This window comes from Tamandua tetradactyla, chromosome 15 (genome assembly GCF_023851605.1).
Source record: "Tamandua tetradactyla isolate mTamTet1 chromosome 15, mTamTet1.pri, whole genome shotgun sequence".
Classification (NCBI taxonomy): Eukaryota; Metazoa; Chordata; class Mammalia; order Pilosa; family Myrmecophagidae; genus Tamandua; species Tamandua tetradactyla.
Window position 1 is genome coordinate 35437215 of NC_135341.1, and position 140521 is coordinate 35577735.

General features: G+C 50.4%; 4 protein-coding genes, 1 long non-coding RNA gene and 2 pseudogenes across 18 annotated transcripts; 5 read left to right on the forward strand and 2 right to left on the reverse strand.

Annotated features, from left to right (window-relative positions):
• The first annotated feature begins 12213 nt into the window (after positions 1 to 12213).
• LOC143656779 (receptor-type tyrosine-protein phosphatase alpha pseudogene) lies at positions 12214 to 12985 on the forward strand (annotated as a pseudogene).
• LOC143656780 (receptor-type tyrosine-protein phosphatase alpha pseudogene) lies at positions 12953 to 14348 on the forward strand (annotated as a pseudogene).
• Positions 14349 to 16401: 2053 nt separating this feature from the next.
• LOC143657138 (uncharacterized) lies at positions 16402 to 21138 on the forward strand. 2 transcript variants are annotated; one of them, XR_013162756.1, is made up of 4 exons: positions 16402 to 16498; positions 17391 to 17486; positions 19526 to 19696; positions 20905 to 21138. It is a non-coding gene; the product is annotated as an uncharacterized LOC143657138 (long non-coding RNA). The 2 variants fall into 2 exon arrangements; XR_013162755.1 differs by having other exon boundaries at positions 16409 to 16764.
• MAPKAPK3 (MAPK activated protein kinase 3) lies at positions 18208 to 46306 on the reverse strand. 3 transcript variants are annotated; one of them, XR_013162754.1, is made up of 12 exons: positions 46215 to 46306; positions 45684 to 45960; positions 26827 to 26966; positions 25515 to 25579; positions 24967 to 25046; positions 23057 to 23180; positions 21822 to 21897; positions 21398 to 21522; positions 20388 to 20473; positions 20016 to 20096; positions 19431 to 19662; positions 18208 to 18490 (listed from the first exon to the last, which is right to left on the reverse strand). XR_013162754.1 is itself a non-coding variant. In XM_077129181.1 (12 exons), exons 2-12 carry the CDS (start codon positions 45906 to 45908, stop codon positions 18467 to 18469), a joined length of 1137 nt encoding a protein of 378 aa, XP_076985296.1. In that variant the 5' UTR covers positions 45909 to 45960; positions 46215 to 46306; the 3' UTR covers positions 18208 to 18466. The 3 variants fall into 3 exon arrangements, 2 of the variants coding, with proteins under 2 accessions (XP_076985296.1, XP_076985295.1); XM_077129181.1 differs by having other exon boundaries at positions 19552 to 19662; XM_077129180.1 differs by having other exon boundaries at positions 18208 to 19662.
• A 5229-nt stretch (positions 46307 to 51535) lies between these two features.
• CISH (cytokine inducible SH2 containing protein) lies at positions 51536 to 56782 on the forward strand. Its single transcript, XM_077129191.1, has 3 exons — positions 51536 to 51664; positions 54714 to 54937; positions 55211 to 56782. The coding sequence occupies exons 1-3, from the start codon at positions 51645 to 51647 to the stop codon at positions 55741 to 55743; spliced, it is 777 nt and encodes a 258-aa protein (XP_076985306.1). The 5' UTR covers positions 51536 to 51644; the 3' UTR covers positions 55744 to 56782.
• HEMK1 (HemK methyltransferase 1, mitochondrial release factors N(5)-glutamine) lies at positions 56271 to 107377 on the reverse strand. Of its 11 annotated transcripts, XR_013162757.1 has the most exons (14): positions 107268 to 107368; positions 106388 to 106471; positions 105830 to 106229; positions 105398 to 105489; positions 105000 to 105093; positions 100820 to 100954; positions 100419 to 100483; positions 100091 to 100140; positions 99036 to 99144; positions 98098 to 98193; positions 97817 to 97930; positions 97518 to 97626; positions 62303 to 62433; positions 56621 to 56708 (listed from the first exon to the last, which is right to left on the reverse strand). XR_013162757.1 is itself a non-coding variant. In XM_077129183.1 (12 exons), exons 3-12 carry the CDS (start codon positions 106055 to 106057, stop codon positions 56642 to 56644), a joined length of 1050 nt encoding a protein of 349 aa, XP_076985298.1. In that variant the 5' UTR covers positions 106058 to 106229; positions 106388 to 106487; positions 107268 to 107377; the 3' UTR covers positions 56271 to 56641. The 11 variants fall into 11 exon arrangements, 9 of the variants coding, with proteins under 9 accessions (XP_076985298.1, XP_076985302.1, XP_076985297.1 ...); XR_013162758.1 differs by lacking the exons at positions 56621 to 56708; positions 62303 to 62433 and adding an exon at positions 86187 to 86395; XM_077129183.1 differs by lacking the exons at positions 62303 to 62433; positions 97518 to 97626 and having other exon boundaries at positions 56271 to 56708; positions 106388 to 106487; positions 107268 to 107377.
• Positions 107378 to 109763: 2386 nt separating this feature from the next.
• Positions 109764 to 119450, forward strand: C15H3orf18 (chromosome 15 C3orf18 homolog). Its single transcript, XM_077129192.1, has 5 exons — positions 109764 to 110002; positions 111471 to 111848; positions 114613 to 114638; positions 115274 to 115421; positions 116596 to 119450. Exons 2-5 carry the CDS (start codon positions 111615 to 111617, stop codon positions 116674 to 116676), a joined length of 489 nt encoding a protein of 162 aa, XP_076985307.1. The 5' UTR covers positions 109764 to 110002; positions 111471 to 111614; the 3' UTR covers positions 116677 to 119450.
• Positions 119451 to 140521: the final 21071 nt, after the last annotated feature.

The following is a 140521-nucleotide window of genomic DNA, read 5'->3' on the forward strand; positions in this document are numbered from 1 at the left end:
CAAAATTCCAGATAGGACATGGAATATGTTACAACTACTCAAGGATATTTATAAAGAAATAAAGGATATCAGGAAGACACTAGAAAAGCATAAAGAAGAATTTGGAGGCTAAATAGAAAAATAGCAGCTCTCACAGAAATGAAAGATACAGTAGACCAAGTTAAAAAATATACTGGAGACACACGACAGCAGATTCAAAGAAGCAAAAGGAAAAATAAGTGAGCTAGAAGATAGAACAATAGAACTAGAACACACAAAAGAATAAATAGTAAGAAAGAGCTTTCTCCGCCGGCCCGCCGCGCGGCGCCCACGCCCCGCAGCAGCCGACCCACCCGCCCTCCTTCTCCCCCCTCCTCCCCCTCCTGCTCCGGCCGCTCTCCAACCACCACGGTGCCCTCTTCCCCCGCCTTCACCGGCTCCTCCACCACCAGCCTCTACAGCCTTGCCGCCCTCACCTTTCCTCCTCCAGAACAGCTACTGGGGGAGTGGAGATAATACAGAGCAGCTCCCGGAGCCACGAGGGAGAGCAAAGGGACGGCGTACCCCATCCTGGAACGGCTGACTATCTGGGAGAACCAGCTCCGGTGAGATCACCAAGGGGCACGGGCTTTCCTGGGTGGGACGGCAAGCGACTGGAGTCCCTCCCTTCCACCTTCCCAGGCCAGCTGGTAGAATTGGACAGGCGGTCCCCTTAGGCCGCGGTGGCTGGTGCCCCCACCACACGAGGCCCCCCGGAACAACTGAGATAGTTGGGTCGGAAACCCCCAGACTGCGGAGAACAGTGACCGGGGGATCCCTTCCAAACACGTGACTCCCCCGTCGGCTGGGAATAGTGCACTCTCCTGGGCTGCGACAGCTGGCGCCCTCCCGCCACGCTTGGTGCCCCGGGCCGACTAGCTAATTCGGCCGGATGCTCTCCCATGCTGCGGCGGCCGGCGACCCTCCCCGCATTCGGAACCCCAGGCCGGCTGGCATTCTTCCAAGACGCTTTGGCTGCCGAACCTCCCCTACGGTGAGAATTTTCCAGAGTTAAACGACCCACAGCAACTTTCACTGGTGGAACCCGTAGACAAACGTGTGCCACGAGCACCACCTACTGGGCAGGATAAGAAAGACAGAACCCAGAGATTGCACAGAAAAATCTTTCAACCTGTGGGATCGAACACCCAGGGAAATCTGACTAAATGTCCAGACGCCAGCAGAAGATAACGGATCACGCTCAGAAAATTGAACATATGGCCCAGTCAAACGAAGAAACCAATAGTTCAAATGAGATACAGGAGCTGAAACAACTAATGCTGAATATACGAACAGAAATGGAAAACCTCTTCAAAAACGAAATCGATAAATTGAGGGAGGACATGAAGAAGACATGGGCTGAACATAAAGAAGAAATAGAAAAACTGAAAAAACAAATCACAGAACTTATGGAAGTGAAAGATAAAGTAGAAAAGATGGAAAAAACAATGGATACCTACAACGACAGATTTAAAGAAACAGAAGATAGAATTAGTGATTTGGAGGATGAAACATCTGAATTCCAAAAAGAAACAGAAACTATCCAGAAAAGAATGGAAAAATTTGAACAAGGTATCAGGGAACTCAAGGACAATGTGAACCGTACAAATATACGTGTAGTGGGTATCCCAGAAGGAGAAGAGAAGGGAAAAGGAGGAGAAAAACTAATGGAAGAAATTATCTCTGAAAATTTTCCAACTCTTATGAAAGACCTAAAATTACAGATCCAAGAAGTGCAGCACACCCCAAAGAGATTAGACACAAATAGGCGTTCCCCAAGACACTTACTAGTTAGAATGTCAGAGATCAAAGAGAAAGAGAGGATCTTGAAAGCAGTGAGAGAAAAACAATCCGTCACATACAAGGGAAACCCAATAAGACTATGTGTAGATTTCTCAGCAGAAACCATGGAAGCTAGAAGACAGTGGGATGATATATTTAAGTTACTAAAAGAGAAAAACTGCCAGCCAAGACTCCTATATCCAGCAAAATTGTCCTTCAAAAATGAGGGAGAAATTAAAACATTCTCAGACAAAAAGTCACTAAGAGAATTTGTGGCCAAGAGACCAGCTCTGCAAGAAATACTAAAGGAAGCACTAGAGTCAGAACCGAAAAGACAGAAGAGAGAGACATGGAGAAAAGTGTAGAAAGAAGGAAAGTCAGATATGATATATATAATACAAAAGGCAAAATGGTAGAGGAAAATATTATTCAAACAGTAATAACTCTAAATGTCAATGGACTGAATTCCCCAATTAAAAGACATAGACTGGCAGAATGGATTAAAAAACAGGATCCTTCTATATGCTGTCTACAGGAAACACATCTTAGACCCAAAGATAAACATAGGTTGAAAGTGAAAGGTTGGGAAAAGATATTTCATGCAAATAACAACCAGAAAAGAGCAGGAGTGGCTATACTAATATCCAACAAGTTAGACTTCAAATGTAAAACAGTTAAAAGAGACAAAGAAGGACACTATATACTATTAAAAGGAACAATTAAGCAAGAAGACATAACAATCATAAATATTTACGCACCGAACCAGAATGCCCCAAAATACGTGAGGAATACACTGCAAACACTGAAAAGGGAAATAGACACATATACCATAATAGTTGGAGACTTCAATTCACCACTCTCATCAATGGACAGAACATCTACACAGAGGATCAATAAAGAAATAGAGAACCTGAATATTACTATAAATGAGCTTGACTTAACAGACATTTATAGGACATTACATCCCACAACAGCAGGATACACCTTTTTTTCAAGTGCTCATGGATCATTCTCAAAGATAGACCATATGCTGGGTCACAAAGCAAGTCTTAACAAATTTAAAAATATTGAAATCATACACAACACTTTCTCGGATCATAAAGGAATGAAGTTGGAAATCAATAATAGGCGGAGTGCCAGAAAATTCATAAATACATGGAGGCTCAACAACACACTCTTAAACAACAAGTGGGTCAAAGAAGAAATTGCAAGAGAAATTAGTAAATACCTAGAGGCAAATGAAAATGAAGACACAACTTATCAAAACTTATGGGACGCAGCAAAGGCAGTGCTAAGAGGGAAATTTATTGCCCTAAATGCCTTTATCAGAAAAGAAGAAAAGGCAAAAATGCAGGAATTAACTGTCCACTTGGAAGAACTGGAGAAAGAACAGCAAACTAATCCCAAAGCAAGCAAAAGGAAAGAAATAACAAAGATTAGAGCAGAAATAAATGAAATTGAAAACATGAAAACAATAGAGAAAATCAATAAGACCAGAAGTTGGTTCTATGAGAAAATCAACAAGATTGATGGGCCCTTAGCAAGATTGACAAAAAGAAGAAGAGAGAGGATGCAAATAAATAAGATTAGAAATGAAAGAGGAGACATAACTACTGACCTCACAGAAATAAAGGAGGTAATAACAGGATACTATGAACAACTTTATGCTAATAAATACAACAATTTAGAAGAAATGGACAGGTTCCTGGAAAGACATGAACAACCAACTTTGACTCAAGAAGAAATAGACGACCTCAACAAACCAATCACAAGTAAAGAGATTGAATTAGTTATTCAAAAGCTCCCTAAAAAGAAAAGTCCAGGACCAGACAGCTTCACATGTGAATTCTATCAAACATTCCAGAAAGAATTAGTACCTACTCTCCTCAAACTGTTCAACATAATCGAAGTGGAGGGAAAACTACCTAATTCATTCTATGAAGCCAACATCACCCTCATACCAAAACCAGGCAAAGATAATACAAAAAAAGAAAACTACAGACCAATCTCTCTAATGAATACAGATGCGAAAAATTCTAGCAAATCGTATCCAACAACACATTAAAAGAATTATACATCATGACCAAGTAGGATTCATCCCAGGTATGCAAGGATGGTTCAACATAAGAAAATCAATTAATGTAATACACCATATCAACAAATCAAAGCAGAAAAATCACATGATCATCTCAATTGATGCAGAGAAGGCATTTGACAAGATTCAACATCCTTTCCTGCTGAAAACACTTCAAAAGATAGGAATACAAGGGAACTTCCTTAAAATGATAGAGGGAATATATGAAAAACCCACAGCTAATATCATCCTCAATGGGGAAAAATTGAAAACTTTCCCCCTAAGATCAAGAACAAGACAAGGAAGTCCACTATCACCACTATTATTCAACATTGTGTTGGAAGTTCTAGCCAGAGCAATTAGGCAAGAAAAAGAAATACAAGGCATCAAAATTGGAAAGGAAGAAGTAAAACTATCACTGTTTGCAGACGATATGATACTATATGTAGAAAACCCAGAAAAATCCACAACAAAATTACTAGAGCTAATAAATGAGTACAGCAAAGTAGCAGGTTACAAGATCAACATTCAAAAATCTGTAGCTTTTCTATACACTAGTAATGAACAAGCTGAGGCGGAAATCAAGAAACGAATCCCATTTACAATCGCAACTAAAAGAATAAAATACCTAGGAATAAATTTAACCAAAGAGACAAAAAACCTATATAAAGAAAACTACAAAAAACTGTTAAAAGAAATCACAGAAGACCTAAATAGATGGAAGGGCATACCGTGTTCATGGATTGGAAGACTAAATATAGTGAAGATGTCAATCCTACCTAAATTGATTTACAGATTCAATGCAATACCAATCAAAATCCCAACAACTTATTTTTCAGAAATAGAAAAACCAATAAGCAAATTTATCTGGAAGGGCAGGGTGCCCCGAATTGCTAAAAACATCTTGAGGAAAAAAAACGAAGCTGGAGGTCTCGCGCTGCCTGACTTTAAGGCATATTATGAAGCCACAGTGGTCAAAACAGCATGGTATTGGCATAAAGATAGATATATCGACCAATGGAATCGAATAGAGTGCTCAGATATAGACCCTCTCATCTATGGACATTTGATCTTTGATAAGGCAGTCAAGCCAACTCACCTGGGACAGAACAGTCTCTTCAATAAATGGTGCCTAGAGAACTGGATATCCATATGCAAAAGAATGAAAGAAGACCCATCTCTCACACCCTATACAAAAGTTAACTCAAAATGGATCAAAGATCTAAACATTAGGTCTAAGACCATAAAACAGTTAGAGGAAAATGTTGGGAGATATCTTATGGATCTTACAACTGGAGGCGGTTTTATGGACCTTAAACCTAAAGCAAGAACACTGAAGAAGGAAATAAATAAATGAGAGCTCCTCAAAATTAAACACTTTTGTGCATCAAAGAACTTCATCAAGAAAGTAGAAAGACAGCCTACACAATGGGAGATAATATTTGGAAATGACATATCAGATAAAGGTCTAGTATCCAGAATTTATAAAGAGATTGTTCAACTCAACAACAAAAAGACAGCCAACCCAATTACAAAATGGGAAAAAGACTTGAACAGACACCTCTCAGAAGAGGAAATACGGATGGCCAAGAGGCACATGAAGAGATGCTCAATGTCCCTGGCCATTAGAGAAATGCAAATCAAAACCACAATGAGATATCATCTCACACCCACCAGAATGGCCATTATCAACAAAACAGAAAATGACAAGTGCTGGAGAGGATGCGGAGAAAGAGGCACACTTATCCACTGTTGGTGGGAATGTCAAAGGGTGCAACCACTGTGGAAGGCAGTTTGGCGGTTCCTCAAAAAGCTGAATATAGAATTGCCATACAACCCAGCAATACCATTGCTAGGTATCTACTCAAAGGACTTAAGGGCAAAGACACAAACGGACATTTGCACACCAATGTTTATAGCAGCGTTATTTACAATTGCAAAGAGATGGAAACAGCCAAAATCTCCATCAACAGAAGAGTGGCTACACAAACTGTGGTATATACATACGATGGAATATTATGCAGCTTTAAGACAAGATAAACTTATGAACCATGTAATAACATGGATGGACCTAGAGAATATTATGCTGAGTGAATCCAGCCAAAAACTAAAGGACAAATACTGTATGGTCCCAATGATGTGAACGGACATTCGAGAATAAACTTGAAATATGTCATTGGTAACAGAGTTCAGCAGGAGTTAGAAACAGGGTAAGACAATGGGTAAATGAAGCTGAAGGGATACAGACTGTGCAACAGGACTAGATACAAAAACTCAAAAATGGACAGCACAATAATACCTAATTGTAAAGTAATCATGTTAAAATACTGAATGAAGCTGCATCTGAGCTATAAGGTTTTTTTTGTTTTTGTTTGCTTGTTGGTTTGTTTGTTGTTGTTGTTTTTTACTATTATTACTACTTTTATTTCTTTTATTTATATTAACATTTTATATCTTTTTCTGTTGTGTTGCTAGTTCCTCTAAACCGATGCAAATGTACTAAGAAACAATGATCATGCATCTATGTGATGATGTTAAGAATTACTGAGTGCATATGTAGAATGGTATGATTTCTAAATGTTGTGTTAATTTCTTTTTTTTTTCTTTCCGTTAATAAAAAAATAAAAAATAAATAGTAAGAAAGATGGAAAAAATGCCACTGTATCTTAGGGAAATGATGGATAACAAGAAGTGCACAAATATAAGAATCAGTGGTGTCCCAGAAGGAGAAGAGAAGAGCAAAGGGTTGGGAAAGTTAGTTGAAGATATAATTGGAGAAAACTTCCCAACCCTTATAAAAGATATGAATATGCAAATCAAAGAGGCCCAGCAAACTCTGAATAGAATCAGTATGAACAAGTCTACTCCAAGACACATACTAATCAGACTGTCAGATGTTGAAGAGAAATAGATAACCCTCAAAGCAGCACAAGAAAGCAATCTACTACATAAAAGGGAAAACACTTAAGACTGACTTCAGACTACTCAACAGGCACTGTGGAAGCAAGAAGGCAGTGGTATGATATTTTTAAGATCCTGAATGAGAAAGGTTTTTAACCAAGAATTCTTTATCCAATCAACTTATCTTTCAAAATTGAGGGAGAGATTAAAATCTTCAAAGATAAAGATTGAGAGAGCTAGTCAACAAGAGACCAGCCTTACAAGAAATGCTAAAGGGAGACCTGTCAGCTGATATAAAAAAGACAAGAGTGGGAGGTCTGGAGGAGGGCACAGAATTGAAGAATATGAACAAAGGTAATTTAAAGGAAAATAGTATATAGATCTAACAAATTAAAACTAAAGGACAAGACGGTAAATTCAAGAACCACTTTAACAGTAATTACTTTGAATGTGAATGGACTAAAATCACCAATTAAAACATACAGACTGATAGAATGGATCAAAAAACATAATCCATCTATGCTGTTTACAAGAGATGCATCTTAGACTCAAGGACCCAGTTAGAAAAAGATCTTCTAGCAAGCTGTAACCAAAAGAAAGCAGAAGCAGCTATACTAATATCAGACGAAATAGACTTTAAATGTAAAGACATCATAAGAGACAAAAAAGGACACTACATATTAATAAAAGGGACAATTCGCCAGGAAGAAATAACAATCAACAATATCTATGCTCTCAATCAAGGAGCTCCAAAGTATATGAAGCACATATTGGAAAAACTGAAGGGAACTATAGACATATCAACAGTAGTAGTGGGAGACTTCAATATACCACTCTCTGATATAGATAGAACAACAACCAGAAGATCAATAAGGAAATAGAGAACCTAAACAACAGAATAAATGAATTAGATCTAATAGACATATATAAATCACTACATCCCCAAACACTGGGATATACATTCTTCTCTAGCACACATGGAACATTCTCCAGGATAGATCATATACTGGGATGCAAACTGACTCTCTATAAATTTAATAAGATTGAAATTATTCAAAGTACTTTCTCAGATCATAACAGAATAAAGTTGGAAATTAATAATCACCAAAGAATCAGAGCTTTCACAAATATATAGAGGTTAAACAACACACTCTTTTTTTTCTTTTCTTTCTTTCTTTTTAAGTTTTTATTAATAAAACCAATCAACATACAATATGAACATTCTTTTTATCACATAGTTGTATATTAATCATCATGATCATATCTTAGAACATTTGCATCAATTCAGAAAAAGAAATAAAAAGAAAACAGAAAAAAATTCATACATACCATACCTCTTACCCCTCCCTTTCATTGATCATTAGCATTTCAATTTACTAAATTTATTTTAACATTTGTTCCCCCTATTATTTATTTCTTTTTAATCATATTAAACAACACACTCTTAAATAATCAATAGGTCAAAGAAGAAATTGCTAGAGAAGTGGGTAAATATCTGGAGATGAATGATAATGAGAATACAACATATCAAAACTTATGGGGGCAGGCCATGGTGGCTCAGCAGGCAAGAATGCTTGCCTGCCATGCTAGAGGACCCCAGTTCGATTCCCAGTGCCTGCCCATGTATTAAAAAAAAAAAAAAATTTATAGGAGCAGTGCAATGGTGGCTCAGTGGCAAGAATTCTCACCTACCGAGCAGGAGACCCGTGTTCAATTCCCGGAGTCTGCCCATACCAAAAAAAAAGAAAGAAAGAAAAAAGTGAAAACCACTTATGGCATGCGGCAAAGGCAGAGCTGAGAGGGAAATTTATTGCCCTAAATGCCTATATTAAGAAACAAAAAAGAGGAAAACTTGAGGATTTAACTGCTCACCTGGAGAAGTTAGAGAAAGAACAGCAAACTAACTCCAAAGCAAATAAAGAAGAGAAATAATAAAGATGAAAGCAGAAATAAACAAACTGGAGAAAATAAACAATAGAAAGAATCAACAAAACTGTTCTTTGAGACAATCTATAAAATAGATGGCCCCCTAGCTAGACTAACAAAGATAAAAAGAGAGGACACAAATAAACAAAATCAGAAATGAGAGGGGGTATTGTTACCACAGATCATGAAGAAATTTTAAAAATCATAAGCAAATATTATGAACAACTATATGCCAACAAACTACACAACTTAGATGAAATTGACAAATTTCTAGAAATGCATGAATTACCAGTACAGACTCAAAAAATATATAGAAGATTTCAGCAAACCAATTATACGTAAAGAGATCCAATCAGTCATCAAAAATCTTCCCCCCACCAAAAAAATCTCAGGACCAGATGGCTTCACAGGAGAATTTTATCAAACATTTCAAAAAGAACTAACGCCAATCCTGCTCAAACTCTTCAAAAAATTGAAGAAAAAGGAATACTACCTACCTCATTTTATGAAGCTAACATCACTCTAATACCAAAATCAGATAAAGACGATACAAGAAAAGAAAACTACAGACCAATCTCCCTAATGAACATAGATGTGAAAATTCTTAACAAAATACTAGCAAATCATTATCCAACACCACATTAAAAGAATTGTACATCATGATCAAGTGGGATTCATACCAGGAATGCAAGGGCGGTTTAACATAAGAAAATCAATCAACGTAATACAGCACATTAACAAATCAAAAGAGAAAAATCACATGATCATATCAATTGATGCTGATAAAAGCTTGACAAAATCCAGCATCTTTTCCTGATAAAAACACTTCAAAAGTTAGGAATCAAAGGAAACGGTCTCAATATCATAAAGGGTATATGAAAAGCCCATAACCAGCATCATACTTAGTGGTGAGAAACTGTAAGCATTCCCCTTGAGATAAGGGACAAGACAAGGATACCCATTGTTACCACTATTATTCAACATTATATTAGAAGTCCTAGCTGGAATGATTAGAGAGGAGAAAGAAATAAAAGCCATCCAAATAGAAAAGGAAGAAGTAAAACTTTCACTATTTGCAGATGACATGATCCTATACTTAGAAACTTCTGAGAATACTACAGCAAAACTGCTTGAACTAATAAATAAATTCAGCAAAATGGCAGGATACAAGATTAATGTACAAAAATCAGTAATGTTTTGATACACAAGCAATGAGTTATCTCAGGTGACAAGTAAGGAAAAAAAATCCATTCAGAATAGCAACCAGAAGAATTAGGTATCTAGGAATAAGTCTTACCAGGGATGCCAAGGGCTTATACACAGAAAATTACAAAAAGTTGCTAAAAGAAATAAAAAATGGCCTAAATAGATGGAAAGTATTCCATGCTCATGGATAGGAAGGTTAAATATCATCAAGATGTTAATTCTACCCAAACTGATCTAAAGATTCAATGCAACACCAATAAAAAATACCAACAACCTTCTTTGTAGACTTGGAAAAACTGGTTATCAAATTTATAGGGAAGAGAAGGAGACCCCAAATAGCTAAAGACATCCTAAAAAAGAAGACAAACTGGAAGTCTATCACTTCCTCACTTTAAAGATTCTATAAAGCCTTAGTGGTCAAATAGCATGGTACTGGCACAAAGACAGGACTGGCCAGTGGAACAGAATCAAGAGTGCAGAGATTAACCACCAAATTTATCGGCATTTGATCTTCGATAAGGCCCTCAAATCCACTTAACTGGGACTAGAATAGTCTTTTCAATAAATATGCATGGGAGAACTGGATTTCAATAGTCAAAAGAATGAATGAGAACCGCTACCTTACACCCTATACAAAAATTAATTCAAAATGGATCAAAGACCTAAATGTAAGAGCCAGTACCATAAAACTTCTAGAAAAAAATGTAGAGAAACATCTTCAAGATCTCATAATAGGGGGTAGCTTCTTAAACTTTACACCTAAAGTACAAGCTGCAAAAGAAAAAATGGACAAATGGGAACTCCTTAAGATCAAGAGCTTTTGTGCCTCAAAGGACTTTGTTTAAAAGGTGAAGGGGCAGCCAACTCAATGGGAGAAAATATTTGGAAACCACATATCAGATAAAGGCTTGATATCCTGTGTACATAAAGAAATTATACAGCTTGGCAACAAAAGAATAAACAACCCAATTATAAAATGGGCTGAGGAAATGAAAAGCCACTTTTCTGAAGAGCAAATACTGATGGCTAACAAGCACATGAAGAGATGGTCATCTTCATTGGCTATAAGGGAAACGCAAATTAAGATGACAATGAGATACCACCTCACACCTGTAAGAATGACTGCTATTAAACAATCAGGAAACTATAAATGTTGGAAAGCATGCAGAGAAATTGGAACACATATTCACTGTTGGTGGGAATGTAAAATGGTTCAGCCTTTGTAGAAGTCAGTTTGGCGATTCCTTGAGAAAACTAAATACTGAGTTGCCCTATGATCTAGCAATACCCATACTCGGTATATACCCAGAAGAGTTGAAGGTAGTGACATGAGCAGACATTTGCACACCAACGTTCTTAGTGGCACTATTCACAATTGCAAGTGATGGAAACAATCCAGGTGTCCATCTACAGATGAGTGGATAAACAAAATGTGGTATATACATATGATGGAATATTATGCAGCATTTAGACAAAACGATGTCCCGAAACATATGACAATGTGGATGAGCCTTGAGGACATAATGCTGAGTGAAATAAGTCAGACACAAAAGGACAGATACTGTATGATTCTGTTATTAAGACTGATAAAGCCACCAGTGTTTTGGAGCAGCTAGAAGGAAAAATCTGAGATTGAGGGCATGGTAGCCCATGACAAACTCTGGGAACTGTTCTGTAGCTGCTTGTTGAGGTGTGCTTTGAAAATTATTGCTTTTTTCTTTGTATATATATGCTATATTTTACAACAAAAAATGTTAAAAAAAAAAAAAAACCTATAGGCAGCTATAGTAACATTAGATAAAATAAATTCCTGAAATAAAAAATTTGAAAATATTTAGTAACATAGCTCACTACTATAGCAAAGTTTGATATTTGTAATAACTTTTTATTTGATATTTTGAGAAGGCACACAGTTTCAATAGTTAATCAAACAGTATTTAAGATAGTGTTAAATATTTAGAATTTGAGAAACTCTGATACCTCTATCTATAGATTTTTTCCTTCCTTGCTCTAATTTTAAATTGGTTTATGAAACTTACTGTACAAAAAAGTGGTGGACATGGGGATCTGGATGGGTGTTATGTTCCTTTATAGGTTTTTATTAGTTTTGAAACTGTCCTGTAATTTTGAAATTATTTCAAAATAAAAAGTAAAAAAATGTTCTGAGCTTTAAAAGCAAAAAAAAAAAAAGAGAAGAGGTGAACAGATTGAGATGAAATAGCATCAAATCTGGGTGAGCAGCCATCACCACTGCTTACCCACTGCCTCTCCACTGCCTCCCCTCATCCTGGAGCTCAGCTGCTGTGATGGGGCCCTGGGAGTATGTGGCATATGGCAGAACCAAGACAGAGCAATGGTCCTCATCTCCTGCAGTCTGGTCCAATGCCAGACTCAGTGGCACAACTAGAAAAAATTCATGGGACTCCAATGAGTGGAGGTGGGTGATCCAAATAACAAAGGTCAGCAAGGATTTCCAGTTCCTTCTGGTTCTGCTTGGCAGTGATATGATAAACTTGTCAGGGTCAGCAATACTACCATAATTTCACCTTCAGTAGAAGTTACGAGATTAATTAAAGCATCCCAGTCTTCAGTAACTTCTGCTTCCACGGCACCATGTTCAGCCCACATCTAATTCTGAGACCCATCTATGTAACCATTGTCACTTCTTCAGACTCAGACAATGGGACCACAAGAACAGCAGGCACTGATTATGGAGTCACTGCAATTGCACCAAATGGAGCAAGGCGTCCAGATAACTAGTATACAGATGCCAGAATAGAGCCCTGGGAGGGAAATTCCAGCACTGCAGCAACCAATCCAGAAACCTTCCCTCCTTCAGATGAGATGCTAATTACCGCAGCGGTGGTGACGCTGTCCTCTCTGCTAGTGATCGTGTGTATTATCATCTTGTCTTATGTCCACCCTAGTGTCACCTGACACCAGTTGAAATAACAGATTCTGATTACATTAATGCTTCATTCATCAATGGCTACCAAGAACAAAAATAAATTCATTGCTGCACAAAGATCAAAAGAAGAAATGGTAAATGATTTCTGGAGGATGATGTGGGAAAAAAATGCAGCCATCATTGTCAAAGTGACCAACTTGAGGGAGAGGAAAAAACCGTAAGTGCACCCAGTACTGGCCAGACCGAGACTGCTGGCCCATGGGAATATCTGCGTGTTAGTAGAGAATGAGTCTGTCCTGGTGAACTACCCAATTTGAAAGCTCTACTTGCAGCAGATGGGCCATGGGACCATCAGAAAGCCACAGTGCTTTCAATTTACCAGTGGGCCAGACTTTAAGATGTGGGCGCCATCATGATCCACTGCAGTGCGAGTGTAGGGCATAGGGGTACCTTCGTCTTCACTGATGCCAGGCCAGACCTGATGCAAACAGAATGGAAGTTGTGTGGATGGCTTTGTGAGCTGGATCCGGGCGCAGCACTGCCAAGATGGTATAGACACGCATATAGAATATCTTCATATACCAAGCCCTTCTGGAACGTTATCTCTATGAGGATACAGAGCTGGAAGTGAACTCTCTAGACACCTACTTGCAGAAAAATTACAACACAACCCCAGGGACCAACAACAATGGATTAGGACTTTAAGGAGTTAACATCAATTGAAATTTAGAACGACAAAAGGCAGACCAGAAATCTTTCAGCCACCACAAAGAAGAAACAGGTTTTACATATCATTCCATATGAACTCAACAAAGTGATCATTCCAGTGAAGAAGGTGGAGAGAACTCAAAGGACGTGACCACACCTTTCATTGAGGACTACCAGCAAAATGACTCTTACATTGGTAGCTAGGACCCTCTTCTCCACCCAATTGAGGACTTCTGGTGAACGATCTGGGAGTGGAAATCCAGTTCCATCATGACGCTAACAGAACTGTAGGAGAGGCCAGGAGAAATGTGCCCACTACAGCCATTTGAGGGACTGGTGTCCGATGGAGCCATTAGAATGAAGCTGAAAAAGGAGGAGTGTGAAAACTTCACTGTCAGAGACCTCCTGGTTACCAATGCTAGAGAGAACAGGAGCCAGTAGATCCAGCACTCCACTTCCAGGCAGGCCTGAAGTGGGCATCTCCAGCCGTGAGAAAGGTGTGGGCAGCAACATTGCAGCCGTGCAGCAGCAGTCAGGGAACCATACCATCACCAGGCACTGCAGCACCAGGACAGGAAGGAAGGGGACTTCTGTGCCCTGTGCACAGTCTTGGAGCAGATGAAAGCAGAGGGGGATGCTGGACATCTCCAGACCATCAAGAGCCTGAGGCTGCAGAGGTCACACATGGTCTAGACGCTGGACCAGTATGACTTCTGCTACAAGATGGTGCAGGAATATGTTAACACACTCTCAGATAATACCAACCTCAAGTACACGATGATGAGGTCAATGGACAGGAGAATTGGCTTCTTTGATATTTCGTAATAATCTGATTTGTTAATATATCCATAATTGTGCATATATTGTATAACTGTTTTAGAAATTGGTACACAGGCGTCTATTACCCGTGAGGGGGGAATTTTTATTTATAAATATTTATTATTTTATTTATTTTCCAATGTTTTATTGGGGAATTAAATAGTGTGATGTTGGGTTGGAAAAAAAAAAGCTAGGTGAACTTCTAGAGGAGGCAGATGTTGGGGCGGGGGGCACATACACCATGGATGAGGTGTGGTGTCCTGAGGGGCACTAAGAGGGAGAAGCTGCCAGGAGGAACCCACTCTGTTGCCCCTTACCCTGCAGGAGTCAGGGTAAGGAAATGAGAGATCCCCTTGCCCATGGCCATCTCTTACCCATTAATCAAACTTGTTCTCCATTCCTCACACAGGTACATCCCATTATTGCCTCCACACCTTGCCTGACCCTGTATTTGCCAGCTGAAATGCCCTTTCCCCAAGTCTATCCAAATCAGCTTTCCCTTTGAGCTTACATGTCACCACCTCCATAAAGCCTTCCACGATTGCCCCATGCAAAAGTAACGTTTCCTTCCTCAGACATCTTCTAGAACAGAAGGCAGTGGCCAAAAGCTTGAGCTCAGTTTATCTATCTGTACATGAGATGATCTATGCAAAGCCCCATACAGTCTGTGCTGATTTGAAAGGATGTATGTACCCTAGACAAGCCATGTTTTAATCCAACCCCATTTTGTAAAGGCAGCTGTTTCTTCTAATCCCTATTCAGTACTGCATGTTTGAGACTATAATTAGATCATCTCCCTGGAGATGTGACTCAATCAAGAGTGGTTGTTAAGCTGGATTTGGTGGAGACATGTCTCCACCCATTTGGGTGGGTCTTGATGAGTTTATGGAATCTTTTAAAAGAGGAAATGTTTTGGAGAATGAAGGAGATTCGGAGAGAGCAGAGAATGCTGCAGCACCACAAAGCAGAGAGTTCACCAGCCAGCGACCTTTGGAGATGAAGAAGGAAAATGCCTCCCATGGAGCTTCATGAAACAGGAAGCCAGGAGAGAAAGCTAGCAGATGACGCCGTGTTCGCCATGTGCCCTTCCAGATGAGAGAGGAACCCTGACCATGTTCACTATGTGCTTTCTCACTTGAGAAACCCTGAACTTCATCGGCCTTCTTGAACCAAGGTATCTTTCTCTGGATGTCTTTGATTGGACATTTCTTTAGATTCGCTTTAATTGGGACATTTTCTTGGCCTTAGAACTGTAAACTAGAAACGTATTAAATTCCCCTTTTAAAAAACCATTCTGTTTCTGGTATATCGCATTCTGGCAGCTAGCAAACTAGAACACAGTCCTAGCGCACAGTAGGCACTCAGTAAACGGCAGCTGCTCGTCATGATGTTGTGGTCCTACCACTTCCACCCCCACCAAGGTAGGACACCTCAGCTCCTTCAGGCTCTGGCATACAGTAGGCACCCATTGAATGCTCACCCGTGTGACCAGCAGGTGGCCCCACACTTCAATTAACCCACTGTCCACCACCTCACAGCGTCTCTGAGACCCAGGGAACCAGTTCCCTTGTCACTGGACACCTTCTCCAGGTCAGGAGAAAAGAGAGAGCAGAACAGGCATATCCTGGGCAGCTTGGCTTATCACCTAGGAAACACTTGGACTACATTAGTGACAAAGCCTTTGGGCTCAGCCTCTCTTCTCCCTTTCCCCTGTTCCAAAACTCTACCCCTGTGAGAGTTACTCCTTAACAGGTAAGAAAACTGAGGCCCAGAGACATGTGCAATCTGTCCAACCACAGAACACTTCACGCAACCCATCAACTTGTAGTGACACATCTGCCATGGGTGCTGGCAAGGACCTGGCCCTGGTGAACCCATGCCTCATTTGACTGATGGGGAACCCTAGAAAGGGAAACAGTCTTGCCCAAGGCCTCACATGGACTGAAGCTCAGGTCTCCTGGCTCTAAACTCAGCAGTTTACATGGGGTGGAAGGTGGGCTTCCCCGACCCCTCCATGCCTTTAAGTAGTTCCTTCTCACATGATGTCAGAGTCGATCTGTGTGACCAACAGAATGTGGCTATAACTATGGTTCTCAGGGTTGGGGATGCAGTTTTCCAGTTGATTGGGTTTTAGCCTGTTGGTCTCCTGATCAACTGTGAGAATCCATTAGGAATACAAAGCCTCACCCCAAGGCAGCCAGGTTCAGAGACAGCTTTCAGGACCCAGTTCCCCACCCCATACCTGCCAGGGAGAGAGTTTCAAGTGGGCCTGGAAGCACTGAGACCCCTGCAGAGGTTGCAGCAGGCCACAACTCTGAAAGACAACTCAGCTCCGATGCTGTGATAGAGGGGCTGAATGGAGGGCAGAGGGGCTGGCATGGAACAGCGATGAGCTGGGCAGCTGGAAGCCAGTCAGCACCAGGTTCAGAGAACAGGGAAACTCTGCTCTCAGGGAAAACACAGGGAAGAAATGCAGCCCCCCAAAACACACATGCACTTGCACATGCATAAATGTGCATACATCTATCATGGAATTCTTTACTGAAAGCTTCTAGGGAAACCACCATGGAGCCTGCAGAAATGCACATATTTCTGTACAGGCTGATGTGGCCACTTTGCTTAGCTCACCTGATTCCAGGTGATTGTCAGGTTTGCTCCTTTTTCACAAACAGCTGCCTTGAGGCTCAAAGAAGAGTGACTTTGGCCAGGTGACCAGCCTCCCAGCCCAGCTTGAGAGCTGCACCTGATGCAGGAGAGCAGGGTCCACGCCTGGGCTGGGCTTGTTCCTGGCCAGGCTTCTCATAGGCCTTAACACAGAAGCCTCTTAGAAGAAGCCAAGCTGATATGGAAGATAAGGGGGGTGGGATTGGGGGTGGCAATCTTTCCATCATCGCCCCTGCTAACCTCCTCGGAATTCAAATGCCTGAGCAGACACCTATGGGTGGAGAAGTGGTGATTTCCTGGGTGGAAAGTCCCAGAGGTAGATTTGGGGCTAGGCTGCTTTTCCCTCAGGCAACTCTAGGTATTTCTTTCTCTCCATCCAAATAGTAAAGGATGCTGGGTCGGCTAATGGGTCCTGGGCCTACACCTCACTTCGTACTTCATACTCATCATCTGCCCAGATTCCCCAGATGACTCCACAAGGTAAGCACTGTTATCACCCCACTACACAACTGGGGAAACAGGCACGGGAGAGTGGGGCTTGTCCAAGGTCCCCAGGCTAGGAAGCTTAGAACATCTCAGGAGTACTTACTTGTCGCCTGCCTTCTAGCATCTCCACACCCTCCCCCATGCCCTGAAGGGGAGGGGGAGGGAGCTCCTCCGGTGCCAGAGGAGCTCTTGGAAGACTTAGAAGGTTTCAAGAGAAGAGCTGGGGAGAAATGCTACAGTCAGGATCCCCTCAAGGCTGCCCGCAAGGGCTCCTGAGGGCTGAGGGTGCTCTATTGCTAGAATAGTCAAAAGACAGTTCTCCAGCGTCCCGCCCCCTCCTCTCCCTGACATTCGCTCTGCCAAATGAAATCTGGCAGCTTCTGAAAATAGCTCAGCACTGCAGCAGGCGCTCTGCCCGCCCTTCAGCAGGCTGGCCCGCAGCTGGGGGTGGCCGCTGTGAGCAGGCGCTGGTGCATGCTGGGCCGGGGGTGGGTGTCACACATACAGTGCATGGGGGTGACGCAGAGCTGGGGACATGTGGCAGCTGCCATGCCTCAGCTCCTCTGACCTTTCCATGCCTGGCAAGGCTACAATGACCCTGGAGTTAGCCTGGCACCCTCTCCAGTGGTGGTAAAATCTCAAGTGGGTGTGAGCAGCTGCCATTGGGCCAGTTTTGTCCAACCATGTAGACAAAGAGATATCGAGGAACCAAGGAAAAATTCCAAAATGATGTTTATTAATACCTGGATGTAACACTCAGCAGTGTTGTCCTATCTGATGTGGTCTGGGGTTTTTCAGCCAGTGAGAGAGGCCAGAAATCAGGCTAGATGTCAGGCACTTTTCAGGCCTGTATCAGGCACTTAGCACCCTGAGGCTTCCCTGGGCAGGGTGGGGTTTGGTAAGCCTGGACCCAGCAAGGAAAGTGCATCTGCCTGACTCAGGCCGAAGCCAGGACCAGATCTACTGGGTATCACTCAGCTCCACTGCTTGGATCTGACCTAGAATATAGAAAGAAATCCCTGACTAAAGGGGAGCCTCTTGAGCCTGCCCCTAGACACCCACAGTCACCAGCAAGCTCACTAAAGTGCACCAAGGGGCAGCCCCCACCATCTCCCAGGACAGGATGAGGGATGAGCCCACACAGGGAGGTACTGAGAGGGGCCTGTCTGCCTGGAATTCAATGGGCTGGTGGGGGCAGGGAGACTATACAGCTTCTGTCACAGTGATATTTTCCCAAGTGGAAAATGGTTAAAAGCAGCTGCTGCCCCACTGTCTTAGCTGAGATGAGAGACCATCCTTTGAGTAGGTGATAGGGACAGGATGGCTGAGCCCAGGGACTCCATGGGGGGAGAGCTCCAAGGGCCATCAGGGCTGGGGGTGCAGCAAGGCAGGGCTGGACCACCCAGGAAGGCAGGCAGACTCTACTCTGTAGCCTAACGGAGATAAAGAAGAGTGAATCTGAGAGAGGCAGTTGGTAAAAGGGACACTGGCCACCTCAAGAAGGCAGGGGTAGACCCTTGATTTTCCCTTCTCTCTCCCTTGCTTGCTCACTCAGCATTCACAGACAACACTATCCCTGATCACCATGGCAACGAGTAGCTGGATGTCTTTTCCAAGGCCAGGCCCACCTGCCCACTCCACAGGGGAGGGTCTCCATGGAAGAAGGGGGGCCCAGAAGGCTGAGGCCATGCCCCAGGCAGAACAAAGCTGAGGCATCACTCAGGCCACCCTGGTGAAAAGGCACTGCAGTTACAGCAGTCAGCTCTCCCCCAGGAACCTTCAGGCCCATCCTCCCCAGCCCTTAGGCTCTGGCCTCTCCCAAGGGCCTGAGCCTGGGCTGGGGCTCTGAAGGATGTTTTTAAGTCAGGGCTGTCCATCCTGAAGTTCCAAGAGACAAATTAAAACACACAAAAATAATTCTTCTGTTAAAAAAATCACCATGGGTCCTCCTGTCCCAGCCTCCACATGCTCCAGTCTGTCCTCCCAGCTGCCAGAGGCTCCTCCACAGGCCCCTGAGCTACTGGTTGTTGCAGCCCTGCGAAGCCGAAGAGCCGCCTGCCTGCTTTTTCCTCCGCTTGTTGAGAAGACGGTTGTTCGAGGTCTTCAGGTCCTTGATCTTCACCTGGTCATAGTCCACCCGCATCGTGGCCAAGGCACTGGTCATTTCCTCCTGGGGACAGACAGCGGCGCTCAGGAGTCAGGAGGTATTAAGCTCAAGGGCTGTCACCCTCCTTCCGGGGCCCTTAATAAGGTCAGTGATCGCAATGGAAGCAACTGCCTGCAGGGCCTGAGCACCCGCCACGCACCAGGCCCGAAGCCCCGCCTCACTGAGGAAGTGAGCCAGGAGTATCACCCTGCATGTGGCCCAACGTCCTGAGCTCTGTGGTTGGGCCATGGGGGCAGTCACTACCCCTGTGCGCCAGGCAGGAGGGAGGGGCCCAAGGCCCTGACATAGGGCAGCCACTGCCATTCAGTCCCTCTTCCCAAACCCTGGAGCCTGCAGGGAGACTGAGGCAGTCCTACCTTGACTTCATCCCAGTGGTCTCTGTCTTCCTGCAGCACACGGGCTGTGTGGAGTGGGGTCTGTGGCACCACCATCGATTGCTGGAAGGAGCCCCAAGCCCTTGGGTTAGAACTTGGAGGCACCTGGGACAGCACTGGCTCCTCCTACTCCCCCACTTCCTTACCCTTTTCCCAGTCTCAGTTGGGGAAACTGAGGCTCAGAGAAGTGAAGGAGACTGACTGGGCCAATAGTAGAGCCAGGCTGTAGGTGGCTACTGCACATCTGTGTTCAGAGGCCCATTCCAGCCCTGTGCCAGGGGGCCTGGGTATCAACGCCCTGGCACCCTGCTCCAGCTCACCACCGTGCCCACCATGAGATGAGAAGGCACTCACGTTGATCCAGGGATGGTTCATGAACTGTGTGATGGTCAGCCTCTCTGTGGGGTCTGTCTTCAGCAGGAGGCGGATCAGTTGCTTGGCTAGGGAGTCCAGGGAGAAGAGAGGAGAGGTGAGGTTGCAGGGTTCCTCAGAGCCAGTACCCCCACTCCTCCCCACGCTCTGTAGGGACAAGGGCTACGTGTGTTTTATTTCACTGCTGCATCCCCTATGCACAGTGCATAGCTGAATAACTGTGAGTGAATGGAGGGCTGTTTGGGCAGAGATCAGAGAAGAACCCTAGGGGAGCGATGTGATATCCGACTATTATGGGAAAGGGAGGCTGTGGCAGTCAGCTTCTAAGATGGTCCCCTCTGATCCCTACCTCCTGTACTCATGCCTTTGAGTAGTCACCTCCCACAAGATGTCAGGATTGGACCGTGACCCCTAGAATGTGGAGAAGTGATGGAACATGTCTGTTGAGGTTGCGTCATAAAAGGCTTCCTCCTTGTTTTCCTGTGATTGCTTGCCCTAGGGAAAGCCAACTTCCATGTCATGAAGGCAATCAAGCAGCCTCTGTCAAACCTAAATGTTGCACCATCCGACACTGCACAGCAATCTTATAAGAGACCCTGAGCCGGAACCATCCAACTCATGCACTCCCAAATACCTGACCCATAGAAACAATGAGCTCAAAAAATGTTCATTCTTTTAAAGCCATTATGTATGTGAGATAATTTGTGAAGAAGCAATAAATAATACAGGCAGACTTATTTGTGGTATCCAGAGGGAAAATATGAGTGAGAGATAGGAGGTAGAGGGAGATCTGAAGAGACAAGTTTTGAACCAATTTGGCAGATAGAGACACTGAGGCTCAAAAAGATTAGGTGACTTGCCTGGAGTCACACAGCTGGAAAGTGGGGGAGCTTGGATCTGAATACAGGTTAGTTTGACTCCAAAGTGGTATCTCCTAGAATGAAGGCTGAGGGGGCAAGGTGGGGCAGGCTGGGACAGAGTGGCTTACTCACCATCCTCAGAGACGTCTGACCACTCCGGGTTGGGGAAGCCGTACTGGCCCAGGCGGATCCTCCTCTTCATCCCTGGGGAGATGGCTTGGCCCGTGTTGGAGTAGAAGGGTGGGAAGCCACACAGGCTGAGACAGGGCAGAAGTCATTCAGCACAGGGTGGGGGACAGTGCCAGGGCTGACCCATCCTGCTCCCCACCCCCCCGATAGGGGAGACAGGCAGACAGACACCCCGGCAGTAGTACCATCCCTGGGGAACCCAGGCGCATCTCAAGAATGTCCTCTGCCTTTTGCAGGAGGGTGAGGAGGGGACTTCAGGCCACCCGAAGGAGGAGTGTCCCATGACCAGGAGGGAAGGTGGGATGGTACAGAGTTTGAGGAGTGTGGGCCGGGTCAGGGAGGAAGGCGGGGGGTGGACGGCACTCACAGGATGTACATGATGACGCCCAGGGACCACATGTCACACGACTTGTCATACTTCTCTGGACCCAGGACCTCAGGGGCTGCCAGGGTGGAGGGCACAGGAAGGCTCTCAGCCCACAGGGTCTTGGAGCCCAGGCAGGAGCCTGAGGCCTGGGCAAGGTGGAAAGCAGGTGCCCGGGTTGGGGGTGGGGCAAAGCAGACTGGCGTCTGGCACCTTCTGGGAAGGCAGCATGTGTGGATTCGGGAGAGGAAAAACAGCTCCCCCAAAAATAAACCTGCTACCAGGCTGAACTATACGGAGCGACAACCATCTAGTTCCTTTGAGCCCTGAGCTCTCCTGTCAGTCTTGATTGGGGTGAGGAGCAGAAGAGAGAAGGCCGGTCCAGGACACGGTGGGGTCCTTCCATAGGTGAGAGGACCTCAGCCTTTCAGTGGCCTTGCCCAGGCCTCTCTGTGTGCTCTGAGTTTCACTGTCACCTTGGCTGCCAAAACACAGGGACTTGGTCTTCCCATCTGTGCTATGAGCCACGTAGGTCAGAAGATTTCAAAGTTAAGATATTGCAAAATATACCCTGACAAGCAGGGTGCCACCTCAGTTGTCTCCAGAGGCTTCCCACTGCTTCAGCAGCCCTCAGGAAAGGCGTCTCCTGAGGAAGAGCCCCCTATAATCGAGTCATTGCCCCCTGCCTCGCAGGTAAGGGGCACTTTCAGGCAGGGAGTTTTCCAGATCTGGAGGCCGCCCACTCGCAGGAGAGCAGGGAGCTTTTCCAGGAAGCACGTGTGCACATCCCCAGACCCCACCCGTGCTCTAGCCTAAGGGGCCCTCTCCCACAGGGCTGATGGTTGGTGTCCTGTGACCCTCTAATGTAAGGGAAAGGCCTGCCCACTTTCTGAATATGAATCCCAGGAAGACAGAAACTGGAGAAAAACAACCACGGTTGGGCTCCATCCTGAGCTGATGGCAGCCTTTTATCACATATATATTTAGAGCTGCTGTGATGTCATTCTGCTCACAGGCCACAGCCAGAATTTTCCTGGATCTATTTTCAAAAGCAGAAGCTGAAGTTTGGGAGAATATTTTTACAGCCTCCAGCCCCCCACATCAACCGCCTCCATGCAGACAGAATTCTCCCTCTCCCTCCTTACTGGGTTTTAACCCTTTAGCTTCTGCACTCCACCCACTGTCCCATACCATAGCGGTGTATGGGGGTGGGTACAAACCATGTCCCAAGGACTCACCCACATAATAGGGAGTGTAGCAGGGGGTCTGCAGGGCATTCTGGGTGGTCTCCTTGGCAAAACCAAAATCAGTGAGCTTGAGCACTGCGTCTTTATCTTTGGATGTGTACAGCAGGTTTTCAGGCTGGTTCCGGAAGAGAAAACGGTGATTTAGAGTCAGGTACGGGATGGGGGAAGAGCCCAAAGCTGATTCTCAGCTGGAATCCTCACCCCAGGAAGGAGCCAGGTCCATCTCATAAAATGACCTGGGCCTTGGCTGCCAACAGTGTGGGCCAAATATAGATAAGACCAAGCCAACTGGGAGGTCACGCCCCCATTAAGAGAGGGGAAAGCAAGGCAGGTGTTCAAGCAAGGCCGGGAATAACCACATGCCACAGAGAGCCCAGAGTCCGGAACTTCAGATCCTGTGTTCATGGTGCTGCCCTCAAATGCCACACGAGGATGCTGGAGGAAGGCAGACTGATCAGGAGCCGGTGCCACCAAGCACATGCCCAGAACCCAGCTGAGAATGAAGCCCAAAGAGCCAGCAGGACAGCCCAACGCAAGGTTGCTCAGGGGAGAAGGCCCCCTCTGCTCAGGCCCTAGGAACCGCACAGGCAGTTCTTCCTGGGCGCAGAGCACAGAAGGGGTTAGGGGATGAGAGCAGTGCACAGAGGAGGCAGCCCTAAAGATGCCTTTCTGTCAATGTGGAGGACCTAAGTCCACAGAGAGGAGCAGAAGGACCCCCCAAGCAGAGCTGGCGTGGAAGAATGGGGTATTGGAAGAAGGTCTGGTTTGGAGCAAGTGGGAGCAATTTCTCAGGTTCTGTTTAAGATGATCCAACTTAAAATTGGAAGAAAATCAGGGAAGGAGGTTTAGTCTATATGAGGGACTCTCCTCTGCAGAATGTTTTCTCCTCTCAGGAAAAAAAAGAAGCCACGGTTAAGGTAAAGCAAGGGTTTAGAAGGCAAGTGCATCATGGCTTCATGTGTATCTGGAATCAAAGACTCACTGTATGGGTTGATAGGACTTGGCCAGATGAAGGGCCTCCTGCAGAAGCTTCCTGGAGAAGCTCTCTTCTGCCCAGTTAGGAGGAAGAAGCTAAGACGGGTGATGCTCTGGACCCAGGCACCAGGGCCCAGGAGGAGCAGATGCTGCCCCAATGGCTCGTGTGTGTGCACATGCATGCACGGGGGGCTCTTCAGTTCGTACTTCATCCATCTCATCCTGATGGTTCTAAATACACTGAGCCCTCCCAGGGTAGGAAACTTGGGGAGCTATGCCGTCAGATACTCCTTAAGCCCAGCCACTGGAAGGACAAGCAGGGGCAGCAACCGGGACTTCCTCTGTTCTTTCCTTCAGAACCAAGAAAGTGGCTTCTTTCTCTTAAAATGCTGGTATTAGAGGGCCTCATCTAGCAAAACCATGGCCATTACTTCACAGAAGCCCCCACAAGCATCAGGCAGCTCTGAGGCCAGACACATTCCGTAATGTGTCCTTACTGAATGAATGAACAAATGAACTGTGAATCCCAGTGCAGCAATTTATTAGCTACATAGCTTGAGCAAGTCATTTAGCTTCTCTCTGAGCCTCAGTTTGCTCAGTTTGAAATAGTTGTTGGTACTTATGGGTTTGGATGAAAATTTCAGGAGATGCATCTCAGGGCCTACTGACTTGACGTGGGTCCTCAGTTATTCTTATTGCTGTCAGGATTACACAGTATTTGAAGGAAACAAGGAGACTCATCCGGCAACAGCAGGATGAGTATGTTTGAACCATAGGAGAAGAGGCTGAGAAGAGCAGTCAGGGCCCTGGGGCACAGGCCTTAAATGCTGACCACAGAACTTGGCTTCCAGCGGGAACCATCATGGGTGGTGGAGTAGGGCAGTGTCTCCTTCCTTGTTCCCCCAACCTAGGTTCCAGAGGCTCACCTTGACATCTCGGTGGGCAATGTTCTGGCTGTGCAGGAACTGGATGGCAGTGCCAATATCCCTCATGATCTCTGCAGCCTCTGCGGACAGTTAGGGGTGGAGGGCAGTGATTCCAGTCAAAGGTCAGGTGGCCTGGGAACCCCACGCTCCTGCTATCCCCCCTGGGCACATCCCACCTGGGGGACCAGCATAAGATGGTGACAGCACCCCTGCCATCCAGGATCCCCCACCCAGGAGCCCCACCCCAGTCACTCCAGTTTTCTCCAGGGATATTTCCAACCTACCCAGAACTCCTTCTTTAGGCCTGGCCTACATCTCCCTAGTTCAACGGTCAGCACCAAAAGGTTTTGAGGCCTCTACCCCAAAGCCACAGGGAATCCATCTCTGCCCAGATGTCACAGACTCAAAGAACCCTTAGGGATCAGATACTCTGTCCCACCCTCTCTTGTTCATATGGGGAGACTGTCCTAGCTTTCCCAGCATTACACAGCAACTCTGGTTCATCCCCCATCCTGAATTCCCCCACTAGCCCACCTCCATGCACATACCTCTCTCAGTGAAAGCTTGGTCACCGCGCTCCTGAATCCTGCTGAATAACTCGCCACCTTCCATGCTGCAAGAGAAGGTAATAATAAGTGCGTGGGCATGTGGGGGATACCAAGCATCCCCCTGCCTTTGCCCCAAATCACAGGCCCAGGCCTCAGGCCCTGAAGCTCCTCCCCTGGAGAACAGCCACCGCAGCCTCCCCAGGCCTTGCAGGCTGTCTTGCGGTGGGTCATCAGCTTAGGCAGGTTGAACAGAATAATAAAATTCTTAGAATACAGGGAGGGTAGGGTGGCAGGCTCAGATACCCCTCATACCCAGGAGCACTTGTATTCTTATTGATGCTGATGTTGCCTGGCTATGAGGTCTTGATTAGCCCCATCTCTGCCTGGATCTCAGTTTCCCCAAATATGGACTGATGTCAATTATTATCATGATGACTCTTCCTGGGGTGCCTACTGTGGGCTATGCCCTGGGCTCAGCACTTCATGTGCACCGCCAAGCAACCCTGGGCTTGTCTCCTCACCTCTCTGCACCTCGGCTTCCTCTTCTATAAAACAGAGACAAAGCACCAACCTCACAGGATTGTGAAGACTGAATAAGCAATGCACTGATAGCACTTAGAATGGAGCCAAGCATAGGATGAATGCTGCATTAAGATCTTCCTCCACAGTTTATATGCCAGTTAGAGAGAGTCAAAGAGGTTAGCAGTTGCCCAAGGTCACACGGCTATTGTGGCAGAGCCCGGATCTAAACCCCAAATCTAATCTGTGGGGATGGTGAGAGGGGGTTGGTGCCTGACAGGCAGACAGGGAGGGGCTGGGGGCTCAGATATGGAACCCAGAGGAAGGCTGGGACTGAGCCGCCGTGCTAGTGAGAGAAGCCCAGGGTGGAGGAGGCCACTGGCTCCTGGCTCCAGGATCCAATATGCCACATGTAGGGTGGGGCCACAGGAGGGCAGACACAGGTGGGAATGAAGAAAAGGAAGGGCCTGTGTGTGCCCAGCTCTTCCCAAGTCTCCCTGCCCACCACCTTCAAGGCTTGGTGGTACTTCCTGACTTCTCCAACTGCTCCTCCCTCCCACTCAGACAGGCCCTCTTAGAGGCTCCTGTAGTTTCTTTCCCACCTTTGAGAGCCTGTCCTCTAGGTCAGCCACACAGCCCCACAGCAAGGCCTGCCACCGACCCCTCCACCACCCCTGAGAGACTGAGGTGGCATCCAAACCTGCTATCTGAGGAATGGAGAAGGCCTTACAAGGATGGTCTGGAGCCTAGGGGCCCCAAGGCAGGGGAAAGGAGGTAGGGCAGACTGGCATACCATTCCATCACTATGAGAAGACAACGCTTGCCGTGATGCATGTTCTCATACACGTCCAGGATGCGAACGATGTGAGGGCCACCTGAGGCCTGCCAGTGGTGGTCCACCTCCTGCCGGGCCTTGGGGCTGTCGTATAGAAGCTGTGGGCGATTGGACACAGAAAGCGTCAGGCCCTAGCCAACCTCTGCGACAGCCACTTAGATAGGGCCACTGCCCTCCCTCTGCAGACGAGGAGGTGGAAGCTCTGAAAGGTAGAGGATCTGCCCAAAGTCACACAACTTACAGAATGAGGATTCAAATCCAGGTTTTCCTGACACACAGTCCAACAAGCCTTGGGAACTGAGCAGCTTGACCAGTAGCATGGAGAAGCCCTGCTGATAGCCTGGGGGGAGATGAGGCCAGAGAAGTCCCTGCCTCCCTTCTCAGGAGCAGCAAGTAAGGGAGAAGTGAGGAGGTCTTGGGGTCAAATCTCACATTGGCTATGGGGCCATGGCCACATCTCCTAAGTCTGCTTCCTCAATATCAACAACAGGGATGACACGTTTGTGACCAAGATGGGAATTGTGCACGTAAAGGGCACCGGATGGCACCTCCCACAGAGTAGGCCCTCAGCACCTCTTACATGATTGTTCTCCAGCGCTTTTATGTGAAACAGAGTAGAGGGCACCAGGGAAAGGCTGGGGCTGGGGGGAAGGGTGCAATGACAAGGCAATCTGCCCTACAGAGGCGTCAGCATGACCAGGAGAGCACCGGAGAGTCAGAGAAGGCTTCTTGTAAGAGGGTCCTGCCGGGCCTCATGCCCCTGGGCCTGCAGTCTAGCCCTCCCCAGCCCGCAGTGCTGAGGAACCCAGCCCAGAGCAGACAGGTGTGTCCCTGGAGTACTGAAGGTAACCAGGACTTCAAATTCTCCAGGAGCAGGCACAGGAATGGAGCTGTCCCTGCTGAGAAAAGAGCTTCTAAAATGAGTTGCTGGGTCATGACTGCTTGTGAGGCCCAGTTACTCACTGGCTTCTAAGGCAACTGCCCAAGCTCCTTGGAAGCCATTATGCAGGACCAGGACAATAATGCCAGCCTTACTGCCAGAGACTGGGGCCGCCTCAAGGGGCCCAGCTGCACAGGTCCAACCCTCTCCCATGCCTGCAGACCCCGGCACGCAGGGTGTGGACCCAGAGGTAGGGTCTGAGGGCAGGAAGACCCTAGTCAGAGGGAGGCGCTGGCTAGGCCAACTGAGATCTGGGTTTGGGACTGAAATACTCTGATGACTCAGGCAAACATTTGCCAATCCAAGCTGCAGCCTACTCCTCAGTAAAATGGAGGTAATAACAGAGCCGTCCCCTCAGGACCGAATGCACTGACATCCCTGCTGAATGCATCAGGCAAGTCAGGCACCAGGCGGGCAGGTGTCTGGAGCATTGCTCGGGTGAACTCAGCCTGTGGGGGAGGAGGCAGAGAGAGAGCAGGGCCAAGCCAGAAAGACCTCAACCCCTGCGGGACTGCCCCCCTGAGGCCCAGCCATGTTTTGTTTCCCAGGTGAGAAGGGCTGAGGGCCAAGGCTGATGGCCTAGGCCAGGGCTCAGATCAGCCCCACCCTGCTCGGCACACCGGAGCCCTGGGCTGCCCAACCTTGGTTTCCCCTTCTCCAGGATGGGGAGAGCCAGGCCACTTTACATAGGGAACTGTGCAGGGGAGACTGGGACGAAGCGCTCCAGACTAAGGTGAACTTGGGTGTGGGGCAGAGAACACATTGTGACCATGGTGTGGGGTTTCTCCTTGGGTGTCTGAGAGAAGGGAGAGGAAGACAGTGCTTTCTCTGTATCTGCTGCCCTCTGGATGACCCTCCATCTCTGGGGCTGTCCACCCAGGCCCTAACCTGGGAGTCTGGGAGTGTAAGGAGCCAGTACAGAGAGGCAAGCCCCTCTACCAGCTCTAGGGGCAAGTCCCTGTTTCGTGTCCTAGGCCTGGATGAGGGTCTGTGAAGGCTGCTGAGGGCAGACACAGTGGATCCCTTTCTCACACTACACTTGCCCCCAGGATCCCTGTCTGTCTTATGCACTTACAGCTCTCGAGTGCCAGATGCTTGCCCTACAGTGCTGCGGGCAGAGGGCTCAGTCACCCATACTTGCTGCACCAGCCCACCCCCACCATGTCCAGAGGTGGTTCAGGCTAAGAGAGCCCAGCCCTTAGCCCACAGGACACGAGATACACCCTCCCCCCTCCCTGCTGTGCTGCCTTCCCTGCACTTCTTTCCTGCTTTGCCTCCTAACCCTCTCCCCACCCCACCCCCACCTCCTCCCCAGCCGGATGTGACAATCTCCTGTCAGGGCTTCCAGGCTGACCGCTGGACCGTCTACTCACACCATCGCTCTCCTGGAGTCTACCCCACGCCAGCATCCTTTCTCTCCTCTCATAAAATCCCAAGCCCATGGTTGGAACCCTTTCTTTGGGGTCCTCAGTCCCATCTCTCCCCTTCTCTGGCCATTCTCCAAGTGTGGCCATAGACCACCTCCCTACTCTAGAAATCTCTCACCATCCTTCCAATTAAGGCCACCTCCTCCCCTGGCATCCAGGGTTTGCCTTCCTCCCCCTCTACCCCCAGCCCCAAAAAACCTTTTTGTTCTGATGAGAATGATCTACCTGCTATTCCCAGCCAGGCCTCCTCCTCTCAAACCTCTATGCCTTTACCAGTCCCTCTGCTGTACGCACTCTTGACTCATCTTGTTCTCCATTAGATCAACTTTCTCTTTTTGAAGAAACTGCTGGGCTCCGTTCAGATGTCTCCTCCCTTTCAGAGGGGGAGACACTTCAGAGCGTTTTTGCCCCAAGTGGGCCTTTGCCTTAGTCTCTTCCACCAGGCTGGAAGTAGCTTGAGGGCAGGGGCCAGGTCAGGTTAACCTGCAACCTTCCACTGGGGCCTAACAGAAGACATCACACTCAGGAACACACAAAACAATGGTCAAGGGGTACAAAAGGAGGGGAGGTTTTGGAGGGAGAGGAGAAGGGAGGTGGTTGGCAAAAAAAAAAGGGCCAGATTCTCAGGGCCTCAGCTGCCTTGTTGAGGCAGAGGAGCAGGTGGAATTTCCCTGAGTTGGAGCCTCTCACTGCCTCCTGCCCCACTGTGCCCATATTTAGGAACCCATTTCCCACATGGATTAAAATAGTCCTTCCCCAATGCCAGTGCTTCAAGAACAGGCAAAGGGCAGAAGAGGCCTGTCCTCCAGAAAACATGATAAATGACCCTCTGGCCTCTCTACAGGGGAGATCGCAGGGCCTGAGCCCCGGACCTGGCCCCCACCCCAGGCCCAGCCAAGAGGCAGGACCTCCAGCCCTACTCTGACCTGCTGCCAAGCACATCCCCTGGGCCAGCACTCCTGACCCTCCTAAAGCCTCAGTTTCCTCACCTTTTTTCCTCATGGCTGCAGCCTTCTTTTCCTCCAGGACTCCCCTCAATGTCCTCTTCCCTCAGAAGCCCTCTCTGACCACCCTGTCTAAAGTGAACTTCAAGGCTCCCTCACTCTCCTTTCACCCTTTTTTTTCTTTATGTTTATGCATTGTTTACTGAGGTATATTTACACACAAACACACAGGTCTCAGGGGTCCAGTTCAATGAGTTCTGAGGACTGCAAACACCCTTGTCACCCACCCCCCATCCATACACAGAACATTTCCACTCCCCAGAAAGCTCCTTCGTTATGGCCCCTTTTACTTCCCATGCAGCACTTACTTACAGCCTGCAATTAGCTTGTTCATTTGATATCTCTTTACACAAATATGCACATATAGATACTGCACTTACAATGTGCCCAGCTCTATTCAGAGCATTTTATAAAGATTAGGAGGAAGGGACTTAATTATTGTCACTCTTTTAGAGGAGAAAATTGAGGCTCAGACAAGGGAAGTATCTGGCCCCAGATTACACAGCTGTTTCCGGCCAAGTGGACACCATGTGGCCTCCCTCATCAGACTGTGGGCCCAAAAGCACAGGGCCAAGTCCACCTGGTCACCGCTGGGTCCCTGTGCCCAGTACAGGGCCTGACCCAGAGCACTGGTCCAGGTTATATTTATAGATTTAATGAACAAATCTATAAAGTGTGGATGCAGGGAAGAAACCCTCACAAATCATCATGAGGATAAAATAAGATTAAATTGAGGCGGTCTTAGGGAGGCTCAGCAAGGAGGGGATATGACAGCCTGGCCAACGTGCTCCCAACTGCCTAGGGTGGCCTGCACTTCACCTACCTCTCTGCTGAACCAAAGTTTACCTCCTCTTCTAGGGAGCCCACCCTGTCTGCTCATAAGGCCATTGCTCTAAGTTGGCCTCATTTAGGTACATGACTGACTCCACACTGTCCCCCCCAAAAAAGGTATCTGCAAGCAAAAGCCCCATCTTCCCGGGCATAGGAACAGGCACAGGGTCAGGAGGCAGAAGGCCCTGCTTCTATGCCTATTCTCAGTGTGACCTTGGACCAGGTCCCTCTGCTTTTCTCTGAACTTCTGTTCCCCTGAGTTTAACTGCAGAACTTGGGCCAGATAGGAGCGCATGGCGGGGAGGGGAGGGAGAGGCACACAAGGAGAGCCTCTGGACAGGAGCGCCTTGCATACCAGCAATTGCACCACCACTCCCACATGCCCCCCACCCCCACCTATGGAGCAGCCCCGGGTCTCCATGGACCCTGCATCTGCACACCTGAGCCCATGGGGAGCCATCTAGAATGGGGAATGGTGTCACAGTCTCCATGCATGGCTTGGAAAACAGGGCGATGGAGGCCTTCTGCCAACCCAATAGACCCCCACCCTTGCCTCACACTAGCCTACATCCATCCCCTGATCCTCCAGGGGCCCACCAACGCGGGAGGGTCTGCAGGGGCACCTGGGCAGTGCCACAGCTCCAGCTCTTGCCCAAAAGCACCTGCCCTCCCCCACTCCCTAAGCTAGATGAGGACTGAATTTGAAATGACATTTCCGTGAACAAAAGATCTTGCTCTGGCCTCAGACTTTGATGCAATGGTTTTTCCTCTCTCTTTTCCCCTCCCTCTCCTTTGTCAAATGCTCTCATCCGCCCCCAGAGCTAGTAGCTGGATGGCCAAGATCCCTGCCAACTCACCAGCCAGGAAGCCTCAGCGAACGCTGAGGGCAGAGGGGTCCACCTTCACAGACATCCCCAACACCACCAGGTGTAATGTGGGCCTCAGACCAGGCCAGACCCCCTCCCGACCTCTACTTTGTGCCCTTTCCCCCAGGAGATAGCATTCACATGTGGGTGGGGGGATTCTCACGTTCCAAAGCCAGGAAAACAACAGCAGCCTCTACCTGTTTGGAAAACAATTTGCAGTTTACAAAACACTCTCCGCTCCTTTATCTCATGGGAATACTCAGTGCCACCTTGTGAGGCAAGCAGGGTGGGGATCATCAGCCCCAATTTACAGAGGAGGAAACAGAGGCTCAGGAGGATGAAGTCATCACTCTGGGGCCCCTGGGCTGAAGTATGGCAGGGCTGGAACAGGGAGGAGAACAGGGCTCTCGAGAGAGTATCTAGACAACCCTTTCCTGAGGGGGGAATAGAGGAGGGGATGGCCCCATGTCAGAGAGGCACTGGCCAAAACCACAGCTTGCACAAGACTTGGGAAACTTGTTCTAAAATAAACATGTGCATGGGTGCGTGAGTGTGTACATGTATATGTGGGGGGAGGGGCAGGGATATGGGGGGGTTGTGCATGGACTCATGGGTGCACATGTGTAAGGATGTGGGGAGTGGGTTGCAGGCACATGACAGGAGGGGATGTGTTTGTTTCTAACCTTTGGGATGTTGACTTTGAACTCTCAGAGCGCAGGACCCACCCACCTGTCCATTCATTCATCTACTGTTTTCTATTTCTCCAAAGTGTCTAGCAGCAAACTGGTCATAGAGATATGCCCAGGAAACACAGAAAGACGGGGAGTCTCGCTACCATAGCTCAACCTGAGACAGCCTCCCCCAAGCTCACTACCAAGCCCAGACCCCTGTGCCCAGACCTCCTCTGCCAGTGACATCCCATCTCTGCTGCAGAGCCTAGCACCACTTTTTTGCCCAGAGCTGGAAAAGCACCCTGTTAAGTTTCCTAGAGCATCAGACAGGCGGGGGTGTGTGTAGAGATTCTGTAAAGACACAACCTTGGGAACCAGCCTTTACCATCCCTCTCCATCCACCTTTCCCAGACCCAAAAGGGCTACCGCATGCTCTTGACCCGCATGCCCCCGCCCCACATCCAGCGTCCACACCTGCTCCTCCGACAGCCAGGCTCCTGTCAAATAAAAGTGTTCACAGGCTCCCCATCTGTCTCGCATTTACAAGGGGTACAGAGGCCACCAGCTTTGACAAGCAGCCTCCTCTACCTCCAGCCAATTAACCCACGCCCTGGCCAAGCTGCCTTGTTGGCCCAGTTGGAACACCCACTCCTTTTGAGGGAAGCAACCTGGGTGACAATCTTTCCCATCAGTGAGGCAGGAGCAAATTAAGAAGCAGAAACTCTGGATTTCATGACAACCCACGACCCAAGAGACATCCGCCGTACAGCAGAAAGCGCCTCCTAGAGGCTGGGGATACAATTCCACTCACTGCCCCTGTGGGGTAAACCAAGTCCATTATTTCTACATGCTCTGCTCATTCACAACAGGATTTCAAGCATTTTATCATTCTAAAGCATGATAGAAACTAAATAAAACAAAAATATCAGATTTTTTTAAAAATGAAGAGAAAAAAGTACCAGAAGCCTACATGAGTTGATAACTATAAATGAGGAAAATTTTTAATTCTGAGCTTCCTGGGAGTACTGGCAAAGAAGGAAACAGGTAGGTGCAGCTGTATTTACCACCCCATGAAAAGAAGCACAAGCATTCATTGAACCTTTTCCAAAATCAAATACTAAAAAGGTTTCAGCATCAGACCTTATGTAAGAAAAAGGTATAAGTTTCTGGCAACACCTTCAATAGCAGTTTTGCAAAAGATATAGAAAGTTTCAAATGAGCTTATTTAATACGGATTCCCCCATCAAGGCTGAGACCAGTGTGTGGCATTGTACCTGGCATGCTTAACGGGATTGCTGAGGTAACTTCACAAGACCCTTTGTTTCCTTGGGATTTCTAGCTTTGTTCTGTGCCAGAGGGTGGAACAGAGAGGTGGAAGGGGTGAGTATGTCCCTCCTATGCCTGCATTTCTGAGCTGTTGATTAAATTGAAATGAACATGCTCAATGCCAGACACTCAGGCAGCAGACATGAACAGAAAGTTACTATGAAAATTCAGGTTTCAACTCTTATCTTTTTTCAGAAGGAGGCTATGGGTAGGAAAAACACATTGAATCTACTACACCCGCTCCTTGACAATAGTTTTCAACTCAGCCATCTCTAAGTGCTCACAGCTCTATCATATTTGGGCTTGTCTTTCCATAGGGACACATCTTCCATTTCATAAGAAAAGACAATGGGACAGCAAAATTCATTTTATAGCCAGTTGCTTAGAATACCTCCACCTTGTGCTGTCAGCACCTGGGAGGGTGAACACACTTCACCCTGGCCCCTGGCTGGCCAGTGTGACCCTCACCAGTTGCTCTGCCCATTCAGTGTGGGGGCCACAGCCTCAGCCCCTGCTCTGGGGTCAAATGTCAGGGATGGAATAGTGTGGACTGACCCCAAGTTCAGGATTCAGAAGCAGGAATTTCTTTCTCAAGGCCTTAAGCATTCTTCTTTGCAAAGCCTGAGTTCCCTGCACCTTACTCTCCCTTTCCCCCAAGGGTACCAGTGCTATTTAGAGAGTTTCCAATAGTGTCAAGTCTAACTTCTTAGCCACAGGTTCAAATTAGAGCCTCAGACATGTGTCATTATTCTCTCACACAGTCATTTTCCCAGCTTTCATAGCTCATTAAAGGAGCTAATGGAACCAATTTTGCAGCTATGGATTAGTTGGTCTCATGCCAGTTCAGACCTCATTTCATTAGGTTCTAACCACGTCCTGTCCTCCATCTCACCCTGTCCAGTTACTTCTCCTTCTCGGAGGCTCAATTCCAGGGAGGTCGACTCACATGATGACTCTGACCCCAAATGCCCAGGCCCCACTAGGCATTCAGAGAATGATCAAAAGTCAGGTTAGCGTTAGCATCCTTTTCTTAATGACTGTCTCCCTGGGGCTTGGCCAGCACAGGGCTGCCCATAGAGCTCAGTCTCAGGTGCCACCCTGTAAAGTGCTCGCCACATCTGGAGAAGAACTAAGACCATACTCTTTATCTGTGGGAAAACTGTGGCTCCAAGAGGCTAAGTGACTTGCCCAACATCAAACAGTTGAGTAGTAAGGCATAAATTCAGCTTTTAGTCAGTGGGGTCCACGCAGACAGGTGCTTTGCCCTTTTCCAAGCATCAAGGGAAGGGGCTAGGGTGAGTACTCAGCCCTCACAACACCATCCTGGAGAAATTAACTGGGAAGGCCCACCCTCTCTTTCCTGGAGCTTGTCTCTGGGTCTGAGCCAGGCTCTGCTACTTGGGCACTATCACAAAAACAGCGGATGCCCTTGCCATGTGCCAAGAATGTTCTGCCCATCTGCTCTCGCCTTTCAACAGTCACATAGTTAACCACCAACTTCAGCTGAAGAGACTGAAGCTCCGGGAGGTTTTGTGACTTCCTAAGGCCACCTCTAAGCCACATATGGCCACCTCCAAGTCGAGGAGTCCTTTGGAAGCCAGGATCCATATCATCCCCAGGAAGGCCTACCCATGTGACAGAGATCCCTTCCCGACTCCTACAAACATTTACTGATCCTGCCTGGGGGGCCAGGCTTGGAACTGGGGCTGGGAATACTGCCACAGGAGTTCCGCCTCTACCGGTGAGTTACTGTCAATCGGGTGGCAGGATGAAAACACAGGCCTAGCATAACCAGTTCCTTCTCTTCCCGTCTCCTTTCTCTCCAAGCCAGAATCTGGCAGAGCAAGAAAGATGGGGAAAGGCAGTTCCTCCCAAGGGAACCCAGGGGTAAAGAGGGTCCCAAACAGCATCCCTCCAGGCTAAGGCTGGGGCACCTGACAGAGAGAACTGACTGGATGGGAGCCTGCCTGCCCACCTTCCTGAGAGGAGTTCTAGGAGGAGAGGAGCAGCCGAGGCCCCATGTCCTATGTCTCCATGAAACTCTGCCAATAGGAAAACCAACACATATTTTGGGATTGTCAAGTCTTAGGAAAACAAGATGCTCTAGCTTGCTTAATTGTGATGGCCTCAGTTTATCTGCTTCCAACCAGCTGCCACTGATAACCTGGAAACAACAGCAAAGTCTCAATTCTGGGGATTAGGGACTTTCAGAAAAGAGGGGACTGAGCAGGGCTCCAAAGCAGGGAGGTGAAGGGATAGCGGGGACATGAGTGCTAGATTGGCAGGCCCAAGTGGTCCCACTGTCCCTAGCCAGGAACCAGGGCTCAGGGTCAGACAGACCTGATGCAGAGGCCAGCGCTGCACTCTGCTCACCGTGGCCTTACACAGGCCATTCCACTTCCCTGAGCTTCACCGACCCAGTCTGGAAAGTGGGGACAATCACAGCACTTACATTCTACATGGCCGTGAGAATGAAATGAAAACATACACATAGAACTCATGGTAGCACAATACCGAGCGCAGATGGAGTCCTCAGCAAGGGAGCCGGGCATCACGGGTAGAAATGGGCCTGGAGGTTTGTTTGAGGAATCCTAGTCCCAGGATTCTACTGGGTCTTGCCCTGAGATGGCCTTACATTCTTCTCCTCCTTGTCCTCTAGAACTCAGGGAAATCCAGGTCCAGCCTTTGGGATCTGGGGGCAGACCACCTCCAACCCAGCTGATCACAAGGAATGGGTCTCAAAGAGGGGCCAGGCTAGGCTTCTTAAAAGTGGACCAAGAATCGAGGGCCTATGGACCCAGCTTTGCTGTGAAAGGCTCAGTGAAGAGGCAGTCTCTCCAGTGTGAAGAAAGGGTAGCCATGGAATTGCAGACCTGGGGGGGGGGGGGGGCGGGGCTTGGGAGGGGGGGAAAGTAAGTCTGAGAGCTGGAGACCTAAACTAGAGAACTAACCCAACCCTCAGCTTTGGGGGATTGGATGAGGGGACACATCCCACTTTCCAGGGCAGCTCCCCTGCTCTCCAGGAGACAGACCCCTTTGCAACACCTAGGCTCCAATCACCCTTTTGAGCAGTGCTCCTTTCGGCAAAGTTGTGTGACCTTGGGCAGGTCATTTAACTGCCCTGAGTCCCAGGTCCCCCTATAGGAAATTCACACACACTCTCCTCACACTTGGCAGGGGGGTAGGGGCAAGTGGGGAAAGATACCCCGAGAGAACTATGACCTTCCTCTCCCCTCCCCTCCCAGGTTACATCAGAACCCCCTTCCCGCCCCCCACCAGCTGCCAGATCCCCACATTCAGCCTCATTCACCCCCAGATTTCCTACAGGGATTTGGGGAAAGGCTATACAGATCCTTCAGGGGCCCCGTGAACTCATACTCAAGAGGGTCCAGGTTCTATTTCCTCCCCTAATTTCTCAGAGGGAAAAAAAAAATGATTTTTTTCTGTCAAAATCAGCTACATAATTTGTGAAACATTACCCCAGTTCTATTTTTTCTCCAACAGTATAAAAATAGGACATTTTCATCATAAGACTGGAAAATTTTAGGAAACAAATGTTTTGTTCTAATCTCAGAAATAATGTCCCTTCAATGGTCCTTCGTCATAGAGAGACCTCCACCTCAGCCATGCTCTTATGCCCCCCCACTTGGCAGTTGTGGCATTGTGATCATACAGAGCTGACAGGGGGCCACAGCGGGGAGTGGTCACCTTCCCCAAGCAAGGGGTGACCAGGGCAGCAGAGGCCAAGTCCAGGTGAGCCCAGCTGAGGCACCCTGCTGCCTAAGTCTCCAGCCGGCTCTAGGGGATGGAGCCCAGCACTCTCTAGCTCTCAGAAGAAAGACCGAGCTGAGCTCTCTCCCACTGGAGGAGACATCACGAGCAGATATGACAGAGACCACAAAGGACTAAGAAATGGAGGTTTAAGGGGGATGGGTGGGACCCCCTCCCGAAGTGCGGTGGGAAACCCTAGGGAACCTTCCACACCCCACCCCCACACCCCTCAGGCCCACCTTGGCTGAGGGCAGCATCAGGCCTGCTCAGCATCTCTCCTGCTTCCCTTGACTTCATCTGTGTCCCTGCAGCTCCCCTCACAGGCCTGGCTGAGCACAGGCAGCCACCACTCCACTCAGGCTCCTACCAGGGGTGGCAGAGCACTTGCTGTCAAGGCTTCCAGACTCCCTTGTCCCCTGGTCCCTCTCTCCCTCTGGCTCCTGTTTAATGGAAGCAATGGGATTCTGAGCCTTGATACCCAGCTGGCTCCTGAGAGACTCCCTGGTTTCTGATCACATCACAGAGACACAGCCACAAGGAAGAGTCTAGGAGAAGAGAGGGACCCACCTTCCAGGGGAAAAGGGTGGTGCTCCTGACAGGGCTGAGGGACAGCCCTACATGGAATTGGGCTGTAGTGACTCATCCTCACTCTCTCAGGCCTTCCTAGGGTGAGGACACACCCCAGTATCAGCTCAGTCTGACTCAAGGATTTAACTGGGCCATGGAGTAGTGGGAGAGGGGTCCTCAAACCTGAGCCATAACCCCAGAGCTCCTGCCCCTGACAGAACACAGACCCTGCTGGTGGCATCACCGTAGCTGACTGTTTCCCTGGCAACACCACTCTCTAGCTGGTCTTGCAAAAATACCTTGGAGCACCCTCTGGCCAGTCTCCAGGCCGCTCTTGTACTTGGAAGAGCAGCCTTCCACCTGCCTGCTTCTCTGGTATTGCCCATGGTAAGTGCCCACCAAAAGGGTCTCCACAGCGAGAAGGGAGGCCCTTGTCAAGCAGAGCATCCACCCCTCGTTTTACAAATGGCAGCCTGTGGCCCAGCGGAGGGCCTGGCTCTGGGTCCTGGCCGAGCCTGCCATGCAGGGAGCGGTGGCTGAGAGCCAGGGTTTGGCTGCCACACAGGCCTGTTCCAGCCCAGCCTGGGCATGTCCCCTCCATGTGACCGAGAGTGAGTTAGTCTGAACCACAGTCTCTGCATCCGTCACATGGGCTGATAACCCTCCATTCTCAGAGTCCGCTTGTTTGTGCTTAGCGTGTAGGAAGCCCCTCATCCTCCTGCTCCTGTCTCTCACCCCCCAATCCCACCACAACCTGCTGGGCCCTCTGCCTCATCCTGAGAAGGGGGTTGTTTATGTCAGGGGAACATCTACATAGCAAACTATGCGCCCATCCTGGAGACTTAACCCTTAGGAATAGGGGTGACAGATGGGGCCTGCTGGCCTGCACTGCCTCACAGCATGAACCACAGGGTAGTTACGGCCACCATGAGGACTCCTGCTCCCTGCCACGTGTTCAAACCCAGGGTTCAAATGCACCACAAGGACGATGATTTTGCAAAGGATTCCAAAACTGCCTCTTATACAAGGTCGCTTGGGGAGAAAACAGCAGAATGGAACTCAAGCTCAGAACCCTGCTCCTCCCTCAGTCCCAGGCAGCCTCTCACATGGAGCCCCACACAATCTCCAAAAGATGGGAGCAAAGCCAGCAGAACCAATGTTTTCCTGGGAAAACACTGGAGCCAACGGGAACCATGATCTTGCCAACCGGAAGCAGCAGAGCCACCTATTCAGGAAGCACTTGGTACGTGCTCTTACTCAGACCAGGTGTGCTCAAACACACATACCCCTCACCTGGGTTGACCATGGTTCTCAGCTCTTGCTTGGTGGACATCACCTTTGACCGCACTGCAGCCAGCTGCCAGGAACCAATTGCTGCTCCTACCCAGAGGCCTCCAATGATGATGTCCCAAGAAGACTCTGGGAGAGGAAGATGAGGGTCCAAATAGGAAAACCACTTTCCTAAATGCAAACCTCAGCAGAGGCACAACAGAGACCTTCATTGTCATGGAGAACAGGCTCTTCCAACACAACCTGAACAATAGCCCAAGCAGCCTCCCGGCAATGGTGCTCCACCAGGGTCCCAGTGATGTTAGGACAGAAAGCCCTGGGAGAAGGAGAGAGAATTTTTGCCCCGTCCATTAAGGGAGGGCACCAAAGACAGACAGAGGCCTCTGGTGGGGGGTTGAGATCTGAGCTAGGGACACCTGGGAAGAGTCACCACTCTCCCATTCTTTTTCTCATCCTGGGCCCTAAGCAAATGCCTCCTCTTCATCAAAGTCTTTGAGTCCCTCTATGGTCCCCAGGAAACACCACAGCTGAGCCGTCCAAACCAGACATATTGTTACAAATACTCTGTGACCTCCTCTGTCATCTGTATCCTTCTCAGACTAGAGGTGTGGATTAAAGCTGACAACCTATATCAGAAGCCTTCCCAGCCCAGACACAGTTTCCTCTCACCCACCCACCAGTCTCACTTCCTGCTTGTTGGCACTCTGGGCTCTGCTGGGTTGGCCTGCCTGGGACTCACATGGCCTGGAATGAGTCACACAACCTTGCTTAGGTGGTTCAGCATCCACCATGGTCATCATGTGCTTACTTCATGTGAATGGAACCTGCCTACTCCACAGTGAAGACTGGGCAGAAGGGGTCAACACCAGCAGCAGCAGCATCCAGGGCCCAGCTAAGGTCACTGCGGCTCCCAGATACTCTGAACCATACAGGATAATGCTAGCATCCTTCCAGGAGCCAAATCTTTCATGTCCACATAGACTTGCACTATGGTGCCTTCGTTGCTTAGGCTCACATCCCAGCCCTGCCCTTCACCAGCAGTGTACCTTGGGCAAGTGGTTCAACTCAGTGTCCTTATCCATAAAATAGAAAGATAATGTGTCATATGCTGGGCACAGGGCCTGTTAGAATATGTTGGGAAACTATTATTCATTTATGAGAGTAGTATAATTCACAACACCAAAGCCTGGAGCCTGAAGCACTGGCATCAATTCCTGGAAGGGGTGAGAAAAAGATCCAGAAGCCCCAGCAGAGGGGGACCTGACAATATGCATGAGTGCAGGTTCTAAGGCCAGCTGGGCATGTGGTATGAAACATCTCAAAACAATCAACCCCTGCCAAAAATTCTACCACTGGACATGCACTTCTTAGGGTCTGATGCCCTCCCTAGTTTCCTTGCTTAAAAAGCAGACTGCACCCTGGCAGTTCAGAAGATTCCTCCAGTGTGGTAGCACATGAGATCCTCAGATTCTTCCCTGTCAGGTGAGGGACCACCTAGGAAGAAGCCCAAGTGCACTGAACCACTCTCAGGGACTATATCGCACATGGCCACCAGCCCCTCCACACAGTTTTGGATTTTTTGACTAGGTGACATGAGGCCCCATGGAGGCTGACCTTGACCAGTGTGGAGATGGTAAATGAAGGGGCAGCAGCTGACAAGTAAGAAAGTGCCCAGCTGGCTCCCAACCTCAAATCCAGCTCAGCAGCACCAGCCCATGGAGCAGCGGGGTGCCCTACCCCGCCCCTCCGGCCTCACCGCCCAGATGAGACATCTGGGATTCTGAGCTCTGGGGCAACTGCCTGCTCCCCCGTCTCTGTATCTGGCTCATATTCTACCTTCCGCTTGGCATTTTAACTGGAGAAAGCCCCTCTGCCCACTTCTCAAAAGTGAGACCAAAACAACAGGTAGGGGCAGAAATGCCATCACCAATGGGCATTTCCTGAGGCCCAGGCTCTCCATGGGTTCTCTTTGGGGAACCTTTGGAATTCATTTGTGAATTCATAGGCCATAGTATAGGTGAAACAGAGCATGTGTGGCTTGTCTATGAGAAGCGGTTAAAAACTCCTCTCCTGTGCAGAAAAAGAAATCCAGAAAAAGTTGAGCTCTTGATGCTCCTTCCAAAGCTTGGAGGGGCCAAAGAATGATGATTTCAATAAGCATCTATGAGTCCCTGCTGCGCGCCAGGCCCCAGCAGCGTCTGCGAGTGACTTGAAGATGAACCTCGCTCAATTTCTAGTGACACAGATGCAGGGAAGTGCTTTATATAGCTCCAAAGGGCCCAGCTGCTTCAAGGGAGCCCTGAGCCAAAGTGGGGGGGGGGGGGGCACTATGGTTTGGGGAGCCAAAGGATTCTAGTGTCCCTAAACTAGAGGCTCTGGATAGCTGCCTGGAAAGGGGGGCAATGGGGCTAAGCCTTATAGGCAGAAAGGGGCTTTCTGGTACAGGAGCAAGAAAGATTCGCCCATTTAGGAAAGGCAGGTGGGCTGCATTGCAGAGGTCTTGACTGCCATTCTTAGTGGCTCAGAATGTTTAGTCAAATCCTCAAATCATTGTGAGGCCTTGAGCAAAGACTTTCCTAATTTCTAGAGCTTAGTTTCTTGTCTATGAGAATAAGTGTGCCCTCTCCTGTGTCGTGATTTTGGTCACTAGTGAGATCTCTATATAGAGCATGCAGAGCCGAGCCTGGTTCCCAGCAGGCATCTGACGCCAGCGCTGTATCACCAAGGGGAAAGGAAGCGTCCCGGGCAAGACAGCCCAGCAGCCCTCCCCCGACTCCTCGTTCCTGTGCCCAGAGGAATACACTCTCTGCAGGGACTTGACACAGAGGGTTCCGCAGGGGTTTCCTGGGCATGTGGACTCACCACTCACCACTCCACTCTCCTTGGTGGAAAGGGGAACAGGAGGTTCACTGACAACCCAGACAGGCCCCACCTCTTCCCCCATGTGCAGACCCCCTTTGTCTCCTCAAGACCTTTTGTTGCCTTTATTTAGAACTTAGTGCCATGGTCACTTCTGCATTTCCAAGAAGCTAAAGACCACAAATGGCCTAGGCAGGAAGCCAGGAGAAGAGGAAATTTTGGCCTCCACTAATACTCCCTCTCCCACAAGCAAGCCACGTGACTTCTGACCCCTCACTTCAGGCCCTGAATTTCTACATATGTGATAAGGTTTGAGGGGCTGGGTCTCAAATGCAGTGGAAAGACTGATGGGCGACAGAGATGGGTAGGGCTGCCCCTAGTTAAAAGTGAAACTGAGGGGTACCAATTAACAAGCAAGTCACGTGAGGGTACATAAATAAGAAAGCAGCAGGGGACAGTCCCCTGAACCCATATGCCCTCTCCTGTGGCAGAGAGGCCCAATACTACTCTTGTTATTCAGTTCCTGCCGACAGGACAGCAGAAGTGCTTGGAGTAGAATGGAAGGTGAAATGATTGCACTCACGGCAGCAGCCGGCTTTGGGAGGGAGCAGCTGAGTGTGAACGAGGCCAGGGTAGACTAAGCGGGTAGTCGGAAGCTGAAGAAAAGGGGAAGGGGCCCAGCTCCCCAGGAGGGAGAGGTCTGCTCCTCCAGGGCCCACACCAAATGGCGACAGCTACAGGGACCGCAACCACAGCACTTCCTGTTATATGAGCACGTGCTGTGTTCCAGGCTTGGTGCTATCTCAGGCAACAGGGGGTGGACTACCAGGAAGTGCAGGGACAGCCTGAAGAAGTCTAGCTCATCCTGGACTGGAGCCTGAACAGGCTATAAGATGAAAACAGCTGGCCTGGAGACCTCGGGTGTAGCCCCAGGGAGGCAGAAAGACATCACACAGTGCTATGGCCTCTACTATGCTGAACTAGGGCAGCTGGGGAGAGAACTAGGCAAAGGTGGAGAGAGGGCTAGGACCCACCCTTGAGCTGACTGAGCTCCCTGAGCCCAGGCCTGCCCATGTGCCAAGGTCCCCAGGTCTTGATCAGGGAGCACTTGAGAAGCATTACATGAGGGGCAGAGGCCATGAAGAGAGGAGATGCCACCACCCTCCTTGTGGCCATAACCACTCATGGAATAGATGATTACTGTGCCAGGCTGGCTCTCGATGCTGGCTCAGAGGCTCCCAGCAGCCCTGGGCCAATCCTGCCTTGGGAAGTGGTAAGGACCCAGCCTAGCCGAGTGTAGACTTCCAGGCTTGATCAGTTGGATGGTGGAAGAACAGGAAAGTGCTGGGGTGGGGGCCACATCTAATCCAAATCCCCTTTGAAGGACAACTTGGGGCAAGCCCCAAAATTTACAAGCCAATACTCCAAGTCATGTTTACCACTAAAGCCTAATATGGGACAGAGGGGAACCTGCTCTGGGCCTACCCTAGTTCCCAATCCAGAAGAGGGAGAACACTGACGCCCTAGATTTGAAGGGACATGCTTTGGAAGTTACTGTAGTCAGAAAATGGAAGTTCCCCAAGTCACTGTCACACAGATAGACAAAGCGCCTGTAGAGAAGGGGCTAGGCACAGCCCATACTTAAGACTAGTGCTGACTGGGCTCACGAACTTCAGCCTCCCTTTCCACGCCCATCTCGTTCATGACATCTACCTGGATTATAGGCCCAAAACCTTGGTATTGAAGAGCGGTTCTTGGATTTCAGACAGCCATTCGCCTATCCAGACTGCCCCCTGGTCCCAGTACAGGCAAAGGGGCTAAGATGGAGCCAAGGAAGAGGATGGAGACTTCTATCTCCCTACCTTCACCCCCCTCAGAAGAGCCACCTTTTCCTTAAGGACCCAGGGAATCTCCTGCCCAGGGGCTCTGAAAAGTCCCCCTCACCCACTTCCACTGCTGGGTTAACAGGCAAAGAAGCTACGCCTGGGTCTGACCCCACCAGCCCAGCCCTGAGCTCCCCCTGGTCCGCCTCATGATTTCCTCCAAGGCCACCCTAGGGAGGCAAGCTCCTCAATCAGCCCTAGTCGTCCTGAAAAAGACACGGGGAACAGGCCAGGATGCCTGCTCAGATTCTTACAGACTGTGTGCCTTAAAAAAGTTGTGTATCTTCTCCAGGCCTCTGCCAGGCCCTGCACCAAGTACCTGTAAGTATCATCTAATTTCAAGTCCACATCAACCCTCATCTTTCCCCCTGAAGAGAGGTGGAAAACTGGCTTCAAGAGTCTAGGACTTTGCCCAAGAGTTGGCAAACTCAGGGCAGAGATTAGAGCCACACTGGTGAGACTCTGGGCTCAGGCTCATAATCCCGACTTCTGTGAAATGGAAAAATATTTTTCTGTACGTCTAACCTCCAGGAACCACTCTCCCTGTCATGCACCACTCTCCTAGTCACCTGCAGCATACGGATTCTGGGTGTCAGGCAGGGTGCTAGATCCAGAACTGTGTGACCAAAGCTGGAAACATGTGGCTGGATCAGCCATTCCCAGACTCTCCTGATTCTACCTGTATCAAGCGAAACCTGGGCCAGGCCTCCAGCGAACTTGTGATATGATGTGGCTGGATGGCTGCCCTTTACCCAGAACCAGGGTGGGTGAAGCTGGGAGCAGTCCTGCCTCTTTCAAAACAGGTGAGTGACTCAGTAGGAGCCCATCAGCAGCCTCCTGCTCACAGGTGTGATAGGCATCAGCCTTGCCCACCTGTCAGCCCTGGGAGGCTCCTACCATTGCAGCTTGGGCAGGCCACAGGAGGGAACACCCCTCTGGCAAAGACTGGGCAAGGGCTCAGCCTCAGGCAGAGGGAAAATCGGACCCATCCCAGCTGTTGGAGCTTCTCACAGAATGGGCAGTGAATCTTAAAGAGGGACTACCCCCCTCCCTTAAGCCTGAACACACAGAGGCCCAGCCAGAGCCCCAGAGCCAGGAGCCACTCCTCGCCTGCTTCCGGGTGCAGCAGCTCTACCCAAATTGACTCCACCCCTTTCTCACTGGGACACACTGAACTTAGCTATGCTAAGCCTCAGTTTCCCCATCTGAGCAGGGAGGACCACCAGCCTGACCTCAGAGGAGTATGAGGTGATATGTGATGCTGGGAATAGAAGACTTAGCAGGAGCCCTGGTCATAACATTTGTCCAGAGGCCTCTGCTGTTGGTACTCCCACTCCCCCCCCCCCACCCCACCATACCTCAGACTGTGCTGACACTGACCTTTAGGGCGCACTTCTGCCCAGTGCACCGATGGAAGCACTCGAGCACTTTGCCATTTACACCCAGTCCCAGCACCTGCTTGGACAACCGGTAGTCATCGGTTACGGCGTACTTCTTCGGCTCCCGCCGCACCCCAAGGGCCAGAGCACCACCCAAGCTGGGTCCGCTGGGGGCAGCCGGCCGGGGTGCGGGTCCCCCCTGATCCACAGCTGTCTCGCCATCCATGGCCCCCGCGGGGCGCTCTGAGGAGGCCCCAGCCTGGCGTGTCCAAGGGCACCTGGGTGAGAGGACAAGAGTTGGTCCTGCCAGATTCCTCCAACTCACTCCGGCTCTGGAGCGTCTGTGTGGGCTGGGCTGTGGGCCGGGACAGAACCGGGAACGCCGAGCGAATCACCTTAGAGTACCCACGCGCCCGCCGCAAGGCGAGGTGGTCGCGCAACCCGGCACGTGTCAAGAGGGGAAGGGGTTGGGCGCGGAGTAGCCGCGAGGCTCCTGGCGCGGGCCGCCGAGGGGGGCCCAGGGAGGGCGTACCTGGCGGCGGCTCTGGCGAGGAGCAGGGGCGGCGGTCGCGGGAGCCGGCGGCTGCTGGGCGCCCTGGACCGAGAGTCGCCCCGCCGGCGGCCCACGTGACCGCATCCCCCACCCCTCCCACCCCCCACCAGCGCGCGTCATTCGACTGGGTCCCCGCTCGGTCAGCCTTAAAGGGCCAGGCGGCCCCGACAGGGCGAGGGGCGCCCCACCACCCGGAGCGAGAGCAGAAATAGGGGTGGGGTGGGGTCGCCAGGACTGGCGTCCTGAGCGGAAGGAAACCTTCGGCGCTCTGGACCCATCCCGGGAGACCCCAGCGCTAGCCCAGTCCCGTCCCGCCTGGGCCATGAGAGAACCGGATTTTACAAGAGACCTAGGAAGTGACTTCACAGGACTTACTACTCTCGGCGTCTCAGGAATCTACCTGAGGCGGGTGGTTTGCTCTGCGTGCTGCCAGTAGGCCCTCCAGTACGGTTTGCAAGGCTGGAGGCTTCCACCTTCCTCAGTCGTGGTCAACCGCCAGCGTACCCTTTTTAAGTTTTGCCAACATCCTAGTTGAAGTGTATATTTTTTTTCCTTTGATTCGCGACTCCCTAGTCCCTAATGTCCCTGTCCCCCTTCTGTGTGCGTCTCCTGTTCGTGTCCTTGGCTAATTTTTCTCTTGGGGTTTCCTGTCTTTTTTGTTTTGATTGGCAGGTGGGTCCCCCCCCCCCCTCCTGTCTGTTGACAGTCTACCGCGTTCTGGTACCAGGAATCCTAATTTCCATTTGGTCAGATCCATAAACTTTTCACCTTGGTTTGGGGGAGTAGTGTTTAAAAGTCTCCCCCTCCCACTTAAGTGGCAAAAATATTCTCTATTAGCTCTATGTTTTGCAACCCCACGTTTAGGTCTCTATTTCATTCTGAGCCCACCTTGGACTAGAATAACCTCTTACATACTTTGAGCCAACACTTGCTTCTAAACAACTCCCGTTTTACAAATGAGGAAATTTCAATTCGTCTAGAGCCACAGTATGGGGGCGGGGGTGAGGCTGTCCCCTGGGATACATCAGTATCAGTGAGCCTGGCTCACTCACTCACCCGCGCGCGCGCGCGCACACACACACACTCACACAGAGTTGAGGGCCGGGGAATAAGTTTGCTTGCAACTCTGAAGTTGCAGAGCAGCAGCAGCAGTTTCCCTATGTGGACCTCTACTGCCATCAACAGGTCACTGGCAGAACTGCAGCCTCCCAGCCTCTTGTTTCCACTCAAAAGCAATTAGGGCCAGGCAGCCCTGGGCACACATGGATGCCCCCCACTGCAGCAGTTCCTAGAGGGTGGCCACTTGTGCCCTCCTCCACATGCAGCTGATTCCCCAGTGCTTGATGATCGTTCTGTGAGTGAGTAAACGAGTTTCAGTGGGTGAGTGCCGCAACTGTTGATGGGTACCGGCTCTGTTCAGGTGTTGTGTGAATGTGGGAGCTCTGACCCTGTCACCTCCACGCAACCTTCAGGCTAGTGGGGGTCCAGTGACGCAGGCGACCTCAAGGATACCCTCAGCTGACCAGATCCTGGGTAGATGCTATTCCAGGACATCCCATGACTTTCTTACTATGATCAGAGGAGGGAAAGCTGAAGCTGTGATGGTTTGGAGCTGCGTGCCCCAGAAAAACATGCTCTTAAATTTAATCCATTCCTGTGGCTGTGAACCCATTGTAAGTAGCACTTCTTGATGAGGTTACTTCAGTTAAGATGTGGCCCACCTCAGTCAGGAGGGCCCACCACAAAAGCTGGTAACTTTTGATTAGATTATTTCCATGGAGATGTGTCTCTGTCCATTGAAGGTGGACTTGCTTACTGGAATCCTTTAAAACAGGAAACATTTTGGAGAGAGTCCCTTTCTGGTAGAGCCACGAGAAAGCCAGCAGGCACCGCCATGTTCACCATGTGCCCTTCCAGATGAGAGAGAAACGTTGGACGTCATCGGACTTCTTGAACCAACGTATCTTTCCCCGGATGCCTTAAACTGGACATTTCTATAGACTTGTTTTAATTGGGACATTTTCTCAGTCTTAGAACTGTAAACTTGTAACTCATTAAATTTCCCCTTTCAAAAACCATTTTGTTTCTGGTGTATTGCATTCTGGGAGCTAGCAAACTAGAACAGTATTCCTTGTTTAAAAGTGCCAGAGAACTTGGCAAAATTGGCTTCTGATATTGGATGGAAGGCAGAACTGGAAAGTGATGAACTTGGGTATTTAGCTGTAGAGATTTCCAAGCTAAGTGTGGAAACTGCAGCCTGGTTTCTTCTTGCAGCTTATAGTAAAAGATGAGAGGGATAATCTGAGAACTGAACTCCTGGGCACAAAGAAACCAGAAAATAATGGTTTGGAAATTCTTAATCTCTGGAAAGGTCTAGAAGGGTTGTCACTCATTATCCCAGCAACCATCTGCCACATCCACTTCACACTGTTAGAAGGTTTTGGGATGTGGGGTGGCTGGGTCTGGGCAGGGCCAGATCCATGGTGGCAAATTCCATCACACGACCCTCCATGATAGCTTTGTGTCCAAGGGGATGGGGGCCTGAGGCTTTGGGAGCAGCTCACAGTGGCTGAGAGACCCATGAGTATAAGAGTAGGGGAGCTGAATACCTCACCCATACCTGGACTATCCTACAGGGAGTAAGGGGGGGTGCTTGCACATGTTGAGAATCTAGAGATCAAATGAACTAGACTTTGGGGAAGGCACTGCTGTGGATTCTTGTGATCCATCTTTTTCTTGGTGGGGAGGGTCAGGGGGATTGTGCAGCAAGGTCAATCACTGGGGTGCCTGGGTGGGGTTATCCTGGAAGGGATCATCAGTTGAGAAATGGCAAGCAAGGTCATGAAAAGGGAGCACCACTGTGTGGCAGTGTAGGTCCAGCAGCCTGATCAGGGGTGTGTGAAGAGCAGTCAGGGCAACAGAGGTGATAAAGAAATGGCCAGAGGGACCAGCAACATCTCAGACAGGCTGGCATTTGAGGGGCACACATTGTTCCCAGCATGCAGGTGAGGTCCACAGGACTTTCAAATAAGAAAGGGTGGTTTACATACAGAACTGCCCAATCACTGACGTCTGTAGAGGATGGTTTCAAAGGGACACCATGGTGTTCTGATTTTGATGGACCAGGGAACAGAGAATCTCCACTGAGGAGCTTCAAGCTGGATCTCGAAGAATACCAAGGAGTTGGCAGGTCACAGGTACGCAGAGAAGGGGGGGAGGGGTGGACTCAGGTTCTAAAACTGAGCCTGGGCTCCAAGCCCCAACCCATCACTTGCCACAGGTGAGACCTGGGACACTTCAAATAATCTCTCTATTCCTCGATTTTCTAAACCATAAAGCAGGGATGGAATCTGGTAATTATAAAGATGAAATGAGTAAATTCATGGAAATCACTGAGTGTGTCTGGCACATAACGAGCACTCAGTAAATAGAGAGACGGAGTAGAGTCTGGGGATAGAGAGCTTGGGTTTTGGCACCATACAGAACCTAGTTCAAACCCCCGCTCTGCTGGGAGGCAGCTGCAGAAGCCTTTGTCTTCATCGTGGGACAGTGGACAGTTCCCACCAAGAAGTGGCACCCCACACAGGAACCCCATGCCAGGGTCTCTCCATGTTCCCCTTTTCCTCTCCAAGGGAAAACTGGAAAACATCTTGAGGGGGCTCCACCAGGCTGTAACAAAGCATGTCAGGAAACGCTGACAGGTGGGGCCCCTGAAGACATTTCTCATCTTAACCTGTTTCACAGGCGTTTACTTCCAGGGCCCCTTCATCCTCCCTTGGAGCAGGGCAAGCTGAATCCTATGTTTTTGAGAAAGCCTGGGCACTTTCATTAAGATCACTGACCAAGGCCATCCCTGTCCAGGGACCTGCAGTTCTCCTTTTCTGAGAACCTGTGGTCAGCAGGGCGGGCTGGTGGGGAGAGGTGGTGGTGGGGAGAGGGAGATGGACCCAGCTGCTGCAACGAAGCCCTCCCCCCCACCCAGTACTTCTGGCTAAAAGGCCCAGAGGAGGTGCAGCACTATAATCCCACAAAATGCTTCCAGGTGAGTCCAGTGAACGATAAGAAGGTGGAGGGATGTCTGGGGTCGGGGGGAGAGCTTCTGACTCAGAGATAGGATTAAACTCAGCCCTTTCATTTTCATGCAAGGCATTTCATTCTCTAGGGCTCAGTCTCCCTGCCTGCGTAAGGGGGGCCATAACAGCTGTTGAGGACTAAATGTAGCAGATGCTGGGAGTGGATGGGAGCCTGTGTCATTGCTCCATGACACTACCCCCTCACCCACCCCTGCCTCTATCACCCCACCTCCAGATTATCTCTGTGAGTTTGGAGCTCTCTCCCTGCATTTAGGGATGGCAGGCACCAAGCTAGAGACAGGACCATTAGGGGCTGACTATCCCCGCCTTCCCAAGTTAGTAGTCACTACTTCCCTGGGTGGCCCACAGACTAGAAGACAGCTCCGGTCCTAGGCCCCGAAATCCTTGCCTGGTGCAAAAGGTCGGGTTGTGCCCTCTCCCCCAATTCTCTCACAGAAAAATTCTGGCCTGCATCCTTTTAGCTCTGGTGGCTGCAGACCCGACCCCCGTAGGTCTGCCCTGGGCACCCTGCCCCTCCCGTTTCCTCGCCAACTCGCTCGACCCCACCCCTATTTCCATTTCTGGGGGCCAGGCACGGCTTACAGGGGAGGGGAAGCTCGCACACTCGGACAGACAGACTTCCTTGGAGAAATGGCTTACTGGGAGGTCGGACCTGGGACCCCACTCCCGCGCTACCATGTGTTTGTCTATGAGAGAAGGGGACTAATGTCCAACCAAGCCGAAAGTCAGAGGGAAGTGTGGGCTCGCGGAGACGGAACCCAGACCCATCCCTACCTAGCTTCCCAGGCCTTACGTCTCCCAGCGCTCTCCGGGCCTCGCCCCATTAGATCGCGTCAGCCCGGGGTCCGCGCGCTGCAATTGGCCCATCCCGAACACTCGGCTCCGCCTCCACCTCTGCGATTGGCTGTCGCGTGTGTCCCCGCCCCGTTTTCCTGGAAAGTTCTTGGAAATCTGTCAAAGGTGTTTCCTTTTGTAGCCGACCGCCCCTGACGCAAGTCCCGGCGCCCCAGCTCTCTCCCCGGCGCTCGTCCCCGCACCCCACTCTTGTTCGGCCTCACCGCCGCGCTTCTAGGAAGACACCGCTTCCGGGAAGGGCCGGGACCTCGTGGACAAAAGATTAGGTGGCGACTCTCCCCGCCCCGCCCGCCGGGCCCGCCCCCCGCGCCCTCCCGGGCCGCCCAGACCGCCGCCTCTCAGTCCCCGCCCGCCGCCGGCGCTCCCGGGAGCTCGCCCTTCGCGCGCTCTGCGACCACTGCCTCCCTCCAGCCGCCGTCGTCCGGCCGAGTCCCCGCTCCCGAGCCGCTGCCTTCGGGACATGGTCCTCTCGGTTCAGGGGTAAGCGCAGCTCTCCGTCCCCGCCCAGTTTGGCGCCGGGCGCCCGGGGCCGCAGTGGCCTCGTGCTCGCTACTGGGTGCTGGGAGGCCCTGCCAAGACCGAGCTGGCCGAACAGGAAAAGACCTCGGGAGTGCGGGGTTCTGTGGGGGCTGTGACAACACCCTTCCCACACCTCTGCTCAAACTATGGGTGGGGATACTGGGAGCCGGCTGGCTATGGGACGAACACAGGGTGAGCTTAGCTTGGGTTCTGGCTAGAGCAGGTGGACGCCGCCGCCAGGGCGTCCTCCAAGACGTGACTCACCAGCCCAAACCCCCTTAGGCAGCCGGTGCTTGGGGAGGCCACCCGGAGCGCCGATGCCTCTACCCCAGCTTCTGCCGGCCTCTCTGCCTGATGGTGACCTTGGACTGGCCCCTGCCCCTCTCTGTCCTTGCATTTGCCCACCTGCCCCGAGCTAACAGTTAGACCCATCAGGCCGGCACCCGCTGACCAGCTACTCTTGGGAGAGCCTGGAGTTGGCCTGAGCCTGCCTGGGGCACCCCCACTGTCACTTCACGTGTCCTCTCATCCTAGCCTGGGATCTCAGTTGGAGAAGGGCCTTGGATCCTGCCTCCTTTCTCCAAAAACCTGGAGGGTTGGGACTGATAAGACAGAGTCACAGTCTCAACTGAGCACTCTTGGCACATCTCCCAGGCCCTAAGCCTCAGCATCCCCTTCAACTAAGGGGGCGGATGCTCTCCAGACTGTTCTGACAGAAGGTCTGGAGGCTCCAGGGATAAGACGTGAGTTGGTGCTCCATGCCTAAGGAGACCTGGGTGGCCCTGTGGCTGCCAAGTAGGGGAGGGTGGGAGGCAGGTCAAGGCTGATGTGCCCTTGCTCGAAGGAACCCTCCATCCAGGAGTTGCTGGGCAGACCATACTTCTCCCTCACTGTCTCCAGCATCCCTTCCTCCTCTCTGACTTCTGTGGCCCCTGACCACCTCCACTCCCCACTGCCTGCCTTCCCAGGAACTCCCTCCTTCTGGAATCCCACAGCCTCTTTCACTTTGCCCCAGTTGAGGACCCCCTTGGAACCTCAGGGCCAATGTTGCATTTAGAGACCAAGGTTTTCAACAGATCCACACCCACACAGTCACACCTAGCTGGTGCTCTCCTGAGATGGCAGCAAGGATTCCTAACTAGTGGTTTCAAGTCAGCTTTGCTGCAGGTCCCCCCTACCCTCACCCCAGGGCTCATTTCACCCCACTGGTGTGTGTTCACCGGTGGGACTCATAGACTGCACTCCATGACATATATACTTGCACAGGCCACCCATACTTGGAACATTCAACAACCACTATGACAGTGACACAGATGTGAGCACACCCCTGTCCAGAATACATAGTTACTGGAACTCGGGGGAACCAACACAGCCAATCACACACACACACACCCCACATCAACGCCAGTGGTGCCCACACCCACATGCAGAACCATGCAGAGATCCTGCTAAGCTGTCTCAATGGGGCAACGCTAGAGGCTGTGGCCTAGCTGGCCCACTGCCTATCATACTCCTGGATAATGCCTCAGCCCCCACAGGCAAGCCACCAGCCTCAGAACTCAGCCTTTTGCTCCCTGAGTGGGATTCTGGAGCTCCCACAGTACAGCCAGGGTGGGTGTGGAAAAATACTGGGCAGGCTATAGTGTGCCAGAGTCATGTGGGCCCTTCTCCTCATGAGTGGTTGTAGGACCCTGCCTTGTAAGAATACTCTAAGGGTCACTTATAACCTACCTGTCAGGTCCAAGTCCTCTGTCTGGCATTCATGGCTCCTGCCTCTCTCTCTGCCTTATCTGGCACCATATCCTACTTCCAGGGCTTTGCCCAGCCTGTCACCTGTGCCTGGCATGACCTTCCCCTATTCCTTCCTTTGGCCTGGCAAACTCAGCTCAAGAACAGTCAGACCCTGACTGCCCAATGACACCCTGTGCTTTTATGATTTCGGGTTATAGTCAACCCCATACCAGCTTCCCCAGACAGTCTGATTGTCCTTGAGGGCAGAACCCATGGTTTCATTATCTGTGTTGTGAGCCATGGGGATATAGTTTGTGAGAAGTGAGGGAGGAACAGCAGCCCCTTCCTTGGGAATCAGGCCCCACCACCCTCTATTCCCAGGCAGGAAGCCTCAGGATCTCTATACTGGGCCTCCCCTGGAGGGAAGTTACTTCTCAGACAGGGGTTGGTTCACCTCTGAGGGTATAATATTACCAAACCCCTCAGTGTCTAGGTGGGGAAACTGAGGCCTAGTGAGGAACAAGGTTTGCACAAGATCATGGGGCCTGGTATGGCAGAGCTGGCTTGCTCAAGTGGGATCTGGAACATGGAATAAGTACCCTGTCCTTTCATGGAAATTCATATTTATAGGGAGGTGAGATTGACCAGTGGCTTCATAGGCCACTGTCCACCCTGAATCTCAGCTGGGAGGAACAGAAGCCAAGATGGGCGTCTAACCTATACAGTTAGAAGCCACAAGCCCTGGCCAGTGTGACCCCTAGGCCAGATACTACGCTCCCTGGGGGAGGTAGATTCTGACTTCAGGTCTCTGATCATAATTTTTGGGCCTCTCTAAAGGACCCAAGGCTGGCCGATCCCATAGCTCATCCAGGCCCAGTATCATTTAATCAGCCCATCTCAGCCAGGAGGGCACAAACATGAGGCTCCTTTGCACTGGCTCCTGTCAGTGTGTCAGTTAACACCGATTGGCCGTCGTGAACTAGAAATGCCTGTAGGGAATGATCTGTGGTTTGATTGATGCAATCAGTTATTAGGGAGACAATTACTATTTAATAAATGCAGGAGGGTGAAGAAGAATCAAAGGAGGGCCTGCATGTGGGTGAAGTGATAAGGGGCTGCTATGGTGATAAGTATGTATGGGTGGGGGCAGGTTCTGGGCTCACTGAGTCCATGGGTGGGCAGAGAGGACACTGAGGCTCATAATCAGGACTGGCCAGGGAATGTCTAGAAGCGGGAGGAGCACTGGGCCTCCACTCACTGTCAGTTTACCCACATTCAGCCCTCATCCTTCACTGGCTGTGGAGTGGATTGAGCAGCTGCCACTACAGGCCCAGTCCCTGGAGCTGCCCAAGCCAGCCATGCAGCCCTTACCTGCTGGGGCCTTCTTGGAAGAGGTAGCAGAAGATACACCAGCCCAGCTGGAGAGTGAGCAGCCCAAGGTGCTGGACCCCGAGGAGGATCTGCTGTGTATTGCCAAAACCTTCTCCTACCTTCGGGAATCTGGTGAGTCAGAGAGGAGGGGAGGCAGCCCTATCCTGGGGAGTCTAAAGGCAGTGGCATAGCCTTGTCCTGAGGAGTCTCACTGGGGAAGCTTAGTTCTACATTGCTGAATCTGATTTGGGAAGCATGGTCCATCCCGGGAAAGTCTGATGGAGGAGGTACAGCCCTCCCTAGGGAGGTGTGAATGAGGAGGCACAGCCCTACTCTGTCCTCGCTTGGAGCCCCCAGCTAATTTCCACTGTGACCAATTTCTCGTCCCCCTCTCCACTTACCTAGGCTGGTATTGGGGTTCCATTACGGCCAGCGAGGCCCGACAGCACCTGCAGAAGATGCCAGAGGGCACATTCCTAGTACGTGACAGCACCCACCCCAGCTATCTGTTCACGCTGTCGGTCAAGACCACCCGCGGCCCCACCAATGTACGCATTGAGTATGCCGACTCCAGCTTCCGCCTGGATTCCAATTGCCTGTCTAGGCCACGTATCCTGGCCTTCCCAGACGTGGTCAGCCTTGTGCAGCACTACGTGGCCTCCTGTGCTGCTGATACCCGCAGCGACAGCCCTGACCCCACCTCTGCCCCAGCCCTGCCTACCCCAAAGGAGGATGTGCCCAGTGACCCAGCCCTGCCTGGCTCTGTGGCTACTGCTGTGCACCTAAAACTGGTACAGCCCTTTGTGCGCAGAAGCAGTGCCCGCAGCCTGCAGCACCTGTGCCGCCTTGTCATCAACCGGCTGGTGGCTGATGTGGACTGCCTCCCGCTGCCCCGGCGCATGGCCGACTACCTCCGACAGTACCCCTTCCAGCTCTGATCCAGCCCGGTGCCCTGCGCAGCCTCACCCAGCCACACCCAGGAGAGGACAACAGCCCCAGCCGGAGTTGGGTTCCTGCTTTCCCTCCTCCAGTCATCGTTGTGCCTTCGTGCATTGGTGGCTGGACCAGGAAGAGCCAGCAGGCAGGGTGGAGGGGGGTGGGTATCACACAACTTGGAGGTCAGCACCTCCAGCCCCCATGTGGCTCCGTTGTAGTGAGCCATGTCTCATAAGAGAGGGAGACAATAGGCAGGACCTTGTCTCACCCTGTGGGCTGGGCCCAAGCCCTTGCTCAGTTGCCTGCCACTGCCACCTGCACTGCGTAGCCTTTCCCAGCCTTGGTTCCCCAATCTGCAGGGTGGGGCAGGCCCCCTCCTTCCAGCCAGCCTCTATCCTCAGGCAACCAGAGGAACTGAGGTTGACAGTGACAATCCCTGTGTGGGGGCGTGGACAGACTAGACTGGAAGACCACACACTTATACAGTATTTATTTATTTATTCTCCTTCGGGTTGGTCTTAGGGGCGAGCTAACCCCACCTCTCCGCCCGAGCCCTGTGTGGCCTGAAGTACCTAGCTCTGCCTTGGCCTCTCTGGTCCCTCTCTGCAGAGAGACTCATCCTGAGACATGTTGCTGGGCCCAAGCCAGTCCTGGATTACCTGGCACTGATCCACCACAGGCCTCAGCTTCACCTGTGAATGAGTCCATCCTCTTTTGCCCCTGCCTGTCTTGGAAGGGTGGGCAAATGGACAAAAAATATATAGAGCCAAAGCCTCAGTCCCCAGCAGGGCCTGCCACTCAGCCCCTCATAAGGCAGAGTCGGGTCCGTACAGAGCTGGTCTCGCCATGGGGCAGACCCTGTCTGGACGTGTGTGCTGTGTCAGAAAAGTGGGTGCTAGTTCAAGGGCTGCCACTCTGGCTCTGCTGGGTCTGCTTCCTCCTCTTCTCCAGAACACTGGGAAAACACCTGTATGTGAAAGAAAGATACACATCTGATAAGATTTTATAAAATAATTGTTTTAACAAAAAATCAAGTTTGGTAGTCCTTTTTTTTTCTTTCTCTAATTTTTCTGTGATGACAGTAGAATTGCACCTTTCAGGTATGCAGCCCTCAGGAGAGCCTTTGGTGAGTTCTGTATACAGTTTATCCCCTTTGATCTCATCATTGCCCCCCATTTTACAGGTGGGCCAACTGAGGTCCAGAGACCATATGTGGCTAAGCAGGATCTGCTGGGAGCTCACTGAAGAGTGGGGGAAACAGGAAGCAACCTTTTCCTCTGATTACCTCTTTTCCCCTTGGAGGTGGGAGGCAAAAGGTGAAGGCCTACAGGTTCCTGCCCAGGCCACTGTGGGGGGGATGTGATGGCAGGGGAACACCAGACCTAAGAGATGTGTCAACAGGAGATGCCAATTCAAGATTGAAAGTGAATTCTGCGGGGCTGGGGAGGGGGGCATTGTGGACCACTCCTGGGTGCGTGGCCTTTTCAGATGAGGACAAGGCCAACAGTCAGAGAAAGTCAGGGCCAGTCATTCTAGGGTAAAGGTATGGGAGTGAAAAGGCCCTGGAAGGTTTGACTTACCGACCATGAGGAGGCCTGGGGAGGATTTGTTTTGTGCAGTAAGGTAGGGAAGTTGATTTGGGGATACTGCCCATGAGCCGGTAGGGTCTTCCCTGAGCTGGGGGCTGCTGAGGTTGGGCAACCCTCTCTTCTCAGGGTCCTACACACCAGAAGTGGGTGGGAGAAAATTAAAATGAAAACACCTGTTGGTTTGGAACACTTCAGCTGCTGGAACGTCACTATGCCCTGAAATTTTCTGCACTCTTGCTCCTAGCTTCCTTACCCTTTCTTTGAAACCATTGTAACCTTCCTGTTTTCTCAGCCCTCAGAAGATTATAAGTTGCAGACTGAAAGCAGGAAAGGATGAGGAATGACATGTTAATAACAAGAAGGAGGCAGGAAAAGGATGAGAAATAGGAACTGTGGAGGCCAAGGACCCCGAGGGCATGGAGATGGTCATAGCAAAAAACGCGGCTGACATTGGATGAGAGTGTGGGAGGTGGGAGAAGAAATGAGTATTGCCTTTACCAGGAGTGGTGCCTGGGCCCTAGGTGTACAGCCTGGCGCCTGCCCTGTTGCTGACAGCGACCCGGACGCTTGGCTGGCCATCATGCCTTGTCTGGGTCACCGTGCCCCTGCCAGCAATGTCTGCGGTTATTTGTTCCTTCAGCCTGGATCTCAACCCCTTTGTTGCACCCAAAATGCCTGAGGTGACCTCTCTATCTCTGCCACCCCTAGATCTGAGTCACCTAATAGGTGTGTGGTAGGACATGGAGGGGCCAGAAGCAGGTATTCCCCATTTGGGGGGCACAGCCTGGATAGGAATCTTCCGTGGCAAGAGAAAGCACAGGAAACTCTTTATTGCCCACTGGGTGCCAGGTGTTGGGCACAGGTCTTGTGGGCCTCACCTTTTGCAGTGCTCACCACAGACTTAGAGTTGGGGCTGAGTATTCCTTCCTAGATGAAGAAACTGAGGCTCAGAGCGGGCATGAGCTGGCTGAGGCCACCTGGCAAGGAGGCTGCAGATCAGAGCTAAACGTGAGGGGTCCCAGCTGCTCATCCACCCCCTGGACTGCTACCTGAGACGGGGAGGACAGGGAGCTGGGGTGGTGGCTTCCAAGAAAGTTGCTTTTGAATGTTGGTTTCTACCCCCTTTCTCCCTGCCCAACGAGAGCTCCGGAGGTTTTGGCTACTCCTGTATCAGCTCAATTCAGCGGCGAACTCTTTCCTGGAGAGGAGCTGCCAGCTACTCCTGCCCCCCACCCCCACCCCACACACCACCCAAATATCTTCTTGGTTTAATCTTCTTTGCATGTTTCCCTAACAGGAAGCGAGTGATACCTGCCTAGAACAAGGACAGTGGAAGGCATGTCAGATACCCAGTCCAACAAATGTTGAAAATCTTCTGGCCAATGCAATCACTCTTGGGTGGTCCCAAGCTTTTTAGCAGGGCACGCCCTGCTAGCACTGGCCTTGGAGAAAGGGGTGACAGAGGATACACTGGACCCTGCACAGAACGAAAAAATGACTGACAGTACCCTTCACCAGCACAGATTCTCCTTGGTCGCTAACTAGGCCAGACTCCAACCAGGGCCATCCCTCAACAGGGAATGTGATCTCTGTCCTCATGAGGCTCACAGCCTGGTGGGAGGGATAGTAAAGTGTACCCATGGGTACACAGGACATGTTCAGAGAGTGGAAAGAAAGTAAGGTGGAATCCGGGGGTACAGAGGGTGGCTTTGGGGTGGGGCAGGTACCATTACAGCTGAGGGCATCAGAGAAGGCACTGGAGCAGGTGGCACTGAACCTGGAGACCAAAAAAAGTAGGAACTAGCCCTGTGGCCAGCATGGGGTAAGAGCGTTCCAGGTGGAAGGGACTGCTAGTGCAGTGGCCCCAAGGCAGGAACAAACCTGGTATGATCAGAAGCTGGGAGTTTGTCAAGGATGCTTGAGGAGATGGAGGAGAGGCAGGAGGGCAGAGAGGGCACAGACCTGGGCGCATGAATTTTATTCTAGTGTGATGGAACACCAGAGTTTAACAGGGGAGGTGCTGCGGTCTGATGCATATTTCTAAGGGGTAGGTGGGGAGACCCCATGAGGGAGAGGCTGGGGGCAAGAGGCCAGAAAGGAGGTTGAGAGGGAAGCAGGAGAAGGCAGGGTGACAATTTGGCGACCTTGGTCCGAGTCCATGTCCCACTGAGTACTTGCTGCAACCCTGCAAACCAGCAGTGGTTGTCCCTTTTATAACTGAAGAGATGAGGCTCAGGGTGGGTGGCGGTTTGCTTCAGGTCACATAGCTTCTGGGGGGAAGAGCCAGGGTTCTAACTCCAGACTTTGTGCAACCACCATTCCCCTCTGCCTCTGAGGGGAGGGCTAAAGTGGCATCCACAAGCAGCTGAGGGCATGCAGAAGGGGTGGGGTTTTTGTAGGAGGGGGTCTGGAGACTGGGCCTTGGAGGATTCTTCCAGGACGCAGGGAGGTGAGTATGGAGATTGATCCTGTAGAGTGTCCCTCCCTGGACTGGCAACTCTCCTGGGATGACTTTGGGACAGAGATGTCACTAGGCCACCCAGGTTTTTCTTGTCAGTGAGAAGTTTAACCGGACAATGTCTTGCCAGAAGGCTTTGCCCATGACCACCGAGTGTCCCAGCATCCCCTGGAACACTGGGACCCCTGCACCTGGGCTGAACTTGTAATCTGCCAACTGAGCAAATCTGAGTGTCTGGACCAGTACTGAATGGGGCTGGGGGCTCTAGCTGGCCTGCTCTTCTCTTATATGGGAGCCCTCCCACCCTGTATGACTCAGTAAAACGAGATATGAAATAAAACCTGGCCAAGAAGGCAGGAGCATTTGGGGTTTGTGCACAAGATAGCCTGAGTCTCTGGGGACCTCACAAAAGCCCTTTTTCTCCAGGAGAAGTGGAGCCTGTGCAGGCCTGGGCAGCCTTCTGCACCAACCTGTTAGACCAGTTTTCATAAAAAGCCGGTTCAAACGTTGCCAGAAATTCAATAGCCTCTCATGGCCAATATGTCATCTCCTCCCCCACAGCAGGGAATGGGGTCCCCTCTCGAGCTCATGCAGGCCCCCAGCAGACCACACAGGGGGTCACCTCAGTGGTCACCCAGGGCAGCAGGCTGGGGCTCCCGCATCAGATACTGAAGTCAGAGGAGGGGCCTGGAGGCTTCAGTCTAGCTAGTACTCCACCCTCACCTGGTTTTGTCCCACTTCCCCTCCAACCTGAAACTTGTCCGGTACACTCAGTTCTGGGGAATTTCTCAACCTCACTGAGCCTCAGACTTCTTGACTGTGAAAAGGAGAGAGTAAAGCGCCTTTCTCCTGGGGGTGGGGGTGGGGTGGGGGCAGGGAGTAGGGACCTAGGAGGATATATGAGGCAATGCCAGGAGGGCTTGATAGTGTTTGTGCTGGCAACTGCTGCAACCGTCATTGTAACTATTCCATGTCCTTTGCTTTAATCCCATTTGAGAGGTGGGCAGGGTGGGTGTCAATGCCCCCTAAGGTCCCCATGAATGCAGGGAAGCTGGGCTGGAACTGCCTAGAGCCATGAGCTGCCTCCCACCCCATCAGCCCCGACACTGCCCTCCAAGCCCACCCTTCCACCCTCAGGCATCATTTGCCATCCAAAGGCTTGGGTTCTAGTTCCGGTGAGCGGGCCCTTTGGTCTGGTTTTGCTATGGGTCTGGGCAGGGCCAGTTCAACCTTCTAGCAACTTCTTTCCCAGCTCCAGTAGAGACTGGGCTGTCTGCCACCCTTGCCCCAGACTCAGGAGTGAAACTTCCTCAGGCCTGCTACCTTCTCTGCCCTCAGGGGTGGGTCACAGGTGAGGGAGCTGAGCTGAGAAGGTGCCTTTGGGTCTGCCCCCATTTCAGAGACAGGAACCTGAGACCCATCACATGAGATATTAGCAGAATCCAGGGATATGTATCCCAGGTCAGAGTGCTTGTCCTCCTTCATTCCAGAACCACTCAACTGGAATCTCCTGCCTGCCAGCTGGCTCCCTGGACTCCTTACCACCTACCAGATGTGCTTTCACACTCCTTCCACCTCAGAGACAACCCCAACTCTCACTCTTTCAGTCTGTCAGTTTCCACGTCTGTCCACCTTGCTCCTCAGCCCTCCCAGCCTGCCCTCCTCCCACTTCCCATGGCCGCTGTGCCCAGATCCAGCTTTATCATTGCTCACTAGCTGGACCTTCTTGATGTCCTCCTTAGCCCCACCACCATCCCCAGCGTGAGTTGCCTCTAAACTCATCCCTGCCCTGACTCTCCCACTCTGCGACAGTCACATGCTGTTCCTGTATCTTGCCATTGCTTCCCCCAAGGCTCCAGAATATGGCTCCCAAACTGCCAAACCATTCAACTCTGCTACCCCTCCCCATTGCATCCTGGGGATCTCCCTAGAGCCCGGATTTCCCCAGTTTTCTTCAGCCTGGGAAGGAGAAAACATATTTTTCTTAATAAATTTAATACAGCCATTCTTTGGCTATTTGTTCTTGTGAAATTTCACATAAACAGACACCATACTTCCCATGAAGGCCCACTGGGGATGTCTTTGAAGAGGGTAGTCAGTCAAGTAGAAAGAACATAGAGAGGGTACAAATTCCAGCAGTGGCACCTATGCCACAGAGTGGTTGGGGAAATGATTGGGCCTGGCTTTTGGGGAATGGCCAGTGAGTGGAAAGTGACACTCTTCTATGGCAGGCCCAGTGAGGGGCGATGGGAGGAGCTTTTTTTGGTGTGGCCAAAACCTGCTCAATAGAGAGACAGTTGCTCCCATGGCCCAGGCTAGGGCAAAGCAGGCAGGGCCCAGAGTATGGAAAGCAGCCTCTGAGGGTTGAAGGAGCTTGGGGCTGCCACAACCTCTCCAGCCAGTCCTCCAGGACTGCTCCACCCACACAGTTCCACCAGTGAGATGCTTACAATGGTGCCAATGGTGTGCTGATGGTATGACTTGGAGGAGGGGAATGGATCCAGTAAATGCTACCTGGGGGCACGGCTCTGCTCCAGGGACTCTTCCTGGGCCTTCTTCACCCCAAACTGCTGATCCAGACTGGGCCCTTTCAGTCAGCAGAGCTGGGCTTTTCCTCCTCCACAGGCCAGTATTTCATTCACAGTCTGGTTGGACCAAAGTTGTAGTTAAAAGGGCCAGGAAGCGAGCGTGTCCCCATTCCCCACCCCCGCCAACCCCCATCTGAACGACATCATTCTGTGTGTGTGTGTGCAGTGTCTGTGGTGACCTTTCCACTTGACCAACATTCCTCTGTTTTTCTCAGCCCCTTGGGGTGGATGGCCATGGTTAGGAGGAGCTGCTGGGAGAGCAGGTCCTCACAAAACTTCTTCCCCAAAGCCCCAGAGACCAGGAGTCCAAGGAGACACTGAAAAATGAAGGTTTGTTTATCCAGAAGGATATGGGCTGCAAGGGCAACAGGAGGGCTGCTGGGTGAGAGATGAGGAGAGGCCCCCTAGCAGAGAGCACTGTGAGCACGGCCGGAGCCGGGGAGGCATGCCTCGGGCACCCTATCAGGTCAGCAGCAGCAGCTTGGCATTGAGCGGCCAGGCTGAGCCAAGTCAGGCAAAGCCTGGAGACCCTGGGCAGGTGGCTTTATCGCTCTGAACCCCAAGTGGCTCAAAGCAGGGAAAGGATGTGGATCTGATACCAGTGGGATCAGTTCGTTGGCTGCCCTACTTCACAGGTGCCCCGGCTGAGTCTGTAGCCCTTCCTTTCTCTCTTCACTCAGAGTCAGCGGTGCTGGGGTGGAGGGCTTCTGGGGCAGCAGCCTCCCTCACGGCATCTTCACAATCACCCCCTTGCTTCTCTGGGTCTCCGAGAGTGAAATGGGGAACATCAGCCTCTAGGAAGGAAACTGGGCCTTGTGGAGGGCAGAGAAGGCTTGGTGTGGGCAGCCCCCACCCCCACCCTGGGTGAGGTGTTTTCGCCAGAAGCGCAGCAGCTGTGGCTAGAGGTCTCTTCCCAGGAAGAGCGAGTGACTCTTCCAAGAACTCGGAGGAGGCCGCCGGCCAGGGAGGAGGGGCAGGCGGGGGAGTTAATTTTAAACCAAACAGCCTTCAACGCTTCTCAGGAACTGGTTGCTCAACTTAATCTGGCAGGTCCCAAGCGGGTGGGCAGGCCTGGCGCCAGCTCAGCCGTGGTGGGGCTGGAGGACACGCCCAAGGGGTGGAGGCCCGATGACCTTGAGGGCACTTGGGCCCTGTGCTTGGCCCCCCGTCCCCCATTTATCTGAACTGACTTGCTGAGAGCATGGGGTAGGGTGACTTCCCCTAATCTGACTTAGGTGAGGTGTTTTCAATTTAGTCATAACAGCAATAATAATACAGATGTCACATCCTTCCAAGGGCCCCAAGACTGAGTGTCCCACTCCCTTCTCCTACTCAAAACCCAACACTTCTGCCTCTGACCTGTCCCTCCAGAGATTATCTGGTGAAGCCCTGCTCTGAGGCCAGGGTCTGCTTGCTTTCAACAGGGTAAGGCTGCTGCCTTCTCCCAGTGAGATGGGCCTAGGGGTCCCAGGCTAGGCTAGCGGGAGGAGGCAGAAGTGAAGGATGGGGTGCAGTCAGCTAAAGGAAGTTCTGGGACCCAGGAATGAGTAGGGAGATTCTAAGCTGCACCCACAGGGGCTGCCCGCCACCCCCCCCCACCCCCCCGCATTGCTGACCTCTTGTTCCCTCCCCAGTGTGGTGACCCCTCCCAGCAAACAGCTTGGGCCTACATCCAACTGTCTGGACCATGGAATGACCTCCTTACAGAGGACTCACCCAGAGCAACCCAACCCTGTTACCCTCACCAGCTACCCTAACAGACCCCAGCAACCCGGGTGGGGCGAGACCTACATTCTAGGAAAGGATCCCAAGCAAACACTGCCAGAAGCTGCAGTTCTTGGAATCAGCACTGCAGGGCAAGGGATGGCTTCCTAGAACCTGCTGGCTATTCCAGGGAAAGAGGCCCAGAGGACGGGGCAGTGACCTGAGGCGGGGAGGGGTGGGGAAGTATGCTGAGGCCTCAGCTCGGGCCCCTGCCTCAAGGATCTGCTTCCTGACTGCAGGTGCCCCTGAAGACACCCCGTCTCAGTGCTTTGTCTGCTGGGCCATGTTAAAGGCTCTGCCAGGGTGGGCCCAGGTCTGGCACAGCCTCTGCAGCACCAGTGTCCAGACCGGAGCCAGACAGTGTGGACAATCAGAAAAGAGTGTTGGTAGGGACCAAAGGAGGCATGGTGCTTGTCGGGGGGCAGTGTGTGGGCGTGAAAGTAGGTAAACTACTCAGGCCCCAAGAAGCAGGGGATGTGAGGAACTGAGGGAGAGAAAGAGTGAGAGCAAGGTGGGGTGGCAGCCCCAAGCCCTGTTCACGGAACCCCCCTTTCTGTGGGGGTGGGCAGGCAGCCTCTGGGCCGGACCCCATCTTTCCCTTATGCCTGCCTTATCCCCAAGGCGCCCTTCCCTCAGACCTCCACGCCAGAGCAGACCCCCACTTCACTATCTGTGAGAGCCCTGGTTTCCCCACTTAGGAGACTAACTCACCTCCTAGGGTAAGGAAGAGGCTGCTGGTGGGCACCAAGCCCAGGCCTGGCCTCTGGGAGCTCTCAGGAAAGTCCTGGGGTGTGACCCCGATCTGGGACTGAGGTGAGCTCTGGCCACACTTTGAGGGAATGGTCATGAGCGTTCCCATAACAGAATCCCAGGGTTGGCACTGCTGGGGCCTTAAAGTGTGGCTGAAGGAGACAGGGAAGCAGGTCAGGGTCAGCATAGAGGGGAAAGTAAGGGGCTGCCCTTGGGAAATCAATCCAGGGCTGCCTTCTCAGTGCTTTGGAGCAGTGGGTTCTCTGGGGCTACTTGGGGCAGTGAGTGGAGATGCTGTGCTCTCCACCACCCCTTTGAGCCCCACCCCACCTCTCTGGCTCCCCCTTCACCAGGAGCCCATATGTTGTGAGCCCCAGAAGTACTCTTTCTCTGGCCCTTATTGAGGCAGGAGGTACCTGGGGACACTTCCATTTTTCCCACCAGAGCACAGGCTATTACATTTGCAGGGCTCTGGGGAAAAGGGCAAATGGGGGGCCACATACCAGAATCTAAATATATAAGTGTCATAAATCAAGATATAAACTATTAATAAAAATTATTCTATATTCCTACTTAACAAGTAAACTTGCGTAACAATATTAAAAATCTGTAAAGCTTTGGTTTTCATATGACTGAAAGTCAACAGTTATCCAAGATGATTGCAATGAATGATCATAATCTATGCCCAAGTGCTGGTGACCAGCTAAGGTTGAGGAGACTAATAGAATAAAGACAAGCTTAATTGATCAAGTATTATGTGCTTAATATATAATACTACTGTTCTTGGCTTTATTCTAGTAAAACCATTGATTATGTTGTTATAACCAAGCTTTTCACGTAATTACTGTTATATTGACAACAATTATTTAAAAGATTAAAAATAAATTCAAAGAGTACAAAAGTATAAATTAAACAAAAAATCCCCAAATTTGAAGTATTTTGAATGTATTCCCAAAAGCTATTTTTTTTAAATTTTTTTATTAATTAAAAAAAAATTAACAGGCAAAACATTAAGATATCATTCCATTCTACATATACAATCAGTATTCTTAATATCATCACATAGTTGCATATTCATCATTTCTAGAACATTTGCATCGATTTAGAAAAAAATAAAAAAGACAACAGAAAAAGAAATAAAATGATAACAGAAAAAAAAGATTATACATGCCATACCCCTTCCAAAAGCTATTTTTTAAATAATCAAAAGTATCTAGCAAGATAAAAGAAATAAAAATGATAGGTTACTATAAATTAATCTCAAAAATTTAGATAAAAATATTTAAACGTGAAATTTTGTTTAACTTTTTGAAATATTTACTACATGTTGTTAAATGTTTTTATAGAAATAAAACTGCTCCAATTCACATTCAAATCCTCCAAAAACTCTGAAGCAGTGTCTGCTCTAAGGCCAGCAGAGCGTGTCCTCCATGCATTTCCCAGGAGGCCCAACTGGGGCGATCACAAGAGTGGGGGTTTGGCAGGTTATCAGGAGATAGAAAGAGGATAGAGATTGGGCATTTGATGCTGAAGGAGTACAGAATGTTCAAAAGAATTGATTGTAAAGATCCAGAAATTGATAGCACAATACTATCTGATGGTAGCACAATACTGTAAGTACATTGAAAAAAACTGAGTGTGAGTATGGTTAAAAGAGGAAGGCTAGGGGCATGTATGATACCATAACAAAAGATAAAAGAAAAAGAATAGGACTGTAAAATTTAGCGAAATCTAGATGGTGATTAAATGAACAAATATAAGAATGTTTTTACATGCGGGAAAACAAATGAATATCAACAGTATAAGCTGTTGAAAACGGGACGGTATATGTAAGAAATACAACCAATGCAAACTAGGGTCTAGAGTTAACAGTAGCATTGTAATATGCTTACATAAAATGTAAGAAGGCAATACACCAAAACTAAATGTCAATAAGAGGAGGATATATGGGAGTGGTATGGGATTCTTAGTTGTTGCAGTTTCTCCTTTTTATTTTATTTTATTTTTTATTATTCCTTTTTTTCCCTCCCTTCTTTTTTGTGGAAGAAATGGAAATGTCCTCATATAGATTTTGGTGGTGAATGCATAATTATATGATTATACGGGAACCACTGATTGTTTACTTAGGATGGATTGTATGGTGTGTGAATAAAACCATTTAAAAATAAACAGGAAGATACAAGTGCTGGAGAAAATGGAGAGAGAGAGAGAGAGAGATGTGCCTGTTCCCTGTTGGTCGAGAAGTAGAATGATACAGTCCCTTTGGAGAGCAGCATGGTGGTTCCGCAGGAGGCAAAGTTTTATGTAGGCTGTATAATCCTGCAACCCCATTATTAGGTATATACTTGGAAGAACTGAAAGCAGGGACACCAATGAACATTTGCTGGTGTTTATGGTGGCATTAATTGCAATTTGGCAATGGATTGAGGAGGCCTAAGGGTACTGGTACTGTTGAACAGAAGGGTAACTGCGGTGTATACATACAACAGAATATTGAGTGGCTGCAAGAAGGAAGGAAATTATGAGGCATGCAATAGGTGAACGAAACTTGAGGACAATATGTTGAGTGCAATGAGCCAGAAAGGAAAAGACAGATCTTAGAATGCCTCACTAACATGGACTAACTATAATGTGCAAACTCTGAGAGTTGAATTCGAGAGCATAGATGGTCAGGAGAAGGCTTCTTGTAAAGGTTCCTAGATTGTAAGCTTTTAGCAGTCACATCTATTCCTGAGTGGTAACTGTCATGTCTAAATTCTGAAATGTGCAACTCTGCATGTAACCTGGTGGTCCCTGGAACATTGGGTATCTGTGTGACATCTGAGACTCACAGCTAGAGTTCCTCAGCTCTGAAAGTCAGCATTACCTCAAAAGCAACTTTACAAAGCTGAAAAAGAAATCAAATTTTAATAAGAGCTATGAAGGAAGCCAATCTGGTTAGGACTAAGGTAAAAATCAAACTAAAGGGTAAAGGATGAAACTGACTGTATTTTAAAATCTCAAATTCTGTGTGAAACCAAAGGAAGTGACGTTTATTTGGTACAAAATTTATATCTTCTGTAGCACACAATCTAATTTAATTTGTATGGTCAGTTTATTCGAACACCATAATTACATGGAACCTTGAATAGGAAGTGAGGTTTTGTTGGTTTGTACAAGTTAGTGTTATGCCCAGATACATCCCAGAGTAATCTGGGCAGAAGAGAAAAAAGTATTTCCAAAGTCTTCTTGAGGGACTGGGGAAAAATGTGTCGGGGACCACCAATTTAATAGGCCAAGTCCTCAATCATTGGACTTGCCCTTATGAAACTTATTCCTGCAAAGGAAAACTTATTACTCTCAATCGTGGGATTCAGAAAGTTTCATGACCAAAAAAAGGGAAGAGAAATGAAACAAAATAAAGTTTTAGTGCTGAGAGATTTCAGATAGAGTTGAGAGGTCATTCTGGAGGTTATTCTTATGTATTATATAGACATCCCTTTTCAGTTTTTGGCATATTTGGAGTAACTAGAGGAAATGCCTGAAACATTTGAACTGGTAATCTAGTAGGCTTGATGCTTGAAGATGATTATATAACTATAGAGCTTTAAAGGTGTGGCCACATGATTGTGAAAACCTTGTGACTGACCCTCCCTTTATCCTGTGTACGGACAAATGAGTAAGAAAATAAAGACAAAATAAATAAACAATAGGGGGGATGGAAGGTGGGATGTTCTGGGTGTTGTTTTTCACTTTTATTTCTATTCCTATTTTTATTGTTTTCAGAATAATGAAAATGTTCAAATATCGATGGTGATGATGCATAACTACATAATATACTGTGGAGCATTGATTGTATACTTTGGGTGATTATATGGTATGGGAATCTATCTCAATAAAATGCATTAAAAAAAAAAAAGAGTAGGGTGGGCCATGGTGGCTCAGCAGGCAGAATTCTTGCCTGCCAGGCTGGAGACCCAAGTTTGATTCCCGGTGCCTGCAAAATAAAAAAAGTGGGTGTTTGGAGTTTGGCTCCCATGGTGTCAGTCCTGAGTATCAAAGCCCAAGTGATGGAGACACCAATGTGTTCTTTAGTAAATGTATTGCAAATTGATCATTCATGTGTTTGTGATATTTTAAACAACAGGTTCCACCATGGGATTGAGAAAGCCTTCTTGACCAAAAGGGGAAGAAAGACATGAGGCAAAACAAAGTGATAGTGGCCAAGAGATTTCAAACAGAGTTGAGAGGTTATCCTGGAAGTTATTCTTATGCATTATATAGATATCCCTTTTTAGTTTATGGTGTATTGAAGTAGCTGGAGGGAAGTACCTGAAACTGTTGTACTGTGTTCTAGTAGCCCTGATTCTTAGAGATGATTGTATAACAATACAGGTTTTACAATGTGACCGTGTGATTGTGAAAACCTGTGTCTGATGCTCCTTTTATCCAGGGTATGGACAGATGAGTAAAAAAAAAAATTGGATAAAAATTAAATAAACAACAGGGAGGATAAAGGATAAAATAAATTGGGTAGACTGAAATACTGGTGATCAATGAGAGGGAAGGGTTAAGGGTATGAGATGTATGAGTTTTTTCTTTTTATTTCTTTTTCTGGAGTGATGCAAATGTTCTAAAATGGATCACAGTGATGAATATAAAACTATGTGAGGATATTGTGAACCATTGATTGTACACGATGTATGACTGTATGTGTGAAGATTTCTCAATAAAAATATAAATAAATAAATAACAGGTTCCAGGTAGTTAAGAAGAGGATATTAATAAATGGTATTGGAACAATTTGGGGGGAAAAATGAAGTCCAATATCTACCTCATGCCAGCCACCACAAAATTTCTAGATTGATGAAACATTTAAATTTTTTTTTTTACTTTTTAAATTTTATAATATAACATATATACAAAGCAAAGAAAGAAAAAAGCAATAGTTTTCCAAGCACTCTTCAACAAGCAGCCACAGGACAGAACCCAGAGTTTGTCATGGGCTACTGTACCAACATCTCAGATTTTTCCTTCTAGCTGCTCCAGAACATTGGAGGCTTGAAGGAATAAATATATTTTTTGTCATCACAATTGACTTTTTTCCCCTTTTTTTGTGAAAAATAACATATATACAAAAAAGCAATAAATTTCAAAGCACAGCATAACAATTGGTTGTAGAACAGATTCCAGAGTTTGGTATAGGTTACAATTTCACAATTTTAGGTTTTACTTCTAGCTCCTCTGAGATACTGTAGACTAAAAGAAATTTCAATATATAATGATTCAGCAATCATACTCACTTATTAAACCCTACCTTCTCTGTATAACTCCACAATTATCTTTGATCTTTTTCCCACTCTTTAGGGGTATTTGGGCTATGCCCATTCTAACTTTTCATAAACACTTAAATGTTAAAAATGAAATCGTAAGAGTCCTTGGAGTACCTCTCCCGAAGTGTTAATGGTATCAATTTTGGCAAAGGAAACTGGTTGCTTCCCTTGTCTGACTCCTCTGTATTATCTGCAGAACAGTTTCTGGAGAAAAGAAAGGCACATCAGAAATCCATTGATGCCCATTTAGTGTTGTCTCCTGATCTTGAGGGGTTTCCCTAGAAGCAGACTCTGGTACAAGGATCTGAGTGCAAGGAGCTTATTTGGGAGGTACTGCCAAGACAAGCCAATACGGCATTGGGAGACCATTTTCTGTGGTACTCTCAAAGTGCTGCACCCCTGGCAGCAGAGGTAAATAAAATCAAAAGATAAAAATCAAAGGATGATTTTTATAGGGAACAGTCTTGGAAGCTAGAGATAGTGTGTCCCTTCAGGGCAAAGGGCAGGCATATTTATTGCCCAGTGTAATAAAGATAATATCTCCCTCTGGGGCAAAAGTTGGGCAGGTTTGTTTTCAGCCTATTACAAAAGATTTGAACTCCCACTACAAGTGCAAGCATCACCCAGCCCTCATTCCCCGTGGGAATTGGTGCTTGGGAACTGGCACAAGAAAAAGCTGATACTGTCTACTACTATTACTCTAAGTACTAAACTGTCCTTTGTTTCTGAGGGAGGAGTCTTGTTGACTTCTGCTGGTCTCCATGAGACTCTGGTAGGCTAACTTGTTAGCCACCAAGTTGGGTAAAATCTCAAACCTTTCACAGTTCTTAACACAGGGGAGGAGGAAGCAAGGAATTGAAGGAAGCCAAAACAGAATGTGTTAATGAGTGGGTTCCTCCTGTGGGCAAATGAGACTCAGTCCTACTGGAAGATGGTATAGAATACATCAATGGGTAAGGAAGCTAAAGCATCTCCTAAGGCCCACCCCTCACTAGTTTAGGGCTGCTCCAGGGATTAGCAGCCTGGCACCTTTGGCCGCTAGCCAAGCTGGCTTCTGCAGCAAAGAAAGCCTCAGGCTGAGCATTGACACAGTACGGGAACATGAGTATGAGAGGGTGAGATGCTTGGACTGTGAGCTCCCACCAGACTGTGAGCTCCAGGTGAGCAGGGTCTTGCCTGAATACTGTTTGTTCCCGATGTCCATCCCAGTGCCTAGTGGACAGTGAGCAAACACTGTCCCAAAGACAAGGGCCTGTTTACCTGCCTATATTCTCCTCCAGGCCATGCGTTCCTTGGGCAAAGACCCTGTCAATTTTTCCTTCATACCCCAGTTCTAAGCAGAGGCCTGGGAATCAAGAAATGATCACTGAAGGTTTATTGCATGCATGAATGATATAAATAAATAACCTTCTAAAGTAAACAAACAAAACTCTGAGTTAGCTAAGACTAGACTGAGCCATCTTTTGCTAGGGAAAGCCTCGCCACCCAAATCAATAGCAAGTACCCTTGATGGGGAGGTACCAAAGGCATCCATGGCAAAGGAAGAAACAAGATACAAATGCTCTTACTCATTACTATTTTTAAACATCATCTTGAAGATCTTAACCAATCTATAAGAAAAGAAAAATAAATAAGAACTATAAATATTAGGAAGAAGAGACAAATTTGTCATCATAGTCAAGGATAAAATGTCAATGTAGACAATCCAAGAGAAGCAACAAATAGCAAGTCTTGTAAGAGAAACCAGTTATAAGATAAACCCATATAAATTAATGGCTTTCCCATGCACCAGTACAAGACAGTGAGGCTATCTCTCCTATAACAATTACAAAAACACTGTATAATGCCTGAGAACAGACCAGCAGCAAAGCTAACTTTTCAACAGGGGGCATGGGACTGGTGTGGCCAGTGGAGGTGATATGGGGAACTGAAGCTGCCTTCCTCTTGACGGTGAGTTTTACTCTTCTGCCCCCTCCCCCTGTTTAACTCCCAAACCTCCGGGCTCTGCATGGGATGCACAGGCAATGTCCTGATGTTCTTCCCCAAGCTGCCCCCTCAGCACTAGGAGCTGGGGACTGAGGCTGGACACAAGCTTGTTGTCCCAGAGTGTGCATCGGCTGTGTCTATTCCCTGTTAAGAAAGTAAAGTAAGGGCAGCCGCAGCAGCCATAGCCCTGGGCAGGGTTCCTATGCTCATTCTTAGTAGTCAGGGAGGTGGGGGGGGGGGGGTAGGGCAGCCAGAGAGCAGCAGCACTCAGAGCCTCAAGGACAAAGGCAGCCTCTCCAACCCCTCCCTGAAACCAGGTGGAAGGGAGCCATTCAGTGGAGGGGCAACACTCAACAAACCTGAGCCCCACCCCTACCCCGCCAAACACAAGCCTAGGCACAGGCCTGACACACATCTAGGGGTGCTCAGGGTATGGGGGAATGAGCAAAAGCTTGAATGCCAACTCTGTGGTGTCCTGCTTGCCTAGTACGCACTGCTCCAGGCCTTCTTGCCAGGCCGGCAGTCTCCCCTCCACCCTTAGAGAGGGATGGAGCCCTGCTGGGCCCTTGGAGAAGGAGCAGAGTTGGGGGCAGGTGGTGACTCCAGCAGTCCCAGGGCCTGCCCCAGTGTGACCAGCAGAGTCTGAAGGGCTGGGCTGGCTTGGGGGACCAGGAGCCCCAGTCTTGGAGGACTGTCCACCCCCATTCTATGGTTCTAAGGTTGGCTTTAGCTTTAGTAGGTGGGTGAGCAGAGGGTGGGAGTGAGAGGGTCAGAGGTTGGGGGTAGGCTAGAGATCAGGAAAAGTTCTGTGGGGAGTTGGGGGCAGACAAGGTGGGAGCAATAGAGCAAAATTTGGAAGGATGGATTTTATTTGAAGAATTAAAGAAAGAGGGAGAGGGCATTCCAGGTGACCAGGTCAGTCTAAGCAAAGGCTTGTTGTGTGGGAAAGTCCTGGGAATGGTCAGCAAAGCTTGAAAAGACCCTGTGATTGGTGCTCAGTTGGTCTTGCTGGGAAAATTATCAGCTTCTTCTTCCTGTGTTCAATGGAGTGTGGTCCTCAGGGGGTGCTAGGCCCCAAGCATCAGGCCAGGAACATGGACAGAGTGACTATTTCTAGCTCATTCCCCTCTCAGTCCTGCCACTCTAACTTACTGTGTGACCCCGGGCAAGTCATGGGCCCTCTGTAAGCTCAGCCTTCTCTTCCCTGGAAATAAGGCATGGTGCTCATGACTCAGGGGCAATGGCTAGGCATCGGAGACAGGGTGACTCCAACTCCACCACCCACACACCCCCACCCAGGGTCCCAGAGCCTGGAATGCCCCATCCAAGTAAGATACCACATAGGCACCTGTGATCATAGACATGAACCCAAGTGCTGAGGTTCCACACCCATGCACATGTATGTAGGAGGGTGCATGCTTCCCTTCCCACAGCCTAAAGCCTTCCCTGGCTCCCCATCCCTGGTCAGAGCTAGCCTGAAGACACAGCCACTCATTCAGGGCATATCAGGAGATGTTTACGTCCGGGTCCTTGAGTTCCTTAAAGGTATGGTCCTATCTAACCCATCCCCCTTCCCTGGGGCTGGCTTACAGTTGGCACTCCATAAATGCTTGTGGGTAAATTCAGGTCCTGGGGAGGGAAGACAAAATACATGAGGGCCTCAGTTACCCCTTTCCCACGCTTGAGGAGGTGGCCTCAGCCCTCAGCAGCCTCTCCCCAGGGTGCCTCCTAGAGGATGCTGGCAGGCAAAGAGGACTTGGTTTGGATGCTTGTGTGTCCTCACCTGACCCTAAATTCCACCCCATTCGAGTGGCCCCAAGAGGAGGCGAGGTGCTGGGTTCTTAGCGGTGACTCAGCGGAAGGAAGAAGGGAGGGGGTGGTGGTGCTGGGGCCCTGGGGTTTTGCTTCTCATTTCTCTCTTTCCAAAGCACAGCCAGTTCCCAGAAATGAAGGTACTCAAAACAAGAGAAACTCCAGACTTTCAGGAGCACCGGATTTCCCACCCCATGAGGTCCCAGCAAGGGCCTGGGGAAGCCCCCAGCCAGTGTACCCAGCCAAGGGGCTTCTTCCTCACCACAAACCAAAGGACCAATTACCTGGAAGACTCACATGAGAGCAAGGAGGGGCTGTGGACCCTGAGACAGGAGCATGTGGCTGGGATTCACCCGCTGTGACATATGCCGGATGGGAGGAGGGTTGGCACTTCCAGGCCTCATAAGAGGCTGGCACAGTCAGGACAGGCTTCTTGGGAGAGGCAAAGTCTGCATACCCCAAGAATCCTAGGGCATATGAACCTGTGGGTGCATCAGTGCCCCTATAAGCCCCACATTAATCCCTTTTCTCTCCCTTCTTCCCTTCCTTCCTTCCTTCTTCCCTCCTTCCCTCCTTTTCTTTCTTTAATATTTTGAACTATTGAAATGGTGGAGTGAGTTGCTCCAGGGCTCCATCCCTGAATAGAAGCTTCAAGCAACAAATAAGAGCTCTCAGAACTATCTTTCTTAAAGCCCCAGAAAACAGTTAAATGGTTGCAGTTATATGGTAAGAACTGAATCAAGAAAAAGGCAACTTAAAAATATTCTGGCAATGATCTTTTGGAAATGCAAATTCAATTATGTTTTTCTCCTGCTTTAAAGCCTTTTGGCAAAGGGCTCTAAACTTTTGATTAAGCTGCTGCTGTCATTAAATTTGTGACTACTTCCTCCAGATAGTTATTTTATTATAAATAATATATATAATGGTACTAGTATATTAGATATTATAAACATAAAGGTATGAATTAAAACGAAGGATAAATGTTTTAAAAATTTAATGTCTATTAATGGTAAAAAATTAATAAATGCTCTCTATTAAAAAAAAAACCTCTGGCATTCAAGGAAATCTCGTCATAACACTAGCTAGATACATGCTTAAGGAACAGACACCTCAGTGTCTAAATTTCAAAGACAACACAAATATCAAAGTGTCCAGATTTCAACAGTACATTGCAAGACATACAAAGAAACAGAAAATGATGGCTTGTGTAAAGGAGCAGGATAAAGAATTAGAAACCATCAAAGAAGGCCAGAGCTTGGACATATCAGCAATTTTTAAAATGGTCCTAAATATGCTCAGAGAGCCACAAGAAAATATGAACAAAGAACTAAAGGAAATCAGGAAAATGAGAGAGAAACACTGTGGTAGTTAGGTTGAGGCATCAACTTGGCCAGGTGAAGGCACCTAGTTCTATTGCTGTGGACATGAGCCAATGGCATGTGAAACTCATCTGTCGCTGATTACATGTGCAGTCGGCTAGGAGCATGCCTGCTGAAATGAATGATGTCTGATTTAATTGGCTGGAAGTTTAAATGAGACAGCTCAATGTAGCACAGCCCAGGCAGCTCAGCATACCTCATCTCAGCACTTGCAGCTCAGCCCAGGTCTTTGGAGATGCAAAAAGGAATCACCCCTGGAAAAGTTGCTGGAACCCAGAGGCCTGAAGAGAAGGCCAGCAGAGATCGCCCTGTGCCTTCCCGTGTAAGAAAGAACCTCAGTTGAGTTAGCTGCCTTTTCTCTGAAGAACTAACCTTTTTAACTAAATAAATTCCCTTTTATTAAAAACCAATCCATCTCCAGTGTGTTGCATTCTGGCAGCTTTGGCAGACTAAAATAAACACAAACAGAATATAAATAAAGAAATAGACATCATGAAAAGGAATCAAACCGAACTGAAGACCACGGTAACAGAAATAAATAATTTTCTAGAGGGGTTCAGCAGCAGATTGTAGCTGGCAGAACTTGAAGATAAAACAACTGAAATCATCACGTTTCAGAAGAAGAAGAAAGAATGAAGAAAAGTAAACAGATCCTGAGGAATATGAGACGCCCTCAGGTGTACCGATACAAGCATTGTAGAAGTCCCAAAAGGAGAAGAAAGAAAGAAAGGGGAGGAGACAATATTCAAGAAAATAATGGCCAAAAACTTCCTAAATTTAACAAAAGACATGAATATACAAATCGAAGTTGCTCAATACACTCCAAACAAGATACACCCAAATAGACTCACAACGTGGCATGTTATAATCAGACTGTCAAACGCCAAAGATCTGAAAGCCACAAGAGAGAGGCAATATATAATACACAAGGGAACTTCAGTAAGACTAAGTGTTGATTTCTCATCAGAAACCAGATAGGCAAGAAGGCAATGGGATGACATATTTAAAGTGCTGAAAGCAAAAAAGTCTCTGACAAAAACTGTCTTTCAAAAATGAGAGATTACAATATTCCCATATAAACAAAATCTGAGGGAGTTCATCACCACTATGTCAACCCTACAGGAAGTAGGAACTCCCTAAAGAGAGAGCTTCAGGTTGAAAGAAAAGGGCAATAGACAATAGATTAAAGTACCATGAAGAAATAAAGATCTGGGAAAACTGGACCTCCACATGCAGAGAAATGAAGTTATACCCCTACCTCTCACTATATTCAAATATCAACCCAAAAGGAATCAAGGAGCTAAATATAAGAGCTAAAACTATAAAACTCTTAGAGGATAACACAGGAACACATTTTCATGACCTGAGATCTGGCAGTAGATTCTTAGATATAACACAAAAGCATGAACAACCAAAGAAACCACATTTGACTTCTTTAGAAGTTAAAATGTTTGTGCATCAAAGGAAATTATCCAAAAAGTGAAAAGACAACCTACAGAGTGGGAGAAAATAGTTTCAAACCACATATTGGAAAAGCACCTAATATCCAGAATATATAAAAAACTTCTACAATGCAGCAAAAAGACAAACAACTCAATTAAAAAATGGGCAAAGGACTTGAATTGACATTTTTTCAAAGAAGATATACAAATGGCCAATAAGCACGCAAAAAGATCCTCAACATCATTAGCCATTAGGGAAATACAAATGAAAATCACAATGAGCCACCACTTCACACTCACGAGGATGGCTATTATTTTAAAAATGGAAACTAACAAGTGTTGGAGAAGATAAGAAGATAAAAAATCTGAACTCTACTGCATTGTTGGTGAGACTGGAAAATGGAAAATGGTGCAGTCACTGAGGAAAACAGTTTGGGTGGTTCCTCAAAAAGTTAAATATAGAATTGCCATACGACTTGGCAATCCTACTTCTAGACATATACTCAAAGAGAGTGAAAAGAGGGACTCAAACAAATACTTGTACACCAATGTTTATAATAGCATTATTCACAATTGCCAAAAAGTAGAAGCAACCCAAATTTCTATCAACAAATAAATGGATAAACAAAATGTTTTATATATAATGTTATATATATAAGTAAAATAAAATGTTACATATATAAATGTTTATATGTAAATATTTATAAATGTTATATATATACAAATGGAATACTTTTTGCCCATAAAAAAGACTGAAATTTTGAGACATGCTGCAACATGGAAGAACCTTGAAAACATAATGTTCAGTGAAAAATCAAGGCACATAAGGACATTATATCATTTACAAGAGATGACTAGAAATAGCAAAATAACAGAGATAGTAAGCAGAAAGCAGATTAGAGGTAACTGGGGGGTACTGGAAGAGGGTGAGGGTGTGTTTGTTTGTAAAAATAAAATAAAATTTAATTTAAGACATTCATAATTTTCTAGTAATTAGTTCATTAATATTAATAAAACTAAAAGATCTGCAAAAGATATAATTTATGCTAGTATGAAATTGTACACTAATTTTTTCTAAATTCATTCTTTAGTTTACAAACAACTGTCAGTTAAAATGAATACATTTCAGTTTAAAAGACGTTATTAAAATTCCAGAAAAAAATTCTCTGGTAAAGGTAACAACACAGATAAAAACATAAGTGCCAGTACTGTTACACTTTTTGTTGTAATCCCACTTTCTACTTCCTACAGGATCTAAAACACAAATGCATAAAAATTAATGATGAATCAATAATTTTGGACTTATGTATAAATATGTAATTTTTGACAAGAACTGCATAAAAATGGAGGAATGGAGGGGTATAGGAACATGGTGTGTGTATGCTATTGAGGTTACACTGATATCAAACCAAACAATATTGTTATAGATTTAGGACGTTAAAGTTCATGGTAATCACAAAGAAAATATTGGGAAAATATGCACAGAAAGAAACGAGAAAGGGTTCTAAAGTGTTCACTACAAAAATGAGCAAAAAACTTGAATAGATGTTTTCCAAAGAGGATATACAAATTATGTATACATAAAATGGAATAATATTTATACACAGGTATACACATATACCTATACATATACATAAACATACATTGCATATAAGTAGGTTTATACATACAATGGAATATTATTCATCCCTAAAAGGGAATGAAACCTGATACATGCTGTTTTAGTTTCCTGGACTGCTCAAGCAAATACCACGCAATGGGTGGGTACATTTAAACAATGAGAATTTAATGGCTCATGGGTTTGAGGTTAGGAGAAAGTTCAAATCCTGGTACCAGGAGTGGTTCTTTAGAAACAGAATCTTAAAAATGGGTTTTTATGAATGGTTTTCTACTCTGCCTGGACTCAGAGACACTAAGGACTCTGATTCCCGTAATCAGAATGACACTCCCCATCCATGGAGTGAGTTGGCAAAGGAGATAGTCAAAATATAATCATTCGATTCTCCTAATGCTTTGCTTGTACAAAGCCAGACTCTGGGGGATAATGTTTTTGACACCTTTACAGAGTTTTGTAGAAATAAGAGTTATAGAGATGTTGTTGGCTGTTGTTAGATACACTGTCTACATTAAGGGATGAAAGGGATGGGCTTAAGGCTTCAAACGAGAAGCTTAAGCGCCATCTGAAAGATGTAGACGTTTCTATGAGTATCCTGAAGGAAAATCTTATTTCCTGTAGCCGAAGACTTGAGATCTCTGAAAATCAGACTCAGAATTTTATTGTTAGAGTAGCAACTTTACAACGTAAACTGAAATCTCAGTCTTGCATGGTGTCTGCCGTTAAAGTGAGGGCATTGATTGGAAAGGAGTGGGACCCTGAAAAATGGGATGGTGACATATGGATTGATAATGATGTTGGGGGTGAGGTTGAAACCCTAGACCATGCTGAGCCTTCTCTAGATAACCCTGTAATAGTCTGCCCTGAGGACATAGCCACCCCACCTCCAGTCTGCCTTGAGGAATTGGCCACCCAACCTTCTCCTGAAGGGATTAGCCCTAGAGTGATTAATCCTGTTTCACCAGATGAAACTGCAAATGAAGGCCCTGAAGCAAATGGCTTGGAAGATATTTCTAATTCTTTTCATGACCCACCCCCACCACCCCTCATTTCTTCTAGACCTATAACTAGACTAAAGTCCCAACAGGCCCCTAAAGGTGAGGTACAAAGTATCACACATGAGGAGGTACATTATACTCCAAAAGAACTGTGTGAGTTTTCCAATTTATATAGACAGAAATCAGGGGAATATGTGTGGCAATGGATTTTAAGAGTGTGGGATAATGGTGGGAGGAATATAAGGCTGGATCAGGCTGAATTTATTGATGTGGGCCCACTAAGCAGAGATTCTGCATTCAATATTATAGCTTGAGCGGTTAGAAAAGGTGTTAACAGCTTGTTTAGGTGGTTGGTTGAAACGTGGATCAAAAGGTGGCCAACATTACCTGAGGTTGAAATGCCAGAACTGCCCTGGTATAATGTAGATGAGGGGATCCAGAGGCTTAGAGAGATTGGAATGTTAGAGTGGATTTATCATGCAAAGCCTGCTCTTACACCCCAGGAATGTCCAGAGGATGCACCTTTTACCAGAACAGTGAGAAATAAATTTGTGAGACTAGCACCATCATCCCTCAAGAGCTCTGTGGTTGCACTTCTCTGTAGGTCAGATATTACTGTAGGAACTGCTGTCACTGAGCTGGAATCCTTAAACACAATGGGGATGACAGGATCCTGAGTTGGCAGAAGCCAGGTGGCAGCACTTAATCACCAAAGACAGGGTAGACGCAGCTATTATAATAGACAACAAACTCAAAGGAGGCATCAAAATTATATGACATGCAGAGATTTGTGGCATTGGCTAGTAAATCATGGGGTGCCTAGAAATACAATAGAAGGGCAGTGTGTTAGTTAGATTCAGTTGTCAACTTGGCCAGGTGAGCATACCTAGTTCTGTTACTGCGGACACAAGCCAATGGTACGTGAACCTCATCTGTTGCTAATTACATCTGCAGTCGGCTAGGAGGCGTGTCTGCTGCAATGAGTGACGTTTGACTTAATTGGCTGGTGCTTAAATGAGAGAACACAACATAGCACAGCCTAGCAGCTTCGCATTCCTCATCTCAGCACTTGCAGCTCAGCCCAGGCCTTTGGAGATGGAGAAAAAAATCACCCCGGGGAAAGTTGTTGGAACCCAAGGGCCTGGAAAGAAGACCAGCAGAGACCATCTTGTGCCTTCCATTTAAGAAAGAACCTCAGTGGAAAGTTAGCTGCCTTTCCTCTGAAGAACCAACAAAATAAATCCCCTTTTATTAAAAGCCAATCCGTCTCTGGTGTGTTGCATTCCAGCAGCTAGCAAACTAGAACAGGCAGTCTACTAAATTCTTGGTGGAGCTGTATAAACAAAAGAGTTCTAGGTCAAGGGAACAGAAGTCTAACCTGAATTACAAAAACACAGAGTCACGGCCCCTTAATCAATTTCCAGATTTGAAACAGTTTACAGACCCTGAGCCCCTTGAATGAAGGGGAGGCCAGGTTCCTATGGGGGAGAAACCTGTTACACTGCCACAAATTCATACTGTTAATCTTCCTCTAAGTCTTCCCCAAGGAGACTGATGGCCTTTTACCAGGGTAACTGTGCACTGGGGAAAAGGAAATGATTAGATATTTCGGGGATTATTAGACACTGGTTCAGAAGTGACATTAATTCCAGGGGACCCAAAATGTCACTCTGGACCACCAGTCAGAGTGGGGGCTTATGGAGGCCAGGTGATCAACGGCGTTTTAGCTCAGGTCCATCTCACAGTGGGTCCAGTGGGCCCCCGGACCCATCCTGTAGTTATTTCCCCAGTTTCGGAATGTATAATTGGCTTAGACTTACGGAGCAACTGGCAGAATCCCCACATTGGTTCTCTAACTCGTGCAGTGAGGGCTATTATGGTGGGAAAGGCCAAGTGGAAGCCACTAGAACTGCCCCTACCAAGCAAAATAGTAAATCAGAAGCAATACCGTATTCCTGGGGGGATTGCAGAGATTACTGCCACTCTTAAGGACTTGAAAGATGCAGGGGTGGTGATTCCCACCACATCCCCGTTCAACTCTCCTATTTGGCCTGTACAGAAAACAGATGAGTCTTGGAGAATGACAGTGGATTATCATAAACTCAACCAGGTGTTAAATCCAATTGCAGCTGCTGTTCCAGATGTAGTATCATTGCTTGAGCAAATCAATACATCCCCTGGTACCTGCTATGCAGCTATTGATCTGGCAAATGCTTTTTTCTCAATAGCTATTAGTAAGGACCACCAGAAACAGTTTGCCTTCAGCTGGCAAGGTCAGCAATATACTTTCACTGTCCTACCTCAGGGGTATATCAACTCTCCAGCCCTATGTCATAATCTTGTTCACAGAGACCTTGATCGTTTCTGCCTCCCACAAGACATCACACTGGTCCATTATATTGATGATATCATGTTGATTGGACCTAGTGAGCAAGAAGTAGCAACTACTCTAGATTTACTAGTAAGGCATTTGTGTGTCAGAGGATGGGAGATAAATCCAACAAAAATACAGGGGCCTTCCACCTCTGTAAAATTTCTAGGTGTCCAGTGGTGTGGGGCATGTCGAGATATCCCTTCTAAGGTGAAGGATAAGTTGCTGCATCGGGCCCCTCCCACAACCAAAAAAGAGGCACAACGCCTAGTTGGTCTTTTTGGATTTTGGCGACAACATATTCCTCATTTGGGTGTGCTACTCCGGCCCATTTATCGAGTGACCAGAAAAGCTGCTAATTTTGAGTGGGGACCTGAACAAGAGGAGGCTCTGCGACAGGTCCAGGCTGCTGTACAAGCTGCTCTGCCACTTGGGCCATATGATCCAGCAGATCCAATGGTGCTGGAAGTGTCAGTGGCAAATAGAGATGCTGTCTGGACCCTTTGGCAGGCCCCTATAGGAGAATCACAACGCAGACCCTTAGGATTTTGGAGCAAAGCCTTATCATCTGCTGCAGATAACTACTCTCCTTTTGAGAAACAGCTTTTGGCCTGCTACTGGGCCTTAGTAGAGACTGAACACTTAACCATGGGCCACCAAGTTACCATGAGACCTGAGTTTCCTATCATGAGTTGGGTGTTGTCTGACCCACCAAGCCATAAAGTTGGGCGTGCACAGCAGCACTCTATTGTAAAATGGAAATGGTATATACGAGATAGAGCCAGAGCAGGTCCTGAAGGCACAAGTAAGTTACATGAAGAAGTGGCACAAATGCCCATGGTTTCCACTCCTGCCACATTACCTTCTCTTTCCCAGACCAGAGCTATGGCCTCTTGGGGAGTTCCTTACAGTGAATTGACTGAGGACGAGAAATCTCGGGCCTGGTTTACAGATGGTTCAGCATGATATGCAGGTACCACCTGAAAGTGGAGAGCTGCAGCATTACAACCCCTTTCTGGGGTGTCCTTGAAGGACAGTGGTGAGGGGAAATCCTCCCAGTGGGCAGAACTTCGAGCAGTGCACCTGGTTGTTCATTTTGCTTGGAAGGAAAACTGGCCAGAGGTGCGTTTGTATACTGACTTATGGGCTGTTGCTAATGGTTTGGCTGGACGGTCAGGGACTTGAAAAGACCATAATTGGAAAATTGGTAACAAAGAGGTCTGGGTAAGAAGTATGTGGATAGACCTTTCTGAGTGGGCTAAAAACATGAAGATATTTGTGTCCCATGTGAATGCACACCAGAGGGTTACTTCAGCAGAGGAAGACTTTAATAATCAAGTGGATAAGATGACCCGTTCTGTGGATACCAGTCAGCCTCTTTCCCCAGCAACTCCTGTTATTGCCCAATGGGCTCATGAACAAAGTGGTCATGGTGGTAGGGATGGAGGTTATGCATGGGCTCAGCAACATGGACTTCCACTCACCAAGGCTGACCTGGCTACAGCCACTAAGTGCCCAATCTGCCAGCAGCAGAGACCCACACTCAGCCCCCAATATGGCACCATTCCCTGAGGTGACCAGCCAGCTACATGGTGGCAGGTTGATTACATTGGGCCACTCCCTTCATGGAAGGGGCAGTGATTTGTTCTAACTGGAATAGACACATACTCTGGATATGGGTTTGCTTTCCCTGCACGCAATGCTTCTGCCAAAACTACTATCCATGGGCTTACAGAATGCCTTATTCATCGTCATGGTATTCCACATAGCATAGCTTCTGATCAAGGGACACACTTCACAGCAAGTGAAGTGCGGGAATGGGCACATGCTCATGGAATTCTCTGGTCTTACCATGTTCCCCATCATCCAGAAGCAGCCGGATTGATAGAACGGTGGAATGGCCTTTTGAAAACTCAATTACGGTGCCAACTAGGTGGCAAAAACTTGAAAGGCTGGGGTAATGTTCTCCAGGAAGCTGTGTATGCTCTGAATCAGCATCTGCTGTATGGTGCTGTTTCTCCCATAGCCAGGATCCATGGGTCCAGGAACCAAGGGGTGGAAATGGGTGTGGTGCCGCTCACTATTACCCCTAGTAATCCACTAGGAAAATTTTTGCTTCCTGTCCCTGCTACCCTGAGTTCTGCTGGTCTACAGGTTTTAGTTCCAAAACGGGGTGTGCTTCCTCCAGGAGAAACAACAGTGATACCACTGAACTGGAAGTTAAGATTGCCACCTGGTCACTTTGGGCTACTTACGCCTCTGGATCAACAAGCCAAGAAGGGGATTACATTATTGTCTGGGGTAATTGACCCTGACTATCAGAAGGAAGTAGGACTACAACTACATAATGGAGGTAAAGAAGAGTTTTCTTGGAATATAGGAGATCCCCTAGGGCGTCTATTAGTACTACCATGCCCTGTGATTAAAATCAATGGAAAACTGCAACAACACAATCTAGGCAGGACCACTAATGGCTCTGAAACTTCAGGAATGAAGGTTTGGGTCACCCCACCAAGCAAAGAACCACGGCCAGCTGAAGTGCTTGCTGAGGGTAAAGGGAACATGGAATGGGTAGTGGAAGAAGGTAGTGATAAATACGAACTTTGACCACGTGATCAGTTACAGAAACGAGGACTATAATGCTGTTTTGTTCATGTTATATTATTTAAGTTGTAAGATATCAAGTTTAAGAATGAATGTTGCCCAAGGATTTGTACCCTATTCTGGAGAGATTTAATGTGTTTCCAGTCATATGCAGGACAGTTGAGTATTGTCAGGTAAAAGAAAAAAAATGTGTGCTTATTTGTTTTCATTTGGAAATTAAGTATGGTCTAAGGTGATATATATATAGGTGCCAAGTTGACAAGGGGTGGACTGTCATGGTTGGGGACACGTGTCAACTTGACCAAGTTGTGGTGCCCGTTTGTCTGATTGGGCAAGCGCCGGCCTGTCTGTTGCAATGAGGACATTTCATAGGATTAGGTCATGATCACGTCAGCTGCATCCACAGCTGATTCCATTTGTAATCAGCCAAAGGGGAGTGTCTTCTGCAATTAGTGATGCTAAATCTAATCATGGGAAGCCTTTTAAGGAGGACTCAGAGGAGACAAGTTCCATTCCTGCTTTGGCTGGTGAGCCTCTCCTGTGGAGTTCATCCAGGCCATCCATCGGAGTCGCTGGCTTCACAGCCTGCCCTGTGGATTTTGGACTCTGCGTTCCTGCGGTCACGTGAGACACTTTTATAAATTTTATATTTGCAAGGGTTCCCTGTTGATTCTGTTTCTCTAGAGAACCCTAACTAATACAGTGTGTGTGTGTACATAAGCAATGGCTGTGCTGTGTGGGTCAGATCCACTAACTTTTAATGTTTTGCCACAATTGCCATATCATTCTATCTTTCTAATCTATGTGTATATTTTCTAAACATTTGAGAGATTGTATACATCATGCTCCTTGAAAACTTAATACTTCCAAGTATATTTCCTAAGAGCAAGGATATTCACTTATGTAACCACCTTAACTAGTTATCAAGTTCAAGAAAATTAATATCGATATAAAGCTTACAGTCTATACTTCATTTTTTCATATGTCCAAATAATGTCCTTTTGGGTTTTTTCTCTTCCTTCATCACATCTAGTTTGGGATCATGTATTATCTCTAGTCGTTATTGCCTCTTCAATCTCTCTCTCTTTTTAAATTGTGGAAACGTATACAAGGTGAACTTTCCCATCTAAACCACTCCGGAGCTACAATTCAGTGGGATTAATCTCACTGTTGCTGCTATCAGCACTATCTGTTACCAGAACTTTTCCATCACCCCAGGTAGAAACCCTGCATCCATTATGCCTTAACTCCCCCTTTCCCTTCCTCCTGTGACTATGAATTTGCATATTCTAGCTATTTACATGTAAGTGGAAACAGAATACTTTTGGGTCTGGACTTATTTCACTCATCATGATGTCTTCTTCCATATAGTAGTATGTGTGGTGCTTTGAAGCTGTATGTACCCCAGGAAAACATGTTCTTAAACTAAATACAATCCTGTGGGTGTGAACTCATTGTAAATAGGACTTTTGTTGAGGTTACTTCAATTAAGGTGTAGCCCACCTCAATCAATAAGGGTCTTAATCACTATTATTGGAGTCCTTAATAAGTGGAATGAAATTCAGTCAGGGAGAGAAAAGCCACAGAGGAAGCAGCCAGAAGCAAAACACCAGCGGAATCCAGAAGAGAAGGGAGAGGCCAGGAGAGGTTGCCATGTAATGCACATGTGATGGTGGAGCCCAGGACCAAGGATGGCCTACAGTGAGCCCCTGAATGCCACAGTTCATGGAGAAAGCCTTGATGATTGTTCTGGTTTGCTAGCTGCTGGAATGCAACACACCAGAAACGGATTGGCTTTTAATAAAAGGGGATTTATTTTGTTAGTTCTTCAGAGGAAAGGCAGCTAACTTTCCACTGAGGTTCTTTCTTACGTGGGAAGCACAGGATGGTCTCTGCCGGCCTTCTCTCCAGGTCCCTGGGTTTCAACAACTTTCCCCGGGGTGACTTCTTTCTGCATCTCCAAAGGCCTGGGCTGAGCTGCGAGTGCTGAGATGAGGAGTGCCGAGCTGCTTAGGCTGTGCTACGTTGTGGTCTCTCATTTAAGTACCAGCCAATTAAGTCAAACAGCAGGCATGCCTCCTAGCCTACTGCAGATGTAAATCAGCAACAGATGAGGTTCACGTACCATTGGCTCATGTCCGCAGCAACAAAACTAGGTACGCTCACCTGGCCAAGTTGACAACTGAATCTAACTACCACACACACACACACGCATGCACACGGCCTCAGCTATGCGCACTGTACTTGTGATAAATGGACCCTCTATTCTTTGTAAACACTCCCACTGTACTAGAGCTTTTGTCACCGTTTCAGAATTTCTTCATTTAAAAAAATGAGTCTCAGGAAAACATGTGTGACTGTGAAAACCTTGTGTCTGATGCTCCTTTTATCTACCTTATCAACAGATGAATAAAACATATGGAATAAAAATAAATAATAGGGGAACAAATGTTAAAATAAATTTAGATTGAAATGCTAGTGATCAATGAAAGGGAGGGGTAAGGGGTATGGTATGTATAATTTTTTTTTTTGTTTTCGTTTTCTTTCTTTTTCTAAATATATGCAAATGTTCCAAGAAATTATCATGATGATGAATATGCAACTATGTGATGATATTGTGAATTACTGATTATATATGTAGAATGGAATGATCATAAGAATGACAAAAAAAAAGTTAGTGGATCTGGGTATCTGGGTGGGAAGGTCTGTTGAAGTTCTCTGTATGGGGTTTGCATTATTTTTTGCAAATGTCCTGTGAATCAGAGACTGCAAAGTGGAACTTCAGAAACTCGGTGACCATTCGCAACCAATTATCCGCGAGAATTGGGGTTAGTTGGTCCTGTGCTAACAAAAATTAAACAATGAAAGAAAGCGGACCCTGAGGCCAACTGCAACTCCCATCCCAGCTCCTAGTTCAAGCTTTGTGTTCATTGAAACAGTCTTGCTGTTGGCCTTAATGAACTTTATGCCTAAGTGTTGAGAATCTGAACTTGAAAAATACATTTATGCTAATAATATGCTGCTTTTATCTCATTTTATATATTTGGGTTTCAGATGAGACTTGACTTGAAAGAACAAGCTCCACAGCCTAGGGGGCTGGGGAGGGAGAGCTGGGCAGAAAAAGGAAGACACTAGATTACTGTGCAGGCAGAGAGAGTGGGGAACTATGGTAAGTTCTTGGGCTGTGGAGCGCCCACAAGAAGGATTTTAGGCACCTCCACGCTGTGTCCCCCTCTGCACCCTCCCAGGCCTGAGGACTTGCTTGCTGACATGGGCAGGCTTCATACCCACCATGCTGAGATGAGAACTCACCTCCATCACCCATCTCTCAGCTGAGTGCCAGAGTCGGTGCCTGGGTGTCCCTCAGTCCCACCTCCGGAGAATACCAGAGGTGAAAGTAGCAGCCACTTTCTCTACCCCTCCCTGCCAAGGCCTATGCACCTGACCCCTCTGTCGTAGACTGTGAAAGTTGGGTACCTGGGGTGGCTCGGAGGAAGCTAGCTCTGAATCTGGTGCTTTCTGTTTGACTCACCACTTTCCCCTTAGTTCTGGAAACCCACATCTGCCCTGGGGCCCCTCTAGGAGTTGAGGCCCTGGGCTAAAGTCAGCCTCTGTAGCCTGATCATCCCCCTCCAGGCTGGGATGGTAGGGGACTCGGTTCAACCCCCAGCATGGCTACTTGCTAACTATGTGACCTTGGGCACATTAAGCTTCAGTCTCCTCATCTGTATAGTGGACCAAGAAAGACATCCCTGACCTGCTGCCATGATTTATGATAATATGTGGGGTCTCACACATGGTGGATGCCTGTTACTAGTTATAGTGTTCAGACCATCCAGCTCCACCTCAAGGCCTGCCTCTGGGCTATGTCCCCACATGGCCACAACTGGGGAACCAGACACCCCTGTCCATTGCCTCTGGAATGTCCTCAGAGCACCCCACCCTCTCAAGCTCACTGATGCCCCTCCCAGTCCCCAGCTCAAGGTGATCCCAGGCCAAGGCCCCACCAGAACCCTGGACCCCATTGTGGTCCTAGCCTCACCCCCACAACCAATATCCAACCCCTCAGCAATGGCTGTCAGTTCTATTCCAGAATACTGCATACCACCACTCTAGCACCCAGCCACCTCTAGACCCTGGGCAGGTGTAGCCTCCTGGCCCCTTTTCTAGTCTCCTCCTCCCAACTGCCAGAGTGAAAGTCCTCAGTGCTTACCTGACCCTAACTCACCTTGAAAACTTTGTATTAGGTCTCTTATACCCAGAAATACACTTGGAGCTCAACCCAGGGCACCTCCCTACAACCTCGCCCCTACATATCCCTGCCCAAGTGGCTTCAGGCCCCTCTACTTTTACCCAGACTGTCTCCACTGCCTGGCATACCCTGTCCTGTACCCTACCCTCCTGGAGCCTGGTGAGATGACCAAAGCCTTAGGCCCTGGGTCACTTGGCCTGTGCTCAGCCAGCATATGAGCAAATTCCTTCATCTTTCTTAGGCGGTTTCCTCATTTGTAAAATGGGAGGATTCACAGCTTCTGCCTTATAGAGTATCATAAAGGTTGAGTAAGATAGTCTCAGGAGCACTTAGCTTGGGGTATACTATTTAAGGTCCATTCTTTATGGAACCTTCTTCCTGGCATCGTGTCATCCTGTGCTGTGCCCACCTTGGAAGAAGAGCCCATCAAGGCAGCCATTGGACACATAAAAGTTCTCTGGGGACAGCCGTGGTGGCTCCTGTTCCTGCCCCGAGGGTCCACAGGCCCAGGCAGACCACTGCACTAGGTGCAGCAGGTGGCCCAAGACCTAGTTATACTGGTGTCTTTGACAGTCAAATGGCACCAATGAAAGCCTCAACCTTACTTCCAATCCAACCATGTACTTAGCCTGTAACTACACCTCTCCAAGCCTTGGTTTCCTCGACCACAACATGGGGATGATTTAAAAAAATCCTTTATGGGGTTGCATGAAAATTGCAACTAATAAATGCAGAACAGATGCTCAGGACCAGCACCCATCAGGAGCCCAAGAAATAATGGCAGCAATGGCAAGGATGTGGAGGCAGAGAAGGAAGGCCAGGCTAAGCTGCAGGGGTCCCTCACCAGGTTGCAAGATCCAAAGCTAGGCAAGGCGCCCATGAGCAACAGCTCAGGGTTCGCTCTGCTTGTTCACATAGCTCAGTCTCACGCTGACTTCCAAGAACAGAAGAGGGACTTGGCTGCCTCTTCAAGCTCCAATAGGTGACACTATTCTTGGAAAGCAAGGTGAGGTGGGGGTCTAAAGCCTGGGAAGGAAGGGCTGGAGGCTGGGAGTTGGAGCAGAGATCTGAGTTTAAGCCCCAGATCTGCCCCTCTCCTACTGAGTCTCAATTTCCTCAGCTATAGCACAAGGATCTTTGCAGGTGTTAGTAGCCTCAACAATCTACTTGCTGGGCACAAAAGGGTAGGATATCTGATCTCTCCATTCCTCCAGACACATGTCCCAGGAAAGGGCTTGCAAACTTGGGACAGTAGAGGGCAATAAGATGGTATCTCCTGATGCTTCAGGGTACCATCCCCCTACAGAAGCTTTGAACAACCAGCAAGTACTGGCAGAAACATCTCTCTCAAAGCTCTAGAAAATGGTCAAAGGACTGTGGTAACAGGGAGGTGCCCTGTGAAGAAAAAGTCTTCTTAAAAGCACAGCCAATTCCATGAGAGGAGAGGTATTTGCTCATTTTGCAAGGGGGAAATCCTGTACTCACAGCTTCCAGGACTTCAAACAGGAACTCAGATCTGTCTACACACGTAGGGACTGCTGTTGGGCTAATGTGGCTGACGTGGGCCCATGAACATGGCCCAGGGAGCTTTATGGGACAGAATAGCTGGGTTTAGGAGTCACGTAAGCATCACCCAGTTAACTGAATAGGAACTCTTGGAAGCACATGCTTTCCTTGGAACCAAGGAAAGCATGGGACTAGGGGTCAGGTGGCCAATGCTGTGTGACCTTGACCAAGCCCCTTCTGCAGAGGGAAGATCAGGAATTGGATATGGGTCTCACTACAAACCATCCCATTCAGTACAAACAAGCTCTTGGCTTCATCCAAAGCATATTCAGGGAATTTAAGGTCAAGCTGACCCTTAAATCCAGGCATTCCAGCTCCCAGATTCCTAGCTCACAGACTCAGCATGAAGCACATAAGCCCATGGCTGACCTCCCAGTAGCTCTCCATGTAGCCCCTGGGTTGGGGTTGTGGCTTCAGGAGCCCCACACCCTGGCCAGGTGGGATATACCTTCCATAGCTCCTAAGTACTCCTCATCCAGAGTGGGGTCACAATACCAGGCTGGTATCAAGGCTGAGGATGCCAGGCAGGCCAAAATTCTGTCTTCAAAATTTCTCCAGCCTCTGCACACTGTCTAATTTCAAAGTCACTTTCATATTTTTAGGTATCTATTTCAGCAGCACCCCTCTTCCAGTACCAACATCAGCAGTATTAGTTTCCTATTACTACTGTAACAAACTACCATAATCTTAGGGGCTTTAAACAGAATATCTTATAGTTCCAGAACTCAGAAATCCAACATCAGTTTCACTGGGATGAGGTCAGTGTGTTAGCAGGATTGCATTTCTTTCTGAGGCTCTAAGGAAGAATCCATTTTCTTGCCTTTTCTAGCATCTAGAGGCCTGCAGTCTTCGGTTTGTGGCACCTTTCTCCAGCAATCACATCACTTTGACCTCTGTTTCCACTGTTACATCTTTTCTCACTCTGACTTTCCATGGGCCCACCCACATAATATAGGACAATTATCTCATCTTTAGATCCTTAACTTAATCACATTAAAAAAAAAAAAAAAGACCCTTTTGCCATGTAAGGTAATATGTTCACAGGTTTCAGAGATTAAAACGTGGACATCTTTGGGGGCCTTATTCTGCCTGCCACAGGAGGGGTGAGGTTGCTTTGCCAGCCCCAAGTCTAGTCCGAAGAAGTCACCAAGGGATCAGGCTACTGTCCTGGCCAACACCCTGGCTGGGGCCCAGAGCTCCAGGAAACCTAGCACCTGCCTCTGCTGCTGCCAAGGACAGTCTGTTCTCCTGGTACATCCACCATACCAGGGATCAGGTGTACTTGTGCTCTCAAAGTGGCCATGGCTGCAACTCGAACAGCTGCCTGGTTTGGGCAGGAGGCCAGACCCTCACAGCTTCCTCTCCTGACTGATAGGGATATGCAAGAGCTGCCTTCAGGTCTGCTGTAGTGAGAAGCTCCAGCTCCATTCGAGAAAACGCATGCACTGTTAGCTTACCAGGAGACACTTACCGAGGCTGGGTGTGCCAGACCCACATGAGACCCCAGAGAGATGAGGGAGACAGGAAGGTTTCCAAATGCCTCAGGCAGAATGCCAGTGGTGGCAGCAGAGGTACAGGCCAGACAGGGAGAACACCGAAGTCAGAGCAGGTGTCCCAGGGGAAGTGGCATTTGTTTTGGTGCTTGAAGGAAGGGATCATTTAGTGAGCAAGGGCATTCCTGAGCAAGGGGAGGGAAGTGTGTTCAGGGAATGGAAAGTACACAGGGAGGCTGGAGTCCAGGGCAGGAGAGGAGAAAAGATTCTGATGGTGGCTGGGGAAGGCCCACTTATGGGGATTAAAGGGTTTCCCACCTCAAGCCAGCAGTTCTCAAACTGTCAGCAGTGAGAGCCTTTATTCTGATGGAAGTCTACTCAGAACACTGCTGGGACCTTGGAAGGGGTCCCTATGGCCTTCCCTATAGCCCTCTATCCCTGGATTCTAAAGGACACAGAAATCACATTCAGGTCATAGGGAGCCAGCCAAGGGTTCAGGACAGGGATTGGGGACAACCGAGGTGGCCTAGGGTCCAAGTGGAGATGAGGAAGAAGAAAAGGGTATATACTTCTTATGATTAGAGGGATTGGAGTGGGGCGGGGGTGGGGCATTTCAATAAAGCAGCTGGATGGGCCCAAAGGAGAAACCCAAGAGCAGCTGAGAAAAGCATCCAACTGTGAGGCAAGGCTTCAGCTTCCCTGTCAGAAAAGCAGATGGAATTGCAGGTGGACTCTTGCACTACCTGCCCATGCTCTGGACTCTGGCTGAAGGTGGCTCAGTAGGCAACAGGCACATCCCTTGACAACTCTAGGACCCGCAGAGCCTGGACTCCACCATCGGTCCCATATCCTTCTGCTGTTCTGACTCCATGGACTCTATGACATAGCCTAAGCCCCCGGGTCCAGGCCCAGGAAGGAGGGAGGGCATAGGCTGGTGAGCCTGGCTTACTGAGCTGAAGCCACTGGCTACCCTGGTGAGGAGGGGAAAGGACAAGCTAAGGTAAGATCCTGGGATGCCAGGCTGCTAGCTTCTTGGTAGTTTCATCTCCAGAGTGCAGAGAGAGGTCCAGAACCCAAGACTGAAATCCCCACTTCCCTCCTCCCCAGACTGCTCTGTGTTTCTGCCTTGCGGGGAGTTGTTGGTTCTGAGGCTGAGAGACACTTGTGTCCTCCTCCAAGGCAGGAAACATAAACACCCACGACGGCCCACGAAAGAAGCATTCTATGGGCTTCTAACAACCATCCTATGAGATAAATACTTAGTCCAATTTCTCAGGTTCAGAAGCCAAAGGCTGAGGAAGGCGAATCATTTGCCCAAGGTCAAATCCTACCCAAGGACATAAGGGCCATGTCCCAGATCTGAACACAGGGCTCCAACACTGGGACTTAATTAATCTTCAGATTCAGGGCCCCATCAGGCCAGAGGCTGTGGACTTGAGAACCCACCCTGCCAGTATACTTGGCTCAGACCTCTTTCCCAAGAGCCAAGTTCTGTGGTTTCCTGGGAAGGAAGTACCCCAAAGGGTAACTCCTGCTGCAGTGACCCCAGCTATCCCTACACTGTCATTCTCCACCATCACACTCTCTTCATTCCATACCTAAGTGCTCACTAAGGCCTTTCCTCAGTAATGAGCCTGACACTTGGATGGTCAGACTGTCAGGAAGCAAACACTGGCTGAGGTGTGTCAGGCTGTGGGCCAAGGGGACAAGAGATTACTCTAAGGGTCAGGGCAGCTGTCTGAGATGCTGCTGAAGACAGTAAGAGCTGAGGGGCACAGGGAGGAGGGGACAAAGGGCAATACTGGTGAGATGCTTGGCAGACAAGGGCATGATGTGAGAGAAAATGGGGCTCAGGAAGTGGGGAGCCTTGCTCTAGTTGTGTTGCCCAGGTGCATTCTGGAGCAGCCATGATGGAAAGCCCTTGGCTTCTTGAAGGAAGCCAGAGGTAGCTTGGGGCCCGTGCAGCTGGGGCTGGGCATAGGGCAGAACACCAGAGCTCTGGGAGTTGCAAGGCAAAGGTGACCCCCCGGCCATGCACAGCAGTCACTCAGGCAGGGTATGACCCCAGCAACACAGACTCCCCAAAGCAAGGACCTCAATTCCCATCTCCATTTGGTCACCTCCCACCATGGGACCTCAGGCAGGCCATGACTCTTGAAGCCTTGGTCTCCCTGCCTAGGGAGTGGGTACTGAGATGCCAGCCTGAACATTCTATCGGGATGATTGAAAGTAAAACTGATGCTGCCATCTCATGCTGGCCTTGGAGCCAAAACTCAAGTTCTCAAGGGTAAGGAGCACCAACCAATCAGGGGGTTTCTTATCACTGGGGACAAAAGGGCTGGGCCTTTGGGACTCCTGGTGGCCACAGTCCACACAGCCAGAGCTGGGGTGGAGGCTATAACCTGGTGCCCCCTCTGTCTTGGATTCTCACTCTCCCTAACTTCAACCAAGGGTAGATGGGTTATATTTGGAGATAAAAAGTAAACAGAAGATTTCAATAGCCTGAAGAATGAAAGAGGACCCCTACCTTATACCCTATACAAAAATTAATTCAAAATGGATCAAAGACCTAAATGTAAGAGCCAGTACCATAAAACTTCTAGAAAAAAATGCAGAGAAAAACCTTCAAGATCTCGTAATAGGAGGTAGCTTCTTAAACTTTACACCTGAAACACAAGCTGCAAAAGGAAAAATAAACAAACGGGAATTCCTTAAGATCCAGAGCTTCTGTGCCTAAAAGGGCTTTGTTAAAAAGGTGAAGAGGCAGCCAACTCAATGGGAGAAAATATTTGGAATCCACATATCAGATAAAGGCTTGATATTCTGTGTACATAAAGAAATTATACAGCTCAACAACAAAAGAACAAACAACCCAATTATAAAATAGGCAGAGGAAATGAATAGGCGCTTTTCTGAAAAACAAATACAGATGGCTAAAAAACACACGAAGAGCTGCTTATCTTCATTGGCTATAAGGGAAATGCAAATTAAGATGACAATGAGATATAACCTCACACGTATAAGAATGGCTGCTATTACACAAACAGGAAACTATAAATGTTGGAGAGGATGCGGAGAAACTGGAACACTTATTCACTGTTGGTGGGAATGTGAAATGGTTCAGCTGCTGTGAAAGTCAGTTTGGCAATTCCACCAAAAACTAAACATTGAATTGCCCTATGGCCCGATAATACCAATACTCAGTATATACCCAGAAGAGCTGAGGGCAGTGACATGAACAGACATTTGCACACCGATGTTCATAGTGGCACTATTCACAATTGCCAAGAGATGGAAACAATCCAGGTGCCCATCAACAGATGAGTAGATAAAGTGTGGTACATACATATGATGGAATATTATGCAGCATTTAGACAAAATGATGTCCCAAGACATATGACAATGTGGATGAACCTTGAGGGCATAATGCCGAGTGAAATAATTCAAACACAAAAGGACAGATACTGAATGATTCTGTTATTATGACTCTGAAAAAGTCACCAGTATTTTAGAGCAGCTAGAAGGAAAAATCTGAGATGAGGGCATGGTAGCCCGTGACAAACTCTGGGAACTGTTCTGTAGCTACTTGTTGAAGTGTGCTTTGAAAATTATTGCTTTTTTTCTTTCTTTTCCTTGTATATGTTATATTTTACAACAAAAAAAGTGAGAAAAAAAAACAAAACTATAGGCAGTTATAGTAATATTAGATCAAATAAATTCCTGAAATAAAAAATTTGAAAATATTAGTAACATAGCTCACTACTATAGTAAAGTTGATATTTGTAATAACTAATTTGTAATTACTTGATATTTTGAGAACACACAGTTTTGATAGTTAATCAAACAGTATTTAAGATAGTGTTTAATATTTAGAATTTAAGAAACATTGATATTTGTATCTATAGATTTTTTCCTTACTTTAATTTTAAATTGGTTTATGAAATATATTGTACAAACAGGCTTTACAATGATTACTCAGATTTTTTTCTTTAATATGCCTATGGATAAGCTAACTGAGAGATCCATTTTAGGTGGTTAAGATTTCCATGTGTTAACTGTAAAAATATTTGTATCTTCATACTTTCCTGAAATCAGGAAAATACTTAGTAACATAGGTCATTACTATACCAATGCAGATATTGTAAGAACTTTCTACTTGGTATTTTGAGAACAGTCACAGTTTTTTTATTTTTTTTTATTTATTTTTTTTATTAATTAATGGAAAAAAGAAAAAAAGAAATTAACCCAACATTTAGAAATCATACCATTCTACATATGCAATCAGTAATTCTTAACATCATCACATAGATGCATGATCATCGTTTCTTAGTATATTTGCATCGGTTTAGAAGAACTAGCAATACAACAGAAAAAGATATAGAATGTTAATATAGAGAAAAAAAATAAAAGTAATAATAATAAAAAAAAAAACCAGACAGACAAAAGCAAACAAAAAACAAAAAAACAACAACAACAACAACAAAAAAACCTATAGCTCAGATGCAGCTTCATTCAGTGTTTTAACATGATTACTTTACAATTAGGTATTATTGTGCTGTCCATTTTTGAGTTTTTGTATCTAGTCCTGTTGCACAGTCTGTATCCCTTCAGCTCCAATTACCCATTATCTTACCCTGTTTCTAACTCCTGCTGGACTCTGTTACCAATGACATATTCCAAGTTTATTCTCGAATGTCGGTTCACATCAGTGGGACCATGCAGTATTTGTCCTTTAGTTTTTGGCTAGACTCACTCAGCATAATGTTCTCTAGGTCCATCCATGTTATTACATGCTTCATAAGTTTATCCTGTCTTAAAGCTGCATAATATTCCATTGTATGTATATAGAGAACAGTCACAGTTTTGACAGCTGATCAAAAGGAATCTAAGTTAGTGTTTAATACTCAGAATTTAAGAATTTTGCTATCTGAATTTGTAGATTTTTTTTCCTTCTTGCCTTAATTTTAAATTGGTTTACGAAACTTACTGTGCAATGATTATATGGATACTTTATTTAAATATGCCTATGGTTAAACTTACCAAGATATCCATTTTGGGTGGTTCTAAGAGAGAGAATACACTTGTATTCTCTCTTAAATAATAATAATAAAATAAACAGAAGCCCTGCTCAAGTTCTTAGTTAAGCCTATGTGGACATGTGACCCCAGAACTGTGCAGCAAGGACTCAGTCCCAACACCAGGGAGCACGCGGACATGCCTGAGCTGCAGCACAGATGAGCCGGGGAAGTGTGTGGTAGTGCACTCAGGGCAGTGGGGGCGTGAGACCCTGGAGAGTGAGGGCTCAGTGTCAAGCCCCAAGTCGTCCAAGGCCAACAGTGAGTGCCTGTGTGTTTTCTCCAGACTGCTCCCCCATACCCTCAGAAGGCAGTGCACTGAGGCCAGCCTTGCTGTGGCAAAAGGAAGCTCTTACCCCCAACGCTGCCAGGAGTGGGTGTGGGAGGTGGTAGGCGTGGCTAGGGGATCCACAAATCACAGTTACAAAAAACATGAAGTCACCATTTATCAGTCTCTTGACACTTTACTGGCCATCTCTCCCAACACTAACAGTGAGGGGGGATGGGACTGAGCTACCCCCATTCTACCATCAGAGATACCAAGCAGCCTGTCCTTGGTCACACTATTGTGATGGAGCCAAACTGGAAACCCGGAGCCAGCTTTTGGATGCTCATGTTCTTTGCTGCCCAGGGAGGACAACCTCACTCTCACTTTTACTCCCCAAGTCTCCTGGAAACATAGAGCATGGGGAATCGCAGGGCACACGAAACACTGCAAGCACCTGAAATTCTGGAAGGTGCCATCCACCTCCATCTGGGCAGCATTCCAGGAAGGAGGATCAATTAGGCACTTGGGCAGCCTAGGACTTCCGGATATGTAGGAACCGAGACCTGAGGAAGCAGGGACAAGGGGCCTTTACTGTCTTGGCCCCAGGGAATGAGGAAGGAGTGGGAACCGCATACTCTTCTCCCCATCCAGAGCTGCACTCTGACCACGGCCATTGTAGGCAACATAGGTGAGGATGGCTTGGACAGAAGAACCAGTGTGGCTGTGGCAGTTAGGGAGTGGGCAGAACCTTACCTCCCACAGAAGTCCTTGCGCACGGCCACAAGATCAAGGTAGAGGTCAGGTTGGCTGCGCAGCCAACTGCCAACGAGCTCTGGGTGCCTTGGTTCCACTTCCAAGAAGATACTTCTATGTGGGAGAGAGAAGCTGAGTTGGTTCAACTAGGCAGGGCCAGGACCTGCACTTCTGGGTTACCTGGGTTGGGAGGAGCAAGGGGCAAATGACTGCCAGGACATGCCCAGGAGAGGGGGAGGAGGCTGCTGGGACCATCCCCAGGAGACCCACCCCACCCATACCCAGAGTTCTTCAGGAGCCGGGGCGCCAGAGCCAGGATGTGGGCAATGACATCCATGCCCTCCTCCCCTCCATCCAGGGCCACTGGGTCTTCATAGCTGAAAGGGAGAACAGTGGGAGGTAAGAGTCTGGGAGGGGGGGTGCTGAAAAGTATGGAGTTGCTGCACAGGACGTCCATGAAGGGGACCCTATGTAACTCACACTCTGGGCTGAGCGGCAAGTCTGAGGACCCAGACGAGGTGGCCCCCAAATGGGCAGGGACTCCTATTTCCCTACCTCCTGTGGACTCAGTAAAGCCCACTGCCTGGTAGCCCCCAGGACATGAGTGTGCCCCCAGGGGCTGTTTCTGTTCTTGGTCTGGGGACACAGTGGCACAAGGACTGGAGCCAGCTCCGACCACTCCTGAGAGCCCAAAAAGGAGAGCCAGCACACAACCCACACTACTCCTGCTCTGTCCAAGGACTCCTGAACCACACCTGGTATACAGCCCCTGTTTGAGAGCAGGATAGCTCAGTTCAAAGCCTGAAATAGCATGTTAGGCCCTACTTTTACACTAAGCTCACATTTGAGATTGGACAAGGCACCCACCCTCTCTAGACCTCAGTCTTTGGTTAAATATGTTTTCCATGTGTGTGGAAAATTGAAACTGATAAGACACGCACTCATTTACTGAGCACCTTTAGAGTTGTTGCAAATTCCTCCCATGGCAGGACTTCCCTTCACTCCCCTTTCACAGGAAGGAAACTGATGCCCTGAGAGGTTCAATAGACATCCAGTGGATGTAAGTGGGAAAGAGGGAGCTGAACTCAGGTAGGTCTGAAGGCTCTAGAGTACAATACTACTGCCCCCTTCAGCACACCCCCACCATACCACGCCCCAATGGTGTAGCCCTCAAGGCAGGCCTGTCCCACTAGGCCTGCTGTCCCAGCCTGACCAGCACCTGCAGATCTCGGGAGCTAGCTGCTCCATGTCCCGGTGGAAGACGTAGGGAGGGTTGCTGACGATCAGGTCCATGGGGCCCCAGGGCAGCAGGTGCATCCAGCTGCCGTCTGTGGCAAGAGGAGACACAGAGAGGGAACTGGCCTATCACCAGTTAGGAAGGAAGGTGTGGCTGTTCTCCCTACCAAAATGGCCCTTGGGCACCCACGACCACCACCAAGCCATGCCTCGGGCTTTTATCTACGGACCCCTGTTAAGCCAGCCCCGTGGATTAGTGCCCAGGGTTTCCAGCTGCAGCCTAGCCGAGAGCATCCATGCTGTCATAGTAGTCCTTGTCCTCACATCTTCTTGTTTAAAGCCTCCTCAATAAGCAAGACTTAGCCCAAGTGCCACTTCCAGGAAGCCCTTTCTGACTGCTTGGGCAAAGTGGGTGCTTCCCTCTTCCTCTGCAGCCCCATTGGCCTCACCAAACTCTGCCAACATGAAGTGCGAGTGGCTGGAGGGCAAGTCTGGCCTCAGTCAGCCTGATTCTTGATGGCTCCATTTACTGGTCCCACCCGATGCCAGCTGCTACACCAGGTGTACCCTACTCCACGAAGGGGCACCTGAGGCTCAAGGCAACTGCAGTTACACAGTGGAGACATAACTGGAGCTGGAGCCTTGAGGATACTCTATAAGGATCATGGCAGTGCATGATCTGTTCCCAGATCAGCCAGGAAGGCTCAAGTATTTGGTCCTAAAGGCCTTCTCCTGAACGTCTGCTTATCTCTTGCCAACAAGCAAGTCTTAGTTAAACTCATTAGTTACAGGCATGTAGTAAGAAAGATCCTGTGGCTGATAATGGGTCCCCTCAGGGTCAGGTCTGCCCAGGAGAGACACATGGTAACAGTGACTTGCCCTTCCTCATCAGGACCTCATCTGAGAGTGCCCCTTGGGTGTGTGCGTGGTGACTGTGAATGCTCAGGAAGCCCTCCCTCCATTTCACCAGTAGCCCACCCACCCAGCACACCTGGACCCAGGACCCCCACCTCAGGAAAGATAGGTAGGGGAGGGTACCTAAGGTCACATCAAGGGGGAGAATCCGAATCCTGTCCTGCAACCGAAGCCTGGAGAGTTGGGGAGGAGAGACATGAGCATGGGGAGGGGGGCAGAGCCCTCTCCTAGGCGACAAGGGCTGGGAGAGCCAGCAGACCCTTCTTAGATCAGCAGGATACCCCCAGGGCCACCATCTGTTCACAACCACCCCAATCCCCCCTTCTCAGGATAAGAAATCAGACATCAGATAGCCATAGGATTGATACCTGAGTAAGGGTTGAGAACAGGCCTCAAAATCCGATCCCCACTCCTTCCCTCCCCAGCCTTCTGCCTCCCCAGGCCTGCTTACCTCCAAGCGTTCTCATGGGTCAGGCAGATGGCAGCCTCCCCCTTGTCCACAGCAATAACTTGGCTCTGTCCCAAGAACAAACAAGGGGTACAAAGGAAGCAGGAACACCCCACAAGCCTGGGCCTGAGAAGCAAAGCCCTCCTCCCATCTCTACCAGGAGAGGAAGGAAATGTCCACAGTTTTTCCCATTTTGTGACCAGGGTCTGGCCAGACAGATGGGTATGGGAGTTAGAGGCTGTGTGGATTGCAGGCTGGAAGCAGCTCAATCTTCCCCATTCTAGTCGCTTTCCTTCAGATGCTCCTGGCACCTTGGGAGCACCTCTTGGGCAAGGGGTCCGTGGGAAGAACAGTGAGAGTCACGGTCTTCCTGGGATGGGGTAGAGGGATGCTGAAGGGCTCACCTGGGGAAAATGGCTCAGAAGGCTGAGAGAGATGGCTCCTGAGCCGCAGCCCACCTCCAGGATGAGTGGCCCACCCTGGGCTCCCACCACGTGGGGCTGCTGGGCTGCCTCCTCCAGCACCCATTCAACCAGCTCCTGAGGGGCAGAGGGGTCTGGATCAGAGTTGGTGTCAACCTGATTCCTGTGGTTCTTGGCAGAGGGGCCTGAGCACGGTTAGCCCGTGTTTATGTGGACAGGGGCTGTAGCCAGAGCCAGACAGAACTCCAAGTCAGCTGGGGCTGGGGCAGGTCCCTCTGCCTCTCCATACCTCAGTTTCCCCATCTGCAAAATTGAGCACAACTGAGAATAAACTACCTCATTGAGGTATGGTGGGGAATAAATGTAACTATGTTTGTACAGTACTATCTACTCCATGCCTGGTATATACTGAGTGTTCAATAAACCCCAGCTAAGCCCTTTACAAATATCCTCTCATTTTGTGCTCACAGTAATAACAACCACAACTGATGTTCCTATACACTCCCTCTGTGCCAGGTCCTGCTCCCAGAGCTTTCCCTGTAGGATCCTCTAACCAACCCCTGAGGAAACCGAGGCTGGGGGTTAAGACCATGCCACGAGCCTGGCCTATGGAACTGGGGGTTGCGGATGACAATCAAGTTCAATGCTGAGCTTGGGAGAGAGAGGAGGGGCCCCAGAGTGAGGCCGGGAGGCTCCTGGTAGGGAGCAAGAACTGCAGGGCATATGGGACATGACATGAATTGGCATGAGCACAAGAGGAGGTGCCAGCCTTCACCATGCCATCTTGGCATTGGTAGGGATGAGGGTGGGGTGGGCAGGAGATATTCTCAGACACTCTCACTTTGGAAACAAGGGTTTCAAGTCTCATTTGCCCATCTGCCACCTGCTCAGACTGCGCACCAGGCCAACAGAGAGTGGGGGAGAAGGAGGAAGACTGCTGCTGCCCAATGGCCACCATTGCAGTGGAGTGCAGGTCTTGAGTGGTCAGGCATGGAACAGAGAAAGGGCAGTATGACCCCTTCACAAAGGGCAGGAGGAAATCTCCAGAGGTTTAGGATACCTGGAGACCCCCTGGCTTAGAGTCAGCAAGTGGGTGCTTCCCTCATGTGAAAAGAGGTCAACCTCCTCCAGAAAACTTTTCTTGAACACCACATCCCCAGGCTTTCCCTACCATGGCTTTCCCCACACTGGGTCTAAGGCCTAGGTTGGGGTTCACCTCTCCTACAAGGCCAAAGGCTCCAAGACAAGAAGGTCTGGGGTCTGACCCACTGCAGTATGTCCCACACAGCTAGGGCTCAACCCACAGAGGGTTTTCTTGACTACGTCCCAAATTCTGGGCAAGCTCTCAGTGTGCCTGGGAAACTACCCTCTGACCCTCAGTCCCCCAGGTCCCTTCAAATCCCCAATACCACCAGTCAGGCCCCAATGAAGCAGAGGACCCCAGATCACTCAGACCCAATTTCCACATAAACTCACAGTACAGAGTCCCCCAAAAAACATCTCATCCTGCCAGGACCCCCAACACAGGAGCAAAAACCACCCATCCCAAGAGTAGCAAATCCAAGGCAGGCAGAATTTGGCCAGTAGGTCCAACTCTCCCTGTTCCAGCTACTATCTATTAGAAAGGGAGCCTAGCTCTAGCAGAAGAGAGTTTTCACTCACTCACTCCCACTGGCCCTGTGTCAAACTGCTGGGGCACTCACAGCAAGCTGGGCAAACAAAGATTGGAAGAGCATAGAGTGGACAGCAATAGGGATACAGCAGAGAGCCTGTGGTCTCAGTGGTAACGCCACGTGCTAAGAGGCCAGTAGGGTTGCGAGTGTCTCTATTTCCTGACCACAAACAGACCTAACCTAGCTGGAAGATGACCCCTCAACCAGCCACACTGGCCAGCCACCTCACAGAAACACCCCTAACCTCAGACAGACATACCACAGAGGTGAATGGCCACCCCAGGCAGTATGATGCTGGAAGACTGGGCCCTCACTGCCACCAGCAGCTCCTCACCCCTTTCCTGCACTCCAGATCACAGGAGGCTGTTTGGTTGTGGGGTCACCTGTGCGGTAGGGATGGAGACTACACCCAAAAAGTCCAGAAACTCTCTTCCCCACCCAATGACGAGCCTCCCTCAGGCCTGAAGCTGGCGGCTCTTTGGGAGAGGCTAAGAACCAAGTCAGTCATAGGCCCAGGGCACTTCTTCCAGGTGAACACAGAAAGAACTCAAGAACCAGGTGGAGGGTGGGGATAGTAGGCAGGACACGCAGGAAAGAGGCAGAAAGCAGGCAGCTTGGGCTTTGCCTGGAGCCAACACCCTGAGACGGACTCTACACCTCCTCAAGAGGCTGGCCCAAGGCCCCAGCAGGACCTAAGGCTGGGAGCACCCTCTGTGACAACTGTGTCCCTGAAGGGGTAGCCCTAAGAAGATGTTTGCTTCCCCTAACCAATCACATACAAGGTATGGTGCTTCCCATAACCCAGGGAGCCTCACCTCACCAGGCTGGGCAGGAACAGCCCACACCCCCGGGCTTGGGTTTCCCACAGCACACACTGTCAGATGGGGGACTGAGCCACCTCCCCACCCCCAGGGAAAACCCAACTCACCCTGCCCACATACCAACTACAACTTTGCATGTCTGACTTCTGCCTCATCATTAGAAACCTCCCGAAAAGGAAAGAATACAGGGGCCACGAACCCTCCCCTACTACCACTCTCCCCACTCCCCGCCACAGGCCACGTCCTCTTGAATTCTTGGTAAGGCATCCCCCCCGCCCCAATGTAGCTTCACATTGTTGTGAACCTGGCAAGTTCTCAGAAATGTCTGCACAGTGAAGTAAGGAACCAGCCTCCCAAGCACAGCCCTTCCCCCATTACAGGGTTGTTCTTTCGGTCCCAACTTGGAAATGAGTGGGCCATATGGCAGCCAGAAGTCTTCAGCTAATGTTTAGAATCCCAGAACATGTGGCTGGTGTCAGGTCAGCTCTGAGGGGACTTGAAGATTACCACGGTGGCTGCCTTTCCACACCCTGACGCCTGGCTGCCCCAGCGGGTGGCAAGAGACCACAAGTTTGGGGGAGCCACAGGGTGGCCTCCTGCCTTGGGACTCTGTAGACCACCCCAGCCCACACCAATCCCAACTGGGACAGTTTCATGTGAGATGTGGGGTCCCAACCTGGGAGTCAAAAAGCCCAGATACTGCCCCCATACTAGCCCACCTGGCAGCTGTATGACTTCAGTGAGGCCTCAGATTTCCTGCCATCCCTTCCCTAACAATGGGCAGTGAGGTGAGCACCTGGCCTCCTATACCTGCATGATGTGGGGGCAAGAGAAGGCAAAATATCTCTTAGCTGGAGGACCGAGGATGGAAGAAAGAGGAGGGGCTCTGAGCCCCTGGATGGGGCAGATGAAAGGCCTGACTTTTCCCATGTATGTATCTGGGTGCCCTTCCAGAAACACCCCTTCTCAGAACCTGGTGCTCTCAGGCCTGCCTGCCCAGTCCCTACCCAGCCTCACCCACTTGGTCTGCTCTCTGGGTCCCAGCTCTGCCACCTACAAGACCAGGGGAAAGCCCTAGAAGAGCCATAGAAAGTGTCCCTCTCGGGATCAAGAGGCCTCACAAAAGGACAACATACCTGGGTCACATACCTCCAGTGTTAATAATACGGGAGGCAGACACAGGCAATTACCTGACTAGACATTAGACCTAAAAGGATCACCAGGTTCCTTGCTCTGGAGGTCCAACCCTCTCATCATCTGGGCCCAAAGGGAGCAGCATCCTGCTCAATGTCACACAGCTCAGGCAGGGCCTCCAGGTATCCACCCGGAGCCCTCTCCACTTTGACCACATTTCCTGAAGAGCTGCCGAAAGCTGTCTTTTTCCTGTGGGTTGGATGGGCTGTGGGGGTCCCCAAGAGAAATGGAAGGAACAGGCTGGGGCACTCTGGACTGGAAACTAGGGCAGTGGCTTAGGATGAGAGGACAGTCAAGGGGACTAGTAGGAATGCTTTGCCCTCAAAACCCCATCAACACCAACTGCTTGGAAAGGAACTGGCCCTGAGGATTAAATCATGAGGCTCCAGCGCCCCCTGGAGGAAGTCTGATGCAAGACTGGTGCTCTGAACCCCACCCTCGTCCCCATCCTACCTTACCTGGTGGCATACCCACCTCTGTCTCCGGCCGAGGGATGAACACTGGGGGTGCCATCTTCAGACTGAGCCCCTGGAAGTCCCACTCCCCAAGGATGTACTGCACAGGCATTCTGTAGAGGGGGCACCCAGTTGGTTGTCAGTGACAGAACCAGCCCTGGCAGGTCCACACCTGGGTTGAGGGATACCACTCATAGCAAAAAGTGTCATACCTCCTGTGTCCTTGGACTCCTAAGGTCTTTACCCCCTTACCATTTCCCATTCACTGCTCTGGACCCTGTCTTAGCATTCCCCCACCCTGATAACTCCCTAGTTCTGGATAGTTTCCTCCTCCCAGACCATGGACTTGGTGTGGGTGGGGAAAGCTAGACTCCTCTTCTATCATGAAGCCTGCAGGCCTGATCCATGGGTGCTCACCTCTGCAATCGGCGGTTGCTCAGCTCCTCAATGCACTGTAGCTGCCTAGCATTCAGGGGCTGAGTCCAAAGTGCTGATCTCAGGCTCTGAAACTGAAACGACCCAAGATGTGAATGGCTGGCTTTCTGGGCCTGGAGCCCCTGACTTGAGTTTCTTATGTGGACAGGCCTGGGGCCCTTTGTCATTCTTGAACCCCTAGTAACCAGCATATACCAGGTGTTAAAATAGTTTGTTGGGTGAATGAACAAATACCTTCCGAAGACATTCCTTCAGAAAAGTCCCACCGATCTCAGCTAAACAGAGGGGAGGGTGGGCAGTGGTAACTGGGAGCCCAGCCTCTTGGTTGGGGCAGAAAAACCTGGATGTCTCTTCCCTAGAGTACTCTCTCTGCCCTCCCCCCCAACCCACCCTCTTGACACCGTTGCACTTAACTGTTCTGGCTCCAAGGACATGAGCGATGATGTACTCACTGGATTCCCGGGCCTCAGGGATGCCCCTCTCCTCAAAGACTGCTGTCCAGTGGCTGACCAGTTCTGTGGCACTCACTAGCTCAGCCAGGGGCGGGTGAGGTGGCCTTGAGCTGAAGGCCCTAATACAGGTGCTTCCCCTCCTCCCTGGGCCAGACAGGAGGGCCCATAGCTTTTGGCTCCAAAGTTCCATGTCTCAGGGAAAGGATTCCTCGAGAACTCCCAGATCTCTGAGTCTTCCTTGTGAAGTCAGTAGGTGAAGTGGGCACTGAAGGTGGTCCTTGGACCCAGTCAGGTGGAGATGGGTTGGTTAGAGGTTCCAGATCCCCAATAGGTGGTTCTGGTCCTCAGACCTGGGTGCCACCCTGGAGGAGGTGGGGGAGAACCAGGAGGGTAGCTAAGCTTTGCGTGATCCTGCCATCCTGCTCCAGGCAGTCCTGGGGCTTGCTTTCCACCCTCTCCCCAAGAGGGAGCACGCTCTTGCTCTGTTAGCTTCTTGATTCCATTTTAGGCCCGCATTCACCTGTTTGATTCTTCTTTTCTTCGACAATTTTGTATCCTTCCAGTTTTGAGATGATGTGCACTTAACCCGTAAGCTTGGTCCCTGCTAATAAATGGGGCTGCTGGTGGGTTAGGGTATAGGTTTTAGAGTCATATAGATCAGTGATTGACCCACAGTGTGTGCCCTTGGGCAAGTCATTACATCTGAGTTTCTATTTCCTCATTCTTAAATGGAAAGAATAACATCAACCTCATGCATTAATGCAGTGCATTAATCAATGAATATCAAGGGCCTGGGGGCCGGATCGGCACACAGCAAAGACTAGATGTTACCTGCCTCTAACTAATATTACAGGAGGGAGACTGTCTTTGCTTGGGAGCGTTACTTCTCACATTTTACATGTGCTGTCATTAATTTGTACGCTGAAACTCCCCCCACCCCCGCCTAATTTAACTCATGATCCCAGACGTCATTATAAATTACCAGCTAAAAATATGACAATTTTTGTTAATTTTATATTTAAATAATAGCAAGCAAGTTTAACTGAAGGTTCAAAATCACTGATCTCCTTCCCTTTCAAGTTCAAATCAGCGTTTATTATACTCCTACTTAGAGACAAGCAACCCCCATTTCAGAGAGGGAAGAGAGGCTCTGAGTGCCACCTGCCTAACGTCAACCTAGGGCAAGACACAAATCCGAGTCCGCCGCACTCCAGAAGCGGTTCTGTCCATCTGTGCGCTGCCCCCTTCCCAGCTCCGCCAGCATTGTTAGTGACCCAAGAGAAGTTGCCTCCTACCCTGACCTATTTCCCCATCTGTACAAACGAGCTATCGGGCCAACCAGACCTTAAAGACACTACCATCTGGCCGCCTCCATCCGGATCCCCACCTCTAGTCCATACCTGCCGGAAGAGTCATTCCACCCGCCCGCTTGCCAGCAGAAAAGGCTCAAGCCCAGGATCCCGGACGTGCGTAACCGCGGTGAGGACCCTTGGACGCCCTGCTTCCGGGGTTGGCGCTTCTGAGAAAGAGCTCGGGCGGACCCCATAGCTCCGGCTCCAGAGTTCCTAGGGCCGCCGAGTTCCACCTGGGACATCCCTGCGGACTGTGGGGGTGGCTATGGATGCCACGCCCACTACACCCACCGGCGGGAGAGAGGATGTGTGTGGGGTTACCCCCAAGGGGCCCGGACCGGCAGGTTTTTCTCCAACCCGCGGTGACCGCTAGAGCACGCTTTTAGGAACTGAGCCGGGTGTGGAAGGATCTCAATAGCTAGCGGCGGACGGGGGCGTGTCACAAGCAGGCCCTGGGTTTGAGGAAAGGGCCTGACGCCGAGGGGCGTGGCCTAGCATAGCGTGTGGACGGGGCTAGTTTTGGGGGTTGGATCCAGTTTCGGGGACCTGGCTCTGTGGCCAGACCCTAACAGGGCCCGGGGTGAACACCGGAACCCTCGCTCAGAACTCCGAGATCAGCGTTGGAGCAGACTGTTTTAGGGAACCCGCACTCCGACGCCGCAGACCTGGGTTCAAATCTTGACTCCGTTGCCAGCTTGTCGCGAGGCTTTGTCCAGGTGCCCGACACTCTCTGGACCTCATCTGCCCCTTCTGTAGAATTCAAGGCATGTCAGTGTCCCGAAAGATGTGGAACTCCCCCGGTTTTAATGGGGAGAGGGACTTTTTTTTAATTATTTTTAAATTTTTTTAAAATACCAAAAACACCAAACAAATGCAAACATTTGTAACTTTTGATCATTCCATTCTACATAAATAATCAGTAATTCACAATATCACCACATAGTTGCATATTCATCATCATGATTATTTCTTGGAACATTTGCATCTATTCAGAAAAAGAAAACAGAAAAAAATTCATACATACCATACCCCCATCCCTCCCCCTCACCAATCACCAGCATTTCGTTCTAAATTTATTTTAACATTTCTTCCCCCTATTATTCATCTTTATTCCCTATGTTTTACTTGTGTCTTGATAAGATAGATAAAAGGAGCATCAGACACAAGGTTTTCACAATCACACAGTCACATAAGCTATATCATTATACAATCATCTTCAAGAAACATGGCTACTGGAACACAGCTCTACATTTTCAAGCAGTTCCCTCCAGCCTCTCCACTACAGCTTGACTAACAAGGTGACATCTATGTAATGCGTAAGAATAACCTCCAGGATAACCTCTCAACTCTGTTTGGAATCTCAGCCATTGACACTTATTTTGTCTCATTTCACTCTTCCCCCTTTTGGTGAGAAGGTTTTCTCAATCCCCTGATGCTGAGTTTCAGCTCATTCTAGGGATTTTCTCAATCCCTTGATGCTGAGTCTCAACTCATTCTAGGATTTCTGTCCAACGTTGCCAGGAAGATCCACACCCCTGGGAGGCATGTCCCACTAGACAGGGGGAGGGCCCTTAGTTTCCTTGTTGTGTTGGCTGGAGAGAGAGGCCACATCTGAGCAACAAAAGAGGTTCTCTTGGGGGTGACTCTTAGGCCTAATTTTAAGTAGGCTTGACCTATCCTTTGTGGGGTTACATTTCATATGAACAAACCCAAGATTGGGGGCTCAGCCTACAGCTTTGATTGTCCGCACTGCTTGTGAGAATATCAAGAATTCAACCTGGGGAAGTTGAATTTGAAGAGAGGGACTTTTATTAAACACACAGCTCTCCGGGCTCCATCCCAGACTGGGGGAATCGCGGGAATCTGCATTTCTAACAAGCTACGCCAATCCCCATAAACTTATTTGAAAACTGGCAGACTAAGAGCCCCTTCCGTGGGTGGAGGCTACTGTGAGGGGTATAGGGCATAGGAGTAGTTTTGCCTGGGTCGGGGTGCCCAACAATAATAATACCACCCCACCCCCAACTTCTCTGGAGTGAAGATTCCTCATTTCCAGTCCGGGGGCTCGTTTACCAAAAGCCCTCACACCTGTGCCCCCGTCTGAGCTGAAGCCAAGGCCGAGAGAGGGAAAGCAGCTTGCCCAAGGTCACAAAGCCAGAGGAGGTCCAGGCAGAGTTTAACGCAGGTCCAAGGACTCCCAGTCCAGTGCTCTCCCCGAGCGTCCCCCGTGCGCCTGCGTTTGGGAGCCTAAGTCTTTCTGACGCGGGTGGAGCCCGGACTGGCCGGGAACCCGATTTCTGACTCGGGAAGGGTCTAACTATCCACCTTTCCCCGCCGGACTTCGGGACCAGCCGAGGGGGTGAGGGGTGGTCCCAGAGGACTGCGACCCGGCTCGCTGCTCCCAGCCGGGGGAGCCAGATGGGACAGGCGAGCTGGCCAATGACGCGTGGGCTCTAGCCCTGGCAGCCAATCGGGAGCCGGGAGCGCGGAGCTGGCAGGGAGTGGGCGGAGCGGGGCTCGGGAGCTTCTGAGCCCGGAGCAGGCTGCTGTCTCCCGCCCCACCCCCGCGGTCCGTCAGGGCCCCGCTCTGCCGAGGGGCGCTCACTACTACTGGCCGTCCGCTGTAGCCGGCCGGGCCCACGGCTCCGAGCGTGCAGGGAAAACAGACCTCGGGTCGGACTTGCAGTCCTCCACCCGGGTCCTGGGGTTCTCTCTGCCCCGGCCTCCCTGGCCTCTCCCAGCGGCCACCACCTCCAGCCTCTCGGCGCCCTGGAGAGGATAAAGTAAGTGCTGAGGTTGCCGCTTCGGTGCCAGGATGGAGGAATCCGAGCAGCGGAGGCGGGGATGGAGCAGGGAGGGCTGGGAGACCTGATGGAGAAGGGTACGCGGGCCGATCCCTTGCACTCTGGTTTCTTTCCCTTATCCTTTGGATCCGAGGCAGGCCCGTAAAGTATGAGCAGAACCCTTTTTCTTCTTTGGAGGAAGGATTAAATTCCTCAGAGCAAGAGTTAAGGGTCCAGCCCAAGGTCACGCCTGGGGTCAGTGGCAGAGTCAGGAAGAGAGCCTGGGATTCCTGAAGCACCCAGCCTACCTGGAGGGAGAGGGCAGAGAGGGATGAACCTCCCCACCACTGCGTGTCCCTCTGTCAGTCTTACCCCTTCCTAAGGACCTTCATGGATGAGTGATGCACACCCGTGCACCTGCGCAGGGAGGCACCCCACACACACGGAGTTATATGTACAGCCAGGAGCTGGGCATCATCCCCTCCCTCTAGGCCTACCCATCTGCAGCTTGGCTGGGACCCCTTCCCACCTGCCTCATCCAGGGTCCTTTGGCTTGAGTACGCCTAAGCCACACCCTAGTCTGGGCACATCTTCCACTCTCTGTCCCCAGGGCAGGAGGGAAGGGGAGACGTGGCACCTCAAAATAGGAGTTCCATCTCTGCTTCTTGATGTTATCTTCCCATCACCTTTCTCCCTGTCCCTGGCAGCCTTCAGCCTCCCTATGGGGGATCTAATGATTCCAAGAACTTCTAGAGAAGACCTGTCAGTGGATCCAACTTAGTCTCCCTTCTGTTTTTTTTTTTTTTTTTTTTTACGCACCTGAGTAGCCACAACCTGCCTCCACCTCCACACTGAGCACAGCCTGGACCACACAGTGGGCTGGGGCCTCTGTGCCTTGGCCTTCTCTGCCTGGGTTGGCGGGAGGAAGAAGATGGAACATTTAGTGGGCACTTACTGTGTCCGAAGGTTGCACTGAGCTACGTCTCCTTTAGGAACTGGCTCATTCTAATATTTTAGTGCCCCATGACCCTATGAACTTTGAGTTTCTTAGGATCCCCAATTCAGATTCAGCAAAACAGATGCAGAAAGTACCTAAGGTTACCCATCTAAGTGATTATCTGATTCTTGGGCAAGGATTTCCCTCTAGGAAAGGAAACAACTGTGGTTTATTTTTTTCGACATGGGGTGGGGAAAGCAGTGGTAGGGAGGAACTTTTTCAACCTCCCCATGCCTTACATCTTTCAGGTATGATCACTGTGGTCGCTTTACTGACAAACAGAGGTGGGCAAGGTATTATTTTCATGTTCCTAAATCCACATGGGAATCACAGATATACAAATCACATGTCCTGGTATCTCCTGAACCTTCCCTTGCCCTCAAACCTTCATTTCCCTAACATCTTCAGAATTTTCATCTTGTCTCCAAGCCCCCATACTCAAGCTTTCATTGTTTATTCTTTCTTTTCTAGCACTCAGGGAGGCAGGGAGCTCCCTCTATCCAAGGAGGTAGCCGTGCAGGTGACCACAGACTGGAAAATTCCTGATGTCAGATGTGAGTGGGCCGGCTGACTGACCACCAGCAGCCTCTTGCCCAGTGCCCCCTCAGCGTCGGCATGAACTCCAGGATCCCATCTTCTAGAGGTTGGTTCAGCAGCCACCCACCCACTTCTGATACTGATCTGGAGCCTGCCACAGAAGGGCCAGCTCCCGAGACCACCACCCTCAGCCCAGAAGCCACCAGCTTTAATGGCACCAGAATCCCTGATGTGGCTGGTAGCACAGCCGGCGTGGGCACAATGCTTCTGTCCTTCGGGATCATCACGGTGATTGGTCTGGCTGTGGCCATGGTGAGAGTTGGGACAGGCTAGGGTTGGCCCAGGTGGCCCCCAATTGGTGGAGATGTAGTCAGTATTTGCATTTACAGAGAACATAATCAGAAGGCAATCCCTCCCCTCCTCCAGGGATTTGTTCATTGGCGCCCAGAGGCCAAAGAGGTGGCCTCCAATTGGAAGAACCAGAGAAGGTTCTGAGGAATACGTGGCTTTTGTGCTGAGCTGTGATCCAAGCCCAATCGCATAGAATATGGGGAGGAGGGCATTCCAGGTGGAGGGTCTTGGTGGACAAAAATTTAGAGACAGGCAGGAGGTTATGTGAGCAGCTAGCAGAGAGGCAAGTGAGTGTGGGAGGTACAAGCGGTGTGGGAGAGGCCAGACGGTGGTTGGGATGGATTGTGGGCTGTGGAGGCTGGGTGGGACGCTCCAGATGGCAGGCTGCTGAACAGTGTTCATTCATTCATTCACTTGACAATGATTTACTGGGCACCTGCCTTGGACCAGGCCCTGGGTATTGTGGTTCTTATGGGGAGAGGGGGACAGATAAAAACCAATGGATCCAAGGGAAATCTGCAGGGATTACTTTGGGAAATTGTTGGGTAGGAGTGGGGGGGCCTCTTCTAGGCTGAATGATCGGGAGCAGCTGAGGAGGTGACATGAGAGCTGAGACCTCAAAGTGGAAGCCTGGCCTAAGTGTCCTAAGAAGAGGTAGTGAGCCAACAGGACAGAGAGGTAAGCTAAGGGGAAGGCCACAAGAATCCTCCATCATGAGTATGATGCCTCTAGATCTGGTACAACCCCTGAGATGACACATGGACACTTGAAGTGTCACCAGGAGGCCACTGGAGATTGTCCAGGCTGAGGCCAGGAAGGATAGGGGTATACCTGAAGCTTCCCAGCAGGCTCAGCAATACCAGCATTCACTGGTATTCAGTGCTCTTCCCAGGCTCCAATTGTTGGCTCTAGGCTTGGGAGAATGTTGCTCTGACAAATAGGGCTGCAAATGGTGCACCCTTGGCCTGGCTGGAGCCACTGTTAAACCAGGGTCACCATATGGGCCCTGCAGGCTAGAATTGCTGCCAGGGAGCAGCTGCCTGCCGGCAAGCAGGGCCAGCATGCAGCACATGGAGAGTGAGGACAAGCCCTAAGAGGTCTGTGGAGATGAGGCAGGGTGCCAGTGTTCTGCCTTGGCTCCCATGCGGTAGTTAAGCAGACTGAAGCACCGTGATCAGGAAAAAGGGGCCTAGAATATGCCCTTATAAACCTCAGAGAAAGATTTCCTCCCCAGAACTGGGGAAGACTCCTTTACCCTTCGTTCTTGAGGAATGTTTGGAGGGCTGGGGTAGGTGGCCCAAGAAAGCAGAGAGGTAGGGAGGTTGTGGGGTAAAGGTTGTAGAAGGCAAGAAACAGCTTCTGGGCACCATGGGACAGGTCCAGAGATGCTCTCTATGTGCTGCTTTGTCTCTTCTTATGCCAGCCCTGAGCCAGGCCATGCTGGATGCAAGGAGGAACAAGTTAGTGCCAGGCTATGTGCCTTACACGGGAGGAAATAGTGCTTGGTTTGGACAGGAACAGTAGGGGAGGGCTTCCTGGAGGAGGTGGGGCTTAAGCTGGACTGTGAGTCCTAGTGAGAATTTGGAAAGGAAGATGTGGACGGAGTCAGCAGTTGGGGCAAGGGGAACAGCAGGGACAAAGACATGAAGACTGGATAAAGGCTCTCACATTCCCTGGACACCCCTCTGTATTACAGGCCTTGGGAGCTGAGGGTCTGCATCATGGCTGAGAGGGGAGGGAACAAAGATCACTGGGGCTGGAGCCACTAGCTCCAGGTGGGCAGGGGCTGGACCTGGAAACACTGGAGCTCCTGCTCTTCCACAGAAGAGCAGGTTCCTATGTGACCCCCTGGAGGAGTTGAGGGAATAAGGGATTCCCTGGCTTCTTCCCAGGCTTTTGGTGTTCCCTAGGATTGGGCAGCAGGGAGAACTCTGGGCCAGGCTGGACACCAAATCAGGTTCAAGCTCTGAATGGGACACAGAGGTCTGGGGATAGAACCGAGAGGCATGACTTTCCCCCATGAAGAAGCAGGCATGCTCCTAGTGGCTGAAACCACCAGCCTGGGGAGAAGCTGGGTGGTGCAGGGGTCCCTGGGCATTCACCTGAGTCTCTCCCCCTCCCTCCTTTCCCTCAAGACTTCGTACCAGGGTTTCCTACTCCAGCCTGGGGGCCCTGGTCTTTTTCTCAGCCTGCCTAGGCCTTTATCTTCAAGACTGAATAATGGGGATAAGACCTGGGAACCTCATAGGTTCCTCCAGAGCCAGGGTTCTGGGGAGTCAGCCTGGGCTGCCCGCTGAGGAGCTCAAGCCTTCCAGGTAAACTCTAGGAATCAGCCAGAGTCTTGCCTAGAGCCATTGCCCTGTGGAGTCTGGCTATTCCCTGTACCCTGGTTTTTTTTTTTTTTTAATCTGTACATAGATTTGGGCTGGGGAGAGTTGAGATGAGTTGCTGAAGCCTTCCTCATCCTCTTCAGCCCTGAGGGGTTCCACCATCAGCTTTGGCACAGGTGGGGACCCATCAGCCCTTAGGCCAGCCTTCCTCTGGGCACTGTCAGCATCTAATAAACATCAGGAAGGGCATAGATGTGAGGCACAGGCACCACGGGAGTGGGGGCCCCAAGGGCCAGAAGTCTCTCATTCATCAGCCCCAGCGTGTGTCCTGAGGGACTGCTGGGTGAGTTGGGGCCTCCTTTCCTGACCGCCTGATGCTGTGCCTTCTCTTGCAGGTTTTGTATATCAGGAAGAAGAAGAGGTAACTCCCCAGCTGCCATCAGAAACCTTGGCCCATGGGCAGTTCTGGGCTGGACTCCAGGGGACATGGGTGGGGAAGAAGGAGACCCCATTCCCAAGGCCCCTCTCCCTGGTCAGGGGTCAGAGCCTCTTCTGTCCCCTCTTAGCTGGGGGTGACCACTTTCCCTCTCACCATGGGGCCCTCACAGAGCCAGCAGGTATGAGGATTCTGGGTAACCAACTATGACTCTGTGATGGGGGGGTGTGTGTGGAGAGAGTGGGGACTCACCCCTACCCAACTGTGCAGCCACCCCTGCCCTGCCTGCTACTCAACCTTCCCCCAACCCCCAGAGGCCATGGATTCCAGCAAGGCCTGGCCTGGGCAGTCCCTGTGGACCCCACAGATAACAGCCCCTTGGTCTATGGCCCTACCTGGTTCTAGGAACAAGCAACTTCTCTCTCTTACCACCCATCTGAAGGACAGAGCCAGTCCTGTAGGTTTCATTAAATGAAAACATGTTACATTTAATGCTGGGTGAAATCTTAGGACCCTAAACATGGTTGTGTGCTGTGGCTCAGCTGGTGAGCAGGGCCTGGAGGGCTAGAGGGAGGGAAAGGGCCTGCCCTGCCCCCAGCAGCCTCTGCCCCCAACCCTAGGCTGGAGAAGTTGCGCCACCAGCTCATGCCCATGTACAACTTCGACCCCACGGAGGAGCAGGACGAGCTGGAGCAGGAGCTGTTGGAGCACGGGCGGGACGCCGCCTCCCTGCAGGCTGCAGCCTCTGGGCCAGCCATGCAGGGCAAGGTGGGCCTTGGTCAGATTCCCCTGCCCAGCCTGCAGCCCATTCGGGCATCCGCCACCCCCAGCCTCCCTCCATCCTCACACAGTGTTTGCGCATCTGCCGTGTGGTCAGGCGGCAGCTATTTGGTATATGGGTTTTGTCAAGTTTGTTTAGAATCCAGTAGAATTGCTCCATGGCTATCACAGACTCACCGTGCAAGGCCAGGGCAGGGCAGCTCTGGGATCCAGCCTAGGTCTGCCCCGATACCCTGGTGATTTTAGAAGCTCCATTGGCCTTGCTGAGACTCGGTGTTCTCATCTACAAATGAAAATCCTAATTATTACCCCATGTACTGGTTAGGAAGGCAGCAGCGGACACCGGAAGAGCTAGTTGGAGCCTGAGACTCCAGGTCCATGGTCCTGTATGGGTTGTGATGTGGGTCAGACTCTTGGAGAATAGCACCTCAGAGTCGGGTTCCAGTCACTGACAGACCCTCAGCGGGTAGAGACCTCAGCCGAGCTAGCCTCCTATGACCAAAGGGATGGGTGAATGCATGGTTGACTTGCTAGAGCCCTGGGTTGCCTGATCGCTTATTCCCAGTCCTTGAAATTCCCAAGAGCCGGAGCACCATGGGGAGACCTGGCCTTCCTTATACCCAGCCAGCCTTGTCACAGTCCTCCTTGCCCTGACTCCCTGAGTTACTGGAGATGTCTGGCCCCAGGCTGGGAGTCTCCAGATCCCCTGGTTTTGCCACCAGTTCTGTATGACCTGGGTCAGCGCATGTCACTCCCTCAGGATATTCAGGATATTCCAGGACTGAGAACCTTGGTTGACCTGTGTCTCACGGGGCTACTGACCATTTGACTACTGTTTTCTGTGTACTTCCCTTGAGCCAGCCCCTGTGCTGGGACCTGGGGGTACAGAGGCAGGCTCCTCTGCTGGGGGAGAGAGGTGCATGCATAATTAATTCCACCCCTGGTCCCCCAGGGTAAGTGCTGGGATGGCTGTTGCAGGGGCGGAGTTGTGAAGCCAGATCCTATTTCGAGACCAAGTTTGCAGGGAGGGCAAGGCTCCAGGCAGAAGACAGAGCTCAGTGCAAGCACATGCAGACACTAGGAAGCCTGGGTGGAGGTGACTGAGCCAGAGCATGCACGGCCTTGGCCAAGGTCCCTGATGCTCCTGCCTGTCTCCCTGCAGACCACCCTCCCCTCCCAGGGCCCGCTGCAGAGGCCCAGCCGGCTGGTGTTCACTGACGTAGCCAATGCCATCCACACGTGAGTGGTCCAGAGACAGGCCTGGAGCTCTGATGGAGACGTCCTCACATTGCCCAGAGGCTGCCCACTCCTGGAACGTCAAGACCTCCTCTCGGGACCTGCCCTGCCAAAGAGGAAGGGGCCAGGCAAGGCCCCAGCTGTTCTGTGAACTCACCTGCTGACTCTTGAGGCTCTGAGAGGCCCCTGGCCAGGCTGGGCATCTGGCCACTGACCTCCCTAAACCTGAGGGCCCTGGCGTGGAGGGCGGCCCCCATACCGGATGGTGGAGAGCCCCTGCTGGCTTCCTTATCTCCTCTCTAGACTTTTCACATCTGGGTCTGCTCCCTGGAATCTGGAGGAAATAGAGGGAGTAGTAGGAGAGGGAGGGGAGAAAGGATTGGAGGGTGGGGGGCAGGGGGAGTATTCTCCTCTGTCAGGGAGAGGTTTGTGTTTGGACTCTGGAGATTGCAGAGATGTGATCTCCCAGGTCATAGGGACAGGGAATAGGGGTCACCCATTATTGACCCTCACGGTCCCAGAATCGGAGCTGACATTGCCCAGTGGGCAAAGATGCCAGGAAGAGAGCTGCTTGTACCCACAATCCATCCATACAACAGGGGATCCCTGAGTACTCCAGCCACCCCCCCTCCTGGCAGCCAGCTGTCTGCTGAGCCCAAACTAAAGTGGGAGCTTAGAGAGAAGGGAAATGGGGGGATGTGTGCAGAGGTATGCAGCCCCCTCTGCCTGCAGAAAGGCCCCAGGTGTGCATGAGTGTGCCCATGTGCAGACATGAGCCCGTACCAGTACATGGAGCACGGTGGAGCCCCTCTGCATTGGCTCTACCCTCCAAGCCAGCTTCCATCTCCCCCACCCAGCAGGGGCAGTGTAGCGAGCCGCCTCCTTTGCAGCCCTCAATGTTCAGGGACCGCAGCAGGGAGAAGGGAAGTAATGCTGCCTCATAGGGCTCTAAAAGCTGAACAGAGCCACTTCTGGAAGCATCTGCCTGTCCTGGGTTATGTGGGCCCTTTGAGGCTGGAGGTGAGACTGTGGGTGGGGTGGGAACTGCCCAGAGGAAAGAGGGTGGGGCTTAGCCCCTTAGGAAACACACTCAAGAAACTCAACCTATTTTTGGATTTCCCCACCTCCACCCCATCGATGGGAAGGGGTTGATGGTGGGGGAAAGGGAGTCTCTGTGCTTGGCCTGCCCCTCAGCCTTTGTGGGTCAGGGCTGATGTCAGGGTCACTCAGTAGAGTCAGACTGCAGGAGCTGGGCATTTGCTCTGCTCTGGGCAGGCCTGTGCACGCGAGCCTGCGGAGAAGCATGTCCTCGTGCCCGGCCTCGCTGCCATGGCCATCCTCGCTGGTTGGAGAGGATGCGGGGGTGGCATGTGCAGTGCTTCTCTTGGGCAAATGCCATGTGTCAGAAGATGAGGGCTTAGGAGTCCCATGTGGGGAAGGTTCTGGATTTATTCCCTCCTCAAGATGCTATAAATACGTTAGCACTTAAGCGGACTGGAGGGCTGTGGGTAATTTAGGATGCACAGAAGCTGTAATTTAACTCACAGCATCTCTGTGTGAGAGCATTAAAGATGTAATTAAGATGTTTACGCAAAAAGAGTGTGAGCCTATGACACTCCTAGTGTGAAAGCCCAGGAAAGGACAGGATGGGTGAGGGGCTGTGGGGAGCCTGGGAACAGTCGCTTGAGTCCCAGCTATGAGATGGCAGCCCAGTTGGTCTTCCTTGATCTACCCAAGGAAATTCCTCTGGCCCTGGGTTCAAGGCTGCTCTGGGCCTCCTTGTCTCACTTGTGGACTGGGGTCACATTGCCTGCCACCCCGTTGGGTGGAGAGGCCAAGTGGACAGGACATGTGGGACAGGGGAAGGAGGGCCCTCGAGCCCCAAGGACGTGGGGGAGGTGGAGTACCCCAGGACTCACAGGAGCTGGGTCTGAAACACAAAAGGGAACAAAATAATGTGTCCTTTCCCAGAGCACAATTGGCAGTGGATAGTGTGTGTGGTAGGGGGAGGCTTCAGGGCTCTGTGTGTGGAACCCACCTGCAGGGTTCTGAAGGGTTTAGGGGAACATGACACCAGGTGACCAATAGTCCCGGTTTGCCCAGGACTAACCCAGTTTTAGCGCTGAAAGTCTCACAAACCAATTCCCTCTTCCAGAGTGCTGAGCTTTGGACTAGCATCATGGAAACAAGGAGAGAGTGAGCGTCCCAGGTCCACAGTGGAGGACTGGGCCGGAGATGGGCTGCAGGATAGGGCTTTGGGTAAGGATGAGGGCCGAACATGCCATGGGCTCCCCACACTGCGGTCACACAGCCAGGCCTGTCAACAGTGGCCCTTGTCCTGGGGAGGGGTCTCCTTCCCTCAGCAGAAGAAGGAAGGATCCCGCCAGAGAGTAGCCAGGAACATGGGGCTGCAAAAGGCCCAGTATCTGGAGGCCCCTGAAGAAACAGCACCCGGGACAGGGGCTCCAGAAGGACCCCTGCTCCCATTCTCACCCACTGCCTGCCCCATGGCCCTCTCCCAGCCTCCCCCGGGCTGGGCTGGCCTGGGGGATGGACACAGGGCAGGCGTCTCTGTGGTAACGGGGACAGCTTCCTCCTCCTCTTGTCCCCTCACAGCCACCTCCTCTTCCCTTCTACCCCACCTTCTTCTGTTCTCTAGTTCTCTTTGCAGTCCTGGAGGAAAAACAGATTCCCCATGAGTTCCCACGTCTTCCACCAAGTGTGGGGTCAATAAATATTGGGGTGAAAGGTTCTGGGTGGTGTGTCCTCCTTTTGGGGACTGGTGGGCTGACCTGAGCTCTCCTCACCGCCGTGCGATGGAGTTGCCAGCTCTCGGCTCTCGGAAACTTGGCTCCTGAAACTGGCTGTTAAGTGGGGCCCTTTGGGAAATGTGAGCCCCACCCCCACCCCATCAATAACCAAAGCCCTTCCTCGTGACCAGCGACCAGGGCTGCAGGTCAGAAGTCGCAGTCGTTTGTGGTGGGTGTGACAAGTGATGTGGATGGGCCTTCAAAGGAGGTCGTTTTCCTTAATAAAGTGAAGTGTCACCTTCGAGCCACTGTAAAGAAAACAGTCCTGCTGCTGGCTGTATGCAGGCAGACATCAGGGATGCCGTCAGGATGTAAAGGGAAGTTCCCGTGGGGGCGAGCCCAGGAACTCCAACAGAGCAGTCTGACCTGGCTGTGATTCCTTCCAGAAACACGGCTTTGGCCTGGCCTGGCAGTTCCTACTGCATGTCCCATCCCTACCCAGGGGCATTTCCATCCTAGATGAGAGGAGACAGACATTCACATGGGAAGAAAAATGTGTGTGTGTGTGCGTGTGTGTGTATGTACACACACAGCACATGTATTAATGTCTATTTCTTTCTATCTCATCTATATGGAAAAGGGGGCAGGGTGTGCCTGGGGGTGGTCAGTGGCTGGGGGCAAAGGCTCCCTCGGTTTTGGTATGGAGGGGCCAGATTTGGGGGAGGGGGGGAGAAATGCCAGAAACTGCTGGGCTGGTGTCCGCAGCCACCCTGGCGTCCAAGAGCTCAGGATAGAGGAGCATCTGCAGATGAGGGTATCTAGAGGTCACCCAGAGGATGCTGTTGACAGACCCGAGATGCGAAGAAATAGACACGTGTGTGGGGATCAAGCGCAGGAGGGGGAGGAGGGGCAGGGGAGAGAAGGGGCGTGGCTTGTAGGGGATGTGGGAGAAGTCGAGTGGACTAAGGTGCCCTCCCGCCGGGCCTGGCTCTGTCCTTGGTACCTCCTCTTATCCCCACCCCAGAGCTCCTTGGCAGTGGCTCCTGCTCCCCACCCTTCAGCCTGTCCTGCAGGTGGAGGACAGGGCAGGTGTCTCTGCCCCCCAGAGGTGGCAGGACACCCCCTCATGTGCACCTGAGGGAGCCAGGGAAGGGCAGTAAGGAAACAAAGGAAGAACAAGAGGTGAGGTGGCCTCCTCCATCCCAGAGAAAACCCCTGGTTCAGAGTCTTCAGCCCAGGATGGGGCTGGGGGTGCAGAGAGTTAGGTGACACCAGGACTGCAGTGGGCTTCCTTTTCCCTGCCCCTGGCCCGAGGAGAGTGGTGTGTGTCAAAGGGACTTTCTATCATGGGCAGAATGGGGCAGTTGGGAGGGGATTCTGCTTCTCAGATCTCCCCTCGGTTTTGAAGTTTTCCCCTCTCTCAGCAGTTAGCGGGAAAGGTGCCCTCTGGGTTCCTGCTGGGATCCATGCATCTGGGATTCCCATGTGGGCTGCCGAGGTCCGTGGAGGAGGGGAGCCCCCCCCAGGTGCCAGAATTACTGTCCAGAGGTGTTATACTGAGCTCCCATCTGCAGACAGAAAAGGAGAGACAGCCAGGAGGCCCCTCCGCTCGCCTCGCCTGGGAGAGGTCAAGACCTTCCTTGAGGAACCAGCTCAGCTCTGCCCAGCGGCCCACAGCCTGGGCCAGATTCTCACATTCAGGGTGAGATTCCAGGCGACCTAATGATCCCATTAACTTGAGAGCAAAGCAAGACTCACGCAAGGTCCTCCCTGGTGTACCTCCCAGTGTGTGAGGTTTCCAGGCGTGCAGGCACATCGGAGGCGTGAGAGGGAGTCTGGCATGCAGCTGCTGCCACTGAGAGGCTTCTCAGAGCTGCCTCAGCAGCTCCCTGGATTCCTCCCAAGGGGCAAATGGAACTTCTGAGAGATGCACTCTGGGGACCCGTGGTGGGACCCCACACATCCCCACGGTGGCCGGAAGGTGACAGCAGCTAGCATTCCCCAAGGTGTGAGAAGGGGCATGGAGGCCGAGCATCAGCCCAGGGGGGTGGCATGGAGCTCAGAGGGGAGCCCCAGACTCTCTTTTGCTTTCTGGAACACCTCATTAAAGAGAGCAGGAGCCCGGGCTCTGAGTCTCGGGGTAAGGGGTTCGCTGAGGCCCCGCACACCTCCTGCCTGGTCCTGGGCCCCAGGTGTCGGGCCTCCCTACCAGAGTGTGGGCCAGGCCCAGAGCCAGACTGGAGGACCGGTTCGCCCAGCACTACTCCCTCCAGCAGCCCTGGCTCCTCCCTGGGGAATCAGGGACCCATCTTGGCCTTTCTCCCCACGTGAGATAGCTCTTATGAGACTGAAAATCCAGGCCTGACCCCTGTTCACCCCAGAGAGCCCTCTCACATCCCTCTGCCCACCCCAGATGGAATCCTGAGTCAGTCTCCGGGGACTGAGGTCCTGGCAGAAGCCACTTCCACAGCAGCACTGCTCTCAGGCTGGGCCTGTCTTCATGTTCCTCTGTCCCCATCAATCTAGCTGAGAGGCTTTCTACAAAGTTTCCTGAAGCCCAAATATTTGTAGTGTAAGGGTGTGGGGTAGAGTGGATTCATGGTATTTGGCATCCTGGCAGACCTAACGCATGCAGGAGTCCACAGGACTTCCCCGCATGCCCGACCTTGTGCTTGGAGGTGAGGGGAGCTTTCAAGGCCAAGTCTGCTGGGAACAATGAGAGGTGAGACAGCTGAATGCAGTTGCTCTTGGGCTTTAAGAGTTCTGGTCAGGGAGGGCTTCCTGGAGGGGGCAGAGGAGCAGGCATGAGCTGTGCTTACTTTCTGCCCATCTCACCAGGGCCTGGGTTTCAGGCCAGGATGAGGCGGTCTTTGCTGCCCATGCTATAGAAGTGACTGGCCAATGTGGATCAGGTGGGTCTGGCAGTGGAACAACAGAACCCAGAGGAAAATACTTTCTATGGCTTTTCCCGAGAAACCCATGAGAGTTGTGGAGTCTCTTTCCCTGCAGCTGCAGCAACATTCAGGCGACGTCCCACTCCTGGCTGATCCTTCCATCGCAGCAGCTCCAGCTTCCCTTCTATGTCTGGGTTCAGTTGGTGGCCCAGGCAGCCAGATCCTTTCCTGCCCTCCTCAGGACTTGATGACATAAACGGCAGTCCATCAAGGGGGGTTAAGAGGATACTGCGTCCTGTCGGGAAAGAGACCACTGGACTAGGACTGATCAAGGGCTCCAGCAGGCCAGACCCTAGTGAGCTCCTCCAGCCCCATTTACAGGTGAGGAAATGGCTGGTCAGAGAGGGTGGGTGAGGTCAGCTCCACTTCCTAGGGGTGCGGTGAGAGAGAAAGGGCTTGGGCAATGACGACGCATATCATGTGTCATGTGCCTGGCAAAGCTGATCAGCTCTTCCCTACTCCCTGGGTGGTCCTGGAGTCTGGCAAGGAGGGGGTTAGAGGGCTCACTTCTGCTGGGAGCTGAGACCCCCTTGTTGAGAGTCCCTGACTTGGGCACTGAACTCCAAGTCACTAGGTTTCCCTTTCCTCAGCCTCAGTTTACCCCTCTCCAAAATGGGAATGAAACTACTCAGCCCTACTCACCGTGGGGCGCTGCGGGGAGGGGCCTTGGCAGTGGGCTACCTCAAGGGCTGAAATCTGGCCCTAGTAACAGTTATTCTTGATGGGTGCCATGCTGGCAAGCTCCCACTTTACTTCCAGCGGCTCTTCGCATGGGTGTAGTTACTCCATCTTACAGAGGAGACCCAGCTCCCCCAAACGGAGTCATCAGGTACAGAGCCAAGGGCTTGGTACTCTCCTACAGGAAGGAGCCTCAGACACACCTCAGAGGCAGAAGGGTGTGGGGGCGTGGCTGGACACCCAACTTGGCACTGCTCAATAGACTCCCAAATCTGCCTTCTGGCCCTGATGCCAGTCCATGCTGCCACCTTCTGGTGGATCCAGGTATTGCAGGCAGCTTTCCCACCTACTACTCTTAACCAGGACCCTGCTGGGTGGCCCCTTGGTTCTCTTCTGGCCCCATCCTCTGATGTCTCCCCTGCACTCAGTCCCTCTCACCCATGTGGATGGAGATCAGGACACAGGTCGCAGGTCCTGACACAGGACCTCAACTGGCAGGACCATAACTAGGGTGAGATGACTAAGGTACCTCATGTTCAAAATTAAGGAGGCACTCCCTCTCAGGAGCTGACACTGCACTTCCACCACCCTGAAAGTGAGTGCCTCCTTACATTCTGCATGCTGAGTGCCTCACTAGCTTCATCTTAGTCTCAGCCTTGCCATTTGGGCCCCTCTTGGTTGGGACCCCGCTGGCCGACACTGAAGCTGGTCCCACACCCAAAGGGCCCAGCCGTGAGGGTATGAGCCACACTCCTATCTGGAGCTCGAAAGGAGACTTCTACCTTGAGGCGCTCAGGAACACCAGATTATGAGAGATATAAGGGCTCTTTCAGCAGCTTGATGACAGGTCATTAAAATGACACTACAAAGCCCTGGGTGGCCCTGGAGTGAAGGAGGAGGGCAGGATTCCCTCCACCAATTTATGAGGATGGGTCAGAGCCAGAGTCTGCATGTGTCAACTGCCTGGGGCACGTGCACATAGAATCAAAGCCGGTGTGCTTCTATTCATTCCCCAGCAACCCCAGAGAGTAAGGGGCCCCATCTTATGGATGGGGAAACTGAGGCACTGGTTATTTAGCACACAACCCAGGAGAGCTAACCCCAGAGCTCATACCCTAAGACTCCCAAAGAAGGAAAGAACATCCCCTGAATGTGGAGCTGCCATCTCCTCTCACCATTCATTTATTCACTATCTTCAGATGTGCTCAACCCTCAGCTCTGGCACTGAGAGGCAGCCTGCTGGGGCTTGTCTTAAAGAGTCTCAGTTGGCATGAAAGCCAGGAAAGCAGTGACAACACCACCGCTCACTAGGAGGTGACCTGGTGCAGGTGCAGGGACAGTAGATTCAGAGTCTGGACCGTCGTCTCTGACTGGGGTCATGGTAAGGCTTCTGTTGCACTGGGCCTCAGACATTGGAGCAGGTTTGAACTCGAGGCAATGGGGGACATTTCAGGCTGGACAGGTGGCACAGTGGAGGGGATGATGGGCTTTACCTTGTAGCCGGGACGTTAACAACAGAGGCTCCATCAGGTAATCCTCACGAACAAGGAGCGCTGGGCCAGCCCTGTGTGTGGTGCCCGTCCTGCCTCCCCTACTGGGTTCCCTTGTCTTAAACGCTTCTGCTGGTGGGGCAGTGGATCTGTCAACACTGACCTGAGAGAATCTGGGCCAAGGGCTGGAGCACTGAGTAAAAGAGATGCTGCAGCATGACTCCCCCAGAGAGCCCACACCCATCTCCACTTCCCCCACAGAGACCCAGCATGTCTGTTCCCACCTCCAAGTGCTGACCCCTGACCCCCAGGCTGAATAGTGGGATGGAATTGAGTTCCCTTGGTGAAGGGAGACAAGGGCATTGCGATTGGAGCAGTTCCCAATGTGGCCATCAGGTGGCAGTGCAGGCCCAGATTATTGTTGGGGAAGGGGGTTGGAGGGGAGGGGAGTGAGATCTGGCCTTGAGATCTTTTTCAGGGGGTTGGGAGTGTAAGTGACTGGGCCGCTGGAAGTTGTTTGCTTCCCCTTCCCTGCCCACCCCAAAACACCTCTCAACCAGGACTGGGACAGGGGAGACTTCCTTGTCACAACTGTGGTCTGAATCCCTAGAATGGAGCCTGGCACAGAGTAGGTGCTATGGGCTCCACCGATGGAACAGAGGTTTCTGCCTCACGAGAACTAAGTGAGTTAATATATGAAAAGCATGCAGCGAGAGCCCTCAATAAATGTGCATGGTTATTTTTACTTTTATTATAGAGGGCATTTCTGCCCAGAGCGTGAACAACATCCCGGAGACCCTCACTTATTTCAGGCATGGGACTTCAAGCGTGGGCCCCACCCTGGTATCCAGACAGCCTCTCCCACCAGGGGAAAGAGACTGAACCCATGTGGCCTCACTTGTTCAATGCAGCAGCCCCTCATGGGCAGTTGGAGGACAGAAATATTTGTGTAAGCACTAAGGGTAGCTACACACAAGGATGGGGTCCCCCTAGGCCTCACCAGGCAGCCTCCATAGCTCCCTGGGAATGGAGAAGACCCAGCCTTCTGCTGTCTCTGTCAGGACTGGCTCAGCTGGCTGGAGGGTGGGAGGGGATGAGGCAGGGGGAACCTGCCCCTCAGTTGCTGGGACACCAGTTCAGAACATCTGCCTACCTGGGGCTTTTCACTGCACGCCTTTGCCGACTCTGGAGCCTCCCCCTGTGAATGCCTATCCCGTCTTTACCTCAAATTCTACTTCTTCTCAGTGCCTAACCAGAGCACTTGCTCAAAAAGATGACAAAATAGCTTTGATGCCATCTCTCTCCCCCACCCCAACATGGGAGCCAGCTTCTTTCCACTGAGCTCCATGAGGTCACCAGCTGTCCCATCTGAGCCACAGCCTCGGGCTGAATGAGTTGTTTCAGGCTACACAGGACTTAAACCCAGCTCTGTCTGACTTCTAGCCCGTGCCTGGAGTGGGTCCGGTTCATCCTTCACGGCAGGTCCCACTCGAGTCCCGGGCTCCAGATGGGTTCCTGGCATGCTCTCTTGGCTCCTGCATCCCCACGAGGGAAGGAGCAAGATGGGGGCATTTGCTGCATCCAGTGGCCAGGCTGAGTGCCTGGGGAGGGCAGGAGCAGCACCAGCTGCCCCTCATACATCATCTCCAACAAGGCAGACGGCAGGAAACAAGCGGCTCCTGCAAAGTGATCACTGGTGATAGAGTGCGGTAGGTGGTCCAGCTCCCAGTAGGACGAGGTGTGACTCGCCCTGGATCCCCCTTTCGGCTGTCAAGTAAAGGGGTGACTATTGGCGAGTCAGCTCTGCCTTCCACCAGGGATGCCTGTGACAGGTGTCCCAGAGACTGCAGCCCAAGGACCTTGGGCAACTGGACCCTCTGGAGTGCCCCTTGCTAGGTGAGCAAGCTGGTTTGAATTCCAGCTCAGCCCCTATGTGATGCCAGGGAAATCCCTAAACCTCTTGCCTCTGTTCTTCATCTGTAAGTAGAATAGGTCATCCCTACCTGATAGGTTTAAAGGGTTCAGCCTCTCTATGGGATATGACTCCCAGGGGTGTAAATCTCCCTGGCAACGTGAGACATGACTCTCAGAGATAAGCCTGGACCTGGCATCGTGGGATTGAGAAAGTATACTTGACCAAAAGGGGGAAGAGAGAAATGTGACAAAATAATGTTTCGGTAGCTGAGAGATTTCAAATAGAGTCGAGAGTTTATCCTGGAGGTTATTCTTACGCATTAAGTAGAGATCACCTTGTTATTCAAGATGTAATAGAGAGGCTGGAGGGAACTGCCTGAAAATGTTGAGCTATGTTCCAGTAGCCTTGTTTCTTAAAGATGAGTGTATGACTACATAGCTTTTACAGTGTGACTGTGTGATTGTGAAAACCATTTGGCTGACACTCCCTTTATCCAGTGTATAGACAGATGAATAAGAAAATAAAGACAAAAATAAGTAAATAATAGAGAGGGAAGGGTTATGAGATGTTCTCCGTGTTCTTCTTTATTTTTATTTTTATTTTGGGAGTAATTAAAATGTTCAAAAATTGATTGTGGTGATGAATGCACAACTATATGATGATACTGTGAGCCAGTGATTGTACACTTTGGATGATTATATGGTATGTGAATATGCCTCAATAAAATTGCATTTAAAAAGGCATAAAATTCCTGCAATAAATCTATTAAAATAAAATTTAAAAAAAGGTTCATCCTTGTAAAGGGCACAGAACAGTACCTGACACGTAGGAAACACTAAGGAACTATTTGCTAAATTAAAAAGTCACTAAAGGTTTGCAGGGTGGCCTGGGGGGTACAGGGACTTCACAGGGGTGGGAGCCTCTGAGCTGTATATGGGCTCAGCCCCCTGGTGACCCTGCAATCCACAGGGACTGCAAGCCTGTCTGGTTCCAGGTCACACACCCCAGCCCAGCTCTAGTCTTACTCTCCAAATCCTCCCTAGCATCTCAATTTCTAAAATTGCCTCTGCCCAGCAGTCCATGTGGCCTCACCAATTCCCTCATGGCCAGGAAGGGGCAGGGCCTTGGGGGGGTAGGGGTGTTTCCTACTCGACACCTGGCCTGAACTGGGGCCTTCTGGAGGAGCCTTTGGGATCTGGCCTGGGAGGGATGAGTGGGGGCAGCTGAGGCAGGCAAGGAGGGGCCAGGGCCTACGATGGGGCCTGAGCTCAGAGCCCTCTGACCCGGCTCTGGGTGGCTGCTTTGGGGCCACAAAGCCCTGGAGTGGTTGCCTGAAAACCAGTTGATGGCAGAGGCTGCTGGTTGCTTCCCCACCCATGATCATTCCCACTACGAGAGCCACAGATGGGCTCAGGACCCAGGTTGCTTTGGTCCATAGGCCAAAGGATAGGGCTGAGTCCCTTTGCACCAATTCATCTCCTGTCCAGATCAGTGACGCCCACTGCCTTACCAGTCACCAGGCCAGAAACCAAGTTTTCCCCCAGTCCACAGCCCCCAGGGCCCGCAATCCTTCTTGTCCCAAGTTTTACAGCCACACCCACAGGTACCATCTGGCCATCTTTACCTGGGCCTCCCAGCCATGCCCCACTAGCCACTGCCCCGTGGCCCCTCTAACCCTCCACTTACAGACCTGTTAGGCTTCTGCTGAACTCTGGGCCCTGAAGCCTGGCCTCCAAAGCCTCAGCCTGCTGCCTTCCATTCTGCCCAAGCAGGATGTCCCCTGCCTCTGCCCGCTGGTGCTGCGCCTGGGCCAGGATCCCTGTCCACCCTGCCCAGGCTGGGCTTTGCCCCTGACATGCAGTGGCCTCCCCCTCTTGCCATCCCCCCAGCCTTCTGGCAATTACCTGAATGATTGATTTGGTAATTAACTTGGTAATTAATCATGCTTCGGCTGCTCAAGATGCTCTTTGCTGGCCTGGCCTGGAATAGAGACCTGCTTGGCATTACTTTCCCTGGGAAGGAGGTAAGAGGCCCATCACTTTGAGGCCCATCACCTGGCTCAGCCCCCGCCAGTGCCCAGCACACAGGGTGATGCCAGGGATCTAGCTGAGAGAGAGACCCAGGAGCTGCCTCTGGGGAGGCCCTGAGGGTGTCCCGGGGTGCACTTGAGTGTGGCTTCAGCCCTGGGGGACTCACTTCCCCTAAGGCAGCCCTTCTCCCAGCTCCACCTCCACTTGGCCTCCTGGTAGCCGCCTCCAGCCTCCTGGGGGTGCTGAGTGAGGGATGCTATGGCCCTGTGTGCTGGATACTGGCAGGGACCAAAGGACCTGGCCCTTAGCGAGTTCCCAGCCTCCCAAGGCCTTGGGACAGGCCGCGTCCTGCTGTCCAGCTGGAGGAATGGGAGGCCTCCTGACAGAAACTCCATTTCAGAGGGGCTTTGATCAGCAGCAGGATTTGGTGGCAAAGGAGAAACTGAGTCTGGTGCTTAGTGGGGTTTGGGGCCAGCGCCGACCCAGGTGGACTCCAGTGAGGCTGGCCCCACGATGCATGGCCTGCAGGCACAGCCACCAGATGCATGGCCGGCAAGGGGTTCCGTGGAGCCAGCCCTCGGGGGTTGATTGAAATGCCCCCCTGCCAATTAGGATTTTTAAAGAAATGTATAATGATCCCTAATTGGCACCCTCATTAGGTGCCAATTAAACACTTAAGCATTTCTTACAAGTTTAACACATTAATAAGGCAGCTCATTACATGGTAACGAGATTTACTTCTCATATTTATTATATTGTTTTACCACTGCTGACAGCAGAGTTATTTTTAAAAGCATGGCTCCTTACTGATTGCACACAGCCCCTTCCCACCCCGCCTTGACCAGCAGCAGTTCCTGCTGGGGCTCTCCCCTGAGCCCCGGCCTCCGGTAGGTGCAGTCCCCTGCTCCTCACGCCCCCTGGCTCCAGCCTCCCAGAGGTGAGCCAGGCAGGGCCTGGCCTTCTTCCCAAAGCCTGGGAGGCCAGGCCCAGCCCCAGCCGCAGAGCACAGACCCCAGAGGGCGTCTGAGAGCCTGGGGGAACCTCGGCCCAGTTAGCCACACTCCGCATTCCAAGAGCACCAAGGGGAGGGGGCTAGTCCTTGCTTTCAGCCCCCCTGGCAGAGTCCTGCACCTGCTGCGAGGAGAGGGACCAACTCTATCAAGGGACCAGCCTGAGTAGGAAGGAGTGGGAGGGGGGCATAAGCCTCAGGAGGCTGAGGGAAGGGAGGGGAAAGCCCACCCGAGGAGCCTCATTTGGTCTTTTCCTTGGATTCCAGGAACAGTCATTTGTGGTACCCAGTTTTAGCTTTGCCTGCCCCACTATATTTCCTTCAGTGGATTCTGTGACCTTGCCACAACCTTGGTGCCAGCAGAGTGGTGGGGAGCTGAGGGGTGGGCAGGAAGGGAAACCTGTTCCTCCCTGAGTCCCCTTTACTGGAGCAAGCTTCCCCTGAACCCCTGCTCCAGAGCCGGGGGTGGACATGACAACACAAATAGATGACTGCCGGGGACTGAGGGACCCACTCCAGGTCCTGAAATGAGAGGACCGGCTTCATTCGTGAGTAAGGCAAGGACAGGTTATGCAAGGCTGGGCTGAACTGGGCTGCACCCCCCACCCCCGCTTTCCCTCCTCCCAGCTCCACCTCCTCCCTGCTCCCCTCTCTGTTCCCACTCCTCCCCCTCCCTGCCCCCAAGACCCAATGGATGAGGCCCTGATGCCAATAGGGCCCTTGGTCTCCTCTCAATACAGTGGAGACTGAACAAGCTGTCCCTGATGTCAGATCTGCTTTGCTAGCATTCTAGAAGGCTCTGGTGGGCCTGTCACGCATGTGATGGCACCTAAGGTGGATCTGAGTCAAGCTGAGTAGGGAAGGTCCAGTTTCCAGGCCAGGATGCTGGTCTGGAGGGCATGTCCTGATGCCCTGTGCCTCTGCCCCCAGTCCTAAGAAGTGTCCTTTGCCCCAACCTCTTTCTGGGAATTGGAGCAGCAGATGCTTTTCCACTTTTAGCCACCAGGCGACAACAGTGGCAGTCACACTCCGCCTCATTCCATCCGTTCCTGGAGCAGTGCACTTGACCTCCAAAGAGACCCTGAGGTTATCTGGTGTCCCCAGATCTGAAAGGAGGCGAGAAAAGATGGTGTCCCAGCCCCCTCCATGAGCTCTGAGACATGGAGCTCCCTTCCATCACAGAGGACGGAGGGGCTTGTGGCCCCGGCTATTTTGCTGGCACTGTCTCGGCAGGGGCTGCTGGGACCGTAGCCAGGTGGGAAGAACAGAGATGGGGGGCTAGTTGGGGGAGGGGGGTTCTCGGACCATCTTCCTCACTTTCCCGCCCTGGCCCTCGGCCCAGGACTTGAGTGTTATAGGCTCTGGCATTGACCTTCTCTGGGCCCCACAGTGCCCCCTCCCTCCACATATGGAACAGCAACTGAAGTCTGTACCTTGGAGGGCTTATGGATTCTCCCAGCATCCCATCACCCCCGCCTTGTCCCCTTCCCCAGCCCTGCATCAACAAGGCTGCATCAGCCTCCTTGTCATCCACCACAGCTCCAGACACTGCTCGTTTATCTCCAATATGTTGGGGGCGGAGGTGCCCAGACTTGGTGCCAATTTGCAGATGCACCCTCACTGGGTTCTCACCCCAGAGCTCAGCCCAGGCAGGGTTTGGGGAACCTGCTTTCTGGGTGCATGGGGTCTCTGGGGGCCTGGTCATCTGGATCCCCTCAACATTCTGAATCTAAAGCCTTATATCGTTGCTGGGAGCCCCTCAGAGACAGGCAGCCCACTGTCCTCGTCACTGACCCCTGAGCAGGGCCCACCTTACCCGAGGGGCCCTGGGAATTTGAATCACTGGTAAGAGCACCTGCAAGCAGCTGGGACGCTGGCTCCTGGGGAGAGCTTGGTGAGCTGTCTTGTCCTTTGGGTTCCTCAATGCCTGCAGCTGCGGCTCTGGCCATGCAGGGGTCTGTCTGCTCTAGGACCCCCGCAGGCAAAGCTCTACTCTAGCAGGAGGGCAGAGGATGGGCCTCGGGAAGAAGGGGAGGTTTCGGGGCAGCTGAGGAAAAAGTAAACTGGAGACGCCATTGAGGAGGGCGCGACCTCCTTGTCATCCACCTCCTTGCCCCCCCGGGGGGTTCTCATGCCTCCTTGGAACCAACAAACAAGATATTTCAGGGACCAAAGGAAACAGGCCAGAGCTGTCTGGAAATAAAAATGGAGGGGAAGGTGCCTCCAACCTCTGGCTAAGACTTGAATGGTGAGAGCTGCTAGCCAGGCGGGGATCTGGGAAGGAGGGTTCCAGGAGGAGGAAACAGCAAAAGCAAAGTTTTGGATGCTTGTGAGAAACAGCCAGGAAGCTGAGGGCAGGAGGGTAGCGGCAGGGGTAAGGGGACATCGGGGACCCATGTGCAGAGGGGAGGGCTTGGTTTCACAGGGGTTTGTAGCAGGTAAGAAGGGACATGAGGGGCAGGTGAGGGAACAAAGGAGACCGGGGCCAGGCCCTCCAGTGGTTTGAGTTCTTTGTGAGGGGGTCTCAATTGACTTGACATATGTGCCTGGGAGAAGCCCCCAACTCGATGGCGTGCCCTGGCAGGGGCTGGGGCCACCCGGCACAGAGATGCCTCAGCTTCCACACCTGTGAGAGGGCGGAGGGCAGCCCGTCCCCTCACCCCACATCCTCAGTCCCTCTGGAGGCAGGCTGGGTAGGCTGTGGACGACTGGGTCCCTGCTGGGCCAGGCGCTGGAGACCAGCTGCCTGGCAGATCTACTGCAAGAGGTTCTGCTGACTTCCTGGCCCAGCCCTGAATCATCCATCAGGCCCGAGGCCGCCTCACCCAGCCATGACCCCACCCCGGACAGGGGCCATTTATTTCCAGCAGCCGCTCCCAGGAACCAGGCTTTCAGCCAACAGGTCCTTTCTCCATTCCACGGGGCAGCCCTGCCCTGACACCTCTGGCCAGCTGCATTCTCCCCATGTGGAGGGGGATAACCAGGCCCGTGCACAGTTCTGAGGGCCCCCCAGGGTGGTCATTCCCACATGGAGCTGTGCTGCCCGGGAGGGATCTGGGTCCCCAGCGCAGGCGCAGGGAGCCTCGGGCCTGAGTTTCTCAAGTCCGGGGTCCGAGGACCATGGCCCTTCCCGAGTGGCCACTTCCCACCTCGGGGGTTCAGGATGGGGGCGTCCTCAGAATCTGGCCCTGAGAATGACAGCCACACAGGGATCTCCCCTCACCGAGCTCCAGACCGCACCACAGCTGGCTTAGGCCTGTCTCCGCCGGCTCCCTGCGAGAGGTCAGGGACCCCAGGCAGAGCGCGGAGAATTGGATAACTGGGGCAGAGAGACCAAGGTGATGTGTGAGGGCACGCTATGTGGGACATGTGTGCGTGTAAGGACGTGTGTGTAAGGGTAGCTAAGCTCCACCAGGGCAGGGACAGTCGCTGTTGCCTCTGTGTGCTGACACACGCACCACCAGGCTGTGAGCACATGAGCGTGCCAGGCGCACAGGGACTGGCCACAGCTCTGACGTGTTCTCTGATTTAGAAGCGAGCCCTGAGTGCTCTGCCCCATCTGGCCCTGCCTCGGCCCAGAGGCCAGAACCTGCTCCCCAAGGCTTGTCGGTGCCCCCAATTGCGTCTGTCTCCTCCCCTCTCATTAGGGCAGCCTCTTTTTTCCTGGGTTTCCACCCACAGGCCCAGGACAGGCCCTCAGAGCCCATAATCCCTGTGCTCCCATCAGCTGTAGGCATCTTTCTCTCCAACCTTATCTGTCTCCTGCAGCCATTGCAAACTCCCCTGCGGCCACAGCTCCCCCTCCCGCCAGCCTCCTGCTCTCCTCTCCCTCTTCCTCTCTTCCCTTCACCTTCTTCTCCTTCCCTCTCTCCTCCCCCTCCTCCTTCCCCTCTTCCCACTCTCCTCCCTATCTTCACCCTCCCTTCTCCTCTCTCCTCCCCCTCTGTCTCTCTTTTCCCTCCTCCCCCATGCCCTCCCTTGGGGAGAAAGAGAAGTTGGGGGACCGTGGAGAGAGACCAATGTACTTATTCACCCAAGGCCAGCTTTCAAGCTCCCCACTCCCACCCAAAGACCCTTTGGCCACTTTTTCCAAACGCTAATCTAATTGTGGCTACTCAAGGAGGAACAGTTAATGGCACCTGACAAAGAGAGGCCCCGGGGGCTGCTTTAAATGGAGATAAGAGGGCCTAGAAAGGGATTCATCCGTCAGATGCTGGTGGGAGCTCAGGACCTAGGAGGGTGTGCCTTCCATCCTCAGCAGTCCAAATGTGCTCCCTGCAATCCTGAGTCCAATCTTCATCCGACTAGGAGACCTTGTCCTGTTCTGGAAAGAATATCACATAGCTCAGAGCTCGGGGCCACCACCCATTTTTCTTTCTTGGTCTCGGGGCTTCAGACTCCCAGAGTACACCGAGGTGACCTGTGGGCCTGGAGTCAAGTCCTGCCTCAGTCACATTCTACCCAGGAGATCCCCAGCAAGTAGCATAAACTCTCAAAGTCTGTTTTGCCATCTACAAAGTGGGGCCACGGGCACACCTCTGCCACAGGACGTCAGGGCCTCAGCAGGTGCCTGGCTCACAGACATTGTGGCCGGAGGCAGGACCAGAGAGTATCAGGGCTGAATGCTGCCTGAAGCAGAAGGGATAATCCTGCCCCACCCCACCTCTAACGCTGCCAGGCCCCAAGCGAAGAGATGCAGCTCAGATTTACCCCTGGCCTTGCACCAACAGCCTGGAACAATGGGGCGAGCGGGCTGGGGGTGAGGTGGGAAGGGCACTCTTCGAGCAGCTGGCTCCTTATGTAGAGCATGAGAAGGCTGACTACAAGGGCTGTGGATACGACCAAAAGCAAAAAAGTATTTCAGGGCTGGGTCCTGGAGGCCTCCAATGCCAGGACCAGGAGAGAGAAGGTAATAAAAACTGTTGGCAGCAGTTGGAAATGCAGTAAGCAGGAGGGGGCAGACGGTGGGTATGGAAAACAATTGTGTGTGTATGTATGTGTGTGCACATGCGCATGCCTGTGAATGCATTTGTGGATGGGTGTGTGCACTCCTCTCCTGCTACCCCAGCCTCTCCAGGAAACACACCTGTGCTGCTGCACTCCCAAGTGGGCAGGTAAGTACCTGCCTAGGCACTGAGACAGCCCAGCTGCCCACCTGCCCACTGCATCAGCACCTCTGCCAACAGGCCGTGTGGGCAATGAATACATCAGGTAATTAAACAGCAGATCAATTCAACTTAACTTCTTGGAGGAAAGCAGCCGTGCTGGGATCCAGGGACAGCTAGGCTGCAGGAGGCAGAGGCTGAGCAGGGAGAGGGTGGGAGCTGGTAGGGAAAGGTGGGACAGCTGTGAAATGCACCCTGGGTGGGGGTGGGGAGGAACTATGATCAAGGGCACTGGCAAGGGGGCCAGGACAGGACTGGAGGTGCTGACAGACTGGGAAAGATAGAAAGGCGAGACCAGGTGGCTAAGTGGACTCACTTGTGTCCTCTCAGCTTCCCAGGGGTCCTCTCCTGCCAGGGTGGGGTCAGTCACACACACACCTCATTGGCTTTGTGGCCTGACTCTGTGCTTCCATTGGCTCTGCCAGGCATGCCCTGGGAGATCTTTTCTGCTGACCACTCCCCATCCCACATGCAGAACTGGCCCCATATGTAAAGATCTAGTATTGTAAAGCCGCTCACTCATTCAGTGACATGTACTGAGCACCCACTAAGCACCAGGGGCTGGGTTTGGGACAGGCAAGCACCAGGAGGAATTCTACTTGGTCTACTTTTTTTATTTTTATTTTTATTTTATTTTTTTTATTTTTAACATGGGCAGGCACTGGGAATCGAACCCGGGTCCTCTGGCATGGCAGGCAAGCATTCTTGCCTGCTGAGCCACCGTGGCCCGCCCACTTGGTCTACTTTTAAGGGGGTCACAGTGGCACTGGGGAGACAATGCATATCCTTCAGTGGGGGAGGAGATAGTGGCAGGAGTCTGGTCCAGGGCCTGGCATTTCACAGAAGGCTTCATGCAGTTGCTGACCCTTGAGCTGAGGCTTTATGAATAAGTAAGCATGAATCCAGCAAAGCAGAATGGGCATGGGGAAGAACAAGGAGGGAAGGCCCTCCAGGCAGTGGGAATGGCAGGGACATGGGGAGACGGTTGATCAGAACACCGTCTGGAGAGGGTGTCTTGCCTGTGGGGACACAAGACATTAGGGTTCAGGGCATGTGGTTAGGGCTGGAGTAGTCAGTGTGCAGGAGGCAGGGAGGGCCTAGAACCCCTCTGAGGAGCCGGAACTTGGACCTTAGGGCAAGGGGGATCCATAGATGGTCTTGAGGAGGGGAGAAATGGGAAAGGCCAGACCAGAGTATTGTAATCTGGTCTTAGTAAGGGATGCAAAGGGGGACTGGATCGGATGTGGGGTGAGGGAAGGACCTGAAGTGGGTGGGATGGGGCAGTGTCTCAGGAAGAGACTCTGAAGTTGGTTTGAAATTGCTAGGTTCCAGGCACCCTGGGACACCCAGGGGACACCTAGAGGCAGAGGTCAGGGGTCCAGGAGAATGACGTGTACACCAGGGTCCAGGGGAGGAAAAGAGGCAAAGATCAAACCTCTGGGAGAGGAAGTTTGAGACCAATAGCAGGGAAGAACCCCAGGGACAGCCATGGTGCAGGAGCAGCTGGGAGAAGATGCCCCGAGAGGGCTGAGATGTTGCGGCTAGGGGCCGGGAGGGGAATCAGAGGTGGGGAGGTTGGGAGGAGTGACTAACAAGCCATGTGCTGGTGGGAAGCTGCTGCATGCACGTCAGAGTCTGTGAGGGGTACCAGGGCCTTGGAGAGAATCGGGATAGGCAGGGGCTAGCAGGCAGCAGCTTCAGGACAGAGGAAGAAGAGAACAAAGTGTAGATATCACAGGAGTTTTGTTATGATAAGTAGACTAATGGGCACTGGAGGGCATGGCAGAGAATGAGGATGGTTTGGGAGGGGGTTGGGAGATGCTGTGAAAGCAGTAAGAGGTGGGTGGGAGTGGGGGTTTGGTGGAGGGAGAGAGGGAGATAACATGGGGGGCAGAGCATAGAGTGTCTTGGTATGAACCTGGATCTGTGATCTTGCACCTGCCTCAGTTTCCCCATCTATAATGAGAGAACTCCCCTTCATGTAAAGGCACTAGGGATTCCATGGTGAATGAGATAGCCTGCCTCTGGGTTCACATCCTAGAGAGGACCAGACAGGAAAAGAAGTTCCTGGCCAGGAGGTAATCAAGACAGGGTGGGGGCCGAGAGAGCTCAGCAGAGGCCAAGCTGTGCTCAGATGCTCAACGCTAATTGTCCCTGGGGATCCCCTGTCCCCCTTATTCTCTGTCTATGGCTAGGGGAGGAGCACCTGCCCTCCCTGAATCTCCCTGCCTTGTCCCAGTTCTGGCCAATCAGCTTCCTCCTTCTCCCAGACCAAAGTGATTTTTAAGGAATGGTCCAATGATGCTCAATGCCAATGTTGGGGAGACAGAGAACGAGGTCCTCCTCCTCAGCTGAGCATGAAATTCACACTCAAGGAAGTAGAACAAGATGGAGAGGCCGAGCTCTGGTAACAATTTTGGGCACCTGTATCCAGCCATGCCTGGAGCTCATAGGCCTAGACTTTTCAGTGATGTATGTCAATAGGATCCATTTTGTGCTGAAACAACGTGAATCACAATTACTGTCTCCTGATTCCTGTAGACCTGAAGGGTGAGAGGAGTTGGTCAGGACAAGTGAGGGGGCAGGGGAACTTTCCCAGAATAGAGAACAGCATGGGCAAAGGCCCTGGGGCTGATATTGAAGGAATCGAAAGAAGCTGCTGGGGCAGAGGGCACCAAAGTGAAGGCAGGAGCCCAGGGAGCAGGTGGAGCTGTTGACTTGGTAAGAGAGGAGTGGTTCTGCAGAGTGAATGGATCAGGGCTGAACTAAGGAAGGGGGTGGTGGTAGAGTGGAGAGTGGGTTCAGTGGGGATAGAAGAGGACCAGGGAGCAAGTGGCGGCGGGGTGGGGTGGGGGGGGCGAAGGAGACTTGGTAGTCTGGGAGTTTGGAGGGAGACTGGAGTCTCTGGTCAGTTCCAGAGACAGGAAAAGTGGGAAGAGAGAGAGGATGGAGCCCCCAACAAGCAGTCAGACACAGGTCAGGAGGAGGGCAGTGGGGTCTGAGGAAGCAGACATGGCCACCTCATCCACTGGGGGACCTTCCCTGTGGCTTCTGAAGGGATGTGGGTATGGAAGAGCTGAAGTCAGAGTCAGAGGAAAGGTGAGAATGGAGGTGAAAATGTGGATGAGAGTGAAGACGTTGGGACACTACAGAAAGGCTCAGCCAGTACCTTCAGGACTGTCCAAGGAGCCCCTGTCCCCCACCCTAGGATGGTTTATTGAGTCCGTCTGTGCCATACAGAGCCTTGGGACAGGAGACACAAGACCAATCAGGAGAGGGAAGCGGGCGTGACACCAATCACAACCAGCGCGTCCTGGGCTGGGGGAGCTGGCGGGGGGGGGGGGGGGGGTGGGGGGGGGGGGTAGAAATGGGGAGAGGCTCCCGGTGCATCCTGGACCTGGCCACAAGGGTTCCTGCTGCAACAGCTGGAGAGGGGAGAAGGGGCATTTGCACGCTGGGTCCCAGCAGGGGCAAAGGCACAGGAGTGAGACAGCGCAGGACACAGTAAGGGGAATGAGAAGAGAGGAGGCCGAAGCGGTCAGCCCGTTGGCAGAACCGGAGAGACGCCATGACGGAAGGCAGGTCCAGGCCGGGCGGCCGCTCTCCATGGTCCTGAAGCCTGTCGCAGACACTCGGAGGCTGCCTCCGCCTTCTTCTCTGTCTGTGAAATGGGGGCGCCCCCGCGGGTCCTACGGGGAGGAGCAGGGGACCGAAGCCCCGCCCTGAATCAAAGTGCAGGCCCCTCCCCACCCCATCGGGTGGCTAAAAATAAAAGCAACCATAATTTCCCTAAATGAAACCTCCACTTAAACACTTAAAAAGCAATAAAAACTCAATTTTCTTTCTCTCAATTATTTTACTTATTCCATTTTCCAAAAGGTTCACCCTGTTATGAAGATGTATTTTTCCCCATCAGCAGCAACGTTCTCCGCCATTACTCAAACTGACTCAGCCTCCCTCTGCCAGGAGGGTCGACTGGTCTCCGGGGCAACCGGGTGCCACCGAGGGCTGTGACTTCACCGTCGCTGCCGCCAGTGGGGACTCAGGGTGTGAAGGGGGGCCATATTTGCCTCCCTGTAGCCCCTGCCTCCCTTCCTGGCCTCCGAGCTCTGCCCTCCAGGGCTGTCGCTCCGCCTCCCTTACCTCAGCACCTCCCGCAGCCGCCTCCCTCTATGCCTCCTGCCCCCACCCACCCCATTCAAGCCCCTCGAAGGTGCAGGGAAGGCAATAAAGTCCCAGTGCCCCCAGACCAGCATGCAGGCTGGTTCAGGGGAGGAGGCCCAGTGCTTCATCACCCAGCCCTGACACCACAAAAATTAGGTTTCCCGATGTCATTAGTGCTTTGTGATCGGCTCCATTTGTATCATGCCCGCCCTATTGCCTCATCTCTGCTAATTGTTTTTACTCACTCCTTCCATTTTTAAACGGCTGTCTTGTTGGCTTTTAATTTTTAATTATTGCTGCCTCCTCTCCCTTCCTAATTGGTCCAGGCCCCTACTGAGGCTCCCCATGCCAGTGCCTATAGCCGGCTCCCTCCCAGGTGGCCCAGGCCTGCCCACCCCCGACCCCCAGTCCGCCCCAGGTGGTCACAGCCTTGCTGCAGAGGTGGGTCACACACCTGGCTCCTGGCACAATGAAGGTATTGTGATCCAGGTCTGTCTCCCAAATGCACACTGGATGCTGACTGTTTAGGACTGTGGGTGCAGCAACCCTTTGGGGATGTTATTAACCCACTCAGCTGTGAACCACCTCGGTCCTGTCATGGGAGGGCTGCTGGGGTGAGCAAGGGAGTTGGGAAATGGGGCCTTCCTCTTCCACCTCCCACCCACCAGCTACCTAGCCCTACTTTCCTCATTCTCCTGGGCCTCTGAGACTTAACTACAATAGGACCCCAGCCTCCTCCCCCATTGCCCCCAGCCCAGAGGCCACTCAGCATTGCCCACTGTCTACCCATCCCTGTGTCTATCCATCTGTCTGTGTTTCTTGCCATCAGCCTGCCTGTTGGTCTCTTAGTCTAATTTTCTGCCCCTCAGTCTGCCTGAGCCCCTCTCTGGGTCCTTTCCAACCTCTGCCCGTCCCTCAGAGTCTGCCCTGAGGGCCTTGGTGCTTCTTTCTCCCTCAGCACAACTCTATGGGCTCCCCTACCTCATTTGACTTGGTTATAAACCAAGCAAACTGGAGCCAAGTTCCTAGGAAGTTTCATAATTGAACCTAGCCCCTATTGTCCCCAATTGATGCCACACACACTCTTGCCTCCAGGCCTTTGTCCCCAGCAGGCATCCCTGTCACATATACCCTCTGTTTCCTTGACCCCCCTCCCCCGGTCTGCAGGCCTACAACCTGGCCCTGTTCCAGGTTCTGCCTCTCTCTTGCTGTGTGACTTGGGCAAGATCCTTTCCTTCTCTGAGCTCCACTTTTCTCATCTATAAAATAAGAATGAATCACAGCTTCTGCCCGATCTGCATGGCCTCTCCCAGGGCCGCTATGAGGCCTGTGCGGGTTTTAGATGTACATGCCACAGCTAACCAGTGTTTGGGGAGGCTGGGGCATGGTTGTTACCCACTTCAGGGCCTCCCCCAGGCCTACTCCTTCCTTCTCTGACACCTTCTAACCCCTCCACCAATGGAGTCCTTACTGGATTTTGGGGAGTGGGCTCCCTCCTACCTTTTGATTTTCAGCATAACCCTGTGAATTAAGGGCCATCAGCAGCCCCAGAGAGGTAAGGGATATGTCCAAGATCCCACAGTTAGTGAGGACAGAGCACACTCAAACCCGGGGCTGTGACTAGCTCATCTTGTGGTGGGTCAGGAGATGCCAACCAGCCTGGGTGCTCCTGAAGGTCGGGATGGGCAGTGCCAACT

Excerpts from the sequence above, each read along its gene's own strand:
- MAPKAPK3 (XM_077129180.1), bottom strand. The coding sequence starts at position 45,908 with ATGGATGGCGAGACAGCTGTGGATCAGGGGGGACCCGCACCCCGGCCG. Across the intron at positions 20,474-21,397 it reads GTCAGACGTCTCTGAGGATG|CCAAGCAACTGATCCGCCTC; the intron begins GTGAGTAAGCCA and ends TGGACTCCCTAG. Across the intron at positions 19,663-20,015 it reads ACCACTGGGATGAAGTCAAG|GAGGAAATGACCAGTGCCTT; the intron begins GTAGGACTGCCT and ends GTCTGTCCCCAG.
- CISH (XM_077129191.1), top strand. The coding sequence starts at position 51,645 with ATGGTCCTCTCGGTTCAGGG. Across the intron at positions 51,665-54,713 it reads ATGGTCCTCTCGGTTCAGGG|CCCTCATCCTTCACTGGCTG; the intron begins GTAAGCGCAGCT and ends ACCCACATTCAG. Across the intron at positions 54,938-55,210 it reads CTCCTACCTTCGGGAATCTG|GCTGGTATTGGGGTTCCATT; the intron begins GTGAGTCAGAGA and ends CCACTTACCTAG.
- HEMK1 (XM_077129183.1), bottom strand. The coding sequence starts at position 106,057 with ATGGAACTTTGGAGCCAAAAGCTATGGGCCCTCCTGTCTGGCCCAGGG. Across the intron at positions 100,484-100,819 it reads TTCTGAGCCATTTTCCCCAG|AGCCAAGTTATTGCTGTGGA; the intron begins GTGAGCCCTTCA and ends TTCTTGGGACAG. Across the intron at positions 97,931-98,097 it reads CGGCTCCTGAAGAACTCTGG|AAGTATCTTCTTGGAAGTGG; the intron begins GTATGGGTGGGG and ends TCTCCCACATAG.
- C15H3orf18 (XM_077129192.1), top strand. The coding sequence starts at position 111,615 with ATGAACTCCAGGATCCCATCTTCTAGAGGTTGGTTCAGCAGCCACCCA. Across the intron at positions 114,639-115,273 it reads TATATCAGGAAGAAGAAGAG|GCTGGAGAAGTTGCGCCACC; the intron begins GTAACTCCCCAG and ends CCCCAACCCTAG. Across the intron at positions 115,422-116,595 it reads GGCCAGCCATGCAGGGCAAG|ACCACCCTCCCCTCCCAGGG; the intron begins GTGGGCCTTGGT and ends GTCTCCCTGCAG.